This window comes from Thalia democratica, chromosome 9 (assembly GCF_965202585.1).
Source record: "Thalia democratica chromosome 9, ktThaDemo2.hap1.1, whole genome shotgun sequence".
Taxonomy (NCBI): domain Eukaryota; kingdom Metazoa; phylum Chordata; class Thaliacea; order Salpida; family Salpidae; genus Thalia; species Thalia democratica.
This window is the reverse complement of record NC_139173.1, coordinates 27,231,666-27,375,844: the sequence shown is the minus strand read 5'-3', so window position 1 is coordinate 27,375,844 and position 144,179 is coordinate 27,231,666. Positions and strand designations below refer to the sequence as shown.

Below are 144,179 nucleotides of genomic sequence, written 5' to 3'. Positions count from 1 at the left end.
TGATTTTATAGCTTAAGTTTAGAAGTGTACAAATTTTTCTAAAAACAGCTGTGTTTAAATCAAAATCTAAACAATGTCTTTTATTCACTAAAAAAAATTAACAAAGTATTATGTAAAATAATCCTAAAAAATTTAAAAATAAGTTTTGTGTAATAAGTATTTTAAATGGTATTTAAATAATTGATCATAATCATCTAATTGTTACAAAAAGGAATCATTAAGAACAGTTTTAATAAAATATTCATTAAAAAAATTTGATGGATTTGCTTCATTAAAAAAATTTTCAGCTCACATTTCCCATATCCTACAATATATGAGCAAAAAATAAAATTATGTCTTTTAAAGCATTTAAATAGTCAATGAAAATGTACATTAATTTTTGTGGTGGACTTTAAATAAAATGATTGTGCTAAATATTAATGTTTCAGTTTTAAAATTTGTTTGTATCATGTAGAAATTTCACATCAGTAGATTAGTTTTTTTATAGTATCATCCATAAAGTCTATAGTAAGATTTTTTATACAACCAAAAACAGTTTCAATTAACTTTTAAGATATATTCAGTTTAAAAATGTTTCAGATACATACTGTGTGTGGCACTCTTAGGCTAGTATGAACTTTTTTTGAAGTCTCATGCTAGTGTTGATTTTTAAGTATCTCATACCAGTTTTTATTTCTTACAATTATTGATTTTTAAAGTTCTTTTGTAATTATTTAGGTATCTTTTTGTATTTAAACTTAACTAGTATTATTTTTATTCGAAAATTTGCTAACCAAAACGTTTTGTTTCTATTTTATTATAAACTCTAACTAGTCTCAGGTAACACAGGCTGACTATTTTGCCTCAAAGAGTGGCAATTCTGATTATTATTAACTCAGCTAAATTATAACTACTTCAACTTAGTAGTTAGAATAGTTAAAAGCAAAGTATACATTTGTAAGTTGTTTAAAAAGTAGGAAAAACATCTATCTAACTAACTAATGAATTTTTATTAAGTATTAAGTAAAAAAAATATTTAATATTTATTTTAATACCTTATTACTAACAAAACAATGTTTTACTCCTATATTTGCATATAGGAGATCCTCAGTTGTTGTTAACAAATCTGAAAAAAAAAATTGAACAAATAAATGGAAGTAAAATAAAATTAAAAACAAAATATTGAAATAGGCATTTAAGTCAAGAACTTTAAATTGATTAATTTAAAAAAAGTTACAATATTAGTAAAAAATATGTACAATTATGATTCCCAAGATTTATTTAATCCAAAATACTAAAAAAATATTATTTGTTATTTTATGATAGTTAACTTTATAACAGCCTATTTAATATAAAGCACTAAAACATTTATTTGTCACAGCTGGTTAAAAATGATAGTAGTCGAAATGGAAGCACCTACTAGGAACAATAAACAAAAATACACTTCTAAATGGAAATCTGTTCCTGAGTTTAAAGGTAAAGTAGTAGATTATTGCTTTACATAAATAAGACTTATCTATTAAATACAGAATATGATTTTACTAATAGACTGGATTATGCCTGATGTTTCTAGTTCATACCACGTAAGATGTAGATATTGTAAGAAGTGATTACAAGCGAAATGCTCAAGTCTTAAATACCATGCTAATACTAGCCAACATTTGAAAAAAGTTAATTTTAATTAATCATCCTACCAAAAATTTTGAATAACAATTAAAAACATGTTAAGGGCTTAGGGATGTAGATCACCATTTTTACAATTTAGTCTTATAATATTGAATTTTAAGTACTACAAGTTACAAGTTGCTTTTTACAAATTAAAAAAAATCAAATTACTTTTTGAGATATAGCAGGTCAAATTGGACAACAACAATAGGTTCCTTTTGGGAGGGGAAAACTAAAACAGCAAAAAAAGACTACTTCACTAAAAATCCATCTTCTTCTACGTTTTTGAGATAAATGCCACAAACTTACAGAATATGCTCCTTGCAATTTTTAAAAAATTGTGTAGGAAGAGAATTTAAACAAAAAAAAATAATTTGTGACAAAAAAACAAAAAAAAACTGTTTGTTTTTTGTTTATTTTTTTATAATTTTATTTTTTTAATTTTAAAAACATTCTTTCTGAAAAAGTTTTAAAGTACTTTAAACAACATATCCTGAAAGTTTGAGGTATTTATCTCAAAAAACGTAAGAGAATATAGATTTTTAGTGAAATAGTCTTTTTTTGCTATTTTAGTTTGCCCCTCCCAAAAGGAACCTATTGTTGCCTCCCACTTTGACCTGATATATCTCAAAAATTGTTTTTTATTATTAAAATCAGTAAAAATCATCTTGTAGCTTAAAAACTCAATAAAATAAGATCAAAATGTGAAAAAGTGTTTAACTCCCCTATGCCCTTAATACTTTTATTACAATTTTGTTAGTACTGCTTGATTTTAAAAATAACTAAGTTAATTTTCCTACTGATCTACTATTAGCATGTAGTTTTTATAGATATTCATGATTAAAACTACAGTAACAGGTTTTATTCATTATTTTTTTCATAAATGGACTAGACTATGCATGCTTGTATTCTAAAATATTATCATTTTGTATAAACTTTACCTGAACACAGTAAGCTGAAAACGGATTAAAGCGGCCATTGGTTATAATAAAATAATTTTGCTGAAAAAAAAATTGTACAAAGTGTTAAACATAGTTTGATTTCTTCGTTTTAAAATTGTTTTTGTTGTTTTTCTGCTTAAAGTATTTAAGAAGTTATGTAAGTTTAAATCCAACTATTTTTTGACTATACAGTTTGAAAACTACTCCGAATTCTTCATAGTTTTGACAAATTTTTTTTGCAGAATGTTAGAGAAAAATTTCTGTAAGACTAATTTAGAGAAACTTTTTTAGCATTTTTCTTAAACTTTGTTGAAATAGTATTGGTAAACACAATAAGTTATTTAAAAACTTAAAATTTTTAACTTAATTTTTTTTATTTGATATTTTTTTAAGAAAAAAGTGCAAATAGGCATCAGGATGTTGCTTGTATAAACCTAAAATTAGTTAATTTCCTAATGATAATTTATTTTGTAAAATTGTATTTAGAATTTTTATCATATTTGCTAAAACATAAAAAATGAAGATATTTTAGCACCAAGCAGTTGAAATACTTATTCTCTTTTAGAAATACTTTGTAATTACCATAAATACATCAATGAAATTTTCAAAAGATTATAAGTTTTAAATTGAGAAAATATACACTTTTTTTCAACTTTTCAAAGAATTCTGACATTTTTTAACACTAAACCAAAGAAAACAAAAAACCTAAAAAAAGTTTTTATATAAAAGTTTCTAAGGTATTTTTTAGCAGTTGATGTTGACCTTAATTTTGACATAAATTTTAGGTTTTTTCAACTTATTTTTCTCTATTTAAAAAGTAAAAATTTGCTACATTTAAGCTTACATAATTTAATTTTATTCACTGGCCACTAGTGAGATATTTATATAACAATACTTTTATAATTTTTTTTACTAAGAGATTGTTTCTTCCAAAGTATGTTAAAGTCCACAGTTTTCATTTAATAAAAATGTTTAATATTGAAGAATAATATACTACACGTACATGTTTTGCATATGAAAGCAATTTAAATCTAACTAAATTCTATTCGAACATTTTATAAACATTAAAAGTATTATCAGTAAACATCCAATTATTTCTAGTAATCTATTAAGTTTGATAAAGTGTATTTTGTATTTGTATCAAAGTTGTTTTTTATTTTTTATTTAACTTTTTTATTAAAATATTTGTACAAATTGATTAATTTTTAATGTTTTATACTTGAATAAATTTTATAGCTTTCTATTTTTAATGATATTTTTTGTTTAGTATTAATGTGTTTATTCTAGTTCAACCTATTTAAAAAAAAACTTTTTTGACTTAACAGGAATTCATATCACTTGAAGCACATTTTAGTAAAGCCGATCGCAAAAAGTTGGTTAAGATTTCGAGAGACTGTTCCAATTTGATAGTTGTTCCAGGAGCACTCATCTCTTTAAGTTAGTTTTTTTTTAATATTTCATTTATTCTAAATAACTCATCAGTGTTTGTAATTTATCTATTTATTATTTTTAGACCATCTTCCTTAATTAAAAAGATACTTTGGTCTTTAAGTTAGTTAAAAAAAAGCTTTTACCTTTCAAATTTTTTTTTTCAACTTAATAAAAGTATGATTCCAATTTTTCCACTTCATAATACTTATATTGTTTTTCTAACTCTTCGTTTTAAAATGTATAATAATATTATATTTAACTACAATGGATTTTCAAATATTTAAAAATTAATTTTTGAGTGATAAACAAGTTTTTGAAATTCTAATTTCTGTAAAAAGTTTCAAATACAAACATATGTAAAACAAAGCTTTTGTAGTAATATTTTAAAAGTTTTAACTAATTTACACAACCTTTTATATGTTCTTAACAAATAATAAGCAAAAAACCTTGAATTTGTTTTGTTATTTTTTTTTTGCAATTAGGAAAAACATAAAATATATCAATTAAACTTAGATATAAATTTAATAAAATGCAAAAAAAAAAATCAACAAACTTTAAAACTTTTGTATAAAATTTTTTATTTTTATTAGAATGCTAATCCAAGTTTAAGTAAACATTAGAGATTGAAAATACTCAAAATGCTTTATTTTCTGTTATAATTTGCTCTTGTTTTGTGGCATGTAATACAACTTTCTGATCAAAAGAACTGTAATTTTTGTTTTTAGTTAACTTTAATATTACTTCATGAATACTGTATCGGTTGAATTGAAGTTTAATAGATGCTAAAGAATTTTGAAAAAATGTATAGCTTGATCTTACTTTGTAGATTTTTAAATAAATTATATGTTGTTTATTTAGATTATTTAACTAAATTTAAATATAGCTGTTTAAAGTTAAGAGCACATTTAATTTTAAAAATATTTAACAAATGTTAAATTTACAATGATAGACAATAAAATGACTTAGATAATTGTTTGAACTAAAAGAAAAAAATTTAATTGGTTTTATATATGTTTTGTAACTATAAATATATGAATTTTTGTTATATACTAAGTATTTCATTTCCTAATTGTTTGCAATTTTAATTATAATACATTAAAAATAACATACTTCACTCCTAGGGTAACTTGAAGTAATTTGTTCTAAATATTTTTTCAGGTAAACTTTAAAAAAATATTTTTTTTTAACCTTTTTAATTTTTAATTAGTTCAGTACATATTTATTATTTTATTACCAACAGTTTTATGTAACAAATTTTGCACTTAATTAAATTTAGTTGTGTTCTAATTGTTCACAAAATGTTGTTCTTGTGTTTTTTGAAGATATAGAACTAATAGTTTCAAAACAACTTAAGTAATTATATAAACTACTTCTTTTTTAATTAAAGTGTGTTCAAAAAAATATTTTTTTGTATTATTAGATCTTTTAAATTTATTTATTTTTGAACAAAAAAATAAATTTTTGGTTATTATTTATAGTCATGTTTATTAAAAGATCAAACATTTTAAAAATTATATACTGTAGCAGTTAACTTTTTAAAGTGATGTGTGTTAAAAGATTGATAGTTTCAATAAAAAATTCCTCCTTGTATGGTTTTTTTTACATTTTGGTATTATTTTTTAGACAGAAAAATTAATTAAGTGGCTTAAAAATAAAAAACAGTTACTGTTTAAAGCAATTTGTTTTAATTGCTTTGGAGTTTCTTTATGTTTTAAGCCAACTTTACAATCTACAATGTTATTACTGATGTTTTTTCTACTTATTTTTTATTAGTTAAGAGTTTATTTAGTTTTAGTCTATTTAAACTATTTTTTACATTAAATGTAAAATTTTACTAACTTAGTATACAAACTTTTTTTAAAATTTTAGAAATAGTAAACAGTTTTTTATTCAGTGTTTCAACTTATGAATTGTTGGTTTTGTTACAACTTATTTGTCTTGTTGATTTCTGATTTACTAGTTTTTTAGAAATGCTTAAACAAATCAGTTGTATAAACCAAGCTTATGTAACATTTTAAAATATTTTTTAATTCATATTGTATTTTTATTAAACCTCTATTTTCGTTCAGATGTTTAAAATAATTGAATGTTTAAAACTAAGTTAAATTTTTACCTCGTACCTTGGAAGTTTTGTTTTTAATAGAATATTTTGATATTTAGTAGTTTTGATCTTAAAATGCTTTTTAAGCTGTATCTTTCTATTAATTTTCTTCATACTAAATTTAAAGTTATTCATAATTTTTTTATCATAAAAGCTTTTATAGAAATGAAATTTTGAAACTACAAATGTAAGCTCTACTTTTTATGTGAAAACTACCTTTTAGAAAAAATAGTGTAGAAATTTTTTAAAATCTAGTTGATTAGTCTTTTTAATTTCACAGTAGATTATTTGATGTTTTTCGACCTTTTTCTTAATAATTTTTCAACTAAATACCAAAAATAATGACATAAAACATTTAGTTATGAAGCTTAAATAGTATTACCTATTATTTTTATGGTTTAGTTTTAAGGAGTACCAATAGAAGCAATTTAATTCTTATAGCTTTAATCCATTTGTTTTTCATTATTATGATGAACAAAAAAGATTAAAAGACCAGCTTAAAATTTAAAATAAATTCTTCTAGGTGTTTTATATTGTAAAATAAGTTTTACTGTTTATAAGATGTGATTTTTAGTTATGTAAATAGTTTTGCAGGATTTTAGACAGTGAACTATTACAATTTCTGCAATTAATATTTCTGCAATTACTTTGATTTGTTTTTATTATTTGTTTTTTTTTATATGTTAACTATGATAGAGCTTTAGTTTTTAATATATTTTTTTTAACTAGTTTATTGCAAATTTTTTCAACAAGTAACTTAATATATTTCAAGTATTGGAAAAAATACTTAAATTAGCTACAAAAATTATACTAGCTACTTTAAGCTAATGAATTTTTCACATCTAAAAGTTTTCTGTATCCTAAAGGTAAATGTACTGAATTTGCATACGTCCAATTATTAGAAAAGCTATCTTTTTTTTTAAGTTTATCCAAAAATTCTGTTCACTGTAGGAATATATACAAACTAAATAAATAAAGATTTTTTGTTAATAACATTTATTATAAAACTGATAAATAACCTTTTCATTAAGTACACTTGCTAAATTTCACTTTGTATTCAAAATAAAAGTCTAAAACTATATAAATATTACAGTTCGATAATAAATTAATGTATTTTTTAAAATACTCTACTAATAATAAGAAAAAAAAGCTTTTATCCAATATTATCGTTAAAATTTAAACCAAAATTTATTATAAAAAGGTTACATATTTTGAAGTTACTGTAAATTATAAAAAAATCATTGTCTAAACATTAAGTACCATTTCATTTACATATTTTTAAAAGAATCGTTTTTTAATAAAAATATAAAAACAATCTTATAATTTGCTTTTTTTCAAAAAAAAGTGTTTATTACTGCTATTTTGAGACTGAATTTACAGAAATATATAATTAAAGTTCTTAATCAAGAAATGATTTCTTTGATTAGAACATTTAGTACATTTAAAAATTTTTTGTTTTGTTTTTCTTTAATTTTATAATGTTTTTATACATTTATTTAAATAAATTAGAAAAAAAAAACTCATTAATAATAATATTTTGAAGCAAATATTAAACTTAAATTCACTTAACTTAAAATTGAAAAAGTTATATACTAAGCAATTTTTTTTAATTCTAAATCCAAAATTAAACAGCAGAGCGAACTCAATATTTGCAAATTTAACCGACTGTGCGAACTCAACAAACTCGAACCTAACTTATAGACTTCTGCATTTGAAAATAATTTTTAGTATGAGCAAAAAACTGTGAGCAACTTTTAAATACCGGAATTTGTACTTTTAGTTTGCAAGAATTATTCTTTTAGTATTTTAGTCTAAAGAAGTTAATTTCAGTAAACTGAAAGTTAATAAGAATAGCACTATAGTATAGTGTTTTATTTGTAGACTAATTCATTTACTGAAATTCAAAGAAAGCCAAACTTAGCTCTTGGGCGATACTTAACGGTTAAAAATTTATATATGTCAATTTTCCTATAGAAGTTGAATGAGGGCAAAAATAGCAGAAAAATTCTGGCAACTATGCTGTTCACTCATGTTCCAATATCTGAATTAAGATAAAACAAAAAAGAGCTGTACTAATAATATAAAATTCCTTAATAAGCAGATTTTTTAACAATAATAAATCAAGTTAGAAAATTAAACTGACTTTAAGAATCTTTTTAGTGAAATAGTTAAAGTCATTTCAAAGAGAGACCTCAAATCTATACACTTTTATAGTCATTAAATATTTAATTAACTAAAAACTTTAATGGTTTAGAATTTTTTTTACTTATACAGATTAAACAAGTAATAACAAAAATCTGTCAAAAAAATATCTTTTAAACAAATATTTTACTCACTATGCTATAATAACTTTTAGTGTAATGTAAAACAACAAACATAAAACAAAATTAACCAAGTCAACACATAACTATTAATAACTTTAAAACATAAATCACTCAATAAATACAGTAGACTTTCGCTTGAATTTGCACTTTGAACAAAATAAAAAAATGCAAACTCAAAAATGCATTATTATTTTTTTTTACAAAATGGCAAATTTCAATATGTTATAATGCAATAATATTATGAATAAACGTAAAATCCATTAAAATATAAAATAAACATTCATTAAAAAAGATTGATTTATATAAGCTATTACAATTTTTGTTTTATTAGTACTTAGTTAGTTATATACTTTATTTAAGTTAAATTCAAGAAATTATAAACGTGCACTTTTTTTGGTAAAAAGTGCGAACTCAAGAGGAAGTGTACCGTAATTAATATTCATTAGGTATTAAGCAAACCTGTTGTAGAATAAATAACTTAATAAAATTGTTATTATAAAAAGACTACTTAAATACAATACAAATCAGCTTAAATAAGAACTTTTTTTTTAAATCAACTAAAATTGAAGACCTTACAGAAAATAATGTCTGCAACTGAAGTCTAATCTAATGTGAAGGATGAGCTTCATTACTGCTTGCAAGTTTTTTTATATCTGGTTCTAAATCAGTCAAATAAAGCCTCAAATCACCTCCTTTACAAATATCTAGATTATATCTTTTGCTCAAGATGTTCATAACTGAAATAAAAGCTTTCTCAAGAACACAGCTAGAAGTAAAAGCTATAAACAACAATCTAACTTCCTCCTAAATGATTTGATACTTTTGCCTTAGTTTTTGTTGAGTCCGAAAGATTTCATACCGATCTTTGGAAAAATTTACCTTAAGTTCAAGGTCAGTTTGTAATTCTGAGAAAGTTTCCTGTAAGTCAACGTTTACTTCAAAAAGATCTACTTCGAAGGGATCCATAATCCATAATTTAATTGAAAAACGTCAGTAAACCGTTTATCAATATCACATTTAAGCTGTTGCAGATGAGATGAAAATACTTCTATTTCACCTTCACTTATTTGAAGTTTAAAGTTTTCCAAACTTGAAAACTGTAAATACTGATTATTTTTGATTTTTTCTCTATACAATTTAAGTTGGTTTCTGAAACTGGTTATCTTACTTTTAACTTTTATAAGATTCAAGTTTTTACTTTGTAAAGTTTAGTTCAGATTGTTGATCTTTCCATATAAGTCTGACATGTAAGCAATGTCTATTTTTCTTTTAACAAGATTGTCTGCCAATACCTTATCCTTTTCAGAAAAAAAACAATAACTGAATTAAAAACAGCCAAAAATTTTCCAAACAGTTTACTTTTGATAACCATTTCACTTCTGTATACATTATCAACTTATCGAAAACCTCATCATTGTCATTGCACAACTGTTTAAACAGACAACTTTGTAAAGCATGCCTTTTTATTTTGTTGACAGCTTTTATCACAAAGTTTAAGGAGTTATTTGAACGGACCCTCAATTTTATTGCAACTAAATGTTGGCGATGTATATCGCAATGAATAGTAAATATATCAGGGTTTAACTCTTTGTGTTATGTGATTAAATTACGATACTTTCCTATTATAGACGGAGCACCGTCTGTTGCAATTTGTTTAAGATGTTTTGAAGGTATTTTATTTACTTCAAATACTTTTTAGTTTTTCAAACACGAACCTTGCTATGCGTTTCCATTAGTTGGAATGGAATCACCGACTATTAAACGTACGCAAACAAGATAAATACACATATTTTCCGGCAAAGTGGACTAGTCAAACAGCATCGAAAAAATTATTGCCGATCATTCGAACTAACTTTTGTTCAACACATTCTGACATTTCATCCATACGACTTTACACAGAAGAGAGCATTACTGGTGTTTTTATGATGAATGACTTTTTCCAGAGCTGTTTTTAAGACAGGAATAAACGTTTTTCTCCAATGGTGTGAGGCAGTCCTTGTTTAGCAACTATGAGAGACAGATAATAAGAAGCTTATTGTCCATATTCAATACTTTGTGTAGATTTCTTGAACATGTTTGTGATTTTACACTGTTTTGGTTTCTCATCTCGACGTTTTCTGAAAAACTCTACATTCTTAACTACATGTTCACAATGCAATCTATACTTTACGTAAACAAAATGGACTTTTTTTGTTAAAGTTTTACCTCAAGGTCAAATATTTAATGGCAACTAAAATAAGTAAAATAACAATATAGAAAGTAAAAATATTATGACCGCCCAAAATTATAAAATTGCCCCCCACTTACCCCCTTACTAGTTATCGCCCCCCTTTCGCCCCTTTACTAAAACTCGCCCCCCGACTTACTAAAATCGCCCCTAGGGGGGCGATATCGCCCACTTTGGGAAACCCTGGTCTAGAAGCTCTAGTTTTTTTTACGATTGGTTCTTTAGTTAATAGATTGATGACTACCCTGAGAGTAGGAAAGCATATAAATTAAATTAATTAGAAAAGCAAAAATTTAAGTTATGGAAATCCTGGTCTTAGATCCTTGATATGTTATGTAGTTAAACTAATAAAAAGAAATAACTAGTTTAATTCCCCAAGGTGAAACAGTTACAGCTTATTAATTAGTTCTCCTTTGCTCTATGCTACAATGAAGCTAGTGCAGCAATCTCAAAATTTTATAAGTTTTGTGCACTACCAAGTTTAGAAACTATTAATTAAGATTTTTTTTGATTGGTTGTGTACTTGTCCTTAAAACTATAAGAGTTTTAAAAAGATGGCATAAGGGTCCTAGTATTAGCTTTGAAAATTTTTAGTTGAAAGTTGCAAGACTAAAACTTAGTGGTTCTTACATACACAAAAAAGGTAATAAATATTTTTTAAAACAGCTCAACTACATTACTTACTATTTATATAACTTATTCTTCGAAAACATAAGATTTATTATAACAGTAATACATAACTCAATTTAAATTTTTATTGCTAATATACATTGTTATTTTGTATACTTTATTATACAATATTTTGTAAAATGTTCTTTGTTCACCAGGTCATAGAACCAAATATTTTGAGTGTGTTTTTTTTTTAATTTAATTAACTAAATTAAAAAAATTCAATAAAAAAACAATAATTTTTCTATGCTTAATAACCTGAGGTTCATATTCTATTAAGTTTAGCTCTTTTACATTTGATTTTCAATTTGTAAAAAATTACTAGATAAAAAACAACTTATATACTTCTTCTTTATGGGCCTTTATGCCGTACATTAGAAGTGTTTTGGAAACTGTAGAGTTTAAATCCTAAAGTTTTGTTATCATAAAAATGTATAAATTGAAAGTACTTATCAAAAACAAATTGTAATATTTTTTCCATTCACTCATTTATTGAACTGAAGTTAGATAGAAAAAGTGGCTGTTTTAGCTTGAAACCTGGAATTTAAAAGCTTGGGAAAAGGAAATCGGTATTTTAATACTTTTTGTAAAATAAAACTTGGATAACTAGAAACATTGTACATTTTTATATGTAAAATAACTTTTTAATACTACAGGATTAAACAAACAATTCATTCAGAACTTTTTTTTTTGAGCTAATCAGTAAAATATCTTTCAGCTAACACTTATCATCTACTTTTGTTAGCAACTAATTTAAGAATAAACTTTGAGTAACTAAACAGTTGTAGGTTTCATCAGAAAATACTCAATTAACAAAATTAGGATAAATAATTAAAGACCTTCTTTATAACTTTTGTCTAAAATTTTAATTTTTGTATGTTTTTTAATTTAATTACAACAGTAGTTTAAATAGGGCAAAGAACAATTCCTAAAAGTTTGAGGCAGTTATCTCAAAAAACAAAGGAGAGAATATATTTTGAGTGATATCTAGTTATATGCCATTTTAGTTTACCCCATCCATAAGTAACCTGTTGTAGTCTTCAACTTTGACTGGCTATATGACAAAAATTATTTTGAGTTTTTAAAATCTGTAAAAAGCAACTTGTAACTTAGTTAAAATTCAACAATATAAGATCAAATTGTAAAAAAGGTGTTTACTTTCCTATGCCCTTGATTAGAGATAGATTATAAACTGAGTATACTTCTTTTTTTTTTTGAATATATGTTTTATGAGTTCTAGCTAAAAAAATTATCAGCTTCTGAAAACTTCTAAAAAATAACAGTTTCAAAGTCAAAATTTCAGCAAAAGTTCTTTTTAATTAAGTAAGACCTATATTATTGTTTGGCAAAAAATAAGTGATCAAAAAGTTTGGTCTAAGGACCTGGTGTACAAAAAAACTTTTGGTAATTGAGTCATCCTATATAGTCTATGGGGTATTCACGATTCCCCCCAACACACAATTCCCATCCATTTATTTATTTATTTTTAATATTTAATTGATTTATTTATTTTTTACTACCACTATTACCCTTACCCTTGGTCAGTTCAATGATTTGTCCGGGACTAGTAAGAAAGTAAACAAAGTTTTACAATTACTAAATACCATATAGTTATTTGTCTTAACTAATTGATTGCTCAATTTACTGAAATGTAAAGAGATTATTTAAATAAAAATGGGCAAATTAAATATTTAGTTTACAACCAGGTTTTGGTGACAAAAAATTGCGACCTCTTCAAGTAAAACAAATAATTTACTACAGTCAACTATTTTACTTGGAGAGTTCACAACTTTTTTGTCACCAAAACCTGGTTGTAAATAAAATAATTTATTTGCAATAACTAAATGCAAAACATTCTGGAAAATGATTTTTTTAAAACAAGTAGACACCCTTAAAACATTTCTGATATTCTAATAACCACCAAATTTAATATTTTTTTTTTATTGCAAAAGTTTTTAAGTTTAGTCATTTTGTTGTTAAAAAGTAAAACTAGAATAGCAGAAATTTTAAACTGTGAGCATAGAAGCCAAATGTAGCCGAAACGCGGAAAATTTGTTAAAAAATGAGCTATTTTCTACAATAGCTGTTAGCTTAGCATAAACCTTTTTTAACCTAAATTTTGTTTTTTATAGCAGAACGGCCTTGAGGGGCGTCACGTAAACGTAAAGGGGAATATCCCGTTGTACAAAACATTTTGAAAAACAATTTATCAAAGTTTATAAACTTTATTAACAATGCTTGTAACTACAAGGTGTAAGGTTTAAATAATGAATTTAAACTGTGAAAAGTTAAAACATTATAAAAGAATCTAAAAGAACACTGCTCTTCAAATAAATTAAATTTGGAAATATTTAAAAAATGCTCATTCTCATAACTTTTATAAAAAAAATCATCAGTATTAAAAAGACAATTTTTAGTATGTTTTAAAATTTCAATTAGATATATATTTTTTTAATTTTTTCAGGTAGGAAATTAAACAATTTATTTAAATGTTAATTTAAACTTATCTAAACTTTTTTATATTGTTTAACGAAAATAAGACGAAATAAGACTTTCAGCAAAATATTAAGCTCAGTAAGTTGTTTACGAAACATTGCCAAACCCTTAATTACACTGAATTTACAAAGTGCTCAATTTAATGTTAAGAAGCAAAATAGAAGGTAGACTGTGAAGTAAATCTGATGGTTGTCTACCATAAAAAATTGAAATGTCCTAGAAATAAAATAATTAATTGTGATTAAAGTCTTAAAATACTTAAAGATTTTTATCAAAAAGTTTTCTTTTTAGTTTAATTTTTGTATTCTATTTTATATATTTGAATGTTATAATGATTTTTTAAATGACTTGATTAAATTTCAAGTTTTATGATTTCATTCAAGTAATATAGTTTATAACCAAGTTTATAAGTTTTTTATATTCAAATTATTATTTATTCAAACATAAGTTTATTATTTTCAAAAATAAGGTTTAACATTTTTTTTTAATTTTTAGAAATGTCTCTTTGACTTAATTTTTGCTAATTTTTGTTGGTCACTCTTTATTAAAAAAAAACAACAGATTGAGTCTTAATGAAATGGGTAAATAAGATTTCTTGAAACAACCTATCTGCAAATTTTAATTTAGTAATGTTTTGCATTATTAAAGTCTAGGACTGTTTGTATAGTAGCCATATACAATGTAGCCTACAAATGTGCATAAATGTGTTAAACATTAAAATAATAAAATTGGTTAACCTGTGTTTTTAAATTAGTCCAGTTTTATAATCTAACTCTTATTAATAATATCTTTAAAGACTCTCCTTTTGTGACAACTGAATATTTTAACTGTATACTTATTAATTATTCAAGAATTATCTAAATGACTTTAGACTAGTAAAAAACATTTTACCTATTATTTTAGAACTTAACAGTTATATAATGTTTTCTTTTTAATATTTAACACTTTAATTACTGTTTTTAGTTCTTCTTTGATTTCTTAAATAAGTTCTTTTGTTATTTGATAAATATTTTTGTTTCAATTTTGGTTTTGATAAATCATGTTTTTCAAGAATTCTAGAAGTTATGATATTATAGCTTAAGTTTAGAAGTGTACAAATTTTTCTAAAAACAGCTGTGTTTAAATCAAAACTAAACAATGTCTTTTACTCACTAAAAAATATTAACAAAGTATTATGTAAGATAATCCTAAAAAAATTAAAAATAAGTTTTGTGTAATAAGTATAACAAAATAATAGTTAAATAATTGATCTTAATCATCTAATTGTTATAAAAAAGAATCATTAAGAACAGTTTTAATAAAATATTCATTAAAAAATTTGATGGATTTGCTTCATTAAAATAGTTTTCAGCTCACATTTCCCATATCCTACAATATATGAGCAAAAAATTAAATTATGGCTTTTAAAGCATTCAAATAGTCAATGAAATTGTACATTAATTTCTGTGTCTTTAGATAAAATGATTGTGCTAAGAATTAATATTTCAGTTTTATAATTTGTTTGTATCATTTAGAAATTTAACATCAGTAGATTAGTTTTTTTTATAGTATCATCCATAAAGTCTATACTAAGATTTTTTTACAACCAAATACAGTTTCAATTAACTTTTAATTAAAGGTAAAGTAGTTGATTATTGCTTAACATAAATAAGACTTATCTATTAAATACAGAATATGATTTTACTAATAGACTGGATTATGCCTGATGTTTCTAGTTCATACCACGTAAGGTGTAGATATTGTAAGAAGAGATTAAAAGCGAAATGCTCAAGTCTTAAATCCCTTGCTAATACTAGCCAACATTTGAAAAAAGTTAGTTTTAACTAATCATCCTACCAAAAATTTTGAATAACAATTAAAAACATGTTAAGGGCATAGGGATGTAGATCACCATTTTTACAATTTAGTCTTATAATATTGAATTTTAACTTAGCTCCAAATTGCTTTTTACAAATTTAAAAAAATCAAATTACTATTTGAGATAAAGCAGGTCATATTGGACAGCAACAATAGGTTCCTTTTGGGAGGGGCAAACTAAAACAGCAAAATAAGACTACTTCACTAAAAATCTATCTTCTTCTACGTTTTTCGAGATAAATGCCACTAACTTTTAGAATATGCTGCTTGCAATTTTAAAAAAATTGTGTCGGAAGAGAATTTAAACAAATAAAAAAAATAATTTGTGACAAAAAAACAAAAAAAAACTGTTTGTTTTTTGTTTATTTTTTTATAATTTAATTTTTTTAATTTTAAAAACATTCTTTCTGAAAAGTTTCAAAGTACTTTAAACAACATATCCTGAAAGTTTGAGGTATTTATCTCAAAAAACGTTGGAGAATATAGTTTTTTAGTGAAGTAGTCTTTTTTTGCTGTTTTAGTTTGCCCCTCCCAAAAGGAACCTATTGTTGCCTCCCACTTTGACCTGATATATCTCAAAAATTGTTTTTTATTATTCAAATCAGTAAAAACCATCTTGTAGCTTAAAAACTCAATAAAATAAGATTAAAATGTGAAAAAGTGTTTAACCCCCTATGCCCTTGATACTTTTATTAAAACTTGTTTGCATTTCTTAATTTTAAAAATAACTAAATTAATTTTCATACTGCTCTACTATTAGCATGTAGTTTTCATAGATATTCATGATTAAAACTTCAGTTACAGGTTTTATTCATTATTTTATTCATAAATGGGCTAGATTATGCATGCTTGTTTTCTAAAATATTATAATTTTGTATAAACTTTACCTGAACACAGTAAGCTGAAAACGGTTTAAAGCGGCCATTGGTTATAATAAAATAATCTTGCTGAAAAAAAAATTGTACAAAGTGTTAAACATAGTTTAACAAAGTTTGATTTTTTTGTTTTAAAATTGGTTTTGTTGTTTTTCTGCTTAAAGTATTTAAGAAGTTATGTAAGTTTAAATCCAACTAGTTTTTGCCTATACAGTTTGAAAACTACTCCAAATTCTTAATAATTTTGACAAAATTTTCTTGCAGAATGTTAGAAAAAAACTTCTGTAAGACTAATTTAGAGAAACTTTTTTTGCATTTTTCTTAAACTTTGTTGAAATAGTATTGGAAAATACAATAAGTTATTTAAAAACTTAAAAATTTAACTTAATATTTTTTATTTGATATTTTTTCAAAAAAAAAGTGCAAATAGGCATCAGGATGTTGCTTGTATAAACCTAAAATTAGTTAATTTCCTAATGATTTTTTTATTTAATTTCCTAATGAAATATTCTCTTTTAGAAATACTTTGTAGTATATTACCATAAATCATCAATGAAATTTTCAAAAGATTATAAGTTTTAAATTGAGAAAATATACACTTTTTTTTCAATTTTTCAAAGAATTCTGACATTTTTTAACACTAAGCCAAAGAAATCAAAAACCTAAAAAAGTTTTTATATAAAAGCTTCTATGGTATTTTTTAGCAGCTGATGTTGGCTTTAATTTTAATAAAAATTTTAAGTTTTTTCAACTTATTTTTCTTTTTTTAAAAAGGAAAAATTTGTTACATAATTTAATTTTATTCACAGGCCACAAATGAGATATTTATATAACAATACTTTTATATTTTTTTTACTGAGAGATTGTTTCTTCCAAAGTATTAAAGTCCACAGTTTTCATTTAATAAAAATGTTTAATATTGAAAAATAATATACTACACGTACATTTTTTTGGATATAAAAACAATTTAAATCTAATTATATTATATTCGAACATTTTATAAACATGATAAAAGTATTATCAGTAAATATACAATTATTTCTAGTAATCTATTAAGTTTGATAAAGTGTATTTGTATCAAAGTTGTTTTTTATTTTTGTCTAACTTTTTAATTGAAATGTTTGTACAAGTTGATCAATTTTTAATGTTTTATACTTTAATAAATTTTATAGCTTTCTACTTATAATGATATTTTTTGTTTAGTATTAAATGTGTTTGTTCTAGTTCAACCTATTTTAAAAAACTTTTTTGACTTGACAGGAATTCATATCACTTGAAGCACTGATTTTAGTAAAGCCAACCGCAAAAAGTTACTTAAGATTTCGAGAGAATGTTTCAATTTGATAGTGCCTGTCTAAGTTGTAAAACAAGTATGATTTTAATTGTCGCAGGAGCACTCATCTCTTTAAGTTAGTTTTTGTTTTAATATTTCATTTATTCTAAATAACTCATCAGTGTTTGTAGTTTATCTATTTATTTCTTTTTAGACCATCTTCCCTAATTAGAAAGATACTTTGGTCTTTAAGTTAGTTTAAAAAAAAAGTTTTTTACTTTTCTAAATTTTTTTTTCAACTTAAATAAAAGTATGATTCCAATTTTTCCACTTCATAATATCGATATTTTTTTCTAAATCTTCGTTTTAAAATGTATAATAATATTATATTTAACTACAATGAATTTTCAAATATTTTAAAAATTATTTTTAAGTGATAAAAAAGTTTTTGAAATTCTACTTCTCTGTAAAAAGTTTCAAATACAAACATATGTAAAAATAAGCTTTTGTAGTAATATTTAAAAGTTTTAACTAATTTATACAACTTTTCTCATGTTCTTAAGCAAAATACCTTGAATTTTTTTAAATATTTTTTTTTGAAATGAAGAAAAACATGAAATTATCAATTAAACTTAGATATAAATTTTCTCAAAAATCAACAAATTTAAAAAATTTTGTATAAAGATTTTTATTAGAATGCTAGTCCAAGTTTAAGTAAACATTAGAGATTAAAAATACTCAAAGTGCTTTACTTTTGTTATAATTTGCTCTTGCTTTGTGTCATGTAATACAACTTTCTGATCAAAAGAACTGTAATTTTTTTTTTTGGTTAATTTTAGTATTACTTCATGAGTACTGTATCAGTTGAATTAAAGTTTAATAGATGCTAAAGAATTTTAAAACAATGTATAGCTCGATCTTACTTTGTAGATTTTTAACTAAATTTTATGTTGTTTATTGACTGTTTATTTAATTTATTAAAAAAACTTTGAAATACAACTTTTTAAAATTGAGAGCACAATAATTTTTAAATATTCAACAAGTTTTAAATTTACAATGATAAAAAATAAAATGATTTAGATAAACATTTGAACTAGAAGAAAAATTTTATATTAATTTTAAATAAATATATATAAAGGTATATGTTTTGTAACTATAAATAAATAAATCTTTGTTATATACCAGTTATTTCATTTCGTAATTGTTTGAAATTTTACTTATAATACATTAAAAATAACATACTTCACTGCTAGGATAACTTGAAGTAATTTGTTCTAAATGTTTTTTTCAGATAAACTCTAAAATAATAATTTTTTTTAACCTTTTACATTAGTTCAGTACATATTTATTATTTTATTACTAACAGTTTTATGTAACAAACCTTGTAACAACTAATAAATTTAGATGTGTTCTAAATGTTCACAAAATGTTGTTCTTGTGTTTTTTGAAGTTATAGAACTAATAGTTTTATCACTAACTGTTTTATGAAACAACTTAAGTAATTATATAAACTACTTCTTTTTTAATTAAAGTGTGTTCAAAAAAATATTTTTTGTTTTATTAGATCTTTTAAATTTATTTACTTATGAACAAAAAACGAATTCTGGCAATTATTTATAGTCATGTATATTAAAAGATCAAACATTTTAAAAATTATATACTGTAGCAGTTAACTTTTTAAAGTGATGTATGTTAAAATATTAATAGTTTCAATAAAAAAATCCTCCTTGTATGGTTTTTTTTACAATTTGGTGTTATTTTTTAGACAGAAAAATTAATTAAGTGGCTTGAAAATAAAAAGCAGTTACTGTTTAAAGCAATTTGTTTTAATTGCTTTGGAGTTTCTTTATGTTTCAAGCCAACTTTAAAATCTACAATGTTATTACTGATGTTTTTTCTACTTATTTTTATTAGTTAAGAGTTTATTTAGTTTTAGTCTATTTAAACTATTTTTTACATTAAATTTAATATTTTACTAACTTAGTATACAAACTTTTTTTAAAATTTTAGAAATAGTAAAGAGTTTTTTATTCAGTGTTTCATTTTATGAATTGTTGGTTTTGTTAAAACTTATTTGTCTTGTTGATTTCTGATTTACTAGTTTTTTAGAAATGCTTAAACAAATCAGTTGTATAAACCAAGCTCATGTAACATTTCAAAATGTTTTTAAATTCATATTGTATATTTATTAAACCTCTATTTTCGTTCAGATGTTTAGAAATAATTGAATGCTTAAAACTAAGTTAAATTTCTACCTCGTACCTTAGAAATTTTTTTTTAATATAACATTTTGATACTTGGTATTTTTGATCTTAAAATGCACTTTAAGCTGTATCTTTTTTTATAGATTTTCTCATACTTAATTTAAAGTTATTCATAATTTTTTATCACAAAAGCTTTTATAGAAATGAAATTTTGAAGCTACAAATGTAAGCTCTACTTTTTATGAGAAAACTACCTTTTAGAAAAAAAAAAGTGTAGAATTTTTTTTAAATCTATTTGATTAGTCTTTTTAATTTCACAGTAGATTATTTGATGTTTTTTGACCTTTTTCTTATTAATTATTCAAATTAATACCTAAAATAATGACATAAAACATTTAGTTATGAAGCATAAATAGTATTACCTATTATTTTTTTGGTTTAGTGTTAAGAAGTACCAATAGAAGCAATTTAATTCTAATAGCTTTAATCCATTTGTTTTTCATTATTATGTTGAACTAAAAAGATTAAAAAACCAGCTTAAAATTTAAAATAAATTCTTCTAGATGTTTTATATTGTAAAATAAGTTTTACTGTTTATAAGATGTGTTTTTTAGTTATGTAAATAGTTTTGCAGGATTTTAGACAGTGAACTATTACAATTTCTGCAATTAATATTTCTGCAATTACTTTGATTTGTTTTTATTATTTGTATTTTTTATATGTTGACTATGATAAAGCTTTAGTTTTTAATATATTCTTTTTAGTTAGTTTATCGCAAATTTTTTTTGAACAAGTTACTTAATATATTTAAAGTATTGGAAAAAATACTTAAATTAGCTACAAAAATTAAACTTTAAGCTAATGAATTTTTTACATTTAAAAGTTTTCTGTATCCTAAAGGTAAATGTACTGAATTTGTATACGTCCAATTATTAGAAAAGATATCTTTTTTTTTAGGTTTATCCAAAAATTCTGTTCACTGAAGGAATATGTACAAACTAAATAAACTAAAGTGTTTTTTGTTTATAAAATTTACTATAAAACTGATAAATAACCTTTTCATTAAATACACTTACTAAACTTCACTTTGTATTCAAAATAAAAGTCTAAAACTATATAAATATTACAGTTCAATACTAAATTATTGTATTTTTTAAATTACTATTAAATAATAAAAAAAATCTTTTTTTTAATATTATCGATAAAATTTAAGCCAACATTTATTACAAAAAGGTTACATACTTTGAAGTTACTGTAAATTATATAAAAAAATCATAGTCTAAACATTAGGTACAATTTCATTTACAGATTTTTAAAAGAATCGTCTTTTAATAAAAATAGAAATACAATCTTATAATTTACTTTTTTTCAAAAAAAAGTGTTTATTACTGCTATTTTGAGACTGAATTTATAGGAATATAAAACTAAAGTTCTCAATTAAGAAATGAATTCTTTGATTAGAATATTTAGTACATTTAAAAGTTTTACGTTTCGTTTTTCTTTAGTTTTCTAATGTTTTTATATATTTATTTAAATAAATTAAAAAAAAATTACTCATTTAATAATAATATTTTGAAGCAAATATTAAACTTAAATTCAATTAACTTAAAATTGAAAAAATTACATACTAAGAAATTTTTTCTAATTTTAAATCCAAAACTTAAACAGCAGTGCGAACTCAATATTTGCAAATTTAACCGACTGTGCGAACTCAAAAAACGCGAACCTATTTGATAGACTTCTGAATTTGAAAATTTTAAGTATGAACAAAAAACTGCAAGCAACTTTTAAATAAGCAAAATAATAATACCGGAATTTGTACTTTTAGTTTGCAATAATTATTCTTTTAGTATAAAGAAGTTAATTTCAGTAAACTGAAAGTTAATAAGAATAGCACTATAGTATAGTGTTTTATTTGTATCCTAATTCATTTACTGAAATTCAAAGAAAGCCAAACTTAGCTCTTGGGCGGTACTTAACGGTTAAAAACTTATATATGTCAATTTTCCTATAGAAGTTGCATGAGGGCAAAAATAGCAGAAAAATTCTGGCAACTATGACTGTGAGCTTTAAAGTTCATAGTTATACAGTATTGATGAAACTAAATCACTTTTTTTCACAATTTGATCTTGTTTTATAGAGTTTCAACTAAGCTGCAAGATGCTTTTTACTGATTTTAAAAATTCAAAATAGATTTTAAGGTATAGCAGGTCAAAGTCAGAGGCAACAATAGGCTCCTTATGGTGGCGCAAACTAAAGTGGCAAATAAGACTATTTCACTAAAAATATATCTTCTCCTTTGTTTTTTGAGATAAATACCTCAAACTTTCAGGAAATGTTCCTTGCAATATTTAAAAAGTTCTGTTGGAAGGATTTTTTAAAATTGGCAAGGTACATACCTTGAAAGTTTGAGGTAGTTATTTCAAAAAGCGTAGGAGAAGATAGATTTTTAGTGATTTATAGTTATTTGATGTTTTAGTTTGCGTCTCCCATAAGAAACCTATTGAAGTCTCCAGCTTAAACAGGCTATATCTCAAAAATTATTTTGAGTTTTTAAAATCTGTAAAAAGCAACTTGTAGCTTTTTCAAAACTTAATAAAATAAGACTAAATTGTGAAAAAGGTGAATAACCCTCCTATGTCCTAAGAATAGAAAATAAATTGGGTTCATAAACATTTTCATTGTTTGAGTACTAAATACATATTATAGTCATATATGAGCATTTTTTAAATCAATGAATATTATTAACTTTTCTAAAGGGCGTTCTTTAAAGTAAATACATCAAATTTTTAAATATTAAGAAATTAATTTGAAATATTTAATTATTTTTCAACTAGAAAATAGAAAACATTTTTTTTAAACTCTATATTTTTTTGTTAAAAAACGTTTTTATGTTATATACTGTAAAAGTAAAAAGATCTTATCAAGTATGATTGTTTAGAAGTTGTTTAACTTCTGAATATCAGTATAATACTCTATTTTTTATAAAGTTGTAGTTGTTTCAGTAACACATAAAGATTATTTTTTAGCATACATACTTATTAGTAATAGGAAAAATGAATGGAGGATTTCTACAAAAGTTGTCAGCATTGTCATTAAAATGTCCTACAAAGTTGTTAGTATTTGTTTTTAAACGTTTTAATTCAATTATATTAATGTTTGTTTAATTGATGATGTTTGTAAGCTAGTTTTGTAAATCTAAAAAGTTACTTTTCAATTTGAATTGTTAATTAATAGTTTAAAAATATACATTCTTTAGACTATAGTAAATTTTAAAAGATCTGTATAAAATTCAAGCACTAAGATAATATTATTTTTAATTCATAGTACTATTTAGAACAAATTTGATAGGTTGTTTAGGTGACAAAGACTAGTTTACATCATTTTTAAATTCTTTACTTATAATTAATTTAACCTTATTTTGTAGTCCATAAAAACCTAACAGTTATTGTTTCTTTTGAAATTTTTATCGAATTATATAATTATATTATCTTAAAGCTTTTCATATAATCTCAACTTATAGCATTAAATACTAAAAAAAATCATGTTATTGTTAATTTAAAGCAATTACACTAACAATTCAAGAGATTTTTTGTTAAAATGCATAAGTTGTGAGTTATTGTTTATGAGTTCAGTTAAATACTAAGTTTATTTAGATATTTATTTATTATAACAATTAAATTAATTATATTTTTATAAATTTCAAAAGTATAGCATTAGTGTTGAACCACGCTTTAATTTTAATTAAAACTAAGTTTATAATCTAGCGTATGAAATATTAGAATTTAAAAATTGTTGATTTTAAACTATATCTTTAAATCTTGTAAATGATAACTAACCTTGAAAAGCATTGTGGTAGTTGAAAATAAAAACATAGTAAACACAACAAGTATCAAAAAAAAGAAATTGGCTAAAGCTGAAAGAAGTATTAAAAAGTTTAAATAACTTTTATCTTGTTTAGTATATATTTGAGTTAATCAGCTTATTTTAAGAATAAATGATAAAATATACTACACTAAACAAGTATAAATACCTTATAAATAAACATTCACTAGTGTATCATTAAAGTAATGCAAGTTTAATTCTAGTGTACTACTATTTATTTATTTTTGGTCTAGAAAAGTTTTCAAAATTTATAAAAGTTTGAACAAACATTTTAATGTATAGTGTATAAGATTTCCAATACTAGTAAGAATTAATTAAAGTTTGCTGTCTTAAGTACTTATATATAATAATGTGTAACACCAAAAATAAATTTAATGTTAAAATTTATTTTAAGTACATAATTTATAGTAGTTGTTAAAATATTTTTGTTAATATCTATAATATCATGCATTTGTTTTTTCTTGACCTCTTTATCTCAGACTAATACCATGTCAGCTTTGTTTTTTGGTAAACTTTTCTGTTTCTACTCAAACACGATTCTTCAATAATTTAAAGCACATATCACACTTAGAATGTCTATAGTCAGTGTGAATACTTATATTACAATTAGATAAAATCTAGCAAACTTTTTGTTGCAAACTTCACATTGATGAGGCTTTTCTTTATTGTTAGACTTTAATGTCACTTCTGATTGTGTTTTCAAATAAAAAACTTTTTGCTGTGTAACAACATTAGCTTACTCAAGCTATCTTTTCTAGAAAATTATTTATTACACTTGTCACAATCAAATGATTTTTGAAAGTTTGAATAAATGCATGCAGTTTTGAATTATATAATTTTCAGAAAAATTACCCACAACTTATATGTGTTTTCAAATAAGGTTGACAACCCCTGTTATACAGATATATCTATGCCTTTGGCTGTTGTCTTCACTATATTGACTTATTCATTGTTATATGCTAATCGAAATCTTTAAACTTATAAAAATATAAACGCAAAAATTGTATTTTAACTTTCTACTAACAATAGTTGCTTTGATCATTAGTTCACAACTTTCTAAAAATGCACATACTTCTACTATTTTTCAATAAATTAAAAATATTTATATACTTTTGAATAATTTGACACACAATTATTATTCAACAATTTACAAATAAAAAAAGCTTTATAATCTATACTCGTTTTAAATTTGTTTTTATATATAAATAACTACCTGAAAAACAACAAAACTTATAAAAATACAATTAAAATGTCAATAAGAAATGTTAAATATTTTGTTAACAAGCTAAACATAAACAAATTCCATAATCATCAACACTTCAAAGTACGCTGTTGAAATTTTGCATCAATATTATTTTTCAATTATTTATGATTTAACAAGTTTTGACTTTTTATTACTATTTTTATTTATCAAACATGAGTACCATAATCATCAACACTGTAAAGTACGCTGTTGAAGTTTTGCATCAGTTTTATTTTTCAAATATTTTTCACTTTTCTTTGATTCTTTGACTACTTGTTAATTTTATTATTTGTTAAACATGAATACTATAGTCTCAAACACAGTAAAGTAAGCTGTAAACTCACATGTTGAAATTTTGCATCAATATATTTTTTGCAAGTACAATATTGTTCATTATTTTTCAAACAGGTTGGAAGCGCCATGCTCACTGTTTGCAGCAAGTTTTTCCACGAGCCCACCCACAAGACCGGGCAACCCCTTTGTGCTCTTCTTGAAGGACAAGCAACCGCAAAAACCAAAAAGTTGGTTTGTTGATTCATTTCTAACTTTAAGCTTAAAAAGGTAAAAATCAATAAAAAAGAATTGGTTTTTGTTCGTACAAACCTTTATGATTTATTATGGAGTTAATTAATTATATAACTTTAATTGCCTTAATTCTTCCAAAAATTTAATCAAAAAGACAAATCTATTTTATAACAGTTCTAAAATTGAAATAATGACCAACAAAAATTTGGTGACTAAGTTAAAAATTCAAATCTTTCAGTGAGTTTTTATTTAATTAGATGTTTTTATCATTCATACTACAGTAAATTGTAAATCATGGTTATGGTTTTTATGTATTTAGTTCAATATAAATATCTCAACAGATATTTATACTTGACAATTTTTCGTTGTCATTTTTATGGTTTTAAAAAAAGTCTCTAATAGTACTTAACTTCAAAATGATAAAGATTTATTACACAATAACTACAAAAAAAAAAAACAAATGACTACAGTTACAATTATCAAAACTAAATTTTTAATGAATGTTGATGTTTTCATTTGAATAGTCTTAGTCGACTTAATTTTGCTAAATGCAATGAAAAACTACTTACTTCATTCTCATTAAGTTATTATACTATAAATTAGTAAAGTTAAGATTAGGAAAATTTTTAAACTTACTGATTTTAAGAGGTGTAACACTTTTTTACTTCAAGTTTAATTTAGTATTAAACGGAATTACATAGTTTATAAATTAAACATTTTTATCAATTTGCAGCATTGTTTTTATTCTTTATTATTTTGCTTTTAAATAAAACCTTTGCTATAATATCATTTTAATATTTTTCTTAATATTTAATTAGTTGTTTTTGTTGTACACATATAATATTTTTTTTATCATAAACATGTTTTTATAGGAGTTGTAGTAAGTTTTTTAATAAAATAGTAAATTAATAGTAAATTAAGTTTGTCTTTGAAGTTTTTTATTATAGTAATCTATTTACGATCAATAATAATATATAGACAACTTTGACTAATTTGCAAGTTTAAAAAATTTATACAAATTGTTGTTAAAAGTATTTTTAGTAAATAAACAATATATTTATGTTTTATACTCATCTAAAATTTATCTATTGCTACAGATATGGCTCAAAAAGATTTTGTGAAAAAGCAATCTAAAGAATGGAACATGTTAAATGACTTTTCAAAACAGGTCAGAATTGTTTCTTGCAAAAGACAGAATTAATTATATAAACATTGTTAATTAGTTGAAAATATTTTTCACTACATAAACTACTTTTAATTACTATAAAAAGCAATATTAATATACTACTACAATGAGTTTAACGTTATAAAAATTAAAGGTTTTGAAGTAGTTAGCTTAGGTTAAAACTTATAGTACACATTATAATAATACAAACAAATGTTAACTAATAAAAGTTTATATTTTATTACAAAGCATTCACAATATATTGTTTTAATTTTACTAGTATTAGTTTTTATCTATAAGTAGAATTTATTTTTGTATACTTTGAGGTTGATATAATTTAAATACACTGTTTAAAATTTAGACATCATATCAGTTGTAATTTTGAACCGGGCTCAATACATACCATGATGTTTTACAAGTCTGTCAATAAAAAAAACAAATGCTAGTAGTAAGTAACTAACACTTAAATTTAATCAAGCTTATAATGTGATTAATCTCAAAATCCAAGGTTGCCAATCTCCTTTAAGCAAACAAAAGCTTTGTCACAGTAACTAGTTAGTAATAATAAAACAAACCTGACAATAATAGTAGTTTTTTATAACCTCAGATGTAGGTTAAACTTGTAGTATTTGTTCATTTTACTTCTCCACGTATTAGTCTATTGCACCTAAGTATAAAATCAAAACCGTTTACATCAATGAGTAAATTTAGATTACTTTATGATTTATTTTGGTGATTTTTATCCTGTTTATCATATTTTTAGAGTTGTTAAGTAAAATAAGGATCCTATTAGACAGCAAATCACGAAAATCTAGCAATTAGATTTTTGTTTAGGTAAAGTGCTGCTTATTTATTTTATTTTTTTGTAAATCCAGGCTTAGTCATTTTGAGCAAAACGTTAAAAAAAAGTTTTTTTTTAATGTTTTGCACCCCTCTGACGTCATAATTTGTCTGACGTCATAATTTGCTGAAGTAGTACAACAACTCATGTTTTGAACAACCATTTCAAGAATACTTAGATTTGAACTTTAATTTCATACACAAATTTCTACTGTTTGTTTGAAAAAAGTTTATCAACCACCGTTGTTGATAAGTAAAATGGATAGCTTATTATTTTGGTGTTTAGGAAATGTCAATAATAATCACTGTTTTTTACTATAATTAATTTTTCATTTTATATTATATATAACATAAGTATTTTTGTAGAATAAAAATGAAAGTTAAAATCATTAATAATACTATGTATAAGGTAAACTCATGGTTTTTTCAATTAGTAAAGTATAGTATTTATTGTCTTAAAAATGACTTTGAAAAATTTAGAACAAGTAAGATAGTATTTCTTGTATGTTGTACTTGACTAGATACACGTTTTTTATATATGAATTATTGACAAAAAAAATTTAATGATATTTTAAATAAACTGATATTAAATTGTTGATCGATTTATAATTTAATTTGTAGTTACATTCTCTTTTTTTTTTGCAAAAATTAAAAAAAGACATTATTTTTATTTGCTTTATTTAAAGTACCTGGTTAAGTAAATGAGTATAGTTTTTGTAATACATTTATGTAAATAATTATTTTAAATTTAAAACTGGTACTGGTATAAAAACTTTAGTTGTTACCTTCTAAGCAGGGTTGCTACAAGACCTTAAATCCTGGAATACTTGGAGTTTGAGAAACTTTGAAAAAGAAAACGTTGAAAAATCCAGAATTTTAAGCAGTTTGATGTGTTAAGTAGTAAAATTTCGATTTGACACAACAAATCTATTATACAGTTAACATTTTTTTGTCATCATCAAAAGTTTTTTTATTAAAAAGCAATTTTAAAGTAGCTTTACAGTATCTTTTCAATATTTTTTATACTATTTAACACAGTTTCTTACCTTAAACTTAGTTTTAAACTAAGAGCAGACCCAAAAATGTGTACTTCTAAAAACCAGCAGGAAATTCTTAAAATCTTGAGAAAATTCGCCAAAAATCAGTGGCAACTAGTGGTAACTTATTGAAAATATTAAAATTTCTTTAACAAGTTTTAATATTCTTTAGAATAACTTAGAATTTGACAACTAAGGGAAGCGAAAACTGGAAAACTCTGGAATTTTGAATGAAAATCACTGTAAAACCTTAAATTACTGTTAAACAATTGTTACATGTATAGTGATGAAAATTTCATTTGATACAAAAAATATATCTTAAACAAAAAATACTTTTCTATCATTTATAATTTTATTTGTTATAAAACACAGTATTATTACAGTACTATTTCAATACTTCTTTACTATTTAAATCATTTTGCTTACTATTTTATTTAAATAAGTTAATATTTTTGTTAGACATATGTTCAGAAGTAAGTAGATATTTTTTACTAAGGTTTTGTTGTAAATAGTATGATTTCAACAAACAGTTTAGACCTTTTGAGTTTAAACAAATAGAGTATGAAATATTTTTTGGTCTTTAAAAAATCAAAGTTAATTGCTCTAAAGCTGAAAAAATTTGATAAAACAAATTAAACATTTTATTAGCTGCAAGTCTATAAAGATTTATTTTAAAAATTGCTAAATTTATTGGTTAAACCAAGTTTTGTGACTCTAAATTTTTAAAAGCTTTATTGTTGACTGTAAAGTATAGTTAAAATTTTCAATATATATTAAATTTAGTAATCAACTCTAGTATTATAAATTTTTAAATTGTTTTCTTAGATAACATTGTCTGTTAATATAAAGTTAATATTTCAGAAGTACAATGATAAACAGTTTATGCCTTGTACAAATTAATGAGCTTTTTAGTTCACTTTCATTCTCTGATAAAAATGAAGCATCAGAAACAAAATCAGAGGTCTTTTTAGTTCTCAATAAGGACAAAGACGAAAAATGCTGGAACTTGGAAAATGGTTTTAAGTTTAAAGCTGAAGATGTTGTAGACAAAGGTCTATTTCCAGAACCATTTGACTTAATAAAAGGAAAAGTTGAAGCTAATTTTGTTAAACAAGTAGTTCCTTCTAGAAAGTCAAAAATAGTCGGCACTGTTTCAAAAAGTCCATCTAAAAATGATGACATATGGAAAATAAATGACAACACATTTTTCAATGCACAAACATTTTTGCACAAAAAATTTAGAAAAGGTGACTTGGTCGAGTGTTGTGTTGTTGAAACCAAGTATGAATCATTTTTATGGAGAGCAACATCAATTGAAATAATACAAAAACATAATTTTTTTCGTACATCTGCTTCAAAACATAAATCTAACAAAAAAACAGATCTTGCCACGAAAAAAACTTTAGAAGGTCTGCAACCTGCATTAGTAATAAAAAATCATATTCTTTCATTATATCCGTTGCCAGAAAACCTAGAAAATTTTGTAAAAAATGGAAGTATCTTAACTAAGTATCCAGAACTGTCTGAAGATTTATGTGAAGAAAATTATGTCAATAGATTTTCTGCTCTTTTATACATTTCTGAAATAACTGAAAAAAGTATAATCAAAGCTAAGAAAGTTCAAAATGTAAAAGTTAAGCCTCTTGAAAATTCTGAAGATACTTTTGAAATAATTAAATATGCAGATATAATAGCTCAATGTGGCTCGATAAGAAATAAAGAGTCTATAAGAATATTAAAACATGGTCAGTCAAAAAAAACACATGTATACTTTGGGTTTGTTCAGAAAATTGATAAGTCCACAGAAACAATACATGTTAAGTTTGAAAGCAAAAATTTAGACACTCTGAAGCCAACAGACAGGTTTTTCATGACATTTTGCTTTAACAGAATCACTTTTAAAAGAGCTCACTGTGCCATGAATCTTTCTTACTACTTGAGAAAAGATTTGTTATTCCCAAAACAAGAAAACAAAACGGATGAATGTGTAAACAGGGTAACAGAAAATAATATCAAGTTTTATAACACTAATTTGAATGAGAGGCAAAGGGTTGCTGTTGAAAATATTCAGTCTTCCAGCTCAAAAAACGCCTACATTTTGATTGGACCCCCGGGAACTGGCAAAACTGTCACTCTGACAGAACTCATCGTTCAGCTGCTGAAGAATGATCCGGATTGTCGCCTCCTTGTTTGCGCGCCCAGCAACAACGCTGTTGACAACCTTTGCTTGAAGCTGCTTGAAAGTGGACAGGTGGACGGTGAACTTTTTACAAGGTTCAACTCTGCCACACGTCCAAAAGACCAGCTGCAAAAAAAATTGCTCACTTGCTGTTGGGGTGAAGTGGGAGAAGATGAAGTGATTGACGTGGATATTCTTAACAAAATTTTCAGGTGTTTTATGTTTTGATATTTTCACTTAATGAAACAGTCTAATTTTTTTTAAACTTTAGAAAACATTTTATTGATATAAAGCTCATCAGCTAATTTTGTTTTTAAGCTTTACTAATACTACTTGCATTCATAGTCTGATATACTTTTTTTATCATTAGGAGTTTATCAAAAAAAAGATATGTTAAAACAATAAATTATTATTATATTTTGCAATGATAAATTAGGCTTAATTTATTGTTAACTCAGTTTTTTTACTGTACATTTTTTATAAAAAACAAAGAGTAAACTCTAAAAAAAATTGAAGAACTAAACTAAACAAATAATCACTGTATAAATAAAACATACAGACCCTTAATGGCTTTACTTAATCGCAGTTTGGCAATGTAACTGATTTTTTCTAGTGCTCTGATTTTTACTAACTGCCATTAACCCACAGGCTTAGAGCGATCTTCACTACTTGCATGAATGCAGGCAGATTTCTTGGCTGCTTTTGGTACAAATTCACACACGTCATAGTTGACGAGGCGGGACAGATGACTGAGCCAGAGTGCCTCATTCCCATCAGTGTTGCCCCGCACAGCAAGGTCGTGTTGGCGGGCGACCCGAAGCAGCTCGGAGCGGTGGTAAAGTCACAGTTGGCCAAGCAATTCGGGTTTGGCGTGTCCTTGATGGAAAGGCTGATGGGGTATGAAGCTTACATGAAAAATGTTGGTTTGTATGGCGATCATGGCGGCTACAACCCCAAGCTTGTTACTAAGCTTGTCAACAATTACAGGTAATCAATAAACATATTAGTGTATAATGATATATATTTGCTTTATATAACTTAACAACTTTTACCAATGTTTGACCCGTATTTTTGTTTAGGTCGAAAAAGATCATTAAAGTCATTATTGCAAACAAGCAAATTTTAATAAAATTTTTTTTAAACATGCAGATCACATGAATCTCTACTGACGCTCCCCTCCAAACTTTTCTATGATAACGAACTGAAAGGATTAAAGGGAGTATGTTTCTGTGAAAACAGAAACATACTCCCTTTAATTTTTTATGCAAACAAGTGCTCACTTACTCAAAAAAGTCAGCGTGATTTTTATTCAACCAAGCTAGTCGTCAATTTTTAAATTGTCAAAGAAAACCTGCTGTTAAAACCTATATAGTTCATAACAAAAACCAGTATTAACAGCGTTTTGAAAAGTTCTAATACATTAAATTTTGACTAGTAGTAAAAACAAAATCGAACATAGTAAATTTAACTCAACTTTAAGTTTAAATTTAGTAGCTATGAACAAGGCCGCAAACCGCGCTTTAGTGCTTACTTTGCGATGCAAAGTCAAAGAAACCAAATAAATAAGTAAAAACGTTAAAAAATAGTTAAATTTTCTAAATTTCGTGCTAACTTCCAAACATTACTAAAAAAATCTTTGAATTATTGAAAACTAATGTTAAACTAAACATTACGAAAGAATTAGTTTCTAAGAAAGCTTTGCTATCTTCCGGCTTTGCTAAACTCATGCTATCAGAAGCCAAACTTTGGTCTTGGTCCATATTTACAAAGTATTCTTATTCTACAAATTTTTCTTTTGACTAATTTAATCTTTTACTTTATAATTAAGAATATAATCAACGATAGTTCTAACTTTTAATGTTTTTAAGATAGTTCGAACAAATTTTTGTACTAACATTTTTAGAAATTTAAATTAAGTTGACAAATTAAAAAAAAACTTCTTATAAGTATGCTTTTAAATTTATCAAAGTAAAACAAAAACAAAGTAAATACTGCTATTAGTAATCTAAAGTTATAAATTTTTTTTTTGGTTTTATGATATTTACAGGTTTAAACAAATTAGTTTAAATTTTTGATGTGACCGTTCCCTAGCAATTCAAGGTGTTAACTATCGTAAATTGATGATGTTTTATAGCTATTTAATGTTATACTAAAGTCAATTGTTAGATTACCAAGGCTTTACTAAGAAATGTAATAAGATATTTATTTTCAACTACATAGTTTATGTCTAGGAGTGGGTAACGTACCGCCAGCGACATATTTTTTACCTTAGAAAACTTATACAAAACAAACAAAGAAATTATAGGTAATTTGAAATGTACTCTATGTACGATTTTTAAATATCCGCAGACTAGAAAAGTTACCAATCTTTTTTTTTCCTTCCTTTGAAAAAAACCCGATGATTTTTTTTCATATAAGCCAGTCGTCGGTTTTAAAGTTGTCAAAGAACATCTGCAGTTGAAAGTTTGTATAATTTGTAATATAAAACAGTTTTAACAGTAGTTCAACGTTTTAAAGTGTTTTAACACATAAAACTTTGATTGATAGTTAAACAGAGCTCAATTACAGAAGTTTAACTCAAATTAAGTGTAAACACTTATATTTAAGATGTCTCAAGAGAGCACTTGTAATTTTAACATAGAGTAATTTTTAGAATAACTTAATAAAGTCTAGGGAAACTTAAATTTTATTTTATATCAAGCTTTCGTAAATTGTGTATAAAAAAACTTGGTTTGAATATTATCGAATGCTTTATTTATCTCATATACAGTTGTTATGTTATACCAAGTTTTAGAGTTTATGTGTTTTGTTAGCAAAAATTTATCATTAGAACTAAAACAACAGAGGTTTGTGCTGAAAAATAAAAGTCAGCTTTTATCTCGGTCTAACTTTCAAATTTTCAAATATAAACTTGTTAAACTTAAGAGACTTTTATATTATAGAAACTCAGTCTTTAGTTAATTTAAGCTTATACACCAAGCTATAGAATATTATCAATATTATTTTAACTGTAAAATTTTTATAAACATGGCAAATAAATTTTTATAATAAAAACCAAAATTGATTTTAGAAATACAAATCATGACCAAAAAATGAATTCTACGGTTATTAAAACTTTTTTTTTATTAACAATTAAAGATTTTGAACTAAATTCATTACTTTTAGTGAAACCTGTTATCTCGAAGTTCAAAGTGCTAAACTGAGGCCAACTATTACGTTTTATAAGCTTATTGTTTACTAAAAAGTATTATATTCTATACAGCTTCTAAAAATCTAGTACATAGGTTAAGATAGTGGTGAGTAACGTACGGCCAGCTACGTATTCATTATCTTCAAGAAAACTTGTGAAAAAGTTGAGCTTGTTTATTACAAATATTTTCAAACTTATACTTGTATAATGCCTCTTGACTAGCAAAATTACAACCCCTCAGTTATTATTTTTTTGTTAAAATCTAACTATACCAACAAACTCATACAAAGCAACAAAACTCTAATACTTAAAACTAAAATGAATAAATTTAATCCAACATTGAATCTAACTATACCAACAAAAAAAGGCTTTTAAATAAAAAATTTGTCGCAAACTGAAGTGATTTCGTCTCAAAATTGCTTTTTATAATTTCTGTTGTCACTTTTGGTGCTAAAGAGTTTCTTCCTCGAACTACTTGAGTGAAATTACAGTTCTAGGGGAATTCCTATGTATCGGAATGAATTCTTGTTAATTTAAAGTGTACTTTTATTAATGTTAATAAACATAATTAGTTTTAGGACAATTACCGGTTAAAATAACAAACTCTTCTTACAAAAATCAAAATTTCATTAATTATTTTGTTTACATAATTTTTATTTGAAAAATATTTATTTATAAAGTTTGAGATGTCTTCAGCTTTTCATAAGAGTTTTAAATTCTAACTAAAAAAGTAAAACTGTCGTAGCTATCACAAAAATTAAAACACAAGAACTATACCGTTGTTTTTATAAAAACTAATTTCAATAAACTTTAAAAACAAATTGGAGATTTTTAATAACATTGACAAATAATCAGAACGTAACTTTAAGTCTACTAGCCTGTTTAAATCAAAAATTGTAGAAATGTACTGGGTGCGGTATAAACTTTAAGAAAAATAAAAAATTCTTAACTTAGATATTAATAAATGTATTCTAGTAATTAAAGTTTCGAAAAAAAGTTTTTTTTTACTTTTCTACTGTAAGTATAGAAATTGTTCATACAGAAGAAGTTTTAGTTTAGACACATACGACTATTTACATGTTAAATACTCTACTTGCAAACAGGAGTTATTTGAGTGAAAAAGACCAAACTATATATGATACGACTGAGTTATATGACTGAAAAAGTCAACTACTTGATTGCAGCTTTATCAAACTACTAATTTACTTGCTAAACTTACAACTTTCAAAAATTTTGCTCATAATTTGGGCCATGCGACAGCTTCAAATTTTCACAAAACTTGTTATTTGAGTGTATTGAGGCCTTTGCCAATACATTTGTTTTATCATGTACTTAGTTTTTCTATGATTTTTTATTGAAAATATTAAGTTTAGCTGTTTGATTATTGAAATGTCTGAGTAGTTTCAACAGCTTTCTGGAATTATTTTACACTTTTTTTAAAAGCAAACAATTCTTTTACTAAACAAAACCTAGGTTATTTAGTATCGTATTTTCAAAAAAAAAAGTTTATATCAAGCTTTAAATTAGTTAGGTATACGAATAAACAACATAAAAACTTTTGTTACCTTCTAAAACATTTACCTAATTTACTGATGTAAGTAAGTATTAACTAGAAATATCTTTTAATTTCACGTTTTTTACTGTATTATTACATACATTTATTTAATTAATTAGTTAAATTTTTGATAATTATTAAAGTTTGTACGCTTTTTTTACCAGATAAAATTTTAATTGCTTGTAAACTAAGTTTAATTTTTAATATGTGTTTAAGACTTTAAATTTAGAACAATGAATTTTTTTTCAAAGTGTTTTTTGCTTTTTCAAAGAATAATAATTTTCTATTTAAATATCATTCAATCTCAAGTAAACTTTATATGTATTCTATACTAACCAACAAAGAATAAAAAAAACCTAATATGTAATTAAAACTTTAGTTCTTTAAAAGTTTTCGAAAATTTTTTAGTTGAAAGTAATAAAGTCGAACAATAAAATTATTCAATATGAAAAAACAGAACCATCTAAAACTTATTTTTTATTTATGGTGAGAATTTTTCTTATTTTAGTTCGTATTTGTGCAAAAATATACTTTTAGATATATAAATTAGAACTTAAATTTATATTTTACCTCAATTTTTTTAATTACAAAATTAAGTCGTTTACGATAATATGAGCTTGTAAATTATTAACAAATTAAATACCTTTTTTTGTTAAGTAAGTGTAAAAATAGACGGCTTCACTTTTTGTAATTAAAAAGAAAACATAAACATTAAAAATTAAACTCAAATTTAGCTCTATATAAAAGATTAAAAAAAATTTTTGGTAACTGTTAACATTTATCTAAATTTAGTTTAATTCTTTTTTTTTATTTTTGCAAATATAATGTATCTTTTTTCAATCAGAATAATTTTATGACGTAACATTACTTTTTAGGTTTGAGCTTAGTCATACGATTTTTTTTGATTTGTCTTATACTTTTAATATTATCTTTTTAATAAATTGACTGAATTATCCTAATCAATATCGAAGGGAACAATTGTATAAAAAATCATATTTAGTACATAGTAGAGCCATATTTTCTTGTCAGTCTTATTCTACATTTGTAGATTGACTTAATATAAAAAAAAATGTGTTATTTTTTTTAATTGCACAAGTTTTTAATGTTAATCAATGCGTTTTTGGCCATATATTGCCCACATTTTATGTTTAAGTTTAGTCAAATTTTGTTTAGTCAAAATTTTAAAAAATTTATAACAAATACAGATTTCTAACCAGTTTTAGTTTTTTATATAATGTGTAGTATAACTAAAGAAAAAACTAAACAATCAATGAAAATTAGTAAACTTAAAGTTTGCTTTTCAAAAATACTTAAAATCCCTTTATTGAATTAAAATGTAAAGATGTTTTAAATACAAAAAAGCACAAACTAATAATTGACAAATTATAAATGTAGCAAATAGATGTCAAAATATTTTTAGTTAGAGTCGATTACTTGAAACTATATAGTCGTACAACTCAGACGTTTCTTATATAACCTTTTTGCTCAATATATTATTGTTTAACGAATACAGGAACTTATAAAAGGTTTCACTCAAAAACTATTTTATAAAAAATCTCCTACACTTATAACATAAGTCAAAAAACAAACTTAAATTACTAGAGAATCCTTATGTTTAGTTTTTTTTTTAATGTATGGAAAACGTTTTAACTTTATATTAAAACATTTTATAAATAGTTTATGAAACATATATTATAAATAAAACGGGTTTTAATTTTATCCAAAACAAGCATATAAAGTGACCATTATAGTTATTTGTGATAATTTTCAACTTTTTAATTGGATTATTTTGATCTAATTAATAGTTTTAGTATATTGAATTAACAAGTTTTTAATACTAAAAACAAAGCAAGTTATTCTTTCATTTTCAACTTAAGTAGATATTCTTATTTGTAAAACAATATAGTATTAACTTTTATAAAAGACTTAAATATTTTAAAGTTTTATGTGATCATATAAAAACAAGGTTTACGATCAGAAAAAAGCAAACATTTTAAAAAACTCTACTCAAGTTTACAATACATTATTCTGTCTGCTTGTATTTTTCCTCAAACTCTATCTTATATAACAGTTCACAATAAATAAACAAGAGATCATTCCAATAAATGGGAATTTCCCTAAAAATGTACTTACGCTTAAAAAGTAAGCTTAAAAAGCAGTAAATACTTGTTGACTACCAAAGGTTTAGTAACAGAACTACACGTAACATGCTGCGAGCAAATTTGCAAAGTCACCAAGTTGACCGTAATTGTAGAGTTCTTCCACTCCACTTATTGGATTTACTTTAACAACATAACGATCACAGGTCTTCTTCCAAATGTTTTCATAATTACCGTATGTATCATTTTTATGTAGATATTGAAACCTATTAGCAACTATCTGTTCACGACTATCTGATGATGCAACCGTGTAGAACCTATTGTTTTTTTCTGTAAAAACACAGGACCGGCAACATTTATTGTATGCCAAAATCCATTTGTCAAAGTAATAAGAGATCGAATACAAATGTAAGGCCGTCTATCTGTGAAAAAAAAAAAAAAGTTTGGAAAGTTTTTCAGAGTATATTATGTATCTACTGTGGGTCATTTTGATACTTGAAAACTCTACTTCATAATTTTTTATCTATTCTGTTGGATTTGTAGGTACATCTAACAACTATTTTGCAAATAAAAGCAAATAAATAATATTATAAGTAAAAGTATAACATAAAGTAAATTTTTTAAAATTTTGTACTAAATTTCAAATATTATTTATAAAAAAGTTTAAAGTTTGGGAAAACACTTGTTTAAACTAAGCATAAGAACAGAATTAGTTTCAAACAACAACTATAAAAAAAAGAAAAACAACTTAATATATCTATTCATTTTATTATAAAACAAAATGAACTACTAATAGTCTATATTAAATAACTAAGAGTATCGCACACCGCGCGCAGAGCGCGCTTTTGTGCTAGCCAAATAAAGGAAATAAATAATATTATAAGTATATTAAAAATAGTTAGAAATTTTTTAATTTTTGAATACTCTTGAAAATTCTTCAAGTTTAAAAAAACTGCTGTTTAAAATAAAAATTAAAACAGGATGATTTTATAAAAATGAAAAAATAGTATTTCAACTCTAAATTCTGAATCAAAAGTTCTGAATCATAAAGTAAATAAAAAGACCAATAATTTTCTCAAGCTCATAAGCTGTTATAAAGAAATCGAAATTTGTTAAAAAAATATTTTTTAGTTAAAGTACAGATATTTGTGTAAAATTATTAAAAATTTTTTTTAACCTTTTACGATGTTTTAAAGCTACACGGTTAAAAGTTTATCTGATAGTATGTATATATTTTAATATTAGCCGTATTTATACTTTAAATCATTTTTGTATTAACTCAGTCAAATCTACTAAACATGATTTAATTAAAAATACTTTTAACTATTTGTTTTTTTATTTGTTTAAAGTTAAAGAAAATTCTTTCATTACTTAACACAATAGTCTGCTACTTAAGTTAAAAATAGCACAAAAGAACGTAATCAACAGAATCCTGAACCTAAAGAACTACATAAGTAAGAAAATAGTTTTTAATAAGTAGCTGAGGGTATCGCACACCGCGCGCAGAGCGCGCTTTTGTGCTAGCCAAATAAAGCAAATACTAATAAATAATAATCTTTAATAAATAGTAAAGTAAATAAAATTATAATTAAAATGTTACAAAATTAGAATTTTTTAAATTTTGTACTATTTTTCAAATACTCTTAAAAATACTTCAAGTTTTTAAAAACTGCTGTTTATAATAAGTATTGAAACATAGTTTAACTAAGCATTAAAGATAATTACTCTACTAGAAAGAAAAAATAGTATTTTAAAATTAAACAAATCTAAATTTGTTAACCTAAATTCCTCCCTCAGAAATCTAGATTTTTTTCGGTTTTGTTTCGCAAAAAAGGCACGCTTCGCGCGCGATCTCGATTTTACTTCCATGCCTCAAAAGCTTCGCTTTATATGTATGTCCCAACCTCAGAAAGCTCCGCTTTTTTTCGGTTTTGCTTCGCAAAATAAGCACAACAGCGCGCTTCGCGCGCGATTGTGCGATCTTGCTTTAACTTCAATGCCTTGAAAGCTTCGCTTTCTTTGTACGTCCTAACCTCAGAAAGCTTCGCTTTTTTCGGTTTTGCTTCGCAAAATAAGCACAACAGCGCGCTTTGCGCGCGATTGTGCGATCTTTCTTTCGGCTGCTATGCCTCGAGGGCTTCGCTTTCTTCGTACTGCTGTTTTCGATTTTGTTTACCATCCCACCCACCCCAAAAATTATATCCAATATATATTTCAAACTATTTTTAAAATTTTAGAAATTTCATGTTACGTCACTAACTCTTCCAGATGTCTTGTTTTAGTCGACATAAAATCGTTCAAAAATATGTATGAAAAATTTGCCTAAAATTAGCATAACTTTTTTTTTTGAGTTGATTATCAAATTTATTTTCTTTGGAACTTTACTTTAAAATTATGGGAATAACGTTAATTCTTAATAAATAAAAGTGTTATACGTTTAAGAAATAAATAAAATATTACACAATTGAATAACTAATAAATAAAACAAAGAAAGTCAATTTGTTATAAAAAAAACATCACTTGTGTTTTTTTGAAGTTTGATAAATCATTGCAATCTAGTATTGGCTTGGAAAACAATAAAGTTAATTTTTAATTACGTTAGCAGCTTACTTAAAAATTCTAAAGTAAACATAAATAATTTTAAACAATAAACTAAAAAAACGCTAACGCTTTTTATTTAACAGTGGTTGAATTAAATCCTAAGTTATACTTTAAAAGCACTAATTGCTTTGAGTTAGTTCAGAAACTTTTTAATGTCTGGAATAGATAAACATAAAGTGTTTTTTTAATTTAGTTTTATTTTGTCGTTTAAACCTTTTTTAGTCGTAAGAAATTAGAAAACTTAAAAATATAATCTTTTTCGTTTATGTAACAATTTAGAGTTAAATTTTAATATTTTTATCACTATCAAGCAGTAAAGGTTCAATTTTTACTCCTTTTTCCTGCAAGAAAAAATGCTTGAAAACAGACACATTATGATAGAAATACTCTTACAAAACTCTAAACGTCGTTATTTTTTCAGTAGTATCAATTCTATCAACACTCATACTTTTTGTTATTATTTTATCAAATTATGTCAATAGATTTTCTGCTCTTTTATACATTTCTGAAATAACTGAAAAAAGTAAAATCAAAGCTAAGAAAGTTCAAAATGTAAAAGTTAAGCCTCTTGAAAATTCTGAAAATATTTTTGAAATAATTAAATATGCAGATATAACAGCTTAATGTGGCACGATAAGAAATAAAGTAGTATTAGTAAAAATTTATGAAATATTCCAGTTACAAGTAGCACTGAGTAGTTATGTACTAACTCACAAAAATTAAGCTTACACTGTTATACTTTTTTTTGCTGCACACGTTACAAATAAATCAGGTTATGTAACTTTTAACATCTTTGAGTTTTTAGAACTTTTAAATAGTTTAACGAAAGTTTTTGAATTATCTTGTTCGTATAAATGAGAAACATTAAAAACCGGTTGAAACTTAGCGTATTTAACATTTTTACTAATTACTTTTAGGTTAGTTAAGCTAAAACCGAATGAACTTTCGTGATTAAATTTAATGATTACAGTAGTATTTGTAATTTTATAACATCTTAAAACCAAAATATTATTTTTTCAATACATGTGTTTGAATCATCCAAGTTTAGTTTCTTAAAACTATGACTAATACTATTGACGTATTAAAAATAACACAACTCACGACAAACATTTAGTGTTATAAATTTACAGTCAGCTGTAAAGTTTTACAACACGACAATACTCCAGAAATTTTAACAGTTCAAAACAGTACATAATATTTTTAATGATAAGTAGATTACATTCATTTAAACTCAATAGCTATTATTCAAATAGTTATTATATTACATTATTGTTCTTGTACCAACTAGTTATAAAATTAAACAAAAATTACTTATAACTAATTTAAAAGAATCACAAAATTTAGTTCCTGATTTTTTTACAAACGATCAGAAATATATTAATCTTTGTCATAAACTCAAACAAACATTACATAATTCATACAAATGATAATACATCTTTGTAAATAATATTTTAAATATGTTCTTCTGCGGCACTGCGCAGTAAAAACTGGTAAAATTCTACAATTGCAAATAGCATGGAGTCGTTATTTTCTTAAATTCAAATAATAAACTTATACTCTTTTTTTTTTGCTGCAAATGTCACAAGCAAATAAGACATGTAATTTATAACAGCTTTGATTTTTTAGAACTTTTATATTATCTTACTAACTTTAGAACTATTTTATTTTGTAAATAAGCAACGTTAATAAGCGGTCGAAACTTGGCGTATTTAATAAACAGTAGAGTTAAGGTATGTCACCGAGAGAAAATCCAAAAAGTCTCTTAAATTTCTCACCACTTTGATCGTGGAAAACAACAAGCTTTCGCCTCAAACGCTCAAGTCAAACTTTATGTACCTTTTGTCAAAGTCCTTGGCGCCTTTCCTGGACAACTTTAGTTTGGTGGATTGGCAACAAAATGGGAACACTGTCGAAGTTACGTGGACGGGTAGAAAGCAGAAAAATTTTAAAGTTTGCGAGTACAAACTGATAAACAATTTGTGGAAAACATTTTATATGGATGCTGACTTGTTCGAATCGATCAACAACCAATCGTTAAGCACGAACCGGAAAATTTCACAACTTTTCAAGCCTGACTTCACTGCTGTTAAACATGAGATAGTTTTCACTGAAAGCTGCAGTAAAGCCAAACTTTTTAGAAGCTTCTCTTCGAAACAAACTTCGAAGCAAACAGAATCAACTACTAACACTCCTAGCTTGAACTCATTTGAAAAAATAGTGGAAGACGAGTGGAAAATTGAAGTTCAAATGGGAATTTTGGCAGCTGTTCCAATAAACGAGTCATTTTTCCGATCAGACTCTCAAATAACATACAGACTGGCACCCAGAAGCGGCTACAAAATGCCGAGTTGGGTCAAAATTGACGCGGAAAGCAAGCAGCTGATAGTTCTCGCGTTTTCAACAGATTTCGACATGACTATCAATTATAAAGGAGAGTGGCATGGATTTCTGGTTGCTACTTCGGAAAGCAGCAAGTTGAAAGCTTTGAAAGTAGTTATAACTGCAACTAAAAACAACGATTATTATGAGAGCAAATACAACTACAGAGTCGAAATGAGCTTCACCAACAAGCAGTCCAATGTAAGTACTTTTTGTTGATGAAAAATAACATTTGTTATAAACATATGTGCCTAAGTATTTAAGTGAAACAACAATAATTAATAAATTAAAGTCAGTAATTTTTTTTTACAACAATTTCTTCGAACAAAACAAAAAATTTTTAAGTATTTTTATTTTATTTAAACTATTAAGATTGTTACAGATAATTTTAGTATTTTAATATTTAGACGCTCACAATAAATGACTACAACACAATCTTAAATGCAATCAAAGAAGAGTATGGTGACAACGACACTTCAAATATTTACACTTTTCTTCCCCAACCAGGAGTCAAACAACTTATATGGACGAACGTGACGAGCTTTGCAGATCATAGGTGCAACAAGGATTTCATCGAAAGTCAAGAAAGTGTATTAAAAAGTCCTGAAAACTTTGTTCGCACTAGTTTTAAAGAAAGGTTAGTATTTACATTTCTGCATTAAAAAATACTAAACAATTACTTTTTTAACTAACTATTAAGTTTACATAACCTATCAATAGCAACGATGTTTCACTTTGTTAGTAGTTAGCTTTACCAACTTATATACTCTTAAAACTGTTTTCGTTATATTAAAACGAACCTGCTTATTTCGAATATTTTATGAAAATATTTCATTAACAGCTAGCGTTTGAAGTTTTCGAAAAACTTAGCTTATAACTTTAAATACATTGATAATCTATAGTAATTTTCAGCTTGGAAAGGTCAGGTTACTTAATAGAGCACTTGGAGTTTTTCGTAAACAAAAACTGTGCGAGGAACATCCGAAAAACTCCCGACTTTGAAACCACTGCCGCTTCCACGCTGATGACGAACAACGTGTCCGATGACGTTGCAGCCATGACGTCATCGTCGGGCCTCGTCGTCCTAGTGACGCTCATCGTCTGCTTCGTCCTCCTCCTCGCATTTTGCTGCTTCAAGCGGTTAAGCGCGAAGAAGAAGAAGAAAGGCAAAAAACTAGGGAATTCCCCTTCCAAGGAGGCCGTGGCGAGCCGCATGGGTTCCTACAAAAGGGGAACCCCCATCGTGTTCGACGGCGAGTCGACGACCACCGACCGGCTGAGCACTCCGAGCCCCTTGTTGGTCGCCACCAGCGCCGCCAAGCGGAGGGAAAGCGGCGAGCTGGCGCGCCTGTTCAAGTCGGGGCGGGAGGAGGTTGTGGACCTTCGGGCGGAGGTCGGAGGTCGGGAAAGGGGTGAAAACGACTATCAGGAGATATCCAGGCCTCCCCCGCCCCCCTACCTGATGAAGGGCAGGGGAGGAAGCTGAGAGGTTGATGGTTGATAGTGGAAGCGTGAGTGAAAAGTCGCGGGAGTTTGTTAGAGGTGGTGGAATGAGGGCATGGCCTGAAGAAAGCAGAAACCTAGTTTTCAAGCTCAACAGTGTTTGTAGAAGTTTATCAATATTTTTTTATAAAAAATTCAGCATTTTTTTCAATGTTTTTAATTATTTAAAGTTATGAATATCATGTTTTTAATATTCTAAAATTATTCACATCGTTTTTCAATGGAACTTATGTCTGTTCAAACAATTGTCATGTATTACCTGATATTTTTACTAAACATTCAAAAACATTTTTAAATCAACAATACTAAATTGTTATTTATCAAATTTACAAGTATACCTTAATTTCAAGTTTAAGTAAAGTGTTTTATTTCTAAACATACTTTCTGAAAAATTTAAACTGAAAATTGTTTATAAAAAATTTATTCAACTTTTAAGAAATTATTTTAGATAGTGATTTAGATAGTAACTAATTTGTAAAAAATGTTTTTTATTAGTTTTCTTTTGTCGTTTAAACCTTTTTTAATCGTAAGAAATTAGAAAATTTAAAAATACAATCTTTTTCATTTATGTAACAATTTAGGTCGATACAAGGTTGTATTTAATCTAAAAACTATTTATCTTTAAATTGAGCTTTAAACTTTTGAAATAAGTTTCTTAATGAACCTTATACTTTACTATATAAGTCTTATGTTAAAAATAATAGTTAAAAACTTATTATTAAATTTAAACTTAAACGTATTGTTGTCAAATTTATGTTATATTGTTAAACTGAAACACTTAAGATTAAATTGTTTGTATAAACTATTTTTGAAGATGTTTACAAAAAAACAATTGTATTAAGTTAAATTAAATAAGATAAACATGTAAAAATGTTTTAGCTTCAGAATTGCTACAAAATATCTTATTCAACACTTTTACTCGTCCACCTAAAACAAACATCATGTGTACTGTAGTTAAATTTATAATTGGAACAAAGTATTTTATACACAATCCATTCTGTCTAAAAGACAGGTCTGTCTAAAAAATTTAAACTAACTCATTCAAAAATAAACTGCTAACTTTGCAATGCCAACATCTTAATTTACAGAAAAAAAAAGTTTCTACAAACTACACAATAAATCACTTTTTGATTGCAAAAGCTAAAAATTTTAAGATCGATTAAATTAAGTTGTCCATTTGTGAATGCCAAATGACTAGTTGATACAATAACATGCTTTTTAATTACTCGTTAGTTTCAAAGCTATCTTTACAGGTCCAACTTTTTTGTGGTCATTATGCAGTTGATTAATTAGTTATTTGGCTGTTTTTTGGCATTTGCTTAACATATAATTCGAAACTTATTTTTTGAGTTTGTTGAATAGTGAATTGGATTATAACTAATAGTTAAACAAGAATTTATAATAGTTTTTCCTCTTAATTAAGTACTGTAACAAGTGACTTTGTTTTTAAATATAAGTTTGGACCTATTGGAATTTATTGCTTTAAGTTTAGGCAAGCCACTTTCAAACAGAGCATTGAGGAAAATGTAACGGTATTTTGTGTAAGCAAAAAACAGTTTTAAATGTTCTATGAATAACAGTTATAAAAAAAACTGTTTTTTTTAATTCATTATTAAGAATTTTCTGAGTAAAATTCACAATTTTTTATAAAGCTATCAAAAAAGTTAAACAAACTTTTTTAAAAACACTTGTTAATAAAAGCTACTTATAGCTTAATTATTCCATAGGATTTTAATCTAGTAATCAGTAAATTACCATAAAATTAAAGCTTATAAATAATATACTAAAAATAAAATCAATATACTATTTTTATGAAAATTAATGTTTAATATTTTTTATGTATATGTTTTAATAACATGTTTTATAACCCAAATTATCAAATGGTTTGAAACTTAAAAGACTTTTTTTGGCTGATATACGAATTTCTTATGATAATTGAATGTCGTATTCAACAATGTTATTAAATGTGTGCTGTTTAAATAACTTTCAAGTTTTTTACATGATGTAACTAATGAATGCTTAGGGTAGTAAATACCAAAAATCATCGTACAGATTATGATCCAATAAAACATTAGTTTTAACTTGATATTAAAATAAGGTCAGGATAAAACTTAAACTAATTATAAGGAAAAGTAAATCTATATTACAATTTTTTGCAAAGTATCTACAAGTATATTAGTGTTTAAAACTCAATACACATAAGTTTTTATAAGTAGTTAAAGTACTTGTAAAAATACAATAATCTAATACATGATTTTTAATACTTTTTTTTGATACTTTTAAAAACTCATTATATACTGTATACACTGTTCTTTACCCCAAAAAAACTTAATTTCAAGATTAGCAAATACAGCAGGGGCGATTTTTGACTGATTTAATGGAGCTTGTGCGACCCCTTAAAAAAATTATATCATTCACTAAAAACGTTGTTTAATCAGTCCCTTTAACAGACTTGGTTTTGCAGTTTTGCTAAGTTTATAAAAAATGAATGATAAAAAATGTATGTTGAGTTTTTAATATTTAAACAAGAAATAGATTCCTTATATTCTGATACACTATCTATTAACAGTCAGCTGAAAGAGAACTAAATTTAATTTTTATGTTCGAAGTTATTATACTTCAAATTTTTAAAGTAACTACACATTTTTCCGGTCCTATTGTCTTTATTCTATCCAAATTTTTCACATGTAAATGTATTGTTTTGTTAACTAACTTTTGTGGGTTATAACAAGACAATACATTTACATGTGAAAAATTTGGATAGAATAAAGACAATAGGACCGGAAAAATGTGTAGTTACATTAAAAATTCCATTTATTATTAAAAGCTCAGAGATGTTAGAAAAGAAAGTTAGATAATTATTAAGAAATACGTATTATGCAGCGAACCCTAGAATTGTTTTCACCTCTAAACCACTAATAACACCAGGTGGTAAGGATCCTGTATCAAAATTAAATAAAAGTATGGTAATCTACCAGTACAGTTGCTGTTGTCGGCAAGTTATATTGGACTAACAACTAGACATCTAAGGAAGAGAATAAAAGAACATATACCAAAATGTGTAGAGAATTTTTGCCTGTCAGATAAGAAAGATGATATACCGGTTAAGGTTTTAAACGCATCTAAATGTTCATCTATTTCAGAACATTTAGCTAATAATCCAACTTGTGCAAACAATTATAATATAGATAGAATTAAAATTATTAAAATTTGTAGTAATGTTTTTGATTTGATTAAATTAAAAGACATTTGTATTTTGTTAAGGAAACCCGTTTTATGTAAGCAAAAAGATTTTGACTATACTGTTTCTTTATTTTCGTAACATTTTATAAGAACTGTTTTCATTTTATTATTTTGAGTTTTACTGTAGATCAATTATAACGAGAATGGACTTATTTGGTTTTAACTTTTACTAATTGCTTTGGTCTTTTATTAATCTCTTGATTACTTTATGATTACTTGATTACTTGGTTATTATGTAAGTGTGTAAAACCTTATTATTTGTTATCATTGTACTCACTTAAGAGAATTGATCGAAATATATTTAGTGTTTTTGAAAGTGTGTGTCTTGTATAACTTATTGTAGTAACTATTTTTAGCTTGACTTTTCAAATTCACTGTATATAACTAAAATTACTCTATAATATTAATAGTTTTTAGCAATATTATTCTGGGGAAAGCTAAACGAAATTAATTAATAAACTTTTTTCGAAAATGAGTGAGATATGTTTAAACTTTTTAGTTAAAATCAGTATTAAAAACAAACTATTCTAAAAAGAATATATAGAAGTCAAAAAAACTAAAGTTATAGAAATAATTGAATAAATTAATGAAAAGCATTTCTTTGGCTATTTTAAGATTTCGTGAAACCTAAACTAGTTTCAAAATATATTTCAAAATCACTATTGTTTAAAATTTAAATCCATGTAAGTGTAAATAAATACTTATGTAATATTTTAAAGAAATAACACATATTAGCTTTAAAAATTGTTCTTTTTAGTAAAAAAAACCTTTTACTAGTGTTAATATATTTTTTAAGTAATAAATTTAAGATTTGTTTATTTTATGCTTAAAAATGTTTATTAACTTAAAGTTCTTTGTAAGTTTAGTAAAACAGTTTTAAACAGTACTGTAATATTATTTCTGTAACTTTTCTCTGTAACTTTATGTTTTTATTTTGTGTATTTAAACGGTTATAAAATCTACAATACACTCTATACTTACAGTTTAAAAAGTATTCTAACTTTGTGAAAAAACATACCTTAACTTAAGTAGTAAATAAAATAAAACTACTTATAAAAAAGCACAAAATAAATTTCAAATATATGCTTTTGTTTTAAAAGCTTTATTAGTAGAGTTAACAAACTGTTAACTTTATGAGTTTTGTTTAATACAAATTTTTACTGACGCTAAAAACAAAATTTGGTCTTCTTTGAACACATGTCAAATTTTTACTTAATTTTCAAATATAATCAAGTTTTGATAAAAATCTGATTTTAATTTGCATTCTATATATATAAACTATATATAAATGGAATGTTGTATAAAAAGGTTCATTTCAAAATATAAAACGTGATTATATTTTAAAATTAAGTAAAAATTCTTGTATAAAGTTATACAAGTGTTCTCTATAAAGTATATAAATAAAAGTTGATTACTGCGCAGTGCGCTATAACTATCAAACTTTTGTAAAAAAATTATATGTTATATATTAAATTAAAATTTATGCTTGCTTTTTTGTTTTTACTAGAACTCTTTATGTTATGTAAAAGTTCAAAAGATTAAGCAAGAACTCATTCTAATAAATGGGGATTTCCCTAAAAATGTACTTGCGCCTGAAATGTTCGAGAAAGAAACTCTTTAGCTCCAAAAGTGACAAACGAAACTATAAAAAGTAATTCAAAAAGAAAATAATTTCAATGTGCGATAAATGTTCAATTGAAATTTGTTGTTTTAGAATTGCATTAAGATACTACATTTTATTTCTAAATAGTTTATATTAAGTGCTAGAGCTTTTATGCTTTGTATGAATTTGTTAATTTAGTTGCACTTTAAGAAGAAAGTATCTTAACATAGTACTGCCATATTTTCTTGTCAGTCTATTCTACAATTGTAGATTGAGTTAATTTTAAAAACAATTAAGTATTTTTTTTTAACCTTGCACAAGTTTTTTAAGTTAATTAATGCGTTGCTGGCCGTACGTTGCCCACATTTTGGGTTTAAAATGTTAGTTAGTCGAAATTTAAAAAAAACTATTAAAAATACAGATTTCTAACCAGTTTTAGTTTTTTATATAATGTAGTATAACTAAACAAAAATCTAAATAATCAATGAAAAATAGTGAACTTAAAGTTTGCTTTTCAAAAATACTTAATATCCCTTTATTGAATTATAATACAAAGATGTTTTAAATCAAAAATAAAGCACAAACTTATAATTGACAAATTATAAACGTAGCAAATAGATGTCAAAATATTTTTAGTTACAGTCGATTACTTGAAACTATATAGTCGTATAACTCAGACGTTTGTAATATAGCCTTTTTGCTCAATATATTATTGTTTAACGATTACAGGAACTTATAAAAGGTTTCACTCAAAAACTATTTTATAAAAAATCTTCTATACTTATAACATAAGTTAAAAAACAAACTTAAATTACTAGAGAATCCTTATGTTTAGATTTTTTAAATCACCGAATACGTTTAAATTTTATATTAAAACATTTTATAAATAGTTTATGAAACATATAATATTAATAAAACCGGTTTTAATTTCATCCAAAACAAGCATATAAAGTGACCATTATAGTTATTTGTGATAATTTTCAACTTTTTAATTGGACTATTTTGTTCTAATTAATAATTTTAGAATATTAAATTAACAAGTTTTTAATACTAAAATGAAAGCAAACTATTCTTTCACTTTTAACTAAAGTAGTTTTTCTTTTTTGTAATGCAAGTTATAAACTTTTGTAAAAGACTTACATATTTTAAAGTTTTATATGATCATATAAAAACAAGGTTTACGATCAGAAAATAGCAAAACTTTTTAAAAACTCTACTCAAGTTTACAATACATTATTCTGTCTGCTTGTATTTTTCTCAAACTCTATCTTATATAACAGTTCACAATAAATAAACAAGAGTTCATTCCAATCAATGGAGGTTTCCCTAAAAATGTACTTACACTTCATAAGTTCGAGAAAGAAGCTCTTTTTGAGAGAAAAGTGACAAACAAAACTATAAAAAGTAATTCGGAAGAAAAAAAAATTCAATGTGAGATAAATGTTCAATTAAAATTTGTTGTTTTAGAATTGCATTAAAATACTACATTTTATTTCTAACTAGTTTATATCAAGTGCTAAAGCTTTATTGCTTTATATAAATTTGTTAATTAGTTGCATTTTAAGTAAAAAGTGACTAAACTTAGTAGAGCCGTCTTTCATAGTCAGCGGGTATTTTAAATTGTAGATAGAGTTTATTTTTAAAAAAGTTTAGTATTTTTTTATATGCACTAATTTTTTTAATTTAATTAATACGTTACTGGCCGTACGTTGCCCACAGCTACCTAAACCTGTGTAATAATTGTTTGGTTATTATAAGATTTTTTAAATATAGAAGTTGGCCTAAATACGACATCAAGATACTACAAAATATCAATATACAATAGTTAGCATTTTAAACTGCTATAAAACGGTCAAACCAAAAATAAAAATGAATTTGTTTTAACCTGGAATTACTACAACAAAACAATAAACTATTTTAATATATATGTAGTTTAGTTTATTGTTATGCTTTTGATTACTAAAAACAGTATTTTTCTCAATTTGGTTTTAATTGAATAAGCTATAAAGCGTATATAAAATAAACTTGAGTTTAAGTTATTACTTTAATTTAAAACTATATACTTTTTACTATAATAATTAGCTTGCGTTGTTATAAAATATGTTAATGTTAGAATTATCGCTAAATATTTTCTATATTATAACGTATAATACACTTAAATATCTAAAGATTAAATTTGTTACATAAAAGGTTCTTAAAGCTCAGCAATTTTAAAGGTATTTTTAAAAACTGGACCAAGTTAAAAGTTTAGCTCGTTGTTTATTTTTCAACACAAACTACAGTTGGTACAGTTTTAAAGACTGGTTTTTGTGATCCAAAATAAGAGCTTTATTTTTAAACTCACAAAAGAACTATTTATGAGCTAAATCAAACTTTCCCTGATATTCAAAATATGTTTTTTAGACTTAATTCATAAAAGTTTAATAAACAACAAGGTTTACTCTTCCTATGACTTTATTAGGTCGCTTTAAAAATTGATTTAAGTTGATTTTACAAGTGTTTCTCTTTCAACAATTTAAACTTAAGTGTTTGCACTTTAATTGAGTTAAACTTCTGTTGTAGAAGTTTATTGTGACTACTAATGAAAGTGTTAAATGTTAGAATTTATGAAATTATTTTAATTTTTTTTGAATAGGAATGAAGTTAAATTCTTAGGAGCATTTAGTGCTAGATTACATATTTGTATGCTAGCTCGCATATTAGTATACAAATATTTGTTTGTTTTTTTTTTCGTTAAAATAATAACAAAAAGTATGAGTGTTGATAGAATTTATACTGTTAAAAAAATTACGATGTTTCGAATTTTTGAAGAGTATTTCTATCATTATATCGCTTTTCAAGCATTTTTTCTTGCAAAAAAAAAAAAGGAGTAAAAAATTAAACTTTTACTGTTTGATAGTAAAGAAAATGTTAAAATTTATATCAAACTGATAAGCTTTTGTGATGATTAACTTTTATTTAAACTTTTTAAGAAAAAACACGATGATTTGGTGTGTGAGTTAATTCACTTTAACTAAGGTTACTTATAGTTATATAATTAAAGCTTATTTTCTCGCTTAAGCATGAAAAGAAAGTTAAGTAAAAGGTTTTGTAAATAACTATTTTGAGTTTTGTATTTTAGTTAAAAGTCAATATACTGTTATAAAGTATTTTTTCTAAACTCGGTATACTAAACAAAAAAAAAATCTAAGCTTCATAACATAGGTCTCTTTTATTTTTTTTTTTAACATAAGGTGTTTAGATATTTCTAAATACGAGGATTTCTTTAACTTATGACAAATTTGAATTTATTAAATAATCAAAAGAACTACTAAGGATATAAGTATGATAAAAAATTTGTTACAATTCATTTAACTGTGTTTAAAGTATCAAAAGACAGGTGTATTCTTTCAACATTTGCTGTTGAACAGTGTGGTTTGTTTGGTAATTTTCTCTTATAGTCTGAATTTTAAAAGTAAAAATCTTGGTTACGATTTGACTTCAGTGAAGCTTAATAATGTTCTAAAGATCTAGTTATCGTTTTGTATTCCATAAAAGATTTTAGACTTATTGAGAGAACTTTTTAAAAAAGTTATAGTAATTGTTGTTGTATTGCTATAAAAAAATATTTTGAAAACTCTAAAATAATTAAAGTTTAATTTTATTTTTTAAGTTTTTTATCTGCTTGTTGTTATTTGTTTAAACTGTAAGTTTACGAATGTTGTTTGGTTTTATATTTAGTTTTTCAAGTAGGCTACTAATTTAAAAACATGCTTTAAGTCAACTATCTCTTTTAGCATGCCAATGTAAAAAAATAGTTATACATGTATATGCTTAAACAGAAAATTAAGTACCTAAAATTACGCTAAGATAACTGTTTCAAGCAAACTTATGTTAAAAAGTATCTTTTTCTGAGAATATTAAAGAGAAAATTTTTAGACTTAGACAAGTATTCAAAACATAAAAAAGTATATTTTAAAACAGAAGGAAATTTGTTGTTGCTAATTTTATTATTTGTTTTTTATTAGTAGCATAAATTCAACAATAATTAACTTTTTATTTTAATTTATAAAATTTAAGTTCAGTTATGGTAGAACTCACTTCTTTAAAATTATTAAAAAGTTATGCAATAGCTTATTTATAATCTTGAATGTAAAATTGCTTTTACTGTTCAATTAAAATTATTAAATAAAATAGAAATAGCAGTTTTGGCACAAAATACTGATAAAATTAAACGTAAAAATATTTCAGCGTATTACATTTTTGCTTTCCTTAAATAGGTTGTAACCTATTATTTAAGTTTTCAAATGTTTGTTATAAGTGTTGTTTATCTCCTTTTATAAGTTGATTGAACGATATATCTATTTTTTAGTTCTTATGTTATTAAACAAGTTTTAAAATACATATATATATATATATATATATATATTTATATTTATATGTATATTGTTTATTGAACGATAAAAAAAAGCGCTCAAAAAGTTTGGTCTAATGATCTGGTGTACAAAGGAACCTTTTGGTTATCGAGTCGTACACAACATGCTTATAAAGTTTCTTACGAGCTATTACACATAGTTTTTTTTATAATTTACATATCTAAATGTTTAGTAATAAACGGTCAGTTAAACAAAAAGAAAAATGAAATAAAATAAAACTAAACGAAAATTAACTGAATTTCGTGTTTAATAATGTACTATGAATCTTGTTTAGTAACACATGAACTAAAAAATGTATATAAACTGTAAAATATATAATATATATCACTTTAAATAAATTTTTTTAAATCGATAAACAACACTAATAACAAACGTGTGAATACTTGAATTATAGCTTACAACTTCTTTAACGAAAGTAAAATGTAATATGCTGAAATTAAAAAAAAAATTTATAGAATTTTTGTTAAAAAATTAATTTTCATTTTATTAAACAAATTAACTTGAACAGTAAAAACAATTTTACACTTGAATAGTTAAATAAACTGTTGTAAACTTTTTTAAAGATTTTTAAAGAAGTTATTTTTACAATAACTGAACTTAACTTTTATAAAATATGAAGATAAATACTGTAAAATTTGTGCTTTTTTAAGAAAAAAGATAAAAAACTATAATAATTTTAACAATAATGATATTAACAACAACATATTTGCTTCTATTTTAAAATATCCTTTTTTTCTCTTTTTTTTGAATACTTGTCCAAGTCTAAAACTGTAATGATAGAAAGCAAGCAACATTTGCAAACATAAAAAAGAAGAATTTTTTCCGTAATTAAAAAAAAATTAACTGAAACTAGCTTGGAACAGTTTTCTTATCTTACTACTAAAATGCTTTATTTTCTGCTAAAGTAAAAACATCTATAACTATTTACTGTATACTTATACAATTTTATAAACAAAACTAAATTAGTTTTCGTTTGGTTTTTTTTTCTTTCATTTCGTTTAACTGATTGTTTTATTACTAAAGACTTAAACAGACTCAATAACCGAAAGGTTCCTTTGTAAACTAGGTCCTTAGACAAAACTTTTTAGGTGCTTTTTTTTATCCTTTAACAAACAATAACATTAGTTAAAACTTTTAATAAAATACATAACTAAAATTAATTTAATATTTTTATAATAGTGAATAAAAATTAAATTCGTTGTGTTTTATTACTTTCATACTAGTAAAAGCAAAAATTATTTTTTGTTATGATAATTAACCTACAAGTACCATAACTTGTTTGTAACGAGCGTTTTTTACAAAAAAAAACTAAACTATTTGGTTAAACAGCCTCTTTGTTAAAGTTTACCGCTTACCTTTATCAGTACTATAAACAAGTACTTAAATCATTTATATTATTTAAACTTATATACGACTGCTATAAACTTTGTGAATTTCAAAATTTGGTAGTGTAACATAAGTACTTTTAGGGCAATACCCGTCTAAAAGAAATAGTTTAATTTAAACTGAATTTAACTTATAAAAAACCTTGTTTTGTAATCTAATAGTGTGAATTTGATCATACTATAAACAATTGATACAATCGCAGTTGCGTCATAATACATTTCACAGCATTTTAAACTTTTTGTAGATATTAACGTACTCAAAGGATTAGTTATTGTAAGTAAGCAATATTATATGTTAGAATTGACATCTATATTAGTTTAAGATATTCTAACTACAGAACAATCTGAAGTTTTTACTATAATTAATTTTTCATTTTATATTATATATAACATAAGTATTTTTGTAGAATAAAAATGAAAGTTAAAATCATTAATAATACTATGTATAAGGTAAACTCATGGTTTTTTCAATTAGTAAAGTATAGTATTTATTGTCTTAAAAATAACTTTGAAAAATTTAGAACAAGTAAGATAGTATTTCTTGTATGTTGTACTTGACTAGATACACGTTTTTTATATATGAATTATTGACAAAAAAAATCTAATGATATTTTAAATGAACTGATATTAAATTGTTGATCGATTTATAATTTAATTTGTAGTTACATTCTCTTTTTTTTTTGCAAAAATTAAAAAAAGACATTATTTTTATTTGCTTTATTTAAAGTACCTGGTTAAGTAAATGAGTATAGTTTTTGTAATACATTTATGTAAATAATTATTTTAAATTTAAAACTGGTACTGGTATAAAAACTTTAGTTGTTACCTTCTAACCAGGGTTGCTACAAGACCTTAAATCCTGGAATACTTGGAGTTTGAGAAACTTTGAAAAAAAAAACGTTGAAAAATCCAGAAATTTAAACAGTTTGATGTGTTAAGTAGTAAAATTTCGATTTGACACAACAAATCTATTATACAGTTAACATTTTTTTGTCATCATCAAAAGTTTTTTTATTAAAAAGCACACTTAAAGTAGCTTTACAGTATCTTTTCAATGTTTTTATACTATTTAACACAGTTTCTTACCTTAAACTTAGTTTTAAACTAAGAGCAGACCCAAAAATGTGTACTTCTAAAAACCAGCAGGAAATTCTTAAAATCTTGAGAAAATTCGCCAAAAATCAGTGGCAACTAGTGGTAACTTATTAAAAATATTAAAATTTCTCTAACAAGTTTTAATATTCTTTAGAATAACTTAGAATTTGACAACTAAGGGAAGCGAAAACTGGAAAACTCTGGAATTTTGAATGAAAATCACTGTAAAACCTTAAATTACTGTTAAACAATTGTTACATGTATAGTGATGAAAATTTCATTTGATACAAAAAATACTTTTCTATCATTTATAATTTTATTTGTTATAAAACACAGTATTATTACAGTACTATTTCAATACTTCTTTACTATTTAAATCATTTTGCTTACTATTTTATTTAAATAAGTTAATATTTTTGTTAGACATATGTTCAGAAGTAAGTAGATATTTTTTACTAAGGTATTGTTGTAAATAGTATGATTTCAACAAATTGTTTAGACCTTATAAGTTTAAACATATAGAGTATGAAATATTTTTTGGTCTTTAAAAAATCAAAGTTAATTGCTCTAAAGCTGAAAAAATTTGATAAAACAAATTAAACATTTTATTAGCTGCAAGTCTATAAAGATTTATTTTAAAAATTGCTAAATTTATTGGTTAAACCAAGTTTTGTGACTCTAAATTTTTAAAAGCTTTATTGTTGACTGTAAAGTATAGTTAAAATTTTCAATGTATATTAAATTGAGTAATCAACTCTAGTATTATAAATTTGTAAATTGTTTTCTTAACTAACATTGTCTGTTAATATAAAGTTAATTTTTCAGAAGTACAATGATGAACAGTTTATGCCTTGCACAAATTAATAAGCTTTTTAGTTCACTTTCATTCTCTGATAAAAATGAAGCATCAGAAACAAAATCAGAGGTCTTTTTAGTTCTCAATAAGGACAAAGACGAAAAATGCTGGAACTTGGAAAATGGTTTTAAGTTTAAAGCTGAAGATGTTGTAGACAAAGGTCTATTTCCAGAACCATTTGACTTAATAAAAGGAAAAGTTGAAGCTAATTTTGTTAAACAAGTAGTTCCTTCTAGAAAGTCAAAAATAGTCGGCACTGTTTCAAAAAGTCCATCTAAAAATGATGACATATGGAAAATAAATGACAACACATTTTTCAATGCACAAACATTTTTGCACAAAAAATTTAGAAAAGGTGACTTGGTCGAGTGTTGTGTTGTTGAAACCAAGTATGAATCATTTTTATGGAGAGCAACATCAATTGAAATAATACAAAAACATAATTTTTTTCGTACATCTGCTTCAAAACATAAATCTAACAAAAAAATAGATCTTGCCACGAAATATCCGTTGCCAGAATACCTAGAAAATTATGTAAAAAATGGAAGTATCGTTACTAAGTATCCAGAACTGTCAGAAAATTTATGTGAAGAAAATTATGTCAATAGATTTTCTGCTCTTTTATACATTTCTGAAATAAAAGAAAAAAGTACAATCAAAGCTATAAAAGTTCAAAATGTAAAAGTTAAGCCTCTTGAATATTCTGAAAATATTTTTGAAATAATTAAATATGCAGATATAATAGCTCAATGTGGCTCGATAAGAAATAAACAGTCTATAAGAATATTTAAACATGGTCTGTCAAAAAAAACACATGTATACTTTGGGTTTGTTCAGAAAATTGATAAGTCCACAGAAACAATACATGTTAAGTTTGAAAGCAAAAATTTAGACACTCTGAAGCCAACAGACAGGTTTTTCATGACATTTTGTTTTAAGAGAAACACTTTTGAAAGAGCTCACTGTGCCATGAATCTTTCTTACTCCTGTAGAAAAGATTTGTTATTCCCAAAACAAGAAAACAAAACGTATGAATGTGTAAACAGGGAAACAGAAAAAAATGTCAAGTTTTATAACACTAATTTGAATGAGAGACAAAGGGCTGCTGTTGAAAATATTCAGTCTTCCAGCTCAAAAAACGCCTACATTTTGATTGGACCCCCCGGAACTGGTAAAACTGTCACTCTGACAGAACTCATCGTTCAGCTGCTGAAGAAAGATCCGAAGAGTCGCCTTCTTGTTTGCGCGCCCAGCAACAACGCTGTTGACAACCTTTGCTTAAAGCTGCTTGAAAGTGGACAGGTGGACGGTGAACTTTTTACAAGGTTCAACTCTGCCACACGTCCCAAAGACCAGCTGCCAAAAAAATTGCTCACTTGCTGTTGGGGTGAAGTGGGAGAAGATGAAGTGATTGACGTGGAAAGTCTTAACAACATTTTCAGGTGTTTTATGTTTTATAAAACTTTTTTTCAAACTTTAGAATACATTTTAGTTATGTAAAAGGCTAATCAGCTAAACTTTTTAAAGCTCTTCTAATACTATTTGCGTTCATAGTATGATAAGTTTTTTATGTTATCAAAAAGAAAAATATTTAAACAACAAATTACTATTCTGTTTTAGCTGTGACTAAATTGGGCGGAACTTAATGTTAATTCAGAATTATTTTCTATTGTACATATGTTATAAAAAATTAAGAGTAAGACTTTCAGGTATTTTATATTTCATTATTTTAACTTGATGAAACAGTTTTTTTTTTAAACTTTAGAATACATTTTAGTTATGTAAAAACTCATCAGCTAATTTTGTTTTCAAGCTTTACTAATACTACTTGCATTCATAGTCTGATATACTTTTTTTTATCATTAGGAGTTTATCAAAAATAAGATATGTTCAAACAATAAATTATTATTATATTTTGCAATGATGAATTAGGCTGAATTTATTGTTAACTCAGTTTTTTTACTGTACATTTTTTATAAAAAACAAAGAGTAAACTCTAATAAAAATTGAAGAACTAACCTAAAGAAATAATCACTGTATAAATAAAACATACAGACCCTTAATGGCTTTACTTAATCGCAGTTTGACAATGTAACTGAATTTTGCTGGTGCTCTGATTTTTACTAACTGCCACCCACCCACAGGCACAGAGCGATATTCACTACTTGCATGAATGCAGGCAGATTGCTTGGCTGCTTAAGGCCTAAATTCACACACGTGATAGTCGACGAGGCGGGACAGATGACTGAGCCAGAATGCCTCATTCCCATCAGTGTTGCCCCGCACAGCAAGGTCGTGTTGGCGGGCGACCCGAAGCAGCTCGGAGCGGTGGTAAAGTCACAGTTGGCCAAGCAATTCGGGTTTGGCGTGTCCTTGATGGAAAGGCTGATGGGGTTTGAAGCTTACATGAAAAATGTTGGTTTGTATGGCGATCATGGCGGCTACAACCCCAAGCTTGTTACTAAGCTTGTCAACAATTACAGGTAATCAATAAACATATTAGTATATAATGATATATATTTGCTTTATATAACGTAACAACTTTTACCAATGTTTGACCCGTATTTTTGTTTATCCACAAAATCGGCGAAAGTCTGCAGAACAAGTCCGGACTTTCATTTGCCGTGAGACAAGCTCAAATTTAACAAAAGGGTTGATCATGCCAATTCGATCATCAGACCACAAGTTTCGGTAGACTGAGACCGGTTTCGTCCGGTCTGATGATCGAATTGGCATGATCAACCCTTTTGTATTTTTGTTTAGGTCGAAAAAGATCATTAAAGTCATTATTGCAAACAAGCAAATTTTAATAAAAAATTTTTTAAACATGCAGATCACATGAATCTCTACTGACGCTCCCCTCCAAACTTTTCTATGAGAACGAACTGGTGGCTTGTGCCAGTCCATCGCAGACCAGCCATTTCATCAAGTGGAGACGCCTTCCCAACCCGAAAGTTCCGCTCATATTTCACAGTGTGCGTGGTTTTGAGCAACGGCAAAAAAAGAATCCCTCGTACTACAACCAGAAGGAACTTGACTTGGCAACGAGTTACGCAAAGATGGTGGTTTTGGAGGGAAAAGCTAAAGCAGAAGAGATAATTGTAATAACGCCTTACAAGATGCAAGCTGAAAAGTTCAGAGTCGTGCTTGATAAAGTTCACTTGAATAAAGTCAAAGTTAGTTTTTTTATAATTTAGAATACTTTCTAAATTTTAAAGTTATTATTTGTGTTAAATTTTCTCCCAAATCGCTACAGGTGGGCTCGGTCGAAGCTTTCCAGGGTCAAGAGTCCAAAGTGGTCATCCTGTCTCTGGTCCGCTCGTCAAAGCCGAACGGTGACGTCACAAAGAGCATCGGGTTCGTCGCGTGCGCCAAGAGGTTCAACGTGGCGGTCACCAGAGCCAGATCCCTGCAGATCGTCGTCGGAAACGCGGCAGTTCTCAGCCAGGACGAGCACTGGAAGGCCCTCGTGGACCACTGCAAACTTCATCGTTGCTTCGTACCTGACGGGACATCGTTGCTTCGTACCTGACGGTGGCGAGGGCAGGACCCACGCAGATTGAAGTTCCTGCAACACTCCCGGCCAGTTTTGTAATTTAAAACTTTCATTAATTTCTTTTATTATTTTAAAATTATTTTTTCTTTGAAATTTAGTTTTTTCGTGGTCACTTTAGCATTTTTAGGTAATTGAGCTTGGTTGACAACTTTTTAATTTCTCGGCACAAACTAGCTTTTTTTCAAACAACTTTTTACTTTTAAACTTACACTAGTCTCTTGGGAATTGAAACTGTTTTTTTTTAGCAAAACTTTAGCTAACAAAGAATATTGTGTTTTAGCTATCAGCAATAATTTTTTATCGTAACTTTTTTAATATTAAGTTTTTTATAGTTAATAATTTTCTTTGTTTTATCACCCTTTTAGTTTTAGTTAATTAAGTTTTTATCGTACATTTTTTTAATAGTAAAACTTTTTTATATTAAAAATTTAATTTGTTCTATAACTGTTTACATTTTACTAAATATTATTTTAATTATTAATTTTGAATAATATTAAATTTTTTTTTAATCTAAGCTTTAATTTGTTGTACAATCGCATTAGTTTTATTGAATATTTTTAATTTGTTCGAAATTTTCAATAGTACTAAAGAGCTTTTTAATTTTTTATTGTGATTATTTTGTTTAAGTTTTTTAAGATACTTATATAATAATGAAAAGCTCTTTTTTATTAATACATTTTTTTGTTGTGTAATCAAGTTAGTATTAGTAAGCAAAGTTACTTTTTATAGCAATTTATTTCAACATTGCACTTTATTTGTTGATTATTATCAGTGACGATCATTTTTACTTAACTGATTTTACTAAATTTTTTTTAATTCATTAGTAAAATCTGTATTTTTAGCCAATATTTAGTAGTTTGCGACAAAGTGATAATTTTAAATTTTTTTATAAACACCCTTATAAGATATTAGGCGTGTGTGCTTTAACTTTTAAACGTAGGATCAAATTTTAAAATGTTTCAGTTTGCAAATATTGTTTGGTTTCTATTATTGCGATTTTCGGCCTAGACAAGTATTGAAAATATAAAAAAGTATACTTTAAAATAGAAGGGAATTCTTTATTATTATTTTTTTTGTTTCTAAGAGCATAAATGTTACAATACTTTACTTTATATTTTCATTTATAAAAGTTAAGCTCAGTTATGGCAGAGTTCACTTCTTTAAAACTATAAAAAATTTATACAATAGTTTATTTATCTTTTCAAATGTAAAATTCTTTTTACTGTTCAAGTAAAATTATTAATTTATAAAGAAAAGTTACACTTTTAGCACTAAATACTGATAAAACTCATCGTAAAAGTATATTAGCGTATTACTTATTTTTGATTTGTACAAGTTTTTTAATTTATATATCTTATTTTACAGTTTATTATCAACAAAACAATTGTTGACTTTACTACTCATCAGTTGTTACAAATAAATCTGAAAAAAAATTTTGAACATATAAGTGGAAGGTATAAAAATAGATAAATAAACGAAAATAAATAATAAACAAAAAAACTATGTAATTTAAAAACTTTTTAAGTTTTTTTAAGATAAAAAATATGTCGCTGGCAGTACGTTATCAACTCCTGGGGTTAAGCTATGTACTTTATTCGTTTAAATAATTTTTTATAATATGTTTAAGTACACAATAAGCCTTTAAAATTTAATAGTTGGCTTTAGTATAACATTAAATAGTTATAAATATCAGATTACAGTAGTTAACACCTTTAATTGACCGTAGCTAAGTTAAAAACTCGACATTAACTTTGATAATTATGGATGTTCAGTTATAGTTGTTTGTTTATAGTTTTGTATATACAACAGCTTCGTCATTGATTTTTGATCTTAAAAAACTTCATATTTTTATGCGCTTTTTAAGACCTCTACCTATACGTTTTTTTATTACTTACATTTATTTTGTTTTTAAAATAGTTTAGCTGTTTTAGAAACGAAACTATTTATATTATTTTGATATATTCATAATAAAATATAACTTTAGTACATATTTTTACTACTGGCTTTTAAAATAATTATTTAACACAATAGTCTGCTACTTAAGTTAAAAATAGCACAAAAGAACGTACTCAACAGAATCCTGAACCTAACACACTTAAAACAAAATCTCTGCAGTCACTTTTGTTTTGTAAGACGTTTCAATTTGTTTTAGACTTTTTTATGATAACCTCATACCTTTTTGCTTGTTTCACTAGGTTATGGTGATTTCAAAATGATAAAAAAGTTAACTTAGTAAAGTTGAAACAGTTCGTTTACAAAAAAGTTAACCTATATTGAGTAGAACAGAGATTCTGTTATGTATCGGTATAATCCATTCAATAAAGGAGATATTTTAATTTAAATATATGTTTGTAGTTTATTATTTTTGCACTGATTATAATGTTCTAAGTTAATTTATACTGCATAATTAATAACTAAAGTTGGTGAATACTAGTATATTTTCTAACTTATTTTAGATAATTTTGTTTTTATTTTGAAACTTTTGTATAAGCATTAACCTAGTTTTAATTATGTTTTGTATTACAGACTTTATCATTCTTGTAATTAGTTTTTGTATAAACTAACCAAGAAAGATATATTCATTTAACTTTTTTGTGAGTTTAAAACTTACGTTTTTCAACAAATTCTAGTGAAAATGTAGTAGAGAAAGTTTTTGTGGCATAATTTATTGGAAAACCTAAAACATAGTAGATAGAACTATGATCAAATTTAATGACTAAACACCTTAAGCTGAAATAAATTTTATACAACTTAAAATAGTTTTAGTTACTATAATTAAACATAAAAAAGAAAAAAAAAAAAACTATGAACCAAATTATCACAAAATTTAAAAAATACAAATCAATATCTATAGTTTAATAAATTATGTACTTTTCAATTAAAAAATTACATTGAGCTGTTACACTTATTAGAATTTTCTTTTATTAATACTATTATTTATAGATAAAGAAAATAATTGGATCAAACTCTGGACGCTTTTTAAAAATTGCAAAAAATGCTGATCGACTTAAGTAAACGCTCGTATAAAACATTAGTCGTTTATAACTTCACCTTGAAATAAGGTCAGAATAAAACTTAAATTAATTTAGGGAAAAGTAAATCATTATTACAATTTTTTGCAAAGTATGTACAAAGTAATATGAAACGTTAATATTTAATTAGTAATAACACATGTATATTTCTAAGTTGAACAATCCTTACTTTAGCACAAAAAATATCATGATCAAAAATTTAAAAAAACATAAAACTAAATTTACTTTAAAAAACATATCGTCAAAAGTCTAATAGAGAAAAAGTCTGGAATTTCGTGACCTTCTAAGGTAACAAAAGTTTTGACCATATTTTTTACATCATACCACTATGATCAAAACTTTATGACTACTTTAAATAGATGATCATTTTTAAAGCTTAAAGCATAGACAAGTATATTTAATTAACCTGTTATGTTCTAATAACAATATTAACCGTTTAATATATTAATACTCTAATTTTAAATTTACAACTGATTTTAAAATATCAAATATTACTTAAGCATTTAACAATAAACATTTTTTATTTTTTTAACTTTAAACATAGAAAAGTAAAATGCTAGTTTATCAGAAGCGCTCAAAAATTGTAGCTAAACTACATTGGCAATTGAAGATGTTAGCGATTGCCGGAGCAGTATAGATTACCGTGCAGTATAGATTACCGTGCAGTATAGATTGTTGTGCAGTATAAAAGGGTTTTTTCGTGCATTAGGTCTTAGGACCAACTGTTTTGAGTGTTGTTTTTTGTTCAACAAACTATACTATAGTGATTAAGTAGAAAAAATCGAAAAGTGCAAATGAGATAAATTAATAGTAGAATGTTATAAGTACAATAATAATACCTAGCTTGCTATTTTTACTGTAGTCTATTTTGTTTAAAATTCTCAATCTAAAATCTTATCTAAGCCAAAGTTGCTAGAAAGCATTATTTTGAAATTTTTCTGAGTTTAATAGAATAATTCTAAGTAAAAAACGTTTTAATTAAATAAAGCGAACAAAACACGTTTTAGTAAACAGCAACGACCAGTAGATTTCTGTTTCTGATAAGTATGCCTAAGCATACTAAAAATCATTTTGACAAATTAAAACATAATCAGTTATTGAACTATAGTAAATTATTTGAACAATATTAAAAAATACTTCACAAAAATTTTTGCATCAATCAACCCATTAAGTCTTATGTATAGTTGATATTGTTTAATGAGTGTAACACCATATTTTAGTTTGTTCTCAAAACAGGAAAATTCTCAATAAAACTATCTTTCGTCTAGAGGCTCTAGTTTTTTTTTTGCGATTGGTTATTTAGTTAATAGATTGATGACGACCTGAGAGTAGGAAAGCATATAAATTAAATTATATTAGAAAATTAAAAATTAAAATTATGGCAATCCTGGTCTTTGATCCTTGATATGTTATGTAATTAAACCAATAAATAGAAATAACTAGCTTAATTCCCCAAGGTGAAACAGTTACAGCTTATTAATTAGTTCTCCTTTGCTCTATGCTACAATGAAGCTAGTGCAGCAATCTCAAAATTTAAAAAGTTTTCTCCACTACTAAGTTTAGAAACTATTAATTAAAAGTATTTTTGATTGGTTGAGTACTTGTCCTTAAAACTATAAGAGTTTTAAGAAGATGGAATAAGGGTCCTAGTAAAAGTTTTGAAAATTTTTAGTTGAAAGTTGCAAGATTAAAACCTAGTGGTTCTTACATACACAAAAAAGGTAATAAATAAATTTTAAAACAGCTCAACTACATTACTTACTATTTATATAACTCATTCTTCGAAAACATAAGATTTATTATAACAGTAATACATAACTCAATTTAAATTTTTGTTGCTAATATACATTGTTATTTTGTATACTTTATTATACAACATTTTGTAAAATGTTCTTTGTTCACCAGGTCATAGGACCAAATATTTTGAGTGTTTTTTTTTAAATTTAATAAACTAACTTAAAAAAATTCAATAAAAAAAACAATAACTTTTCTATTCTTAATAACCTGAGATTCATGTTCTATCAAGTTTAGCTCTTTTACATTTGATTTTTAATTTAAAAAAATATTACTAGATAAAATCAAATTATATACTTCTTCTTTCATTTGTCCTTTGACCACTGGGTTTCTATCTTGCAACTTCAACTCAAAGAGTATTTAAAGCTCTTACTAAGGCCTTTATGCCGTACATTAGAAATGTTTTGGAAACTGTAGAGTTTAAATTCTAAAGTTTTGTTATCATGAAAATATATAAATTGAAAGTACTTATCACAAATAAATTATAATGTTTTTTCCATTCATTCATTTATTGAACTGAAGTTAAATAGAAAAAGTGGCTGTTTTAGCTGGAAACCTAGAATAAAATAGCTTGGGAAAAAGAAATCTATATTTTATTACTTTGTGAAAGATAAAACTTGGATAACTAGAAACATATTACATTTTTATATGCAAAATAACTTTTTAATACTACATATATTAAACAAAAAATTGAGACAAGATTCATTCAAAAACATTTTTATTGAGCAAACCAGTATAATATATTTAAGCTAACACATATCAACTACTTTTGTTAGCAACCAGTTTCAGAATAAACTTTGAGTAAGTAAACAGTTGAGGTTTCATCAGAAAATACACAATTAACAAATTTAAGAAAAATAGTTAAAGACTTTCTTTTTTCATTTTTGTCTAAATATTGCAACGAAAGTTTGAGGGATTTATCTCAAAAAACAAAGGAGAAGATAGATTTTTATTGATTTTTATTTATTTGCCATTTTAGTTTGCGCCTTCCATAAGTAACCTGTTGTAGTCTTCAACTTTGGCTAGCTATATCACAAAAATTATTTTGAAGTTTTAAATTCTGTAAAAAGCAACTTGTAGCTTAGTTAAAACTAAACAATATAAGATCAAATTGTGAAAAAGGTGAATTACTTTCCTATGCCCTTGATTACAGATAGATTATAAATTATGTATACTTGTTTTTTTAAATGTATGTTTTATGAGTTCTAGCTAAAAAAAATATCAGCTTCTGAAAACTTCTAAAAATTAACAATTTTAAAATCGAAGTTTCAGCAAAAGTTCTTTTTAATTAAGTAAGACCTATATTATTGTTTCACAAAAAATAAGTGATCAAAAAGTTTGGTCTGAGGACCTGGTGTACAAAAAAACTTTTAGTTATTGAGTCATACTCTATAGTCTATGGGGTATTCATGATTCCCCCCGGCACACAATTCCCATCCATTTATTTATATATTTTTAATATTTAATTGATTTATTTATTTTTTACTACCACTATTACCCTTACCCTTGGTCAGTTCAATGGATTGTCCAAGACTAGTAAGAAAGTAAACAAATTTTTACAGTTACTAAATGCTATACAGTTATTTATCTTAAGTAATTGATTGCTCAGTTTACTAAAATGTAAAAAGCTTATTTAAATAAAGATGTGTAAATTAAATATTTTATTTACAACCAGGTTTCAGTGACAAAAAATTGCGACCTCTTCAAGTAAAACAAATAATGTACTACAGTTAACTATTTTATTTTACTTGAAGAGGTCACAATTTTTTGTCACCAAAACCTGGTTGTAAATAAAATAATTTATTTGCCATAACTTAATGCAAAACATTCTGAAAAATATTTTTTTTCAAAACAAGTAGACACCCTTAAAACATTTCTGATATTCTAATAACCACCAAACTTAATTATAAATGTTTTTATTGACAAGTTTTTAAGTTTAGTCATTTTTTTGTTAAAAAGTAAAACTAGAATGGCAGAAATTTTAAACTGTGAGCTTTTAAAGTTCATGATTATACAGTATTGATGAAACTAAATCACTTTTTTTTCACAATTTTATCTTGTTTTATAGAGTTTCAACTAAGCTGCAAGATTCTTTTTACTGATTTAAAAAATTCAAAATAGTTATTAATGTATAGCAGGTCAAAGTCAGAGGCAACAATAGGTTCCTTATGGGATGTGCAAACAAAATGGCAAAAAAGACTAGTACACTAAAAATCTATCTTTTCCTTTCTTTTTTGAGATAAATAACTTAAACTTTCAGGAAATGTTCCTTGCAATATTTAAAAAGTTCTGTCGGAAGGACCATACCTTGAAAGTTTGAGGTAGTTATCAAAAAATCGAAGGAGAAGATAGATTTTTAGTGATTTATAGTTATTTGCTGTTTTAGTTTGCGCCTCCCATAAAGAACCTATTGAAGTCTCCAACTTTTACGGGCTATATCTCAAAAGTTATTATGAGTTTTAAAATCTGTAAAAAGCAACTTGTAGCTTTTTCAAAACTTAATAAAATAAGACTAAATTGTGAAATAGGTGTTAATCCTCCTATTCCCTAAGAATAGAAAATAAATTTGATTCATAAACATTTTTTATTGTTTGAGTACTAAATACATATTATAGTTGTATATGAGCATTTTTTAAATCAATGAATATTTTTAACTTTTCTAAAGGGCGTTCTTTAAAGTAAATATATCAAATTTTTAAATATTAAGAAAGTAATTTGAAATATTTAATTTTTTTTTTCAACTAGAAAATAGAAAACATTTTTTTAAACTCTATATTTTTTTTGTTAAAATACGTTTCTATGTCATATACTGTAAAAGTAAAAAGATCTTATCAAGTATGATTGTTTAGAAGTTGTTTGACTTCTTATATCAGTATAATACTCTATTTTTTATAAAGTTGTAATTGTTTTGTAACACATAAAGATTATTTTTTAGCATACACACTTATTAGTAATAGGAAAAATGAATGGAGGATTTCTACAAAAGTTGTCAGCATTGTCATTAAAATGTCCTACAAAGTTGTTAGTATTTGTTTTTAAACGTAATAGTTCAATTATATTAATGTTTGTTTAGTTGATAATGTTTGTAAGCTAGTTTTGTAAATCTAAAAAGTTACTTTTCAATTTTAAATTGTAATTTAATAGTTTAAAATTATACATTCTTTAGACTATAGTAAATTTTAAAAGATCTGTATAAAATTCAAGCACTAAGATATTATTATTTTTAATTCATAGTACTATTTAGAACAAATTTGATAAGATTGTTTAGGTGACAAAGACAAGTTTACATCATTTTTAAATTCTTTACTTATAATTAATTTAACCTTATTTTGTAGTCCATAAAAACCTAAAAGTTAATGTTTCTTTTGAAATTTTTATTGCATTATACGATTATATTATCTTAAAGCTTTTCATATAATCTCAACTTATAGCATTAAATACTAAAGAAAAAATTATTTTCTTGTTAATTTAAAGCAATTACTTTAACCATACAAGAGATTTTTTGTTAAAATGCATAAGTTGTAAGTAATTGTTTAAAGTTCAATGAAATACTAAGTTAATTTAGATATCTATTTATTATAACAATTAAATTAATTATATATTTTTTATAAATTTCAAAAGTATAGCGTTAGTGTTGAACCATGCTTTAATTTTGATTAAAAATAAGTTTATAATCTAGCATATAAAATATTAGAATTTAAAAAATGTTGATTTTAAACTATATTTTTAAATCTTGTAATGATAACTAACCTTAAAAGGCATTGTGATAGTTAAAAAAAAACATAGTAAACACAACAAGTATCCAAAACAAAATAAATTGGCTAAAGCTGAAAGAAGTATTAAAAAGTTTAAATAACTTTTATCTTGTTTAGTATATATTTGAGTTAATCAGCTTATTTTAACAATAAATGTTAAAATATACTACACTAAACAAGTATAAATGCCTTATAAACAAACATTCACTAGTGTATCATTTAAGTAATGCAAGTTAATTTCTAGTGTACTACTATTTATTTATTTATTTCTGGTCTAGGAAAGTTTTCAAAATTTATAAAAGTTTGAACAAACATTTTAATGTATAGTGTATAAGATTTCCAATACTAGTAAGATTTAATTAAAGTTTGCTGTCTTAAGTACTTATATATAACTATGTGTAACACCAAAAATAAATTTAATGTTAAAATTTATTAAAAGTGCATAAATTATAGTAGTTGCTAACATGTTTTTGGTACTATTAGTCATATCATGCATTTTATATATTTTTTCATTTTCAAAATTTTATCTCTTTATCACAGACTAATACCATGTCAGCTTTGTTTTTTGGCAAACTTTTCTGTTTCTACACGATTCTGATATCTTTTAAATCACATATCAACTTAAAAATGTCTATAGCCGGTGTGAATACTGGCATGACAATTTAAATGTTTTTTTTATCAAAATTTTAGTTGCAAGTTTCACATTGATGAGGCTTTTCTTTAACAAGATACAAGATGTGTCATTTTCTGACCATGTTTTCAACTAATTTTTTTTTGCTGTGTATCAACATTTGCTTACTTAAGCTATCTTTTCTAGTAAATTATTTATAACACTGGTCACGTCACAATCAAATGATTTTTAGAAAGTGTGATCAAATGCATGCAGTTTTAAATCATATTCTTTTTTAAGAAAATTACCCTGCAACTGATTGGCTGACAATTCCTTTTAAACAGATATATTTATGCCTTTGGCTGTTGTCTTTACCATATTGACTATGACTTATTAATTATTGCATGATAGTCGGAGTCTTTAAGCTTATTAAAGTATAAACAAGTTTTTTTAAACAACAGTTTGTGTTTATGAACAACAATTGATTTGAGCACTAGTTGATAACTTTCTAAAATGCATATACTTCTACTATTTGTCATTAAATTTAAAATATTTTTATATTTTTGAATAATTTCATACACAATTAACTTTTAAATCATTTACAAGTAAGAAAAGGTTCTGAAACAATATAATCATTACTTGTTTAAAATTTGTTCTAATATAAATAACTAGCTAAAAACTAACAAAACTTTTCAAAATTCAATTTAAATGTAAATCAGTAATGTTTAACTTTTTATTAAGAAACTAAACATAAACAAATTACATTATCATCAACACTGTAAAGTACGTTGTTGAAATTTGCATCATTTTTATTTTTTCTTTTCAATAAAAGTTTTAATTTTTATTATTGTTTATCAAACATGAATACTACAATCATAAACACTGTAAAGTAAGCTACAAACTCACATGTTGAAATTTTGCACCAACATGTTTTTTGTAAATACAATACTGTTTATTATTTTTCAAACAGGTTGGAAGCGCCATGCTCACTGTTTGCATCAAGTTTTTCCACCAGCCCACCCACCAGACCGGGCAACCCCTTTGTGCTCTTCTTGAAGGACAAGCAACCGCAAAAACCAAAAAGTTAGTTTGTTGATTCGTTTCTAACTTTAAGCTTAAAAAGGTAAAAACCAATAAAAAAGTATTGGTTTTTGTTCGTACAAACCTTTATGATTTATTATGGAGTTAATTAATTATATAACTTTAATTGCCTTAATTCTTCCAAAAATTTAATCAAAAAGACAAATTTATTTTATAACAGTTCTAAAATTGAAATAATGACCAACAAAAATTTGGTGACTAGATTAAAAATTCAAATCTTTCAGTGAGTTTTTACTTAATTAGATGTTTATATCATTCATACCAAAGTAAATTGTAAATCATGGTTATGGTTTTCATGAATTTAGTTCAATATAAATATCTCAACAGGTATTTATACCTGACAATTTTTTTTGTCATTCTTATGGTTTTAAAAGAAGTCTCTAACAGTACTTAACTTCAAAATGATAAAGATTTATTACACAATAACTACAAAAAAAAACAAATGACTACAGTTACAATTATCAAAACTAAATTTTTAATGAATGTTGATGTTTTCATTTGAATAATCTTGGTCGACTTAATTTTGCCAAATGCAATGAAAAACTACTTACTACATTCTCATTAAGTTATTATACTGTAAATTAGTAAAGTTAAGATTAGGAAAATTTTTAAAGTTACTGATTTTAAGAGGTGTAACACTTTTTTACTTCAAGTTTAATTTAGTATTAAACGGAATTACATAGTTTATAAATTAAACATTTTTATCAATTTGCAGCATTGTTTTTATTCTTTATTGTATTGCTTTCAAATAAAACCTTTGCTATCGTATCATTTTAATATTTTTCTTAATATTTAATTAGTTGTTTTAGTTGTATACATATAATATTGTTTTCATCATAAACATATTTTTATAGGTGTTGTAGTAAGTTTTTTAATAAAAAAACTTTTATTATAGTAAATTAAGTTTTTCTTTGAAATTTTTAATTATAGTAATCTATTTACGATCAATAATAATCTACAGACAACTTTGACTAATTTGCAAGTTTAAAAAATTTATACAAATTGTTGTTAAAAGTATTTTTAGTAAATAAACAATATATTTATGTTTTATACTCATCTAAAGTTTAATCTATTGCTACAGATATGGCTCAAAAAGATTTTGTGAAAAAGCAATCTAAAGAATGGAACATGTTAAATGACTTTTCAAAACAGGTCAGAATTGTTTCTTGCAAAAGACAGAGTTAATTATATCAGGGTTGCCATTCGGTCAGGAAAAGTCAGGAAAAATTTTTTAAAATGACAAAAGTCAGGAAAAGTCAGGAAAAAATGGGGGGTTTTGAAAAAAAGTCAGGAAGTTTGATAAAATAAAAAAGAAGTCAGATTTTGTCAGTTTAAATTTACAAAATTCCTTGTTTTCCGAAGCCTTTAAATGGTAAAAATTAATTAAAAGTCCTTTAAAGTCAGAAAAAAATTCCAAAATTTTCCTAGAAATTTACAAAAATATTTAATTTTATTTCCAATGCCTTCATCTGGTATAAATTAGTAAAATAGCCTTTATAAAACTGCAAAAGTTTCTATTAACATATTGAACAGCTTTTTATAGATTCAAGTGTTAGATTATGTATTTAAGAATAAGTTTAATTTAAGAGTTTGATTTAAAAAAGTCAGGAAAATTTTGGTAAAAAGTCAGGAAATTTTTCTCTGCTTGATCAGTGGCAACCATGTTATATAAACATTGTTAATTAGTTGAAAATATTTTTCACTACATAAACTAATATTAATCACTATAAAAAGCAATATTAATATACTACAGTGAGTTTAACGTTATAAAAATAAAAAGTTTTGAAGTAGTTAGCTTAGGTTAAAACTTATAGTACACATTATAATAATACAAACAAATGTTAACTAATAAAAGTTTATATTTTATTACAAAGCTATCACAATGTATTGTTTTAATTTTACTAGTATTAATTTTTATCTATAAGTGGAATTTTTGTTTTGTATACTTTGAGGTTGATATAATTTAAATACACTAGTTTAAAATTTAGACATCAACCCAGTTGTAATTTTGAACCAGGCTCAATACATACCATGATGTTTTACAAGTCTGTCAATAAAAAAAACAAACGCTAGTAGTAAGTAACTAACACTTAAATTTAATCAAGCTTATAATGTGATTAATCTCAAAATCCAAGGTTGCCAATCTCCATTAAGCAAACAAAAGCTTTGTCACAGTAACTAGTTAGTAATAATGAAACAAACCTGACAATAATAGTAGTTTTTTATAACCTCAGATGTAGGTTAAACTTGTAGTATTTGTTCATTTTACTTCTCCACGTATTAGTCTATTGCACCTAAGTATAAAATCAAAACCGTTTACATCAATGAGTAAATTTAGATGTTTTTATGATTTATTTTGGTGATTTTTATCCTGTTTATCAAATTTTTAGAGTTATTAAAAAAATAAGGATCCCATTAGACAGCAAATCACGAGAATCTAGCAATTAGATTTTTGTTTAGGTAAAGTGCTGCTTATTTATTTTATTTTTTTGTAAATCTAGGCTTGGTCATTTTGAGCAAATACAGCTTTAAAAAAAAGACAACGTTTTTTTCAACGTTTTGCACCCTTCTGACGTCATAATTTGCTGAAGTAGTACAACAACTCATGTTTTGAACAACCATTTCAAGAATACTTAGATTTGAACTATAATTTCATACACAAATTTCTACTGTTTGTTTAAAAAAATTAAGGTTTATCAACTACCGTTGTTGATAAGTAAAATGGATAGCTTATTATTTTAGTTTTTAGGAAATATCAATGATAATCAATAGAGATGGCCACAGCAATTCAACAACTTACTTATACTTTCAACAACTTTAGAAGATTGTATAAGTGAACTTCAGTGTAAAATACAAATTACCACTGACATTCAACAGAGATACCTGCTGGAGTTTGAGGAGGAGATGGAGAAGTACAAGCAGGAGAAGGAGAGGTGGATGAGCGAAGTGTCGGATTTCGAGAGGGACCTGATCAGGCAGGAGAGGATCAACAAGAAGGAGGCCAGGGTCAAGAGGAAAAAGCTGAAAGTGAATTATTTAGATTAACTTTTATATTTATTTTTTTTATGTGTGACTATTAAGTTTTCTGTTAACTGTTCGATTTATTGCAAAAAGCTACTTTTTAGTCAATTATTTTTTAGTAAGTTTTTATTAGTTTTTTTTGTGAAACTAGCTGACAGTATCTTGGTACTAGCCAGATAGTTTTTTTATGAGTTGTTAATGAGCTTTTTAGTTAATACTTTCCATTAAAATATTTACAAGTAATTTAAGAAAGTTGTATTAGTTAAACTTTAATTTTGTTAAAATTGTTTTTTGATTCTATTTAATCATTTTTATGTTATGTCAACAATTTTAAAGTCCTTGAAAATATATTTAAATTATATTATTAAAACAAAAATTACTTGTGATTTTATTTTTGATATTTATATTTAAAGATGAAACTAGTTCACTTAGTTTTTTCACAATAGCAAAAAATCACAATATGTTCGCATATTTAAAAAGTATTTTTTGTAAGAGGGTATTAATTTTGAGTAGTTTAAAAGCTTTCCTCTAAAGCTAATTTTAAATGTTTGTAACATTTTTAATATGTTAAATGTAAACATTATTTTAAATGTTTATAAATAATAGGAAGAACGTGAGTTCAACAAGCCGAAGATGCCCCTGCACGGATACTCGTTGTTCCTGAAGAGCGAGTACAAGAAGTACTACATCAGGAGCGTTGAGGACAGCAGGAAGGCGATGAGGGAAATAGCCGCCACGTGGTCCAACATGTCAGACACTCTGAAAAATGTGGGATTTGTGTTGTGTTATAAATAGAAGTAAAAGTAATTGTCCTAAGTTTATCATAATGAAATCTTACCAGTGTTTATTTTCCAGATACTCTAAAAAACGTTGGCTTGTACTGTATATTATATTTAACTAAAGCGGAAGTAATAGAACTTCTTTTTTTTTTAAATTTTATCTTATTTTTAGATTTGTTGTTTTATAACTTGAATTTTAGTCTTTGAGTTTGAATTTTTATTAAGTGCGTGTATAAAGTGGTAGATTTTCTTTATCCAGTATTCAAGTTAAAAACAGGTCAAAACCAAAACAAATAGAGGTACAAGATCAAGAGTGTTGAGGACAAGAGCATATATGCAATATATATATAAATATATACATATAAATATAAAGTTATAATAATTTTTAACAGAGGTACAAGAACAAGAGTGTTGAGGACAAGAGCATATATGCAATATATATATAAATATATACATATAAATATAAAGTTATAATAATTTTTAACAGAGGTACAAGAACAAGAGTGTTGAGGACAAGAGCATATATGCAATATATATATAAATATATACATATAAATATAAAGTTATAATAATTTTTAACAGAGGTACAAGAACAAGAGTGTTGAGGACAAGAGCAGGTACGATCAGGAGATGATGGAATACGTAGCGAGGTTGAAGCAGGCGCAGAGGGAAGATCTCGTGCCAAGATCCATGAAGAAGCATCTGAAAAATCTTTGATTCAAGAAGTACGCGGTACAAGTGCATCTATATAAATATGATAAGATTTTACTGGTTTGATGATTTTGTTGTAGTTTAAAAAAAGTTTTTAGTTTAATAATATCTATTCCTTTCAGAAGTGTTTGAAATTTTTTGATTTCATACAAGTGCTTGGATTTAAATGTAATAAGATTTACTGGTTTGCCTACTGTTTAGTTGGTGATTTTGTTTTAAATAGAAAAAAAAGTTTTCAATTTATAGTATCAATTTTTGTGTTTTGATCATATTTTTATGTATGTTAAGGGTTTTGTTAAGCAAAACGTTAAGTTTCGCTTTTGGGTTTCGTTTTGTATGATAGACAATTTTTTCAATGTTAATATTTGTAAATATTTTAAATTTGCTCAATAAAATTTGGTAAATTTGTTTTATTACGCTTTAATGTCATTTTTTTGTATAAATAGAAGCAGTTAAATTACTTTTTTTACTTTTTGACTTAAAGCTAAATATACTCGAATCTGTTTTCTGATATTTAACAATTATTTATTGAGTTATCTAACAAAAACTTACAATTTTAGAAAGCATAACATCATAAGTAGTGATGTACCGGACCCACAATTTCGGGTCCGGCCGGACCCGGATCCGGACTTTTTTTTTAAATTAGAATCCGGCCGGAACCGGATCCGGACTTTTTTTTCAAATTAGAATCCGGCCGGAACCGGATCCGGACTTTTTTTTCAAATTAGAGTCCGGCCGGAACCGGATCCGGACTTTTTTTTCAAATTAGAATCCGGCCGGATCCGGATATCAGACAAAAATAGCAATATCCGGCCGGACCCGGATAGTGAGTCCGGTACATCACTAGAATAAACTAGGCTGAGTCAGAATGAGGTTTTTAAAAACTGAAAAAAAAGAACTTTAATCTAATAATAAGTAGAACAGCTAGCCACAAGGTTTACAAATTTAGGTGTTATTTACAATTAAAAATCTGAAATTAAGTTCTTGAACAAAATACACTAGAAAATTACAAAGTATTGAAAACTGGATTAGCTCAAACTCATTCAAAATCTAAAAGAATACTAGCCTGAGTTTTTATAAAAAACTAAACTAGCCTGAGGCAGCCCAAGATTTTCTAAAATTCCCAAAAATTTTCAAACTAGTAGGGTTGCCACTGTTTAAGTCAATAAAACTAGCTAGAGTGAGTATAAACAAGCCTGAGTCAGAATGAGGTTTTTAAAAACTGAAAAAATTACTTTAATCTAATAATCAGTAGAACAGCTAGCAAAGGTTGACAATTTGGTAGTAAAGTTGTGGACTGATTGTGGTACACTTAACTTATTAGTACTACTCATTATAATTAAATCCTATCTTATTTAACTAATATCTAAGAAATACTAAATTCTTACTGAGACTACTTTCTATAATCAGACACGACAGTTTTGAGTAATGAATCTTTTATATAAAACACAACAAGAAAAACTAGTATATACAAAATTTTTAATTACTTTGGTAACACTTTAAAAACTGGAAGCTATTTAAATCTATATCAAAAGACTTAAAACAAAAAAATAAAAATTAAATAAAACTTTTAGTAAACAAAAAACTGTAAAATTTTTAATAAACTATTAAACTATAAATCTGGCTTAAATACTTAAACAATTAAATACCCGTTGAAATATTCACTTTTAAAACAAAACACTATTTACAATAAGCATTCACGAAAACGTTCAAGATATTTTGTTGCTTCAAGCTACACGCCAAACTAACTAACTGCTTACATATAAACTGCCTCTCATGTTATGATGTTTTGTTGCATCAGTATTTAGTTTGAAACATTTCGTCATATGATTCTCATTGGCTCGTACATTCAACCGTATTAACTCTAAATATTCTCTGAGCTCAACTTTAAACAATAAATAATGCAAGTATTCATTCCAAAGTTTTAAATTTTACAACATATGTAAATAGTTGCATTTCATGAAATGTTTATTTCATAGTTTAAATGTAAACAAATGTAAATTAGTCACGTGTAGAAAATGAGCCAATCACGGTAGGTGTTTAATTTTAACTGACGAAAATGACTCTTATTAATTTACACAGGGTTTGTTTTTGAAAAAATACTTTTCAGTATGCTCTTTTTTACTAACTAGATCCGGATCTCTGTTAGGATCCGGCCGGACCCGGATCCGGACTTTTTTTTCAAATTAGAATCCGGCCGGAACCGGATCCGGACTTTTTTTTCAAATTAGAATCCGGCCGGATCCGGATATCAGACAAAAATGGCAATATCCGGCCGGACCCGGATAGTGAGTCCGGTACATCACTAATCATAAGTATGTTTAAAACTAACAAATCGTTACGATTTAACTTACACAAACTATTAAATATCGTAAACAAAATGATTGTAGATGAAGCTGTAATTATTCTTATATAATGTAGTTCACTTTTAAACAGTTAAGTTATACACCAGTTTGTTTGGGATCAATTAGTATACATAAAGTATGCAACCGAGACATAATTCTACAATTAATTAAAATAAAAATTTTTTATAGCAAATTGCTGCAAGATCAATTTCATTTTAAAAAGTATTTATTCTTAAATTTAAACATTTGAGTGTATGATAAACTTTCCTAATAGAGGTTTACTTAATTTTTGAAGCTTTATGCAAGTTTTTAATAAGTATAATTAAAATTTTAGGTAGTTATCTTCAATTCAATCTAAAAATTATAATAACAAAGTCTTGGAACCTTCGTTCTTTTTAATGTTATAGATGTATATTAAGGGTTTCTTCGAGGGCTAACTATACTACTTAAGAAATATTCCCATTCTATAATTTTTGTTCAAAACCTCCCCTAAAAACATGTTACTTTAACAATTTTTTTAGTTTTAGTACAACTAGTATAATGATATTGATACGTATTATGTAAAATTACTACAGTACTTAAATAAAGTCAGTTATCAACTTTTCATTAGTCTAAGTACAAAGTCTTAGTGACATCGATTAATTATTTTTATGTTAAAATAACGTATCAATTTAAACATTGTTTTATAATTCAACACGAGTTTGCGTTAGTTACAGTTGTTTTTTGCCATAAAAAATATACTTTATAATACCGAATCCTTTGCTTCTCGATGATGTAGCTAAAATATTTTATAAAAAATTGCTGGCTAAAGTTAAAAGGTTGGTTTACAGTTTGCTTTTACATAAAAATTGAATTTAAAAAATGCTGTTAAAAATATAACAGTAACAAGGCAATATGGTTTACTACATGCTTCTGAAAAATATTAAATAGACAAAAAAAAAATAGTTAAAAAGCCATTTGAAATTTCAAACAATAGTTCAGACACATATAAAAAGTATTTATAAGTACATATAAGATTATTATTGGGTAGACACTTTTTACAAACTACAGTTCTTATAGCTTAATTGAACGAATAAATATGTTCTAACTTTATAAGATAATTAAAAATTAACTTTGAATATTAAATAAGCTACAAATTCATTGGCCAATGCTTGAGTATTTTATGAATACAACCCTAATATACGTCCATAAAAGTCCTTGTTCAAAATTTCATACACTAAGGCTATTGACTAATGCATGCATCGATATATGGACAATTGAAGTGAAATAAGTATAATTTCACATAAATTTCCAACAAGGCTATCCTACTTAGTATATGTTAAAAACCACTAACTTTATAGTTGGTCAAAAACTTACATAAAGCGAAAGATAAATATTCTTAATATTGAAACTTTAAGTGTAATACATAGAAAGTACGTATAATAAAAATAATCAATTTATTACTTTTCAATAAATAAAGTAGTTTGGTATCTTACATATTTCACTTTTAGTAAAAAAATTTAAAATAAACTAAGATTTCTATAATACTTGTAATGCTTACGAGTTTGATTTTGAAGTCAAGGCCCTTAGAAAAATTATAAAGAAGTGTAAAGAAAAGGTTTTAAGGCTAAGTTTCTTCTAAAATTCTGAAAAATTTATCAATGGCCTCATTTACTCTTTTATCAACCAACTTTATTAGAAATGAAAATATTTTAAGCTAATAATTCATAGTATGAGTTACTGGCAGAATTTTTTGAGGTTTAAAAATACAAGTTTAAATTTTAAACACAATAATTTTTAGCTAAATAGTCCGAACTTTTTTAAAGATAGCTGTGTACAATTAAGGAAAATATCTTTTTACACTTAAAACTATTTGCATAATTAACTATTTCTGTTGAAGTTTTTAGATACCTTAAGTACAATGAGAAAAACTGTTTGTTCTCTAACAGCTTACTATTCAATTTTATCTTTATAACCTTGATACTTTTTCTTTGTCTGCTTGTTAATGTTGATGCATATATGTGTTAAACGCTTTTATTGACTCCTAGTGTAATATCTTTATTTTAATATTTTAATTAAAATATTAGAGAAAGTAGAAATAACCTAAAGTTAACTATGCAAAAATATTATTATTGAAGTATAACACTATTTGTCTATGATGAGGTTTCATTTCTTTGAAAATAAAAAATATTTGAAAGTGTGAAAGAATATATTTTAAATATTGATTTATTTGCAGATAAATGATATTCTATACAAAAGTGAATCAGTAGTAGCTTGCAAAATACTAAATACTTTTTTTTAAGTAGTATTCAGTTAAGTGGTCTAGCAACAATGACATTTTATTTTGTAAATTTATTAAAATTTTAAACAAGTTTCACATTTTTTAAGTTGTATTTTAAGTTTAATACGTAATAAGTCTCTTATAAATAAGAATTTTTTTTATAGTAGTTGTATGGCCACCCTGACTTTGTATGTTTTAGATGTCTTAAAATGTAAGGAATAAATTAAAAATTCATAGTTTTTGTTACAGCTATCATTTTATCAATAAAAAATGAAATAAATGTCATTCTTACATTATTTATTCACATAACTTTGTATTCACTAGTTTAAAGCACTAATTAATTTACCTTAGTTAAAATCTTAAGGTAACAGATATAATTTGGTGTTGTAGTTTAGACGTACTGTTATTTTACGATTGACAGCATTAAAAAAAAACTATTTTTAATAAACTTAAAGGATAAAACATGTTTTATTTCATTTAGCCTAGCCAGACATAGTAGTTGAAATTTCACATGTTTAATACAGTAGAATGTGATTTTTTAAATCTGTGTAATAAGTTAATATACCCTAGCAGTACAAACTCTATACCTACTGTTTAAATCTTTATTAACAAATAGTGTAATTTTATACTTAGAATTTTTGTAAATAATTGTTTAATTAAAAATATTTTAAGCATAGTTTACTTAGAAACACATTTAAAAACCCGCTATAAAATGGAACAACAATTCAACCCATTAAGGTCTAAAACTATTGAAACACCTAGAAACAATATAACATTTTACGCAAACTGCTAGCAGCTTCTTATAGAGGACAGTTATATTTTGATTTGTTTCTACTTAATGAGACTGGTGTAAAAATTCTAACGGTAACTATGTCATATCTATTGTAACTTGTTTTAAATATGTCTTCACCACTCATTTTAAATTCGGTGCACAGTAAAATATTTTATAACATTTAATATACTTTTAAAAATCCTTGCAATAAGCCGCTTATATTCTTTTAAGAAAATTAGTCATGGAGGATTTTTTTAACAGTTATTCTGTATTAAGAAAATCTTTTCAGATAGTGCAACTATTTTTTGCTTATATATTTGAATAAATCTTCTTAACTAAAGTATTTATCAACCAAATAAAAAGTGTACGATCTTAGCTCAACTTGAATAAATAAAAAGCATTTAAAGAGTATTTTGGCAAGAGATTTTATTTTAAAACGAATAGCAATGAATAAAAACGAAGACACTTTTGTGATAAAGAAATAAGATGAAACAGAGGTCTTGAAACTATTTAACTTATTCTATTTGGTTAAAGAAGACGGATTAACTGTTGTTTCTTAGATACTAAAAAAAAGAACATGATTTTTAAACAATGCAAATTATAATTAGTGTCACGATTAAAGTTTTAAAGTAAAATAAAAGTATTATTATAATAAAACCTCACAATTTGAAAGAAAGAAAAAAGAATTAAAGGCGCAAAAATACTGCATATATCAAAAAAACGTCAATTTACTTTATAAAGCTGGATAATTAAGTTTTACATAATTAACAAGTAATAAGTTTCAGAGTTTAAATAAAAAATAAACAAACAAAAATTTAAGTAGTAATTAATATTAGTTAATCTTAAAGTTAAATTAAACATACTAGTATATTTTTTTTTTAATAATATACCAACAATTTTTTTTTTGTAATCTTATTTCGTAAATACCTTTAAACTAAAGAAGAAAAAACAAAGAATTGCCTAAACTGTACATTATGACGTCACACAGTTATGACGTCACACGAACACCATTTTCTCCTCATGCGGCTGGTTGATGGCCACTCCGCTATCGTGCTCCTCCTCCTTTCTCCTCAAGCTGCCTCCACTCCCCGACGACAACTTTCTCCTTCTCCTCTTCATTGTGACGTCATAAGACGGAGGGACCATCTGAGTGACGTCACGGTGACGTTGAAGCTGGTTGGAGGAAATTCTCAGGAGTTGCGGCTGCGGTTTCTTCAGTTCTCCCTGCATCAACGATGACGTCATCAGCGGAGGCCTTTCTCCTCGGTGTGACGTCATCACGTGGTTGCCGCGACGCAATCGAGAAATTTCCCCGATGACGTGCGAGAGGGGCGGGTGCTCGGGAGCCCACTGTGGCGTCATATTGTTGTCGCTGACGTCATCGTCGGGCGACGAAATGGGGAGTTTCCCCCGGATGAGACTCTCGTAGTTGCCCCTGCCGAGGAGTATTGAAGGGGGAAGGTCGGAGGTTTGCTGGGAGGAAGTCGACTGTGACGCGATCGACGGTGACGTCACTCTTTTGTTCTGCTGCTGTGTTAAATTATACGTCATAGTAATAATAAAACAACATTAGTTTAATAACGTTTTTAAACTAAATTGATAAAAAAAGTTAGTAATACTAAATCTTTAATTATTAATGAAAAATAATCAAGTACAATCAAAAATAATTAATTATAAAATTCAAGCAGATAAAATTTAAAATAGTAACAATAAAACAACATTAGTTTAATAATTAATGAAAAATAATCAAGTACAATCAAAAATAATTAATTATGAAATTCAGCAGATAAAATTTAAAAAAGGTGCCCCGTGTGAGGATCGAACTCACGACCTTCAGATTATGAGACTGACGCGCTGCCTACTGCGCCAACGGGGCACACATCTACAACTGGTTTGTTGCCGATATAAACCATTGTACTTACCATTGTAACGTTTGTAAGACAATGGAAGTATATAAAGTTGGTGAATAGGTATTTTTTACCAGAGAATGTTGGAATAAAAATATAATGTTTATGATAAAGTTGTTGCGGAATGTAGGAATAAAAAGCTTACTTTTGATTGTTGTTTGTCTTTTTTTGTTAGGCATTCATAACGTTGATTAATAAAAAGTGTTGTTAGTTATAATTCATTTTAAAACAAATCTGTGTAAATACTTGTTTTTTACATAACTAGTAGTTACTGTTACAAAACGTATGTTAAATACTTTTAATTAAAAAAAAAATTATTGTGTTAAAAATTTTTTATCCCCTTTTACAATGTTATGCGGTTTTTGTACTTTTTTTTTCTTAAAATTTCAAGTTTTAACTTTTTTCTGTTGAATATTTTCTAACAAGCTAAACTTTTATATACATTAAAAATAAATGGTCGAAAAATTCTGTTTTGTTGTTTTGCCCGTTGATCCTATACATACTTGCGTTGAATGGAAATTTATCTCGTTTTTTATTTGCTTAACTAAAGAATAATTTGTGTTTGTATCAGTTTTATATGTAAAACTATACTTGTTTTTATTCCTGCTTCGATAGTAATTTTAAAATCCTTAGTTATTTATTTTTTTAGAGCTGATAATTATTTTTCCGCAAATGATTAGTTTTTAGTCCAGTCGAATTATGTGATAAGTTTACTACATTTTTAACACTATTGTGAGTGTAAGTTGGTGTTTGAAAACTGCTTGTATTTATAATATTGCGTTACTTAAACACTAAATTTTCGAGCAACATATCATTTTAAATTACACATTTGTACATTACTTCAAAGTAGTCATTTTTTAACTTGTCCCCGAATTATCACCTGAAGCTATGATGTACCAAAACTCTCAACAAGTACTAGAAACTATCATTCTTTATAGTTATAAAAGTTACAGTTTTGTAAAAAAGTTTAAAGTGTTTATATTCAAACGCATGTATATATCTTCAATGTTTAAAATTTACCCAAAATAAATTATTTTAATTACCTGATCGTTCATAAACGATGGGGGGCCGACAAAAACTGTTCCCTGTTTGATGACGTTTCCGTGGCAACCGTGGTTGACGACATTGTTACCGTGGCCACTGTGGTACCCGCGTGACATCAGCGACGGGGGAAGTTTCAACGAGTGGTTGGGGAAAACCCCGTTTTGAAGGTTTCCGTTCGGCGAAAAACCGGAACTCGAAGATTTTTTGATCCGCTGACTTGCCGCCTCGTGATTGGCTGAAACAATTCTGCCGCTGTGACGCGCCGTCGATGACGTAACAATGCTAAGAGTGTCCATCGACATGAAGTTTGATGACGCCATCAGTGATGCTGAATTTAATATTTACCAACTTTTTCGACATAAAAAACTCTTAGCATTAAATTTTTAATTGTAGTTTCAATTCTACTGTATTTTTTAATACTTTTAAGTTACAAAGTTAAGTTATTTACAAATTAGAAAATAAACCTGTAAAATTTAAACATAGATTACTTCAATGACTTTATTTTTTTACAATAAAAGTAATTATGCATCTACTTAGAAATATTTTAAAATGTTAAACAAACATTGGTGGCATGATTGATTTATTTTTTCTGTTTTTTGGGAAATGCTTGAGTATTTGTTATTTTCACGAATTGAGTTCTTAACATCCCCGTTTTGTTTCTATTAATTGAAATAAAAATAATAAATTGCAGTCATTAAATAAAATATACAAGTTATGTGTAATTTTAAACCAGTATAACTTATATTAACAGTAAGTAAATCACAATAACAGTTTGATAAATATTTTAAAAAGTTATTGAACTTTTTTAAATAAAAATTAACTTACATTGAATTTTTTATTAAACGTTGGTTTTCCGTTTCTCAAAGTTCCGTTTGAATTTTTACAATCTGACTTTCCGTCAATAGATGTTAAATTTATTTCTCCGTTCATTTTGCGGTTCGCTTTTTTCTTTTGAGCTCTGAACAAAACAGTCTTTAGAGAATATAACTCTACTAAAAATGTTAAGATTTTAATTTTAAGTTTAATAAAACATTTTAGAAGTTATAAAAAATCAACCATAGACTTTTTATTACAAACTTTAGGATTTTTTATTCATCTAGAAAATGTTTTGGAAAAGTTACCAATTGTTTCCAACATTTTATGATTGAAAAACAGCTCAAAGCTCTTTAAAGAGGGTCGGCTGCAGTAGTAATGTTTAAGAAACTTGTTTTATTCATAACATTGTGCAAATGAGGTTAAGTAATAACACATCAGTACATTAATAACATCTAAGCTTCTATCTTTAATCTATATTATCAAAAATTTTTGGTCTGACCCCCTAACCCACTTTGCCTAAGCATATATCAAATAAATCAAAATATTAAATTCATTAAAGAAATTTAAAATAAAAAGAAGTAAATTTTATCTAGTTAAAAGCGCCTAGAATTTGCAGCTGATAGCTTTAAAGTCTCTAAATCTTTAAACCAAAAAGGAAAAACAGTGTTAAAACAAAATGTTATAAAATATTAAATGAATAAGCTACTAAAAAAGTATAAACCAAATAAAAAAAAAAACACATTTTCTTTTGCAGTAAACAAAAATAAATAAGAACAAGTAAGTTACCTTTACAAACATAACTCATAACAAATAAATGAAAATAATTTTAATAATAAACCAACTTGAGGTATTTTCTTCTGAATACGAACAAAGCAGTGATGAAGAAGAGAGTTATGAATGATCCGACGATCCCGCAAACTAAATAGATGACTTCCGTGGAAGTCAACAGTGGCTCCGGTACGTCTGTATATAAACAGTATATAATTTTATAAGTATATTGTTAATCAATACATCTGGTGGTGTAATACGTTTCTTAAAAGCCGTCTAATGTTGCTATTCGTGTATAAAGTAAGCATTTAACTTTAAATCATCTCGTTTATATTTATCAATAAAGTATTAAGAAATTAATAAAAACTCTGTACAATATATTCCCAAAAGAAATACCTCTTAAGTTCTACTTAGATAACACAAACAAAATATAAAAAACACTTTAAAATTGTTTTCTTTTCATCTGAATAACACAAGTTTTCAAATACTTACTTATTTTTAAAAATATACAAACTTGTGACTAGTATCTTGACATCGGTGTGGGCACTCATTTTTCCCGATAACGAAGTTGCGGTTATTCGGTAAGTGCGGTTGATCGCTTCCACGTAGTGTGACGTCACAAATATGCTTCCGGTGAGCGAGCTTACGCGCAACATCTCCTGTGACGTGATAGAGTACAGTATGACGTCACCACCGTCTCGATCTGTGGCTTGCACCTGAAAGTTATTGAAAAGTTAATGACTATGTTGAGACTTTAATTTAGTATTTTTCATGTCAACTTGTAACTAATACAGCGAAAAAAATAAAATAATCAAATAAGATAAGTATAACGACTTTTATTTTATTGAAAAACGTTGATTGAAGTTAATTTTTTTTTAACGTTTGACAGTTTATTTATGAGAATAGTTTTATTAAGTACTTGTATGAAATAAAAAACTACAATAATTATTTTTAAAAAGTGTTCTGTGATTTGTCATACTCTTTCCCATTTTTAAAGAGTGAAATTTAAAACAAAGTTATTCAAATTAAAAATGAATAACAAAGGATGCCCCGTGTGAGGATCGAACTCACGACCTTCAGATTATGAGACTGACGCGCTGCCTACTGCGCCAACGGGGCACACATATGCAACTGGATTGTTGCGAATATAAAGTATTGTATTTACCAGTGTTACGTAATAAATACAACAGAAGCAAGGCTTACATAATTAAATTTATTGTTTGTGTGAGAAAAAGTAACTCTAAAAGTAATGAATTTAAATCAACTTTTGCGTTTAAAGCAACACATCACATAATTTATAAAATTTATTTAAAGCACTTTTAAAGCTAAACTGTTAAGTAAATAAATTTTGTAAATAAAAAGAAGTACAATCGAAATATTTTTTTAAAAGCTATAAAAGAATGTAAAATTGGATTAATTTTATTTACACAAATTGTATTTTAATTCTGAATTAAACTAAAAAGTTGATTAAAACTATACGAAGCTAAATTAATATAACTATTTTTTATGATTTACAGTTTTTGTTCAGAACGTTTTTAATTTAGCTAATTTTACTGAAATTTTAATCAAAAAGGCTTCAAAATAAATAATACTTATTATGCAATTTTTTTGAAAGTTATGAACTATAAAAACGTTATTTAATAACAATCAATACTACAGCCGTTTTTTTTAAACCTTCTCAAGCTAAAAATCTAAATCTATTATATAAAAGAAATAAAAATTCCACAGAAAAAAAAACTTTATGACATCACAACCAACTTTGCCGACGAAATAATCCGGCGGCGAGTTGTAAGGCACGATGAATGACGTCACTTTGCGCGGGAAATGGGGAGGGTACTCGTCGAGGGGAAGTACCTGGATGGAAACTCTAACCGAGTCACGTGACTTTCCTGACCAATCAAATGCTTGCATCTCGAAATCGAAAGAACTGCGGGTTTCGTAGTCCAAACTGAACGCAACTTGTTATATTAACATTTTATATATTAATAATATATTTAATTAAATGATAAACTTGCGCTTGAGTTTAAACCAATTTATGATGTATTGTACACAAAATTGTCGTAAAAAATTGACCGAAACCACCGACAGTAAGAAAAAACTAAGTATTAAAAGTTTTAATGTGTACGAACAAGCAGTTAATGTAGTATATAAAAAAGTTTATGGGAACAAAAATTATTTTTAATAATTATAATAACTTAAACTAACACCGTATTTTGATAATATTATATTAAAAACTAAATATTTTCTTAACTACAAACCCGTTTGGGGCGAAAACTTTTCCGTTTTTGGGGTCAACTTCTACCAAGTTGTGCAGGTTCTTACCATTAGGTGCGCTGTTGTTAGTGGCAACCTTGTAGGTGGTGAGGCCCTTTTCCCCACCATCGTTGTCATTGGCAACCAGGGTGAACAAAGTGGCGTTTGACAAGTTTACTTCCTGGACCAGAACCTGAAAAATTATTAAAAGAGTTCAGAAAGGAAAAGTTTACTTGAAATTAGACCAACTAAAAGAAGATCTTAATAAAATTAATTAAAAAACTTTCTAAATTTGTTAAATTCAAAAAAAGCTGACGTAGACATCGAAAAATAACTATTAAATTATTCAGAATTAGTGATGTACCGGACCCACAATTTCGGGTCCGGCCGGACCCGGATCCGGACTTTTTTTTCAAGTTAGAATCCGGCCGGAACCGGACCCGGACTTTTTTTTCAAATTAGAATCCGGCCGGAACCGGACCCGGACTTTTTTTTCAAATTAGAATCCGGCCGGAACCGGATCCGGACTTTTTTTTTAAATTAGAGTCCGGCCGGATCCGGATATCAGACAAAAATGACAATATCCGGCCGAACCCGGATAGTGTACCCAGCTAGCAAAGGTTGACAATTTAGTAGTAAAGTTGTGGACTGATTGTGGTACACTTAACTTATTAGTACTACCCATCATAATTAAATGTTCAATATTACTACCTACCTTATTTAATTAATATCTAATAAGTACTAAATTCTAACTGAGACTACTTTCTATAATCAGACACGACAGTTTTGAGTGATGAATCTTTTATACAAAACAAAACAAGAAATACTAGTATATACAAAATTATTAATTACTTTGGTAACATTTTAAAAACTGGAAGCTATTTAAATCTATATCAAAAGACTTAAAACAATAAACTTTAAATTAAATAAAACTTTTAGTAAAAAATAAACTGTAAAATTTTTAATAAACTATTTAACTATAAACCTAGCTTAAATATGTAAACAATTAAACAACAGTTAAAATATTCACTTTTAAAACAAAACACGACTTACAATAAGCATTAACAAAAAAGTTCAAGATATTTTGTTGTTTCAAGCTGCATACCAAACTAACTAACTGCTTACATATAAACTGCCTGTCATGTTCTGATGTTTTGTTGCATCAGTATTTAGTTTGAAACATTTGGTCATATGATTCTCATTGGCTCGTACATTCAAATTACTCTTATTAACTCTAAATATTCTCTGAGCTCAACTTTAAACAATAAATAATGCAAGTATTCATTCCAAATTTTTCAATTTTACAACATATGTAAAGAGTTGCATTTCTGAAATGTTTATTTCATAGTTTAAATGTAAACAAATGTAAATTAGTCACGTGTACAAAATGAGCCAATCACGGTTTTATTATTAGTTTACACAGGGTTTGTTTTTGAAAAAATACTTTTCAGTATGCTTTTTTTTACTAACTAGATCCGGGTCCGGCCGGATCTCTGTTAGGATCCGGCCGGACCCGGATCCGGATTTTTTTTTCAAATTAGAATCCGGCCGGAACCGGACCCGGACTTTTTTTTCAAATTAGAATCCGGCCGGAACCGGATCCGGACTTTTTTTTTCAAATTAGAGTCCGGCCGGATCCGGATATCAGACAAAAATGGCAATATCCGGCCGGACCCGGACCCGGATAGTGAGTCCGGTACATCACTATTCAGAATAAACTGAAAATGAACACACTGATTAGATTTGTAGAAGGTGAGAAGTTACGAAATAGTATAAGTATTACTGATTAATTTGGTATATTTTAGGACAAAACGATGTTTTACCTGGAAGAACTGTAAGGCGAAAAAAGGTTGGAATTCGTTGACGTCCAAAACTTCAACTCGAACAACTGCAGTTGCTCGCAACTTCTTTGTTGTGTCATAAGCCATCAGTGTTACGTCATAAGAAGATATTCTTTCAAAATCCAAGCTCTGCATTCGTTTGTTATCGAAATATTAGATATATGAAGAAAAACTTTAATTAAAACATTTAGTTCATTTTATCACGTCATTACTTCAAAATTTACACTACGGAGATATAAGCTATTAAGTTTTTTTTTTTTCTTTGTTATATCGTTTAACATTTTGATTAAAAAACCGACATAACGTATTGATTTAAAAAGAAAGCATTTTACTTTTCAAGGAGCTTCAGCTAAATATTTACAATAAACATCAAATGCTATGATGTATTTTAAAAATATATCAACTATGTTAAAAGTACTGAACAAAATACAAATTTACTTTAGAGTTGAGATTGATGCAATTGTTTTTTAACGAAGGGCATTTTGTCAGGTACAAGTTGGAGTCCTTGTTTCCTGAAACTACTGAGAATTTAACATCATTTCCCGGTCCTTTTACTGAAAGCTGTGAAATCAATTTTTTTCAGTTAAAATGCTTTATAAATAGTGATAAAAACAACATAATGTTTGCCGTCGATTTTAGGTTGCAATAGTTTTTGCTCATAATTAAGAATTAAGAACTTAGAAAAATATAAAACCTGAAAACTTTATTTAATAAAAGCGTTAATATATTTGTTTTTTAATAAAACAGCAAAACTTTATATCTTATAAAATCTTTATGTAGTAACATTTTAGATATCTTAGAAACTAGTTTATATATAACGTTAGTTGTAATGGAAAATAAATTCTTAGCCATGAACTGCTTCACTAGTTTAAAAAGTAGTTTTAAAACTAAGTGTTTTGACTTTTAATATTTAATTGTTGTACATTTCACTTTTCTGTACTAAACTTAAAAAACTGAAAACAAAAATTTGTTAATTGTTTGAAAAAACATTTTACTTTCATTATGGTTTTATACTAACTGATTGAATGAAAACGTTTTGGTCAAAAGTAGGTTCTTGAACTTCGACGTGATAGAACTCTTTTTCAAAACTCATTGAACCATCACGGATTTTATCAATTTTATTATTAGTAGCAGTTTCTGCAGGCAGTTGGAGTTTTAGGAGACTGTTTGGCTTAAACTTCAATTTTTCATCAAAATTTGTTCCCTGTAAGTATAATTATTCAGAAATGTAGACTATAGACTATTTAAGGGTAAGTAATATAATTTCAATATTTCTTTTTGTAGTCTATTATCTTTAAAGATCAAAAACTTTTTTCCAGTTTTGTTCAATTGAAACTAAAGCAAAAGAAACTATATAATGTCTATACAAGTCTAGTGATGAAGCTGAAACAGCAGCTTAAAATGCAATTATATTTGTATGCAAAGAAGTCAACATATTTTACAAAACAAAAATATTGTAAATACTAACCACTTTAACAACTGCGATATTTTCGTGCACAGAATCGCTCGATTTTACTTGAAATGTTTTTGGCGGGAAACTTTCTTCAATCTTATTACTTGTGATGACACCTTTTTAGATAAAAATACAAAAACTAACTTCAAAACTGTATTCTATGAAATTTATTATCAATCCAGTTTTATCATATGAAATAAAAAACAAAAAAATTAAGTATCTAAAATGAATATAAAAAAATACCTGTTTGTTTGTTAATAGAGAAATATTTATTATCGCCAACAATCTCAAAAGTAACAACATCCGAAACATCTTTGTCAGTGCAAGTGATTTTCATTGTATCATTTGACTTAAACTGAAAATAATCATTAATATTTAGTGCTCTAAAAATGTTCTATTAAATCATAATACTTTAAAACTAAGATAAACACAGTTTTTTATAATACCACACCACTATACCTAATTAAGATTATAATCTTCAACTTAAAACTAAATGGGACAATGTTATTACTTTACCACAAAAAAAAAAAAGCAAATCAAAGAAATTTTACTAAAAAAAAAACACTTGTAATAATTAAATCAGTAAGCATATTTAAACAAAACAGCAGATGAAAACTTTATTTAAATGTTTATTCAAAAAGTATGATGAAAATAATACAAACAAAAACTGACCCTGTAAACCGGAGGATTGACATCAAACGCAGGAATATTGTCGTTTACATCTTGAATGTTTAACTGTAACGACGTTTCAACTGTGAACTCGCCATCAGACAAAGTGACAATAAGCTCGATGTTTCTCATCACTTCGCGGTCCAGTTGTTTTCTCAACACTATCTCTCCGTTGTTTCTGAACGTGAAAAATATAAAAAAACGTATTCTATATTAAAGTATCAAGTACCACATTGTTTTTTGCACAAAAATAGAAGTTGAGATCTAAAACAACTTTGCAAGAAAACTGAATTTGTTATTCACAGAATACTTAAAAAAAAAGTTAAATCTTGTAAAACCATAAATAAAACAAAAATTTTAACTTTAATACTCTTTTACTTGAAAAAAAAAATTTAAAGATATAAAATTTAACACAGACAAAGCCTATTTTAAAAATATTAAAAAACTATCCATAAAACAAACAAAAACCTGTGAATGGTGAAATACTCGTTGGACTTTTCCCCCTTCAAACCAAAACGTGGTCTCGCGACTTCGCCCTGATCGTTGTCTTTACTGCTTGCGTGCGCCACCGAACGACCAACTTGAAAATCTTCAGAAATCACCTCCCTGACGTTGGTCGGCATGACGATCGCGGGTCGGTTGTCGTTGACGGCCGTGACGTGAACCACGACGACAGCGCCCCTGGCGGAAGTTCTGGACGGAAGGCCGCGGTCCGTGGCGGTTACGGTGAAAGTGAGCTCACCGGTTGGACCCGAAATCTTAAATTAAATATATGTTCGTGACCTTAAAAAATTAATTATCAGTTTTGTAATATTCAAAAACTCCTCTGTGAAAGCAAATCGGAAAGTTAACAAAAAGAAGCGAAACAACATAGTTTTATCAAAAAAATTATAGCTTTGCATTAATTTATACCTAGAAAAAATGTTTAATAAAGCACAGCGCAAAAAATAACTTTTTTTTATATAGAGCTTGTTGAAACTTAAGTAGTTTAGTATTTATATGTACAGAAAAAATAAAAACCAGCCATTTTTTACCGTTTAACAATTAACAAAAAAAGTATTCAATAATTTTTAGAATCACCTATTTCAAAAATTTAAATCAAACTTCTCTATCGAGTTGGTGAATTGACGTGACAATTCCGTTTTGGTCCACTTCAAAATAATCCAAATTAAAAAATCCCCTTTCTACTTTGTAGTCTATAATCCCGTTTATTCCCGAATCCACATCGTAAGCTTTGACCTGTCAAATAAAAAAAAATTTAAATTTGTAAACGTTAAAGTGGTGTAACTTTTAAAATTAAGTTAAATATTAAAAAAAAACGTTTTCTATCTAGACGAGTTTGGAATATGTAAAAAAATATTAAACAAAAATTTATCACCAACATACACACTTTTTATTTTTAAAATTTTTGCCATTTTAAATTTTTATCGTTATAGAGTAGGGGTGGGCAATGTTTTTAAATCAACGGGCCGGATCCGGAAAAAATTAGTCATTTGCGGGCTGGAGCATCTCGAATAAGTTATTTACCGGATCCGGTATCCGGATCTAGCCATGTAATGACTTTTTAGATCCAAATCCTACTAGATACTAATTTTAAATCGAGATCCGGATCCGGTCGGATTCTAGTTTAAATAAAAGTTTTGGATCCGGCCGGAATCTAATTTTATAGATACAGTTGATCACTTTTTTGAATTTTCTAAATTCACAAAACTTTTTCAAGTCTGACAGCTTAAGATGTAGATTGAGACATGTCACATGTTCAAATATTAACTTTAAACATAATTGACATTGTAATTGACAAAGGTACGTAAATAAAATATCGTACTTAAAAAAACACTTTGCTTGAGGTAATGTGACAAAAATATATTCCAACTAAGTTAGAACTGTAATGAAACTAACATTTCATTTTAGTATTTTAAAGCTTGTGAATAAATATGGAATTTTTTGTAACAATAAAAGCTTTTCCAAAACATTTTTCATTATTTTCAAAACAAGCTTTTCCAAAACAAGTTTTATAACTCTTAAAACAATTTTCTAAAACAATAAACAATATTGTTTACTTAAAGGAGTTACATTTGTTTCAGTGCTTATAAAACGGAATTTTACTTGCATTCTTCCAGTGCAGTAGCAGTTTCGGCAGAGCATTCGGCAAGTGTGCTTTAAGTTAAAATGCATTTTAAACACGTTAGATTTAAGAACTATTTTCTTGTGTGTTTAACTTTAGTTCTCGTATAGAGTGATGTAATTGTATCTTTGTGTTTTTTAGTTTATGTAAATAAAATATAAGTGTTGTTTTGATTGTTGTACTATCGACTTTAATAATCCATATTACCCCCCTTAATAACATCTCTGTATCGAGACAGAACAACACAAAATATAAGAACAAAATGTTGTATATATTATTACACAATAAATTATAAAGTCATTTTTAGCATGTTTTTAAAGTTTTATAAAAATTTATAATATTGACCCTTTGCGGGCCTGTCACTTCGCTTGCGGGCCGGTCATTTTCATTTGCGGGCCGGATCTTATTAAAATTTAAAAAACGGTCGGGGGCCGGTCATTTTCACCCGCGGGCCGTACGTTGCCCACCCCTATTATAGAGGAAAAGGTAAGACAGATGTTATTCTACCATAAAAAAGTATATAGTTGATAATTTTGTTTAGTTTGTTAAACATAGCTTAAAACAAACTATTGACCCTCAAATTTTTATATAAATTGAATAAAAACTTCAGTTGAAGATAAGGCATCAGTTTATTAGAAAGACTAACATTTACATTTATATGTGTTACAGAAAATTATTAATAAAAGCAAGTAAGTTTAAAAAAAATCAAAATTAAACTAAAAACAATTAGTATACTTAAAATATTATCTAAAATATAGCAAACTTGGCAAAATCTAGATGCGTAGCTCCCGTGGCGCAATCGGTTAGCGCGCCGTACTTATAAGATAGTATCGGAGAAATGCGGAGGTTGTGAGTTCGAGCCTCACCGGGAGCACCTTTTTATTCAAAAAATTTTGAATATATATATTTTTTCATATTTTTAACTTAATAATGGAATAAAATAAATTTTTGAAAAAAAAAAGTTATTGTTGGATTTAATTTAACTATTTACAATAAATTGTTACTCATTTTCCTTCTCCTATCAAAGTTTTTTAACTGGTATGCTTACTTTTTTTAACTGTAAAAGTTAAAACTATTACATAACACTTACTTATAATTCTAGCTTTTACTCAAACTATAGTAAGTAAAACTGAACTAATTACTACCAAGTTTGTTAGATTATAAGTATATTAATTGCTCAAATTAAAAAAATAAGTGAGTTTTATGTAATAATTTTAACTTTTACAGTTAAAAAAAGTAAGCATACCAATTAAAAAAATTTGATAGGAGAAGGAAAATGATTAACAATTTATTGTAAATAGTTAAATTAAATCCAACAATAACTTTTTTTTTCAAAAATTTATTTTATTCCATTATTAAGTTAAAAATATGAAAAAATATATATATTCAAAATTTTTTGAATAAAAAGGTACTCCCGGTGAGGCTCGAACTTTTAGAACAAAGTATATCAGTTGAAAAACTTTGATAGAAAATGATTAACAATTTATTGTAAATAACAAAATATTTTTTTAATTATTTAGTTCCGTTACAAAAATAAAACTATGTAAAAAAAATCAAAAAATTGTGCAATAAAAAAGGTGCTCCCGGTGAGGCTCGAACTCACAACCTCCGCATTTCTCCGATACTATCTTATAAGTACGGCGCGCTAACCGATTGCGCCACGGGAGCTACGCTTGGGAGCCGAAATACGCGTATATAAACACAAAGTTTTGAGCACTTTTCTCTCTTACGTATTATTGAATGCAGCTGGTTGTGAGTGCTTTTAATAAAAAAATTATGATTAATTTTTTCTTTAAATGAAACCTAAATCTTTTTTTACATAAACTTTAAACTAAACTTGGTTATAAATTTTGATTTAGGCTAACTAACACTACAACTTCAAATAGATTTATACTACTTGTACTAACTGAAAATATATTAAAATTGTCCAACAATACTTATACTATTGTTTATCTTTATTTTTTGAATTAGTAATAGATGTTAGTAATAGTTTTCCGTAATCAACTCAAAACCACAATTAATTCAAGTACATATAAATAAATTTTAAGTATGGCTTAAATACCAATTTAAAATTTTTCTGTATTAATTTTTTAAATAACTTAATTAAGTTTGTAGTTGTTTGGTGCTAAGAAATCATAATTTTTATTTTAATAAGCCATCATGCTTCGTAAATTTTATTTTAAACAAACAATAGAAATTTACTTTTGTAATAAAATCGGTGGGATCCGACTCGCTTTTGTAAACGTGGTAAACATTTTGAGTGAAAATCGGAGCATTGTCATTCTCATCAGTTATTTCTATCTTCATTTCAACAATTTCCATTGAGCTGCCCTTCGACACGGCTATTATCAAACTGTACCTAAATTGTTTTACTATTTTAGATTTTTATTTATCAAAACAACTGTTTATTGTATTTCACAACAGTGTATAAGTACGCTTCTTAATCAAGTAGAGTTTAAACAGACTACAATATTTTTTCTAATAAAATTGAGCAGAACTAGATAAAGTTTCTATGTTAAATTGCCGTATTTACAATTAACAGTTAAACCTTTTTTTTTTATTTTAGACTTTTATTAATTTAAAAATTTAACAACCATTTTATTTTACAGCAGAGCAAAATAATTAATATTTTTTTAAATACACTTACTCATCAAATCAGATTATAAAAACTTTTTTATTAATAAAACTGAGGACAACTGGTTGTTTAAACTAACTTATATTACACATTAATTAGGTTAATTAATGATAAATTAATAAATATTTAAATTTACAATTAAACTATTCAATTACTTTTGTTTCGACTCAAAGTCAAGCAGTTTCGGTTTTTCGGCCACAACTCTTCCGTGCTGGTCGGTGTGAAAAATTCTCCTTTCGTCTCTGCTTATTACGTCATAGTGGAAATCTGACACGCGACCGATCACCGCGTCTTGCAGCTGGAAAATTGTGAAATAAAAAATAGTGTACTTATTTAATCAACCTTATTATACATAATTATACATACTTATTTGTACATAATTATATCAAAAGCTTTATGAAAAAGATGACTGTATGAATTTATTCTTTCAAGAATTTATTTTACAAACTAAGTTTCGGTCAAAGACCTCGTCAGTGCTTAACTAAATCTTATTCAAAATATTGATTAAGATTTATTTAAGCACTGACGAGGTCTTTGACCGAAACTTAGTTTTTTAAAATAAATTTTTGAAAGAATAAATTCATTATTTCTTCTCCAATAGTTGAGATCTCTCTACTTGTTTTCTTAAAACCAAAACATATAAAGATGACTGTATGAAAGTATAGGCATAACTACTAATATTTGCCAGTTTTATAAGTAAAAACATTTTTTTAATATCAAAAATAAACGCTTTTTTATTTTATACACTAATTTAAACAATAAATAAACTATTGTTGTAATAAACTTCAAACTAACATCGTAAACAACGTGGTTCACCGACAGCGCTTCGGAAATTTTCATTGACAAAACTTTTTTATTGACCAGACCACTTTCTGGCACAGAGCCTACTTCAACTGTGAATTGATAAATTAAAATTAATATTTTATTTAAAGAATAGAATAAATCAAAATACTTTTAACGACGGCGAAAATTGTTTTGGGGTTTCGCCCACTGTCCTGGGCTGACACGTTCAAATAATAAACTGAATTCGGCACCACTTTATCTTGTTTCAAAACTCCGCTTTCTTCGCTTATCGAAAAGTAATAATCGTAGTTGTGAAGCCTGGAAAAAAAAAACTTTAAAAATGTTGAAACTAGTTTTTAAATATTTTCAAATGATTTAATTACTTGTAGGTGATTTGGGAATTTATTCCTTCGTCCAAGTCGGTCGCTTCTATTTTGATTGGTTCAATTTTTTCTCCCCTTTCAATTTTTCTTTGTATGAAATTTTTCTTGAACTCAGGGTAGTTGTCGTTTTCATCGACAACTAAAAAAAAGTTAAGATTTTATAAAAATTTATTTATGACATTTCGTATCAGAAAAGATGTTTTTTTTTTCTAAATTGATTATTTTAGTTTTTGTAAAGTTGGTATTCACAACTTTTTCTGATACATTGAGGTTAAATTGTAATTATTAACAATTATGTAATTATAAACTAATGATAGCTTTATCTACTGATTTAAAGCAGTCCTTCTATAAATATATAATGTTTTATTGAACATACTTTCGATATACATATATATAAATTTATAAATATAAATAGTTATAGTTTTTTAACTTAAATAAATTTTCACTGAGTCCGCATGAAAAAACTTTAAAATAATTAGTTTTTAAAAGCAAAAAAGGATCAAATGTTTTGTGTTTTTTTTTAGTTTTACATTTTAAAATAAACTATCAAAAAGTATATATAAAACTTTTTGTTTGTCACTTAACAGTTTACATAAATGTAAAAGAAGAATTAAATTTTAAATTTTTCAAAATTAATACTTACAAGCACTTAAACTTATAGTTATTTTACTGTTTTTATGCTGATTTAATAAAAAAACGTACGAAATAAAATGTTAGTGATCAAATAATAATAAAAATATTTTTTGCAGGCAAAAACGTTCTGTAACCAGGATTTGAACATAGGCAAGAAAATATTACTGTGTAGCTTAAAGAAGTACTGTGTAAAAATAAGCAAAGTTTTAATTAACAACCATAAAGAAATTAAATTTAAATACTTATTCAAACTTTTTTTTTTATTTGCTATTATAAAAAGTTTAACTTGAGTTTTTTAATTGTTGTAATTCAACTAGAATTTAAGAAAAAAACATATTTGATAAAAAAAATGTTCAAAATAAAACGAAGCCAGAGTTAAAAATTTATTTGAAAAAAGGTGCTGTAACCAGGATTCGAACCTGGGTTGTCACGGCCACAACGTGAAGTACTAACCACTATACGATTACAGCGAGAAGGTAGCAGAGGATGGTTTCGATCCATCGACCTCTGGGTTATGGGCCCAGCACGCTTCCGCTGCGCCACTCTGCTGTTTGTAAAACGCGCATATGCGGTATATAAACCTAATTTTTGCTCGCATGTTGAACTTACTTAGTTTAAGCGCGCTTTTATTATCAGCTTGGCAACTTTTTGCTTTTGCTTTATTTTGTTAGATTTTTATTTTAGTTTTAATTATATTCTTCTTTTTGTGTTGTATAAAAGTTTTTTAACCCATTTATATAAAGTTTTAATTAGTACAATTATAATGAGTTTAATTTTTGTTTTTTTTTTAATCATGTAGATTTAACTCATTTCTACTGATATATGTAAAGTTTAAATTTTGTTTTCAACCCGAATAGCTTGTAGTTTTTTATTTAAAAATAACTAGAGATTCTATTGTTTAAAAGACTAAATTTATTACACTATAATAACACATTGTTTAATTTTTATAAAAATAAATGAACTCTTAAGCTTTATATAGCTGTGATTTGTACTGATTTGTATAATCAGTAGAAAAATTAAAAATAACGAAATCAAAGTTTTATTTTTAATAAAACTAAATTCTACCAATAAAGATTATCTTCTTTAAAAAAAAAATTAAACTATACTTAAAATTACAAAAAAAAAAACATTATTTCAAGTTTAGCTTATAACAAAAAAAAATGAGTTTAAAATTAAATATATAAAAAAACAATAGAATGATACGATTAACTTAGTTTATTAAATTAGAATAACTGCTGTTTTGAATACTGTACTTTTAGTGTTTATGAAAAAAATAAGCAAAATATTTTTTTTTCAGCTTAATATTAGCCAAAGTTACAGTACATAAAGTTTTTAAGTCAAAATTATATACTTGCATTTAATAGTCATTAGATAAACATTATCTTAAACTGTATACAAAGGAAATTATCTCTTTAGTAAAAAAAAAAGTAAAAATTACAAATTGATTTAAAACTTAAAACGTAAACATATATAATAACAAACAGTTTTAAAATAAGTTTGTTCAAGCAAAAAAATTTAATTGATATTTTATCTTGCCTTAGTTCAATTGTTCTTGCACATTCTTGAAATACAATAGATACTGAATTACTTCAAACTAGAACTATTCAATTTGTATGAAGAACCAATAAATACACTGTTTTTAACGCCGTAACTTATTTTGCAAGACAAGATCAATTTTACTTCATAAACTATTGTTACTGAATTCCAAGTTTTTACTAAACTAAATGTTTGAATGTTTTTTTTTTGTAAAATTAAACAAAAGTAAAACCTCAAAAATGTACTTGTAAACCTTTTTAATTTAAAAAATTGCACTTGTAGCAACAAACCGTTGACAACGAGCTGCACCGAAGCGTTTCTGGGTTGCCGGGGAGACTTATCGGTTGCTATGACAACCAAATGGTGCTGGCGGGAAGCCTCGCGGTCGAGCGGAAGTGACGTGGTCACCAGACCCGTGACGTCATCAACTTCGAACATGCTCAAGCTGATTGTGTCGTCACTGTGCAAGCTGTAGATTATTTCCGCGTTTTCTCCCGAGTCGTCGTCACTGGCAGCCACTGACGTCACGAACTGGCCCCTGAAGACATTACGTCATTTAAAGCGACGTCATAGAAAAAATTAGGTAAAGTCTAAAAAATAGATTTTATAAAAAACGTAAAAAAAATTAAACAAAAATTAAGTAGAAAAGGATTAAGTTTTTTTAAATTTAAATTATAAAAACTTCAACTAAAAAAAAACATCCAACATATTTAACAAAACAAAATTAAACCTGGACAAGTTTTCACGCACGTCTACTGTATACGAACTTTCTTCGAAGCGGGGAGAATTGTCGTTGACGTCATCAACGTAAACTTCCACGAATCCGCTAGAGGTCAGCACACCGTCGCTGACGACAACGAGCAGCCAGTAGAACGGTATTTTCTCCCTATCCAGCGGTCTGACGGTGCTTATCTCGCCGTTTGACGAGTTGATTTCGAAATGACCGTGGCCACCTTTGGAAGTTGTATCACATTTATTAAGTTTTTTGTTTCAACTACCTTTTATAACCTATAAGTTTAAAATAGTAAATTGTTAACACAACTATACTTTTGTATTAGCGTTGAAAAAATTACAAAATAAAACTTATAATTTTTATAAGGAAAATTTAAACAAACAAACAACATTATAAATCTTTTTTTACACACTGTTTACAACAATCAGCAACATATTTTTATAACTTAATACTGTAGTTTATAAATATATTTTTAAAGTTTTAAACTTAATAAGACTATTATATTTTTCCCAACCTGTCATGGAGTAGTGAAGTATGTTGTTGCGGTCACCGTCCGTGGCAACCACCGTGTACACCAGTTGCTTAGCAACCAATGAACCCTCCCGCAAGTACACCCTGGTTATGTTGGGGTGAGCGGTGTGCACCCGGCCCCTGGAGTTGTACTTGGAAGGGTGGATGACTGGCCGGTGCTCGTTCACGTCGATTATTTCTATTTGCAGCACGCTCACGCCCTCGAGTGGCGGATTTCCGCTGTCCCTGGCCACGACTGGGAAAAATGGTTGAATTTTTTTTTTAGTTTATAACTTGAAAAATATTTTTGTTTATTAATTTACTTTTAGCTTGTTAGTTAGTAGTTTAATACTTCTATTATATCAAAAAAAGTAAATTAAAAAAGACTTAGTTATCATTTTCAATAAATTTTTAATTTTTCAAAATCACTTTTTATCAATTATTTGTTTTTCGCTAGCAGTTTGAAATTTTTATTAGATAAAACAAAGTAAAACTTACAAAATAAAAATATAGTATTCTGAAAAGTACAGATTTCACTAGGGATTAATTGATAAAATTTTATTTTTTTGACATACCTTCAAACTTGTAGATGTTTTTCACTTCGTAGTCGACTTCTTTAACCAGAGTTACAGCGCCAGACAGCGGATTAATTTTTACAATATCCGAGTCGCTCGTGTTTGTTATTGAGTATCGGATTTTACCGTTGTCACCTTAATATAATATCACATACTACAATTTAAAAAATATTACAACAGGCAACATGCTATAAAAGCAGAAACTCAATTTTTTTAATCTTTTTATTTGAGCGCTTAAAGAAAAAAAAAATATTCTTTTAAAACACGTTTACCAAACGTGTATCTATAATAAAGCTGACGGCTTAAACTTAATAGTTAAAAAAACAGCTTAAAAAAGGTTCTTAATGCTTGCTTAAACACTACAGTTTGTTTTTTAAGTAAACATATTCACCTTGTTCGTTGTCACGAGCTGTTATTTTAGTGACGATTGTGTTCGTTTGCTGGTTTTCCATCAAATACACTCGATACAGTGACGATGTAAATTTCGGTCGAACATCATTCACGTCTCGGACATCGATGCAAAAAATCTAAAAAATTCAAACAATAACACTATGTAAATGTTTTGTTCAAAAACTATAAAACAATTTCAAGTTTTATCTATGTTTTAATAAATGTAATAAATAAATTAATATAATAAATCTTAAACTTTTAAAATATTTCAAATAGTTAAGCGTTGTAAGTCTTCTAAACAAAAAACTATGAATCAAGATTTTTTTTCCATATTCTAACATTATAAACAAAACTTTAATTTATTTCATAAAAACATACTTGTTTTGCAATTTTCTTGTTTGTCAAGCTTTCAGCTGTCACATTCGCACAATGTCGGTTCATATTTTCGAAATCCAACTTTCTTGTCAACACAACTTCACCTGGAAATAACAAAATACTTTATAATAAAACAGCAACAAGTAAAGTATGACCAATATAAATCACAAAACATATGTGTATAATTCTTTTTCGATTTACAGCCTAAATGAAGTTTTTCGAATACATTTTTCCATTGATAAATAAATTTGAATATAAATTTCTATTAAAAAAATAAATCCTCATTTAAAAAATTGTAGCTAACAATCCATGTGACAATGAATAAATACTCTTGCTCAATAGAAACCGGATGAAAGGGGAAATATTTGAAACAACCAATAAATAAAATGATAAACTTGACTTTCGCTATCCGGTAAAACGCGGTAAAACGACATGAATAAGTAATGAGACACTAAATATCAACAATTCCGATAGTTTCAATTCATAACACTTTATTTTTACAACAACGAAAATAACTAATGCAAAAAAAAATAATGCATTAAGATATTTGATTTAATAAGTTTTTTTTTATAGTTTTATGTAACTAGTGTATTCTTTTAACAAGTACATTGACAATTTAGTTTATAAACACAATACTAACAAATAAATATTTTGTTTAATTTACATAAATAAAAGTTCATCTAGGGAACTGCGGAAACCTGCTAAGCTTATGGTGAAACAAAAAACTAACCAGTAAAAGCATCAATTTTGAAAACTCTTTCCTCTGCAGACTGAACACCGAATTTCACAGTGGAATTCAACTGCTTGTTGGTAACAATGCACTTCGCAATAGACACGGGAACTCGGACGTTTTCTGGTACGACTACGTTTTTCGGACAACTGATTTCGGGTTCATACTCGTTTGTTATTCTAATTATCACGCTGACACTGTTGGATAACTTCTTTAGCATGCCGTTGTCAGTCGCCTGTAAATCAAATTGTTTTATTTCAACAGATAGTTTTTAATATCTACAAAAGATTACTAGTAAATTAAAATATATTGTATTTAATTTTTACAGATCATTAAGAAATAAAATCTAATTTGTCTCCTTACATTAGGGGTGGGCAACGTACGGCCCGCGGGCCTGATCCGGCCCGCAGAGTGAAAATGACCGGCCCCCAAACCTTTTTTAATTTTAAATGGAATCCGGCCCGCAAGTGAATGATCCGGCCTGCTAAGCATTTTCAAAATTTATATAAAATCCGGCCAGCCAATTTAATTATCACAAAACTTGTACAAAACCTTTTTTGAACTATTTCATTAAACAAAACTGTAAGACTTTGACCGTGAAAACGTTTGTTAAATGGCTTATTATTTTGTGGTGATAAAACACTATTTTGTTATAGTATCTTGTTCTGTTTTAAGTCAGTTGAAGTAATCCTTTCTCAAATTATCCAAAAGCAATTGTTTGCTGAAGTAACTTTGATGATCTTACCTACCACAATGTTTTCATAAAACATAGACGTGTAAAAAGTTGTTGTCTTTTCCAGATAAGTATTGAGTTGTTTAAAAGTAAAAAAAATATCTTATTAAACATCGACAAATTTTCTAAGTCAAACTGCTCAAATTTAAATATTTTTAAAATGTTTTAAGTTTAGACTACAATTTGCACTTTTTCTGCGATTGTTTTTTCAAAAAGGACTTTTTATGGTTAATTTTAGTGATGACCAATTGATGACAATAGTTTCACTTGATAATAAGTTTGGTCGTCGTTTTGCAGACTTTTAACAATTAAGTGAAGAATTTGACATTGTTTCATCACCGTCGACGTTTGACACCGAAAATGTACTTAGTAATATTGTTAGAACTGTTGAACTTTAATGTGGCAGTACACAAAAAGAAAAGTTCAAAACTGAAAAGTTGACAGATTTTATGACTTACTTAACAAGTCAAAGTTTGTTAATTTAAATTAAGATGACAATAAAGTTATTTGTTCTGTTTTGGTCTACATATTTTTGCAAACAAACAATCTTAACCATGTATATAAACAAAATTAAGCTGCGTTCAAATCTTACTGATACCAATTTGCAGTCATTACTGAGAATATCTACTTCAAATAAACTTCCAGATTTTAAACAACTTACTAAAAACTTTTATGATCCAAAAATGCCTCATTGACTTCTTTTTAGCGTAATTATTCTTGCTAAATTCTTTAAACTTGACATTTAAAGTATAATGTGACAGTTTTATGTTTTAGTTTTTCGTTTAGTAATATTTTCACTAGTGAAATCGATCTTAATCTTAAAGTCTATTAAACTAAAAGGTTTGTTATGCTAAAAATAATTATTAATTTCTTTTTTGTTTAAATATTTCGTTATTTTATGTTAGTACACTTATTAAAGTATTTTAGGTGCACTGTTTGATAATAATATTTTTAAAGTACAGAACTTGGTTAAACTTCGTAAGTTAATTATAACTATTTGATATTTTGAAGGTAAAAGTGTTAAAATTTCAAGCCAAAGTAATTTGTTATCTAGGCTAAACTGTTTTTTAAATAAGTTAATAAGAAAATTTGAAATCAAACATATAATTTTTGTTGCTTTTATAAAATTTTTAGATAGATTTTATGTATAATTGATCGACCCAAAGTTTGTCAACTTCTAAAGATGACCATGGAACTAGTTGTGTTGTTCGATACTTCATACATTTGAAAACAAACATTTCCGACCATAAACATTAACAAGGATAAGCTAACTTCAAACCTAATCGGTGTTTTAGTGCACTTGCAGATTTTCCAAAACTGACATGCAACTAGATTTAAACAACTCTAATACATGATCAACCGTAAGTGTTTCATCGAGATCTTTTATTTATTTATTTTTTTGCTTTTTATGGTAAAACAGTTTATTATATCAGAATTATTTTTTGTTTTGTTTCTTTTATACATGCAAAAAATGTAATGAATCTTCTTTAGCTTAATCAAATTAAATAATAGTAGTTTAATATTGTATTGTTTTTTAATTTTTGAACAAATATTATCAATATAAACTCCAGATAAGGATTTCCAAATTTAATTAATTTCGAATAGTTGGCATTTTTTTATGTTTTAGCCTTAAAATGTTAAGCTCGAGTAACTTTTAGTAACCAAATTATAATTTTTTAGGACTAACTAGTATTAATTCGGTCCAGAGTTATAATATATATAGAATTATGAATACTTAACTAAATTTAACATAAAATTTCATACTTGAGAACCTTGGTAATTAATATATTGATTCAAAATTCTGAAATACCCGATCAATAAGCATCTAACCGGATCCAAATCTTCTTGAAATTAGCTTCCATTCGGATCTAGATCTTTGTCTAAAATTAGTATTTAGCCGGATCCGGATAATATGTTTAAAGTGGGATCCGGATCTCAAAAAAGGATTCAGCTGAATCCAAAGATCACTAACTTGAAATGATCCGGCCCGCTGAGGACTATATTTTTCTGGATCCGGCCCGTCAAATATTTACGTTGCCCACCCCTACCTTACATGAACACAAGTTGAGAACTTTTTATTACTCAACTTAAAGTAAAATAAAACATATTGTAAAATATATATATACACGTTTCTTTCAATTTATACTCACATTAACAACAATTATGTATTCTTCTTCTCCAGTTTTGTTCAACATCGCTGCAGTTGACACCTGCCCGGTGAACCTGTTTATTTTGAACAATCGTGACGTGACAGGCGGGAATTGTGACGTGATGGAATACGTCACACCTCCGCTTCTGCCAACGTCATCATCGCTCGCAGTGACCTTTATTACCTAAAAATGATGTTTAGTTTATAAAGTTGACTAAAGCTTTTATATAAATTAATAATAAAACGAATTAAAAACATGTTTCAAGACATTGAGTATTAAATACTTATTATATTTTAAAAAATATGAACTTATACTCATTAAAATTTCATTAGCTGTTATTTCAATGTTTTAAATCAATAGTTAAACTTTTTTCTGTAAAACTAAATGTATAATTTGAAAGTTAACTCCATTAAAACAAACTTAATATTAATTTTTTTTTAAGTTTGTTTAATTTCTAAAGTGAAAACAGTAAAAAAACAACTGCTTTTGTTTTAAAAATGTAAGTAATTATTAAGGTTTCTTATATATTTTAGTTTGCAATTTGTACAAGCTGGTTGAAAAAAAATTTAAGTAACATTCGTTCATAAGATATCAAGTATTTTCAAAACAAAATCAACTACTTTTGTGTTAACTTCAGATTGCCTGTCTACGGACGAATGATATATGTTTTTGGCGAACTCGGGATAAAACAAATTTGAACTCGAAACTTGAATGCTCACAGTAATTGGATTTGTTTCGTCGATTATCTTGTTTTTAACTTTCATCACCTGTATATCATTACAAGTAAGTAATAATACTTTATTAAATTTAACACAGACTAACTGTGTTTTGCGATAACTAATCAAATAGAAGTAAAATTTTTAAAATTAAATTTAAAATGTTATTCAATTTCTTTTTTATAGAAACATTTGCAACTATATAAAACTAACCACTGAATTGTGGCTTTGTTGAGTAATTAATAATGTTTTATTAAACTCAACACAGACTAACTCTTTATTGAAAATTAAAATGACACCGGATATTTGAGAAATTTTACAAAACTTTAATTAACTTATGTAGTTTTTAACTAGGAAGTAATATCTTTGTTAAATAAACAAAAAAACTTACAACTAAATTGTAGCTTTGTTGAGTCGAGCGTTTCAAATTTTTCATGGTAATAATTTCACCAGTTGTTGAGTTCAAGTAGAAATGGCCTTTTTCATTTCCACTCTTCAAATAAAATCCACCTGAATCTCCCTTTGAACGTAAATCCTTTTGTCTAACACTGTAAAAAATCAAAAGACTATTGTTAAAAATATTAGTAATTAATCAACAGATATTTTAAATTTCAAAAAATAAAGTTCAGCGTACCAATGGTAAAGTTCAGCATACACTTTGGTCATATATAAAAATTTTTCAAAAACTTTTATAAATATTAATTTAATAAACAAAATGTTTGACATGACAGTAAACTTTTTAAAATGAATAACATTCGAGTTTAACTTTTGTTCAACTTGAAAATTTTAATCAACAATTTATCAAACATAAACCTTCCAATGGAATATCTAGCCTTTAATTTGCTCCTTTCTTCTTCAAATATATATCTGGTTTCGTTGAAATAACTCACATTATCACTTTCGGTTATTTTGATCTGAAACAAAGTATTTTGCAGATTAATAACCACAAGCGATAGGGTTTTTTTATAAATATACAAAAATTCATATGCTTTAAAATTAAAAAATATATATACATTAAAACTTTTTAACACATTGAAACATAAACAAATTAAATTAACATTAATTAACACCGGGTATTTTTTTAGTGATAAAATACGATATGCTTTTTAGTTTTATAGCAAGTAACAGATACACAAAAAATATTTTTACATTCCAATAACAAATTTTTTTTAAATGTAGATAAATAAAACTAACAATTAATGATTTTGTGGTTGCGAACGAAGGAATCCCATTATCTTTTGCCTTGACATTTATTCTATACAAACCAACTTTCTTCTGTGTGTTAATACATAATATGGTGGTAATATATGCTAATCGAAATTATAAATAGTTAGTCTCTGTTTTATTCTAAAAATTTGTACATTAAACATTTTATCTTTCATTTGGAAATTAATAATATTTATTGTAAGCTTTTTTAGATTGAAATGGTGTTCTTAAATAAGTTATTAAAAACTAGTCGGAAAGATTTTACTTTTTGTTAATTTTTTTTTTTTAAACTAGAAATATGCAGGTAATCTTATTACCGCATTTGTTGTTTTATAATAGTTTTTGACACAAAAACCTATCAAAAAATATACTTAACAGTTTGCAAAATAAAAGTTCACTTGTTTATAAATTTAATACACAACATTTCTTATCAAACTTTCAGAAAGAACAAACCTTATCGAAACTGCTGGCAAGCTTCAATATGCCCTCATTTTTATCAACATGAAACAACTCAGTGTTTGATTGTTCGATCGAGTAAGTTATTTGCGAGTTCACACCTTCGTCCGCATCGAATGCCTGCAAGTCGCCTATCTGATAACCTGTTTGTTTGAATGTAAGTTTAGCAAACAGAATTGGCGCAGTTTACAACTTGAATGGTCAATAAATGTTGCGTGAAGTAATGGTTAAAAGCGACTTTAAAAAAAAAAGATTTCCAGGCATCAATTTGGTAATTTTTTACAGCCATAAGTTTACAAGAACTGCATTAAAAAATAGTTCTTTGTTCGCTGTCTAAAATCAGCGATAAGAATAAAATTTAAAAATAAATTGACATATGCAACCACAAATGTTATATATATTTATAAAAACCCACAAAACACAAAATAAATTAAAATTTAAATCAACATTGCGAGGAAAAATTTTACAATTTAAATTAAACTAAAAACCTTCAGGAAGAGTTTGGCCCTTCACGCTGACGACTATTATATCATCACGGGACTCTCTCACGAACTTTGGGGCGTTGTTGTTGACGTCATCGATGTCAATGGTCACTGAAACGTGCGATTTGTGTGTGACGTCAGAAACTTCGACTTGCAAGTCGTAAGAGGAAACGAGCTCACGGTCCAACACGCCAGTTTGGAATATTTGACCTTTTTTTATTAGTAATATGAAGTTTGTGAAAAAGTTTCTATTATTTTGTTCTGAACTTTAATTAAAACTCATTTCATTTTAAACCTTGTATATTATCTAGTAGTGTAATCTTTTTTCTTTTTGAATGTATTAATTGTTTATAAACCAACCATAGCATAATATAATTAACTATATTACAAGTAAAAAGTTACCCGATTTACTATCAATGTTCAAATTGTTGACTTGTGAGACAATCGAGTAAGTCAAATTGGAGTACAAGTCTTCGTCGAAAGCTTCCACTTTTCCAATTAAACGGCCTGAAATAAAATGCATGTGGCTCAGATAAAAAAGAAATGCCCAGTAGCATTTTTTATGACAAAAAACAATATAAGTTTTAACAAATATTCTTTAGATAACACTAAAATTTCAAAACCATCAGAATTTAACCGACCGTGAGTGTCGCCCTCCGGCAAGTTGAATTGATAATGCTTTTTAGAGAAGTACGGGATGTTGTCGTTGACGTCCGTGACCGTGAAGTGTATTGTGACGACATCATTGCAACTTTCGCCGAAAACTTTTAAGTTTCCCGGCACCCCGGAAGCTTTGACCTGAAAAAAAATGAATTTGAAATATTGTACAATTTTCTATATAAGAAATTATTTTGATCGATAAAAATAAAAGCTGTTTCATTCAAAGTAAAAAGCTAATCTAAAACAAACACATTTACAGGGCATAGTATTGACATAGGTAAAAAGTTAGTACAAATGAACTGTTAAACTTAAAAACAAAATAAATAATAAATTAAACAATAAAATTCAGTTTACTCGAATAATCTTTTATTAAAACTTGTATACCTTCAATTGAAGCTGTTCAAAGTTCTCGCGGTCCAACTTTTCTTTCAAATATATTTTAGCAATGCTCTTCTTGCTGTGCAATGTGAAATACGAATGAAATAGGCCTGGCAGCAATTCGTACTTCAAAGTTGAAGAATCTTCCACGTTGGCTTCCATATCAACCACCCTGAATGTTAATGATAAAGTTATGGTTTTGTTGAAAAACTTAAGGAAATAATGTACAATTAAATGTTTATTTCTTTTTGAATAATTTTGTAAAACAATGTTTTATTTTTAGTTACCTTTAAATTTTCATCACATCAGAAAACTTTATCAACCACGATTAAATAAAAAAAAGTTAAAATCTTTGTTAAAGTTTTTCTCTTTACCCTTTTTTTACAAAAATAAAAAGTTCAAGCCGTACCAAAGTTTTATAAAGTTAATAGATAACATAAAAACTCATTTAATAATTTCAACAAACTTACCAAGCACCGGGCTTGTGATCTTCGGAAGTTTTCAAATCGACTTTCCTGTGGTTGAACCTGGGACATTTTGAGTCACGTGACACCGCGTTGACCAATAGGAAGAGAGGATCGGATTCCAGCTTCGGCTCGCCCGTGTCTTCAGCAATTATCTTAAGTCTGGAAAAAAATAACTAAATATAAAATAAAGTTTTAAATTTTTTTAGAAACATTTTAACTTCAATAATAATAATAATTCTTTAGAATACTTTATAGCATCATTATTTTTTTAGATTGATATTTCTTTTTGTTATTATAAGATAAGTATTATAAGATAAGTAATGATTTTATTTATTAAAAGAAACACAGAGGTTTACCCGGCAATGAGCTTACTTGTACAAAAGTACAAAACAGTATGATCTTATTTTGTAATTAATTTTATATAAATGAACTTACTTGTACTCTCTGGCGACGTGCGGAAGATTTTGCTTCAAAAAAACTTCACCTGATATTTCGTCGATTGCAAAGTATTGAGTTGCGGCCATTCTGTATCTTATCTGTAAAAAGATAATATAAATAAATTTTTATTATTTCAAAAACGCTATGACGTTGTTCTTTTACAATTAGATATAACTTCCGAAGAAAATAATATAAAAAAATTGTTTTTATTTCTTATAAGTACTGACACGTTAAAAAGTAAGAAAATTGTTTTAAACAAAACTATCTTTAATTACAGTAAAGAATAAAATGTGTCATATTAGAACTTAAAATAAAATATTATCGTGCAACTTCAAAACTTGTCCACATTTCATTGCCTAGACCAGTGATCGGCACGGTGTACACTGGTGCACACTAGTGTACATGAAATTTCTTTTAGGGTGCACGAGACTTTTGGGGTGCATGAAACTTATTTTGGGGTACATGATTTTTTTTTTCGCGCATAAACTAAATTAAAGTTTTTTTTTTTTAATTTTTCTACAATTAAGACATATTCAACCTCGATATCTAGTTGACCATTTTTTTGTTAATAAAACGACCATTTTTGTACTCTCCTAGTTCTATTCTGTTACCTTATGTAAAAATTCTTTCACCCTTAAAACCCCAAAAAAAAAACCGAAGTGAGCAAATCTCATAGATTCTTAAAACAAAATAAAACGTTTAGTGTTCTATTAATGTTTAATTTTATTAACTCTTATTGTTTAAAAGCGTTTTTCTACATTAAAAATCACTTGATTAATCAATTGATAATTGACAAAAAAAATCAATTGTGTTTTACTTACAACAAAAATAAAGTTTAGGAAGGGTCAATAATATCAGGGCTGTCACATACTTAGCTCTCTAAGAATAATTAAGTTTAGTTTTAAGTCATTAAAAACCTAGACCAACTGAGGTTAGTTTTAATATGTTTACAAAAACTCAGCTTGACTGAGACTAGTTATAAGTTTATTAAAAATCTTGTGTTTATTTTGATATCTTTTAAAAATCTTCAACTGTTGCTTTACTTGAAATTTTTTAATTTGTAATTAATTATTAATATTTAAATAATTCAAGATCTATAAATGTCTAATTTTCATTGTAATTTAATTTAGTTTTTTGCTTATATATACCACTCTTAAAGATTAGCTTGTGTACTAAGTCTAGTCTTTAATCACTCAGGCTTCTTTTCTGACTCAAAAAGTGGTAAACATGTAATAGTGTCGAACTTACTTGTTAAATTTTAAATACTAAAACTCTGGTTGTTGTAAAAATTAGGTCATCAATATTAAAAGTTTATTAAAATGGATAGGGTAAACTGGTAAATTTAAAGTTAGCGTGTAAAATTTACCGAATTATTAGTAAGAAAAAACGATTAAAAGTGTTTACATATTCTTAAACACTAGCGGCGCTAAACTTTGGCTAGATTGGGGTGCACAGAATTTTAATTTTGTGATTTAGGGTTCACGGATTCGAAATAGCGTGCCGACCACTGGCCTAGACAAATAAGGACAAATATTTGAAGGACAAACAATAACGTTTGTATAGATTTTGTCATAATGTACTTAAATCTCAAACTCAAGTCATTGTTTATACTTAAAAGCTGATCATTTTCTATGTCTTCAATAATTGTCAAAAATAAAACCACGTTTAACGATTTCGATAAATAACTCCACATAAATCATCCACTTCAAAAAGCAAACCGCAAAAAAAAATTAGCATAAATTATTGGCGTGCTGTAAGCGGCAATGCGAGTTCAAAGGCGGCGGCAACTTTTGTGACGTCACAACAAAAAAATGACGAATAAAAGAGAAAGAGACAAACTACCGTGGAATTTTCTCCTTCATCAGCGTCTCTCGCTTCCACTCTATGGAATATTTCGTCCGCTGAGGGTCGCCGCGGAGCGTCTGCCGGCCAGCTCGTGTAGTCGAGGTTGAGTGAAGTCGTAGCGCTTTGTTCTGTGACGTCATAGTGAACGGGTGTGAAGAACTTTGGTGGGTTGTCGTTTGTGTCGGCAACTTTGATGTGAATTTTCGAAGCGGCCAGAATTTGGAAGTCGTCGGAGTTTGTTGATGAGGCGATCACCTGTTTGTTTTAATGGATTGTTTTTTATTTCTAGTAGCTTTGAAATAAACATTATGCAACATACTATATAGAGTATAAATATACAGTAGTGTTTTACTAACTTAGTCGTTTTTTTTTTTGATGAATTATTACAAGTAGTTCAATTTATTACTGATGTTTTAAACAAAGTGTTTTATTTTATATAATTGATTTATCTCGATTTTTTATACGATTGTCAATGTTAAAAGCTTCAAACTTCCAACTCCACATCGGGCATGAGTTCCCGGTCGATTTCTTTTTTTGTAAAAACTTCGCCGGATAAAGCGCTAATCACAAAATAGTTTGAAGATGGAAATTGTGAATTCAGCTGGTAATTTATTCTGGTTCCTTCTGTTACAATGGTAAATTTATTTTTTTATGCTATTCACATGTATTCATTTACTGTTTTTGAAATTTAATAAAAATTCTACATACATTTTCACATACTGTTTATAAATGACTATAAACTTTAGTAACTTGCGGCAGTTTCAGAAAAAAGGACAAAAGTCATCCAAACCCAGTAAAAACTCAGTGCGTTTAAACCACTATTTAACAAACAATTTTGTAAAAGCTGCATCAAACAAACTTCTTTTGAATTTCGAGAACTCCGCAGCCACTCTGCCGACTAGCGAGCCAACTTTCCCGTTCTCTTCAAATACGAAATCGTAAACGTTTTTATTGAAAACTAGCTCAGGCGCGAACTTTTCTTCGTCTTTCAAACCCACGACCACTCCCACGTTGCTTGTGAGCGGGTACGCGCCGTTGTCTTCGGCTCTGACGTGGAAACCGATCTTCTGTTCGTCGTACGAGGCGAGGTCCTCGCTGACTCTCACGAGCCCTGCGTTTGAAATTTGATGGTTATTATGTAAGTTATGAGTTTGTGGTCGTGATTGATTATTTTTGATGTGAGGTTTTTATTTGGCATTAAAAATAAGAAGTAAGTAATAGAGTAACAAATCAATGAACAACTCAAAAATATGTTAGAAATCTCAGTAAATTAAAAATTAAAATCTCTCAACTTTATAACTTTATTTATTAAATAAAAGTATTTGTTGAGTAACCAATTTAAAAATAGATTTCAAGTATGAAAAACTACTCAAGTTATGTTAGAAAACTTAATAGACTAACAACAAAAACCTAATTTAAAAGTTTAATTGTATTTTTTGAATAACTTTTTTGGAAAGTATTTTTGTAAGAAACTAGTTTTAGTATAACTACAAGCTATTTCTTAAACACCTTTACTGTACACAACATTATAAATTACAACTTGCTAACAAACCAGTGTCGGCGTCAACGGAAAAAGGTGCATCCCCCAACACAAAATAATTAACGGTTCCGTTCTCGCCCAGGTCAGGGTCGTTCGCGCGGACTCGCAACAGTGGCCAACCAACAGCAGCCCGACGAGATATCTGGGCTTGGTAGATGTTTTCGGTGAACTCAGGTTTCGCGTCGTTCACGTCAAGAACGTTCAGCACCACTTTGGCTCGCGAAGTTTGATTTGTTTTCTGTGAATATGTTGTGATATAAAAATTTATTGTCTAACTTTTATTGCGTTACGCCGTTTCCCTGCAGAGCAATTCATCAGACGCTAAAAAAGCTTATTCAATAGAATGTGTTGTGTTAAAGTGCTTTATTAACTTCAATTCTTTTTTTACTGTCTAATATTTCAGCATTTTCTTACAGGTACTCATGTTCACAGTACCAAGATGTTTTTAACCCAATATCTAATATTCGCTGCATTTTCTCAAAGTATGCACACATTGCACATTTAACCATAGGCTATTTTGATGAGACAAAAGAAAATAAATTGCAAAAAGGTCTATAAACGTTGGGAAACTTTGTTATTATTTTTTGATTTTTATTGAACTTTTATGGCTTTTAAGTTTTAACATGCTTGTACTAAAAGTGTACCAAAGTGTTAAAGTATGAAAAAAAATTTTTGTTGAGATTAGTACTTGCTCCATAATTTTACTAATACACTTTGTTAATTCAATGATCGGCTCTGACCATTCTATTATAAATTTAAGAATAAGGTTTTCTAAAGAACACATAGAAATTAAGTTTGAAATTAAGGAAAGGTTTAGAATATAGACTTTTTTAATTGGTTTCTAACAGCATACTAAACTAATTGTTATTGTGATACGTATAGATTAAATATATTATTTTATTGCATCTTAGCAAAGAACTTTTGTTTTTGTAACTGTTTACTTTCCAAAATTCTAGCATACTTTTACTAGTCTGTATTTACAATTAACAAAGTCGTTTCTTGCAAGTTAACTTCAACAATTTTTAATGTTTTACTCCTAAAGATATACCAAACTTTGTACAATATATTATGATACTAAACAAAAAGGACCTACTGAAAATTTTAAATACCAAAGACAGAGAGAAAAGTTGTAACAAACTTTTATAACTGATTTGGAGATAATAAACAGGTGAGTTTGATATTTATGCGCATAGTACACCTGCTTTATAAAGTATTGATTTTTATCATGTGAGTTTCACAACAATATTTTGAAACAGACAACTGCACAATAAACAATTTTCAAACAATAACACACATTTGCTTTTCATAAAATTTAAAATATACGAGTTAAAAAAATTCAACCATGGCTTAGTTTTTAAAAGATCATCAATTAGTTAATATATTATTTTTTCAACGTATACTAAAAAATTTTAAATAAAAAAAGTAACTTCTGTTAGTTTTTTTGAATTAAAAAAACATTAAAAAAAATTTAATAAAAATATATAAAAAAACAACTACTAAATATCACAAAAAACAAATCTTTATGTTCTTCTTTTTTATACATAAAGAGATTTAAGTCCTGTTAAAAGCAACAGTTAGGTCAAACAACTAACGGCGTTGGTGACGTGAACAATCGCCTCGTACTGTGACGTAACTTCACGGTCGAGTGGTGCCGATGTCGAAATAACTCCCGACGACGCGTCCATGCGGAACGGAAATGACGTCACAACTTCCACGTCATAACCGAGCCTGAAGTTTAGGTTGGAATCGGTGAAGCATGACGTCTGTTGATTTACTTTTTTTTTTGAAACTATTTTTATAATTATATTAAATTATTTAAGCATTGGTTGAAGTTTCTTTTAATTATTTAAATGATTTAAGTTTTTTTTTCATGTTGTGGTGACTACCTTGATTAAATCAATACTTTAAATATGAAAATTATCAATACGTTTGCAATTAAATATTCATATTAAACTTACTTTAAAATACTATAGTTTCTGTAACAGTTTTGTAGAAATATAAATGAGATTGCACACTTTTCAAAGTTAAAATTTTTGCATGTAAGAATAAAAAAACTATATAATACCAATTCCATACTAATGAATAATTTGTTAAATATACGTAAACTTTAAACAAATGCATACTAATGCAAGTTATAGTTAATTACAAAACTCAAATGCTAGAATTTCACGTAGACTCATCCTTAAAAGACCTTTTTATTTATAAAGTTAGGAAAAAACTATATATCATCAAAACAAACAAAATTAAAACAAAATCATTAAAGTTATACTTAAGCAAACTATCGACATAAATGTTAACAAGAATATTGATTAATCGAAAATAAAGTCTACGAAGCAGACTTATAAGCACATAAGTAAAATTATAAAGCTCTTAAAATACTAGTTACTTAAAATACATTTAGTTGATAAAATTTTATTTTTTTAATTATATAAAAAGTTTATGAAGTTTTTGAAATTTAATCAGTAATAATTCTTATTTATTCATTAAACATAAAAAGCTCTAAAATTACAAGCTCGAAAGACCTACTTTGATTCAAAGAAAAGACATTTGAAATAAAATAACAAAAGTTTATGTGCAACCCAATTTAGCAATTAATTCACAGAAAACTACCCAATCAATTTCTGCGCGATGCGAATCGATTAGAACGCAGAAGAGAGTCGCTATTATCAGCCAATTCGCGTCTCAATAACCGCTAATTACTTCTCGATGCTGTTGAATTTGCATTTTATCCGCACCATGCCGCTAGAGAGAACGTCGATAGGCTCCGGGTAAAGTTTAAACGTTTATCGGACGACTAAACTATGTAAATGAGTATGACGTCACAGAGCGCAATTAGCGAGTCAACTTTTGTTAAAAGTGCAGTTTATCTTAAAGTGTCATTTTCTTTGGCTTGAAAAAAGAGCTATAAAAGCCTATAACATATATAAAAATCAGATATAAAAGGCATTTTAAACGCATCAGTAGGCAACAAAGTCAACTTTGTACATATACAATATACCCGGCAGTTAATTATTCATTAAACAAACCCCCTATAAATTCTCCAACACGAAACCAAATTGAACTCACTTTGCAATACAAACTTTCACCCTGAAACATTACATAGGAAAATCTACTATTATTGAGTTTATTCTGACGGGTCGAACTGAAGCAAATGCGATTAAAAGTCTGTGAAAGTTTTGTAATACCTTAATACAATCGATGTCAGTCTGAGTAGCCAGCGCACTAAATCAACTTACTGTCCTGTCTGGTTAATAAATGATGGGAAATCAGTTATTTGAGTTTTACTGACGCGATGCTTTTTATTAAGTGCTTTCGAGTGGTTTGTGTATGTGGGTGTTTCATTCACAAATAAAAAAGCAGCAGTTGTAAATGAAGCGGCCATCTGTGTGTAGAACAAACTTATCAAAGTAAATGTTTAGTGTTTTATGTCATATTGTTTGAAATTCTATACTATATATAAAAAAATTTATACTGCATATCATCTAGTTGTAAAAAGAAAGATAATTCCAATAAAAACAAGGCTGTTAAACAAAAACATTATCATTATAAATTAAAAGCCACCAGCGTTTACTACACGAACGTAAATTAAATCAAACAGGAATAAACAGCATGACTTTCATCAATTTTTGGCCAAACTTCGATTGATTGATTTCGTTTAAAACTTATTTACGTAGCGAAGAGTCTAGACTCGAAACCAGACTACCAACTGCAGAACTGTTTGCAAGCTTTTAATTGATGATTAATTAAACAAAATGCCTAATTAAAAACTCTTCGTAAATGCAAAGCGACCCGCAGCGATTTTTCAACCTTTGCAATCATAGAAGCTAAACAACAAACACAAGCAAAGCACAGCCTGTTATACTGAACTGGTATTGATTTGTGTGGTAGCGATCAATTGTTGCCATTATACGAAATAGGGAGGGTGTATTAAATTACGAGTTATGCCTGATATTGAATTTGTTTCTCTGTGTTGTGCAATTATACTACATGCCACCTTCTTGTAAGGTCACTTTGTATACACATTTATAATTCATTTACGCGCTTTTTGTTTTCGCGGGGTTTTGATATTTCAATATGAAACAAAAAAATTGAATTTTATAAAAAGCTTTTTTTTTCTAATTAAATTTAAAAAATATTTCAAAAAGTCCTAAAGTTTGATTAAAACTTGAGTAAACAAAATGTATGCTACTTTAGCAATCAATTAGGTTCAAGTTTACTGAAAACAAATTGATATAAATGCACAAGTAATTTCGAAAACTTTGCCTTGATGCAACGTCATTTAGTAGACACTTATTTTCAATTTTCAATTGTAAAAAACGTTTAATCCCTCACAAGCACACACCATGGGAGGTACAGGCGTTATTACATGTCGAACACAAAGCAAGTTCAAGAAGTTTACAAGACACCCGAGTGGTCCCAACGAGTGATTGACAAGATGTCATTATTGAGAAAGTACATGTGAAGACAAGCACCACTCACCCAGCTACAAAATACCACTTGACCACGACGTTTCGAACGTATTTGAAAGTGGGCGCGATATTGGAACTTTATAAAAATGAAATGAAACATTTGAATGGTCTGTTTTGAGCTTTTTTAAGGTTAAAAGACTAAAAACTGCAAACAATAAAAACTTTATAAAAATTTAAAGTTCTCAAACTCTTATGCTTGAAAAAAGTGCCTAACTTTTTTTTATGTTTAATTTTATTTTTCTAGAGTACTATAAACTACAAAAAATAACTAAATTTAAATATCTGAATAGTTCATAGATTAAAAAGTTTTCTTTCGATTGAAAAAAAGAAACACTAAACAAATTGAACAATTAAAGTAATAACAATTTTTATTGCTTTTGAATAACCTACAAACTTTTTTTATTTTTCGAAACTTATTTAAAAGCTTTAATATTTTTAAACTTAACCTCATCGTCTTTTTTTCTTACTAATCCTATACTTAGTGATTTATTCTTCTATAGCAATTGACAACAAAATAACTGTTTTTGTTCACAATAACCAGCCTGCATTTATTATTATATGCTACACTTAATCACAAAACACCAACAAAAACAAAAAAGTGTGGAATATTTTCTGATGTTGTTGCGCATTATTTTTCTCCAAGGCACACAACAACAACACCATCGACTCAAAAACACATCATCTTGTTATGAATCAATAAATCAAAGAAAATTAAAAACAGCCAAAATGCTCTGATTTTTAACGCGCTGGATATAGAGAGAAGCATCTTTTAAGCGCAAATAAAAGTTTTGTGTGAATATTTCAGCCGTGATAGCTTTTTCGTGTATATCCATCAACCTGGGGAATTGTTTTATACTCTTAATATTATTTCCACACATAAAATATTTCCATTTTATTTGAGAATGCAATGAAATATTTGCTTCTGGCCTTGAGAATATATTTTTTTTGCTGATTTATTGTTGAAAACTCATTTCTTGTTTTAAATGTTTATAAGCAAAAATGTGCTTTGTCACAAGCAAAAATATAGAAAAGATAATTTAAACCGAATTACAGTTGTTCAATATTTGAAACACTTAAAAATTCTTTTGTTGGAAAAGTATGCGGCCCTCGACACTTTCTTAATTCTTTTGTTACTAAATTTACCGCGAAGCCACCGGTAGATTGTGGAAACTTTTATACGTAAATTAGGCAATTTAAGAAATAACTGTTAAAAAATTATGTTACATCAGAACACAATATTTAAGTTTTAGATTTAATCAAGTGTTCTTTTATGTAATTTTTTTGTTTTATGCACGCATTTAAAACTAACGTTGAGCATAAACTTTTTATTGCTTAAAGACCATTTTAACAAACAAATTGAAAACAGTTTGAGTTGAAAGTTATTTTCCAAAAATAAGTAACGGACCTATGACTTGAGTGATAGTTTACTCATCACCATCAACTATACATCTTCGAAAAATAACTAATAATTGTCAATATTTTTTTTTCAAGTTTACAATAACAATGAATGCTAATGTATAAAATTATTAAGAATAACACTTTTTGAAGTTCTACTTAAAACATTCAAAAGTTTACATTTGACCCAATCTATTTGATGTTTCCTCGAAGACCAAAGTCGACATTCATGTAAGACGCATTTTGTTTGTGCGCGAAGATTATCCGCAAATACAAAATGTTTAAGTGCAGCAAACAAAAAGGGGTTGAAACAACTCGCATTGTGACGCAACAGGCGCTGCAACAACAAACAATTTTCACTCAACGCGATATCAAAAGTGTAAAAGTTTTTTTGTGTGTTTAAACTTGAATGCGAGTGTTATCATAGTTTACAAAAGATTTCGAAAATTTAGCATGATATTCTAATGGAACTCTGTTGTTTACACGGTTTAAATCTGTTCAAACTTTTAATTTATTCAAGTTCAAATTATTTTTCTGTAATAATGTAACTTATAAAAAAATATCTTTAGTATTCTAACGTAGTATAATATTTCTAAAATTATTTTTATTAGATATTTTTTTAGTTTTGCTTGTTTAAAACATGCAAACACATTTTATTAGTTTATATTTACTTATAAAAATATTTCATTACATTGGAAACATTGGTAATTTTTCCAATTTATATATTGAAAAAAAAAACAATACTTTATATCAATTCATTAAAGTAACAAAATTCAAATCAAACAAATAATTGAGGAAATATTAAAATAAAATATTTGATTATTTCAATCCAGAATGATTCATGCAAACCTTATGTTTTACTGTTAAAAATTAGAACCATTTTTTTATAAATTTTTTAAATTCTTATATGTAAATAACTTGCTAAACTTTTCAATAGTTGCTACATTATAACCTGACTGCAAAACAGAATAGATTAAAATTTACTTAATTCAGTTCTTGTTATTAGTGCTACAGATTATAAACGTTTAATATCTAACATCAACTTTACTAATCCCTCTACTAAGTATCGCTTGCTTCTTAAAAATCGATATACGTTATAATACAGTCCATTCACATCAAACAGTGAAGTTCAATTAGAACATTTTTATTCGGATATGTTCAACTTAACGTTAATAATTGATAATATTGTACTTGATACTTTTGATAAACGTATTTTGTTTAAACAATTAAATCCCAGGAACAATATTGTTTCAAATAACATCTTAACATGTTGGAATCAATTGAGTTCTTAATGGTTTCTAAATAAAAATATCATTTTAATTATGAATTAAAAAACTTATATGTTACATAAGGAGTAATACTCATTTTTTACTATTTTCAATTAAGCTAAATAAATTTTAGCACATATCTGTATTGAAAACGGATGGAACAATTATAATTAAGTTTGTTAAAAGAAAAAGTATCAGAAAATATATTAAACTGCTTACATTACATAATTTTCAACTAATTCATTTTTACAATATATCTACGTCATTGACTTTATTTAATTTAGAAGCTAAGAAAATTTTATTCCAACTAAATATTCAAAAAAGTAGACAATTTTTAATAAAAAAATAAGAGAGCTTTAAACGTTTATACCATTTTTCACAACATTTTTGCAAAGTTAAACAATTTTTTCTCAAAACTTTCATAAATGTACAGGCGCTATTTAGTTTTGGTCATGAAACAAACTTGATATAAAATATTTAAGTTGTTTTTAGTCAATTACAGTAGAACACGAAAGTAATACTTTATTTTTTAAACAGAAATAATTGATATACTTTTTTTAGTTTAAAGAAAAACATTGCGTAAACTGAATAATTTTTGATTTTAAAACCATCAAAAACATATGGCAAATATAAATAACTGTCTTTTTTTTCAGTTATTAATAGCAAACTACTCATTTTAATTTCAAAATCATTATAAATACTTTCCAAACTAGTAAAAATACTCAAAATAGCTTTATAATTATCAAACCTGCAAAACATCGGTGCCGATTCTGGTGTTTTCGTAAATATCCGCCTGAAAAACATCAGAGGTGAACTTCGGAGGGGAACTTTTCTCCTCAACTCCTCCTTCTGATCCCTCCTCCTCAACATGAATAAACACGTGGGTAGTGGTTTTTAGTGAGGGAACTCCCCCGTCTTGAACCTCGACAGTCAGGTTAAAATTTCCCGCTTTTAAGTTTAAAGTTGACCTGGAAAAAATTGGGTTGATTTAAATAAATAAATTTATTGAAGAATTTTTAGTTATTATTTTTTAACAAAAGCTAGTTTCTGTGGTATATAATTAATTTCTACTTAAAATATAAATTTAAGCTAACTATAACAGAGGCTAAAAGGAGCTTCAAAAAGGGTGCCCTTTGAAAAATAATTGTATTACAGCATAACTGTTCAAAAGCAATAAAAATACTTAAGTCACACACTCAAAAACTTTTGGAACGGAAAGAAAATTTCGGCTTTTTGTTTTCCGTCTCGAAGTTGCAAGAAAAACTTTTTACAAAAACTCTGAAATTTTTTCCCGCCATGCAGCAGTTGCACCGGTGCTAACGAGAAAGGCGCTTATGGATTCGCTCTTCGAAAAATTCGCTGCGAAAGCTCAAAGCACTAATTTGAGTCCATCTCAGTCGGAGTTACCATGAATAATTAATAGAGCCATTGTTTGAGCCGCGCACTAAAATATAAAAAGTTTCGGATTTGGAATATTTAATTGCGCGTCAGACGGCAAGTCGGATTGGCGTCTCCGATTGTCGAATTTTCGAGCTTCGAATATCAGAATGTGTCGAATATCAAGCTGCGACCGTAAGTGTTTGATTAGCACCAAAAGACGCGCGAAAGTCATAATAGATTGAAGGTCGAATCGTATTATGACGTCATATATAGGTTTTAAAGATGTCAGTGAGCTTTTTTTTTGACAACACACAAAGAGTGTCTCAAATATATTTAAAGCATTTTTACTGATTTTTAATGAAAATTTTGATAGACATGGTAAAGACTAACAAAAAAAATTTCAGAGGTCATTTAAAATTTATAATTCATTTCAGTAAAAACTTTAGAATGTGCTTTAAAAATAATGTAACTATATCAAAACTTTAAGAGTTTAAAGTATGCTTCAAAATCTAGAGTATAATTTCATACATAAAACAACAAAAATAATCACTAACGTGGAAGTTATGAGTCCAGAAAAGCGGTTTATTTGAAAACCATCAGTGAAATCGGAATAGACGAAATTGTATTCGAGATGTCCATTGTCACCTATATCTTCGTCAGTAGCTTCTACTTGGTATACGAAACTTCCTGTTACAAGTTTGTTGGTGAAAATTCATAACTGTAAATGCTAATTTACTAAATGTAACAACTCAAATATAAACATAAAAATAATATACAAAACAAAACTCCTGTTATAGTTAATGAAACTTCTTGTTAACTTGACTTGACGTAAATGAAAATATCAATAAAACTCAAAATTCAAACGCTTTTACCAAACCATTGAACTATACATATAAATACAAGAAACAAAATAAAATAAAAAAAGGCTTGACACACATTATAAACAAGACTTTTACTTATAAAAATATGTATTTTTAGCACTTTAATAATCTTAACACATTTTAGAAAATTCATTTGTACATAGGATAGTATATTGACACAAAAAGATACTTTTATTTTCTTTTCAATTTTCAGTTCCCATGTTTCAAAAGACCACTATTTATGATAAACTCTTAATATTGATGGTAATTTGAAAATAACACTTATTTTAACTTTACTTGTTTCTTTAACATTTCTTAAATTTTAACATACTCCATTTTAAATCATAAAAAAAAAATAAAACTTTTAAATTAAAAAAATCTTTTTAATCTGGTCATCACATTTACTTTGATTCATTTTAATTTGGCATTAACACAAGCAAAAAACTTGCTCAAAATAAATAAATAATAAAAAATCTGCACTTAAATAATATAAAAAGCTTCAAAGCTATCAGATGAAACAAAAAAATTGGCTAACTTTAACTGTTACTTTCATGCATTTCAACATGAACTCAACCAAAAAATCTTAAAACATTTTCTGAAGAATTTAAATACCCTGTTTTGTAAATAAAAACCTGTTTATGCTAAGCAACTACAAAATTCATCATAAATCTACTCTAGAAAATACTTCTACTTTGATACACTTCAACAATAACTCAAGCAAAAATTATGACTAGATTATTTTTAATAAAACAGTCATTATCATGATTCGTAAAGAACCGCTAATCATGGAGCGACAACTAAAACTTCAAATACTTTCAAACTAACTTCCTTAATATTTGTCAACAGATAGCGCGTTTTTGATTCATTTCAACACAGCATAAACTCAAGCAAAATAGCTTAAAATTGAAATATTTGATTCAACATTTAAAATTCCAAAAACTCTTCCTACAAGTTACTTTCTTCATATTTGTCAACACGCATTTCATAGATTTTAAAACATTTGCTGAGCATTAGCTCATATAAAAAATTATTATTAAAATATTTCACGAAATAGCTTCATTTTCCTGTTTCTTAAAAACATGCTGTTTATAATCTTAAATCTCAAATTCACTCTAGCTGCTCCCTTCATATTTGTCAACGCAGTAGCGGCGTAGACTCAACAACAAGAACTCGCTCAAGTTTAATAACTCACTAGCAGCAACGAAATAACTGACCGCAAGCAGCAACAGGAAGGCGATAATTAATTTTATGACAAGTGTTTTGTACAGTGGAGGGGTTTTAATCGATCGCTGCCGAGTGTGTCTCAGCTGAATTGAAACTTTTAATGGTGTGCTCGTCTTTTAACGTTTTAAAGCTGGTTTGCTAGAGTATGTGGTGTTATAGTCGAAAAAAAATGTCTTTACTGCTTGAGTTCAATCGTATACAGATAGATATAACAAATGATTTTAGAAATATTGAACTCGTTTTGTTTTAAATATCTATTATTAGAAAGTAAATAATTTACTTTTAACGTCTTTTAACGTTTAAGAGCTGGTCTACTAGAGTGTGTGGTGTTAGAATCGAATTAAAAAAAAGGATTAATGTTTACTGCTCAAATACAAATAAGATTGACCATGTATATTGTATATACGACTTTTTTTTAAACTTAATTTTCAAGTACACTTTTTTTTAGTTTAACAATAGCAGCAGGCTTTGCTGCTCGATTTCAATCATATACAGATTAAATACATATATACAAAATTACTTTTTACTAAATTCCTTTTTTGTTATAAATAAATTATTGATAAGAGCACTCTTTTTTGTTGGTATGACAATATCAGCGAGCTTATATCAAAAAGTATGGAACAAATGTTTTTTCTGTTTATGGTGGAATCTTAAAACAATAAAAATTCAAAACCAATTTAAAAAATAAATAACTACAGATTAAAACTGATTAAATTTAAAATGAAATTACAGTAAAATTTAACCTTGCTACTTGAAATAAAATGTTATACATGATTTACAATTAGTTTCAAACAATTTTCAAACATAATTCGTATAAAAATATACCTGTTCAAAACAGTTAATAAATGTCAATTTTTTTTAAATATAATCAAATAAAAGTAGCAGTATACGTATCAACATGAAAAATTTTATAAGGAGCCGTTATTGCAAATCAATAAAGTAATTGCTACCTGGCTGAATGTTGATTTTTATGTTGACTTTGTTTGTTTTATTGACAACTACTGGGTAATTGTCGTTTGCATCTTCCACTGAGAATGCAATAATTTTTTGAGACGATCTTGGCGGCCTAAAGCATTTTTTTTAATTCAAAATTGCTATAAAATTAAACTTGTGATTTTCTATTTTTTGGTATTTCATTGAAATGCAAGTTAACTAATGGTATACTAAATATAACGATTGTAAAATAGATGCATAAACTCAATCTATAATCTAAAAAATTTAAATTTAGAACGATTTAAAACTTAAATATTTTTTACATTTTTATCTTTGATTTAACTTAAACTTTTACAAAGCAATGAAATTAACAGCTGTATATATATTTTACAATGTTAACAATGTTACAGAAATGTGTGGTAAAAATTGCAGCTAAACATACTAAATGTTTTATAAACAAAATATAATTAAATCTCAATATTTTACTGTTACTAATTCAATTCAAGTTTTTTTTTTGTACTAACTGGTCATTGTCGCAAGCTTCTACCACTAAATAGTAAACATCTTCAGTTTCCCTGTCCAACGTACTTTTAACAAATATTTCGTACATATTTGAACTTTTCATTCGCATCCCAAACCTATTTGATTGAAATTATTAATAAACAATTTTAGGAATAAATGTTTAAAAGAAAATGTTTTAAAAATTGCATAATGTAAACTGATAAAACTTTATTTCGAATGAAAATATAAAAACTTAAATGTTGAAGAATTACAAAATAATTAGGTCTAATACTAAGCGTAAATATATTTTATTTAAAAAAACTTGGTTAAAATTAAATTATTATTTTTGATAATAAAGGTCCTGAGAAACTACATGAAACTTAATTATTGAACTTAAACTAATCATAAAAACACTAATAAAAATTAATTTGTTACCAATTAAACTTTACTAAAATGGTAATTCTTAATATTTATAATTTAGATAAAAGTAAAATTTCAATAAACTTAGATACCATTTTCAGTAATGTATAAGTTTTAAATTTAAGTAGTTTAGTAAACAAATACATATATAACTAAAAATCTAATGCCATTGTTATTTCAAACCATCTTCAAAAAGTAAATTTAAGACTGCTTCAAGTTTTCATTCAAAGCTTAGTTGGCAACTTTTTATGAGATTATTTTGCTTTTTAAAGTCTTATTTTGACTCAGTAGTGGCAAACAGTTACTTATTTAAGACAACAGTAAATAATTAAAATTGCCTTTTACTTTAAAAATGCAAACTGTTTATATTTTGATAAAATCTTCAGATTTAAACTATGGCTAATTGGAACTTGAAATTTTTAAAAGTGTTCATTAAAAACAAACTACAAAAGTAATGAATACTTATGCCTAATTGCATTGTTACACTAGTTTTCAAATTACAACAAATTCTGACAATTTAAATCCTTACAAAAAACTTTGAAGGGCCACATTTTAGTTATAACTTAAATTTAAAAAAAATTACATTAGTCATATTTGGTCTAATTAATTATTTTTGATTGGTGGAAAAAAAAATTTAAACAGAAAATTCATAATTACAAAAAGAGCCATGCTTTAGTTAATTATAAAACTATTTTTGACCATATTTCAAAATATATTTCAACTTTGAAAAAAATATTCATGTAGGTTTAATTAATAAGACTTCAATAGTAAAAAAATAAGAAAATGTTTGCTAAAAGAGACAATTCACAATTTAGCACAATTATTCGAGTTAGAATTTTTGGAATTGAATTGTCAAAACTTGAATAGTCGTGCATTCTAATTGAGTGATGCAAAACTATATAGATTACAATAACTTTATACAGCTTGATACAAAAAGTTATTCATAAAACAATCATTTTCAATTGATTTTTCAACCATTTAACACAGCTCTCACAAAGACATGTTGAACTCATCAAATCTTCAAAAGCCTTCACAAAAAATTCACAAACCTATCAAGTTCATTAAAAAAATTCAAGCGTTGTTGTATAACATTCGCAAAACTGCTCATTCAACAAAAGCAAGCCCATTTTCAATTGAGGTTCAACTTGACCGTTATCTATAACGAAAATACTAATATGCAGCCAGGCCATGCTATTAAGCTAATATGATTAACTTGCTAGCCACCGCTTAATTGATAGCGGCAGATTGGCAAAAGTTTATGAATAAAAAACGAAAATTTTCATGTGTTTGACGCACGCGAGAAAGCACCGCACTTAGCTGTTTAGAGTTTTGCAACAATTAGCTAATTTGAATATTTTTAGAACTTGTTAAAGTGCTTTATGCATCGTTGTGATTTAGTTTTTATGCTGAATGCAATACAAGTTTTTTTTTTAATAAAATCTTAGTTTTTATGCGTAAACAAAAAGTTTAAATATCAAATGCAAAAAATGCAAATAAACCCAAGTTAAACTATTTTTTCACAAAAAAAAACAAAAATAAGTAGCTTACTACAATACTCAGGTGTATAATAGAATAAATCACAGCAAAACCCACTAGTTCAAGGTTAGCTTCAAAAAATTATTTTACTTAACACATATATTAACTTTCAAGCTTTTTTACATAACAAGGATGCTGTGATACATAGAAGCAGCTTCAAAAAAAAAAACAAAAAAGAAGCAGCAGCCAATACAAAGAGGGTTTGCCGCGAAATGCATAAAAACAAATGCGAATTAACAAGCAGGCAGCAGCTTACTTAAGATTTGATGACGACAGCTTGCTTGTTGCTATGGCATCATTAGAGCTTACATCCGGGTCACTCAAGTGAACTATTGCAATCGCGCTGCCTACTTCAATACCTTCTGATATCTACAAATATTGTTATTATGTGGATTTATTGTTAATGAACTTTGAGTTTGATTTGATTACTTATTATGAAAAAGTTAAACTTTGGCAAAATAAAGTTAAACCCACTTAATTGTAATATATATTTTGATTTGTTATAATATATATTTAGTTTAAGCCAATGCACAAAATTTGAACTACATTATTGTAATAGTTTTGCTAAACAAAAATTTGCTCCAAAAAGCTACTGAGTTTTTTAAACAGCACATGATAATAAATAAGATTTTTAAAAATGATGATATTATTTTGGTATAAATGCCTTAAGCACCAATCTTTACATTAATTTAATGTTTTAATAAAACAAACAGGCTTGCAATTAAAAAGCAAACCAGCTAATCCGGCAAAACAAAATTTAAAACTCTCATGCACAAACTCTCTGTGCTCTGAATTGATTTTATTTTGTGACTTTTCTTTTTCGCTGTCCACACAAACTTGGATCGGCACCAAAATCTTTTTAGCCCCTTTGTTGCCATTTCGCTTACTCAAAACTCATAAAAGGCATGTTGAAAAGCACAATTTTAAATTTTTTATCAACCCATTAGATAACCACTCAGTCAGCACACAAGTCAAAAATTGAAACAAAAAGTCAAAAAAAATAATAAATTTATTCAAACAAGAGTATTACAGTTGCACTTACCGAGTTGAAGCCTGGAGGAAGGTATTCCACGCGGATTATTGGATCATTGTCGTTGACGTTAGTCACTTTTACTTCAACAATCGTGATATTGGTCAATTCTGGATTTCCACTGTCTGCAGCTTTTAATTCAAACGAGTACAAATCATTTGATTCAGCATCGACTTCTTGTTTCAAGTAAATGTTTCCAGTGTTTGGGTCCACGTTAAAGTGGAAGCTGTCCTCAATTGAGTATTTCAAAATGTTGTATTGAGAACCATCTGCGTCAAAAGCTCTTATGTTTGTCACAAGCTGGCCAATTTTTAAGGCCTCACTGACGCTTACAATGAACTTTGATTGGTTGAAACGTGGCGCATTGTCATTGATATCTTCTAGTTCAACTTGCACTTTTAAGGTGCCTGTTCTTGCTGGGTTACCCCCATCTTTTGCAATGACATTCAAACTGTACACAGGCGTTTTTTCATAGTCCAGTTCAGTGATAATTTTGAGCTCAGCTTGCATTTTTCCATCAACAATTTTGCTTTCAACTGCAAAAGCTTTTGGTCCTTTTGTTTCTTGTTCCAAAACAAAAGATTGGACATCAAATGGGCTTGAGTCACCGTCTGTCACAAGGGGCAGTTTGAATTTGGAGCTGATTGGGGAGTTTTCTTTGATTTTGAGCTTTTGTTCAGCTTTTTCAAACTTTGGGGGGTTGTCATTTTCATCTAGAATGTTTACCACCACCTAAAAATTATTTATTTTATACACAAAAACTTTGTATAAAGCATCAAAATTGCTATTGTAAACATAAACATTTTTTATTCAAAATATAAGAACACTTAAAATATCATAAAAAAATCAAATGTATTTATGTCTCAACTCTAAATTATCTGCTAAACTAATATAAAGGCAAAGCTGAAGTGAGTGTGAATCACAAATGGCTGCAACACAAGTGAAGTTTGTTTCACTGTCTATTTGCAAAGCTATTGTTTGAAACCGCTGAGGGAAAAGCAAATCGATTTTTGACTAATTTATTAACTGGTTTAAATTTTGCTTCATTACAAAGCAGTTATATTTCATAGCACAAGAATTAACAGTCAGCATTGCTATTCAAAAAGCAATAATGCTGTTGTTATTTTGCTAATAACAATAATGTTTGAAATCTTGATAGTTTTTGTTACTACTTGTAATCAAACTTAAACAATCTGATTTTAATTGAAAACAATTTTTAACTTCTACAGTTTCTTTTGAGAAAAACTTTGCTAAATAAAAAAATAAATATTCTCTGTTAAAATATATAAAACTGCACAGATATCTAGCAAATATATATTTGCTTATATAATTCATTTTGTAATGTAAATATACTTTCAAGTACAAAAATAGTTTTTACTTAATTTGGAAATTTTTTTGAAATCAAAGCAATTTTCAATTTATTTTATCTTATTTAGAAAAATATTTTTAACTATCAAACTAACTATTTTTAGTTGAAATAGAAAGAATAGTACAGTTAATAATCAAAAAACTGATTATTGTATACTTATTTTTATTAATCACTTAAAACAAAATTATACTTTTGAGTATTAAAAATGTTTTTAATACAAAACCATACAATAAACAATTATCAAATAAAAAACACTACAGTAAAATTTAAAAAACTACTAACAACACCAAATTTAAACTAATTTTTCAAACCTTGAAAAATTTCCTGGTGCGCAAGTTGTGAAACTTCATTTCTACTTGAGCAACATCTTCGTGATCGAGCATTCTCGACGTTTTAACAACTCCCCTGGTAAAGGCCCGGCTGTCAAAACTGGACTGGATGAACTGGTAGTTCGGGTCACCGTCAAACAGCAGCTGGTCAAAGGAATCCGGGTTGTTCTGGTCAGGGTTGAAGTTGCCAACCACTGTTCCAGCCAGTGAGTTTTCTTTGACTTCAAACTTGTACTTGTCTGATTGAGCAGCAATTTTGGTGAATAGAAGAAAAATTAATAGTAGATATAAGCTTGGTGTTGATTTCTTGGTCCCATCCAAGCATTTCAGAATACTTATTTGCATTTTAAGCACCTTGCATAATAATGAATCTGAAATAAATAGCCATTAGCTGTGTCAGTTATTTGATTTAAAATTTTAAATTAAAAGCAACCAGTATTTTTTACAGATTAGTTTGAATTTGAAACAACTCTCTATAAAGTTTAAAAGCAAACTTAAATTCTAACTACTATTAAAAACTGCTAAGAAATTACCATTTTTAGAAAAGGTAAACTTTTTACTTATTACTATTTAGTGAAATTATGAAGATTTTTTATGGTTACAGCAAAACAAAACTTTCATTCAATTAAAAGTAAAGTATTGAAGAATATATACCAGTTATTATACAGTAAGGTAAAATACTTTTGAACTTACAATAAAAAATTGTAAATAGTGTATTTTTAAAACGAACTAACTTTAAACAATTTTATATTTAAATTTTTTTTTTCTAATTTTAAATACCTAATTTACAATTTTTTAAGAAAATAATTTCAATAAAATTGGTCAAGCAGTAACCTAACTATCACAAATATGTAAAACAAATTTAATTATTTTGATACAAAATGCAAGAAAATTTGCTTGGTATAAAAATTTGACTGAAACATAAATCATTCTTAAGTTTATAAAATATTTCTACATAATTTGAAACAAAAGTTATTTTTACATATAATTGTTGACCATACCAGAATTGATGCTTAAACAAACTTAACATGAGAAAAATTAAATGTCAAATTAAAAATATAATACTCTATATATCGGCAATATCATACTGCATAAACAATATTTTTCAAATTTTTTAAATTAAATAAAACATAAAAAGTTAGTTTATGTAAAAACTAAACACAATAAAAAAATTAATTATTATAAAACAAAACATAGCTACAATAAAAATAAGCATTTAAAATTGTTTAAAACCAGTATCAGAATAAAATCAAGCATATTAGATTAATTATGTCTCAATCCAATACATGAAGACACTAACAGAACAGATGTTAAATAAAAATAAAAAAACGACTTAGATTACAATAACATAAGAAATAAACTATTGCAAAAAACCAAAGAAAACTGAGTGATAAGCTTTGACTATTTTCAAATATAAAACCATCTTAATTAAAAAAATATAACTGTATTTGTTTTTTCAATATTTAAAATTAAATTTTATTTAAAAAAAAGTCCAGAAAACTTTATAAATTCTAAAACTTTTTTAGAAACTGCACGATTTTCCAAAGTGGTACTTGGGTGCAATGTTGACTGCAGGCTTGTCAATATACTATAAGCACCACTCTGGCTCTTTGTACTAGAGAGAAACAAAAGTGTTTCTAATTTTTTATTTAAACTTTTGTGCTACTGCTGCACAACGGACAAGTTAATCGCGCCAAAACTGCTTTTGCAACTTGAAGTCTTATTTTATGTTGTTTTTACTTTAAACTAGTAAAAAATCAGTAAAATCCGTAAACTTAGCAACTTATATTTTAAAAATTACTATTTTAGTAGTTATATTTTATTATAAAAAGGTTAAGATGTCAAAATGGTTTTGTTTTTTATTTAGAATATGTCAAATAAAATCTTTTGAACACTGTGTATGGTAGTATGTTTTGAAACTACTGTAAAAAAATTTAATTAAAAAAACTGATAAAAATCTTTATATGTCAATAAGTGTGTTAATATCGATTTGAAAGAAATAGGAGCTTTCAAACAACAAGCGGAAAATTTAACAACAACATTATTTGTCATAATAAACTTAAATTATTGTTTTAAATTCTTAGAAACAAATATAACGAAAAAATTTTACAACTAAAATAAAAGTTACCCCGAAATTTCAAGGAAAATATAAATTATTAAACTCAGAAAATTAAAAACTTATTTTTACAATCAGTTTTAAAAGCAAGTTTAAAACAACACTGAACTACTTGTCAATAGAAAGCCAAAAAATACGTAAGTTTATTTTGATATTCTTTGTAAATTTAATTAAAATTATTTAAGTAATTTTGTTCGAGTAACTTCAGTTCTTTAACGTAAACAATAAACTTAACGATTAGATATTATTTTTAAGCAAACTTAAAAATAGTTGAAGGATAGCATTAAACATTACAAGTAATTTAAGTACTATTTACCAACAAAAATTTGACTAGTTAAGAAAAATTAAGTCAATAATTTGTGTTTATTGGTACAAAAATATTCTTTTAAAAGTTATGTTTTAATAAAAATATTAACAATAGATCAAAATACACCTTATTAAATAAACACTATTTATATCTTTTAATTGTTGGTTTTTTTTTATTCTAAGAAAACTCTTAGTCCTAAACTTTTTTTAATTTACATCATTTACTGTTTATAAAACTAAAACTTATAACTTAAAGTTTTATTTTAATTCAAATACTTTTTTTTAGACCTACTATGTATAAAATGTTAAAATAATATATACATATATACAAACATGTATGTTTTTAATAGTAACGGTTTTAAACTTACTTTAAACTACTTTATAATAAAAATATTTAAGATTTTGAAGCCTTAGACATGTCTGTTACTTTTACACTTTATAATCAAAATCAAAATTGAAAGACTTTAGCTTATAATATTTTTTAGCAAGCTAACTTTTTTTGTACATTTTATCGTAAACTATTTAAATATTTTATAGGTAATTTCATTTGACAATGTTAGTAAGTTGTTTTATGGTTAAAAATTTTTATTGTACAGTATACTCGATAAAAGCTACGCTTAACATATTTTAAAGCCTATGTTTAGAGTCTTTATCTAAACAGATAAATTTAAAAAAGAAAAACTGACTTTTGAAATATAAACAAAAGCTAGGGATTTATTTCACTATTTTATTAATAATATAGTTATTTTTTTCTAAACAAAACTTAAAAATAAAGAATTACTATGGAAATAAAAAGGTCTTTTAGTATCAGCTTGTCTTAAGCATAGAACAAGCGGAAGAAAATCTCACGTCGGTTTTACCAACATTCTAGTTTATTTTATTTCACAAATGGTTTTCTGTTATTACTTTTGAAAAACAGTCGATATCATTACTTTATATGCTTTTTAATCTTTTATTTGTTTTAAGAGTAACTAAAACAGTTCTATGGACTTTTATGCATTACGTACAAAAACTTAAACTTGAACACATTTTATAGCATTAATTATGACGTTTAAGTAAAGTTTAAACTACTAAAAACTACAAACAAATTTAACATTGGTTTATTGAACGATAAAAAAAGCGCTCAAAAGTTTGGTCTAAGGACCTGGTGTACGAAAAACCTTTCGGTAATCGAGTCGCATACCACGGTTACAGTTTATTACCTTGTCCAAGACGCAATAAGTTTTAATAAAATTTTAAGATGATAAGTTTTTAAAACATTTTAAACTAGTTATTGCACTTCTACGATCAAATGTAAGATAAAAATGTTCAATCTAACAACAAAGTAGTTTTTTATGGAAATTTAAACCTTAAAATAAAAGTAATTTAAATGATCAACAATTTTAAAAAGTTATAAAAAAAATTTGTTTATAGGTTTAAAAAAACACAAACTCTTAGTAAATTAAATCATACTAATAGTATTTATATATGAAAAACATTCTTTTAAATGAACATCGGTTTTGTGATAATAGTTTTTAAAACAACAAAAAACATCAGTGGTTTAACTCTTGATACAAAAAAGTACGGCATCAAGCCAAAAAAAAGTTCTAAATTATCTAAGTAAAGTACATATCTAATCACAAAGTATAAATGTCATAGTTTAATTTTATACTCCAAATTAAAAATTCAAACTTTTTTTACAAACTCCTTCAGGGGCAGCTTAAGACCTTAAATTTTGGAGTGAACAGATAATACAATTTTTAAATTAGAGTCAGCAACTGTCATAAAGGTTGCTTCGATTGTTAACATTTTTTATTATCTTTTTTTTTTTCTTTTAATCCTATGAAATTTTTAACTAATTCATAGAAACAAAATAATCTTTGCTGCCTTATTAATAGCCTAAATCCGCACCTTAATTTTTTTAATTTTTATAACTCTGCCAAAAGAAGCATTTCTTTTTCAAGATTTTTAAAAACCTACGAAAAAAAGTGAGTTCATTAGAACAGGGAAATCTCCTTCATCAGGAAGTGAAGAGGAACCTGGCTACAAAGATCATGACCTCCTGAACAGGGAAATCCCCATCACCAAGAGCTGAAGAGGAACCTGGTTACAAAGATCATGGTCTCCTTGAACAGTATGCTCTCATTGCTGTTCCTCAATAATCCTTGTAAAAGTTTGTACACGACTGTGATCAGGTACAGCCTCCTCTTGCTAAGGAGGACGCAAAAGTTGTGGAGGAGGACGTGGAACGTTTCCAAGGAGATTAGAGCACGGATGTTCTGTTATAAAAGTTTTTTAATTTAAAGTAACTGTGCTTAATTTTTACTTGGTTGCTATATCGAAATAAAAACTAGTTTTGTTGTTCTGCTTGTTTGTATACTTATGTAACTTGCTATTTTGTGTTATTAATTAATGTAAAAAAATAAAACTTGTTAAACTAAAATTTTTACACTATTTAAAAACACTTAGTTCTTGTTTAATATCAATTTAAATTACTTGTGGTTTCATTTTATTAATTTTATTTAAGTGAATAAATGAAACTTGTTGAATTTAAAATTCAGTTGTAATTTAAAGGTTTGATAGTTGACTGTTGTATATTACTAGTTTTAAGTAAAAGTTGTAGTAAAAACAGAAAAGTTTTTATTTTTTAAGTATAACTTTATACTAAGAAAATATCAGTTTTTCTGTAAGCTTCTCATTTAAATTTAACCAATTACTAAAACATTAAGGGTACACACCTTTTCTTCTAGATATGAAACGAAGACGGATTCTAAATCGTCTACTTCATTAAGATCAAGACATGTAGGATGACTCTCAAGGTGATACAACCAGTCTGCTAAATCGTTTAACTCGCCAATTTCTTTAGTAAGAAGCCTGTTTTTACAAAAAAAATTCAAGTAAAAATTACCTTTAAGTTAAACAACTGTTATAACTTTTTTTTTGTTTACTTTTGAAATTTGATAGCAAATGAATTAATTCAGACCTTCTTTTTGCAATAACTTTTCCTGTCTTAAAACTTAAGCTTTTGTTGTCCCACAAAACTTTATGAGTTTTTCTACAGTTAATTAATTCGAAAATACAAAAAAAAACCTTTAGTTTTACAGTAATCTCTTTCCATACAAGCTGTATCAAAAAATTCAAATGCATTTCATCTAAAGTGTTCAAAACCAACTTAAAACTTGTGAAATTATAATTAAAGCACCACCCCATATTTCCCTAATTTCAGAAAAAAAAAATTACCACAAACACTTTCTATTCACCTCAAATAACCTGATGTGCAGGTGTCTCTCGAAGAACCGCTCCAGCAGGCTGTGCACTATGAAGGGCCTCTCGTAAGCCGGCAGGAAGTTGACCAGGCCCAGGACCAGCTCCTTGCCGTGGTCCTTGGCCCTCTCGCAGTCCAGCTTCCTTGCCGCGTCGTCAAGCTTGATCCTGGTTGGCCGAGACACTTCTCCGCGGAACCCTAGCGGAATTAAGATTCTTCTTATGATTTGCTCGGTGAGGTCGTGCTCAGTAGTTGTCATTTAGTTGCTATTTTTATTAGTTCGAATGCTTTTGAAAAATGAAGTCCAAAAGTAAACAATACATTAGCTCACACTAAAAGTTTAGAAACTATTTTTTTGTGCTTAAAACATTAGTTTTTAATAATTTTGAAGTGAAATTTTTTCTACTAAAAAAAACTGTAATCATTCATTCTAAACCAAATTTTAATCTAAATGTTAATTAGCTTTTTGTGTAAACCTTAAAACATTTAAAAACAAAATTTTTTACAATAAAATCTAAAACAGTGTGATAAAGTTCCAACTAGTAGTTTAAGCTCAAAGATAACAGTGTGTAGCTTGTGTTTTATGCAATCTTTAGCTTACTATGACTAAGTACAAAATTAGAAAAGTAGAAAATATTTATTTTTGTCAATTAAAGTCAAGTTAATAAAATGGATCGTCATAAAAACGTCATTAGCGCGTAAAGTTTAAAAATGTTGTATGACGTCTAGAAAGAAAAAGAAAGCATGTGCGTTTAAAATGTGTTGAATTGTGTGTTTTTTATTGATAAAAAAACAATTAAAGCAAAACACATTAAACCTTCTAGTAAATAATAACTGCAATAACATTGGCTCTTAAACAATTACTCTCTTTAAATTACAAAAAAATTATTAATTTTTTAAAATTGTTTTATAAAAGGCATGGTTTCAGCAGGCTGTAAATTAGAACTGTGTATTACATATTGCTGCTACTAAGTGAAAAGTAAGAACTTTTTGGCAAAAAAATCGGGACATATTTAAAATTTTGTATTTTTAAACATCTGAGTTGAACTTTGTATACTATTTCAAACGTTGTCGACCAATATGAACTGAACAATCTCAAAATATAAGCAGTCTTAAAAAATAGATTAATCTTTTCTAGGATTACATTTTACAAAAAATTAAGAATGTTCATTAATTTTCACAATGTCCTTTTTTTAATTTCATAAAAAACGAAAATGTTTTACTTGGGAAACTTTCTAAACTTTAAGACAAGAAAAAATATGTTTTTAAATTCTTTTTTATAACTATTTATCGTTCTGGTGTTCTGTACTGGTAAAAGTTGATAAAAATTTATTTGTTTATTATATTTATCTGCTTTTCAGGCTTTATTTTCGCATCTAAAAACTTTTTATCACTTTTACTTTCTTTCTTGAATAACTTTAAAAGCTTAACGATTAACTTAAAGTAAAGTTATTTGTACTATTGCTAAAGGTGTAAGAACTTTTAGAAGATAAAAATTAGAATTTTGTTTATGATAAAAGCGATTCGTGTTTTTTAAGTTTTGGTCATATTTAATACCAAGCTAGCTATTGTCTACGAAGAATTTTTTTAAACATAAATAAAAACTTTAGTTACATTTATTAGATTATATTTCGGTTTTATAACAACTTTTGTAAATTTAATACATTTAATGGTGCTTATACATAAACTTACTATAAAAATGTTTTTTAATTTAAACTTTTATTAAACTTTTCAAAAAACAGTATTTAAGTTATATATTTTTAAACTGTGCTTTGTATGAAAAGTAGGAAAACTTTAAATATAAAAAGTTTATTTTTGTAAAAGTATTTTTACGGCTATGTAAAAAATTGCGAGTAAGAACAAATCAAATATGCAAAAATAAAATAGTTTCAAAACTTTAAAACAATCTAAATTTAGAATTTTAACCAATTATAGATTTTACCAATAAGCTATTTTTATCGAGTTATTGCAGCAACATGTGAATTTTATTTTAGACAAATATATAACACGAGTAAACATGTGTTGAAACATAAATATTCATTGATCATGCGTAATTAATAAGTATATCAAAAACATCAAAGAACTTTCGATATAAGTTTAATTTGTTGCAATCTTCACGATTTTCAAACAAAATAACGTTTAAAAGATATTTAATTTATTGGAAAATATATAAACTTTTAGATATTGAAACATAACTTTATAGATCAAATAAGAATCGCTTATTTAATTAAACATTTTTTGTTATAGTCTATAAATGAGCTCAACGCTTTTAGAATTAACTCTGATTTTCAATTAACAAATAATTTTTTTTAGTGAATAACTTTTACAACTAAGACCGTTTCGTTTGAGTCTAAGACTAAACTTTTTTTATGTAATGAAATATGTTTAGCATAAATGTAAGAAATAATTTAAAAAAAAATTTTAGTACACATAAAACCAAAATTTAAACATTTAAACAAGTCATATATGTTTTATATTTATACATGAAATAAATGAAGGTTATTTCAGCTTAATATTTCATTTTTTGTAGGTTCATTATTCACTTTACAAACAAATAAATTATCAAAACACTAAAACTCACTGTTAATTTCCAAATTTTTTATAAGTATAAAAAAATTTTAAAGAAATTATTATGTTTAATTTTGCTAACTTTCTTTTTGAATTTTGAATTTTTGAAAACTACCTAGATATAAACAACCAACTACTAAATTCCCTTCTGAACAGTACATCATTTTTTATAAAAATATATTTTTAAAATTACAACCAATTGTTAGAATGTTAATCAGAAATGTTTATTTTGGGTCATAAACTGATATTTAGTTTATTATTTAATTTAAATACCTTGGTACAATTATTTTTTATAAGTTATGACTTGAAAATTGTACAAGGTAAGCTTATGAGTTAATAAACATTTGTGATACTTAATACAACTTTAAAACAATGTGATTTCATTAAAGAGTTATTATTGTTAATTTTAGTCTTTAGATTATTTATTTAGATTACTTTTCTGAAATGAATCAAGAATGTTTACAAACTTCTTTCTTATTTTCTAGTATATTAAAAGTTAGGTAAAGATGTACTTATTTTTACAAAGATTTAATTTTGTGTATGATAGGTTGAGTTTACTGGTTTAAGTAAACTTATAACAACTTAATCTACTTTTTTGAGGAAACCTAGTTAACTTTTTTGTCTTTACAAATAAGTCCTGGTCCTTGACAAGAGGGTAAAAGTTATCCGTGGTGTACGACTCGATAACCGAAAGGTTTTTTCGTGTACCAGGTCCAAGATCAAACATTTTGAACGTATTTTTTTATCGTTCAATAAACTATAATAATAGTGTCTATTTTGTATTTATATTAATTTAGGTACTATTATTATAGTTACATTTTTAGGCGTTGTAAAGAATTTAAAACAAATTTGTAAAAAAAGAAGGAAATTTTTTGTCGTTATTTTATATTGTTAGATTTTTGTATTAAGTGTAAAAACTAAATTGTGTAAGTGTTACAGTACTTATTTTCTTCATTTTATAAAACTTAAGTTAAGTTTAGGGTTGAATTTCGTCTTTCAAAGTTAATAGAAAAACAGTTTTTTTGTTTACCAGTCATGTGTATTTTTTTTACTGTTTTAAATCACGATATTAAATAAAATTGAAGAGCTTAACTATTAACATGAAATACTGATAAAGCTCAAAATAAAAAATTTCAGGTTATTTAACTTACACCTTGTATAAAGAAGTTGAACCAAGTATTTTTATGCGTGCTATTAGGATTTTATTTTGTTTTGTAAATCAAGTTAATATTATTTTTTAGGTTCAAAAATGATTCTTACAATTTTTTTTTAAGTTTTAGTCTTAGACTCTACAGTTTTTGAGTAAATTTTGTTTACAGCTTTTTAAGTAAAAGTATCACGTAGTTAATTATGGTTTAATTTTTTTTTGTTTCTAACTGCTTGTTTTAATTGTTGAATTAAAAAAGTTTAAAAATCTCATTAGCTCTTGATAGATTGTAAAAGTATTTGGTGAAAGGCTCTTTCTTACACCGGGTCCTTAAACAAAGCTTTTTGAACGTTTTTTTTACCGTTAGGTTGTTTGATTAAAGTAAGTTAAATAATTTCTTAAGTATTAATTCGATTATTACTAATAGATCGATATATTTACATTAAAAACATTTAGTAAGTTTAAATAAACAGTTTAAGATGACCGACTTTTATACTGCTATATGGAATTTATATATAAAATATATATAAACATAAATATTTTGAAAATTCACAATTTCTATAATTTAAAAGATGACAAGTTGAGGTTAAACCAGTCAATAGATCTATAAGAAAAAGAAAGAAGTGGCTTAAAGTTATGGTAAAATGTTTAAAAAAATGTAAGAAATGTAAACACAAACAAATATGTTTTATAGCGTATTGTAATAAACAAAGAGCATAACTTAGTTAAACATTTTTTGTAAATAAAGTTACAGTAAAGTATTTTAGTGGGTATTTTAAACGTGCAAAAAAAGATTAAAATAACTCAAAGTGGCCGTGACAGACTTTTAATTGTTTCAATCATATGTTCTGATACTTTGAAGGTTAAATTTAGACTTGTGCGCTGTATAAAAGCAGTTCTTGAAATAAAGTTGTTCATTTAGTTGTGGTTGTTTTACAGTTGCATTAGGACATTCAGTTTTCGTTTTACCTTCGGAAAACTATTATCTTACGATAATTTTAAAATCAAAAATTATACAAAGCTATTAGGTTTTTAAATGTGAACCAGTTTAACAAGATTTTTAGAAATTTATTATTTGCAAGTATTCAAATGCGTTAAAACATATATAAATATACTTATTTAATTTCAACAGCTTCGGAATGTTTATTAAGATTCTTTTTTTGAACACAGGTCTATTTTATTTTCACCAGGTTTCATTTTTACTTTCAGTATTTTAATTGAAAACCCAAGGAAATCTTTATTTTATTTAAAAAATTAAACTACTAGAAACGATGAAAGTTTTCAAGATTGCTGTTATAGTGATGCTTTTGGTTATACCTTTTATTAATGGTAAGTTGATAATTACTTATAAAAATTAAACTTTTAAACAATTGTATTGTATAAGCTTCCGAAGTTAAAATTATGGTCAAGTAGAATTTTTTTTGTACAGTAAAAATTGATAACAAAAATACATAAATTTTAAAACTATTTCATTTAAAATATTTTTTTTTATACCCAGCTTTGCACTGTTGGGAGTGTCAAAATGCTGGGAATGAAAAAGAATGTTTGTTGAAAGGAAAACTCACTAGATGCTCGTCAAATGAGGTAAAATTATATAAATAAAGTAATTTTAAAGTAAAAAACCACATATCAGTATTTTTATTAGTTAAAGATTAAAAAAACTGTAGAAAGTGTTTTTTTTTTCGAAACACAACAGTTTTTTGTTCTTTTATTAAAAGTATTTTTAAACAAGATTTTATTTAAGCTAAAACTTTATTTTTTACAGGCAATGTGTGTAAATGAAATTACGGTGGACCAAGATGGTAGGAAAACGATCACTAAAAAGTGCCAAGAAAAGTAATGAAAAACTTTTAATTTTATTATTTACCGAGAATATTCTTTTTAAATAAAGTTTTTGATTTAAACTTGTGCATATTTTTAGATTACTGTATAATATATCTTTTAAAACTTATAGCTTTTTTTTATATAGCTTTGAACAAATTTATAGAATGAATTTTTAAAAAATGTTATCAATTTACGAATGCCAATAAACCATAAATAGCAAAATCTGCAGAGTTGTACTTTTATTAAATAAGTTTTAAAAAGTTACTTAAACATTTCTATAAATTTAATTTTTTAAACAGTTGGTTGAAATGTTTTTTTTTGTTGTTAAAAAGAAAAATATCGTTAAGTAAAAATTTCTTAAAAAGTTATAACTTTCAAACTATGAACCATTTTTAATAGATAAAAAACGTCTCATGAAAACAATAATTTAAAAAGTATTCATCAAACCTTAACAAAGTCGTTGATTGAATCAATTTGAAATAACTAAATAAATTAATTCAAACAATTTACAGTTTAATATAATGTGACAATTTACAGCCTTGAGTAAAGGTTATTTACTTGAAAAGTTTAGTAGCGCAATGGTAGATTAGCGCAAAAACTAATCATACTAAATTTTATAAGTATAAAGTAATAAGTATAAGTTTATATTTGTTACTAATATATACTTTACTTTTATTACTAGTATGAATCTAAAGTGTATGACTCATTTAAACATATATAAAACAAAATATTTTTAAGGTGTACAAATGGTACATGTATACTTAAAAAGTTTAAAAAAGGTTTTTAAATAACTTCAATGACTACAATGCTACGAATTATTACTTAAATATTAAAACAATTGCTATTCTTACCATTTTTAGTGCAAGTATAAGTTTTTATAAAGTTAAACCAATATTTTTAATTTTTTAAATTATAATATTGAAAAATTTATAAAGATTTATATTAAAAAAAAACTCTGTACAGAGAATCAACGATTTTTTACTCGACAACTTAGAAATATAGTTGTCATACAAAAGTTTTAATTAACTTTTGAAACTTATAAAATCCTTTACAAACTTTATGCTTAAAAATTGTTTAAAAGTAAGCAGCTTATATGTTCAACAGGAAACATTTTGAACTTTCTGAGTTGATATGATTCAGTAATCTTTTTATTTCTGTAGTTTATACAAAAAAAAAAAACAAATAAAAAATGATTTTAAATTTAACTATGATTATTGCCTCAAACTAGCACGAGAACAACTAATGACTCCAAATAAACTTGTCGTTTTTTTTAAGAAATATCTTAAATCGTATTCTTAATTAAGCTTCCAGTCCACATTACTACTTATTAAATAATTCTTTTATTAACATTTTCGTTTTTAAAGTTTTTATTTTGTTGTTATTGTGCAACCTTTTAAAACTATGTGGCTCTTAAAAAATTTTTTTTTAAATGCTTCCCACGCCTCTTCTTTAAAGCGTACTTCTAAATTATTAACAGCTTATAGTAGACTCTTTTCTCAAACTAATTAACTCTACATATGACTAAAAAGAAAAAAATATTCAAGGTTATTATTTTAAGTAACAAAAAAAAGTATCAAATTCTTCAAGACAGGCAAAACAAAATGCAGATATATTTTTTTCAGATTAAAATAAAAAAGCTTATTAAGTTGACACAGTTTGACTCATGTTTTAGAATTAATCTGAATACTTTAAAAATACACCTCGAGTCGTTAAGTTGAAACGAAACTTTGCTTAATGAAAGTTGTACATGCTAAAAAATCCATTTTAAGTTTAATGTTCTTTCTTGAGTTTTATTTTATGCTATCTGCTGTTTTAAATTGTTCTAAATAAAACTTTTAAACTATTAGTAGAAAAATTAAACTAGTTGTTGTGTTAAATTTTTATAAAATTATACACATAGTTACTTTAAGATATATTTAATTTAGTTTCATTATTTATTTTTTGAATATTTGAATTAAAAAAACCTAAAGTATAAAAATTTCAAAATAAAAGCTTTATATTTAAAAACTTTAAACAGATTGTTTAAAGTTTTAATTTTCGAACATAGTTGTTTAAGTATAATAAACTATTACAAAAAGTTTAGCTAGAAACAGCTAACTTTACCTTTGGCTTCAAAACCAAATAACTTTGCTGATTTTTAAACAGTTGATTATGTTAGAAATGGGCAACTTTTTTGGTCGGCTTTTTTATTTGTTCTTTTGAAAAAAAGAGCTGGATTTATTAGACATAGAGTTTTTCGCTCCGCTTTAATTTTGTAAATTTATACTGAAAAACTTATTAAAACAATATAATCATGAAACTATGGCCGCAAAAGTTTTATTTATATCATAATTTTAAGTTTTAATTAAAACAGTTTAAATACAAATAGTTAAGATAAAATTTTTAAAACTTAAAAATAATTCACAGTCCAGATAAAATTCTTAACGGATTCTGCGGACCGTATGTTTCCCTCGC

At 26.4% G+C, this 144,179-nt stretch overlaps 3 protein-coding genes and 6 non-coding genes across 9 annotated transcripts; 3 read left to right on the top strand and 6 right to left on the bottom strand.

Moving 5' to 3' along the window:
* Positions 1–44,233: 44,233 nt before the first annotated feature.
* Positions 44,234–60,372, top strand: LOC145845141 (RNA helicase Mov10l1-like). The gene is made up of 5 exons (XM_082952563.1): positions 44,234–44,341; positions 57,678–58,282; positions 58,985–59,323; positions 59,674–60,016; positions 60,097–60,372. Exons 1-5 carry the CDS (start codon positions 44,234–44,236, stop codon positions 60,370–60,372), a joined length of 1,671 nt encoding a protein of 556 aa, XP_082808689.1.
* A 7,789-nt stretch (positions 60,373–68,161) lies between these two features.
* Positions 68,162–75,601, top strand: LOC145844432 (transcription factor A, mitochondrial-like). Its single transcript, XM_082951830.1, has 6 exons — positions 68,162–68,243; positions 70,558–70,670; positions 71,770–71,840; positions 73,566–73,715; positions 74,316–74,477; positions 75,071–75,601. The coding sequence occupies exons 1-6, from the start codon at positions 68,185–68,187 to the stop codon at positions 75,203–75,205; spliced, it is 690 nt and encodes a 229-aa protein (XP_082807956.1). The 5' UTR covers positions 68,162–68,184; the 3' UTR covers positions 75,206–75,601.
* A 5,888-nt stretch (positions 75,602–81,489) lies between these two features.
* On the bottom strand, positions 81,490–130,865 carry LOC145845140 (protein dachsous-like). Its single transcript, XM_082952562.1, has 52 exons — positions 130,503–130,865; positions 128,835–129,554; positions 128,049–128,161; positions 125,860–125,973; positions 125,353–125,468; positions 122,873–123,005; positions 121,687–121,906; positions 115,399–115,569; positions 113,819–114,044; positions 113,126–113,377; positions 112,757–112,890; positions 112,264–112,521; positions 110,419–110,519; positions 109,987–110,142; positions 109,523–109,688; positions 109,120–109,276; positions 108,881–108,985; positions 108,485–108,688; positions 107,994–108,139; positions 107,529–107,609; positions 107,148–107,248; positions 106,726–106,882; positions 106,239–106,385; positions 105,619–105,801; positions 102,736–102,970; positions 102,009–102,109; positions 101,632–101,767; positions 101,241–101,375; positions 100,670–100,921; positions 100,153–100,375; positions 99,713–99,960; positions 97,254–97,392; positions 97,040–97,188; positions 96,883–96,980; positions 96,243–96,385; positions 95,655–95,811; positions 92,432–92,566; positions 91,796–92,085; positions 91,331–91,505; positions 90,902–91,013; positions 90,674–90,774; positions 90,224–90,409; positions 89,644–89,766; positions 89,188–89,334; positions 87,370–87,557; positions 86,870–87,059; positions 85,626–85,827; positions 85,186–85,306; positions 84,353–84,485; positions 84,090–84,186; positions 83,527–83,855; positions 81,490–82,106 (listed from the first exon to the last, which is right to left on the bottom strand). The coding sequence occupies exons 1-52, from the start codon at positions 130,863–130,865 to the stop codon at positions 81,573–81,575; spliced, it is 9,603 nt and encodes a 3,200-aa protein (XP_082808688.1). The 3' UTR covers positions 81,490–81,572.
* On the bottom strand, positions 82,380–82,452 carry Trnam-cau (transfer RNA methionine (anticodon CAU)). The gene has a single exon. It is a non-coding gene; the product is annotated as a tRNA-Met (tRNA).
* On the bottom strand, positions 86,158–86,230 carry Trnam-cau (transfer RNA methionine (anticodon CAU)). Its single transcript has one exon. It is a non-coding gene; the product is annotated as a tRNA-Met (tRNA).
* On the top strand, positions 94,237–94,326 carry Trnai-uau (transfer RNA isoleucine (anticodon UAU)). The gene is given in 2 exon segments: positions 94,237–94,274; positions 94,291–94,326. It is a non-coding gene; the product is annotated as a tRNA-Ile (tRNA).
* Positions 95,031–95,120, bottom strand: Trnai-uau (transfer RNA isoleucine (anticodon UAU)). Its single transcript is given in 2 exon segments — positions 95,031–95,066; positions 95,083–95,120. It is a non-coding gene; the product is annotated as a tRNA-Ile (tRNA).
* Positions 98,285–98,356, bottom strand: Trnah-gug (transfer RNA histidin (anticodon GUG)). Its single transcript has one exon. It is a non-coding gene; the product is annotated as a tRNA-His (tRNA).
* On the bottom strand, positions 98,364–98,435 carry Trnam-cau (transfer RNA methionine (anticodon CAU)). Its single transcript has one exon. It is a non-coding gene; the product is annotated as a tRNA-Met (tRNA).
* Positions 130,866–144,179: the final 13,314 nt, after the last annotated feature.

Coding starts and splice junctions, on each gene's coding strand:
- LOC145845141 (XM_082952563.1), top strand. CDS start 44,234: ATGGTTGATAGTGGAAGCGTGAGTGAAAAGTCGCGGGAGTTTGTTAGA. Junction 59,324..59,673: donor AAGCTTGTCAACAATTACAG/GTAATCAATAAA, acceptor TTAAACATGCAG/ATCACATGAATCTCTACTGA. Junction 60,017..60,096: donor TTCACTTGAATAAAGTCAAA/GTTAGTTTTTTT, acceptor AAATCGCTACAG/GTGGGCTCGGTCGAAGCTTT.
- LOC145845140 (XM_082952562.1), bottom strand. CDS start 130,865: ATGCAAATAAGTATTCTGAAATGCTTGGATGGGACCAAGAAATCAACA. Junction 109,689..109,986: donor GATCACAAGCCCGGTGCTTG/GTAAGTTTGTTG, acceptor ATTAACATTCAG/GGTGGTTGATATGGAAGCCA. Junction 107,249..107,528: donor CAACCACAAAATCATTAATT/GTTAGTTTTATT, acceptor ACTTTGTTTCAG/ATCAAAATAACCGAAAGTGA.
- LOC145844432 (XM_082951830.1), top strand. CDS start 68,185: ATGAATGGAGGATTTCTACAAAAGTTGTCAGCATTGTCATTAAAATGT. Junction 68,244..70,557: donor TTAAAATGTCCTACAAAGTT/GTTAGTATTTGT, acceptor TTTTTCAAACAG/GTTGGAAGCGCCATGCTCAC. Junction 71,841..73,565: donor TAAATGACTTTTCAAAACAG/GTCAGAATTGTT, acceptor GACATTCAACAG/AGATACCTGCTGGAGTTTGA.